This window comes from Callorhinchus milii, unplaced genomic scaffold (genome assembly GCF_018977255.1).
Source record: "Callorhinchus milii isolate IMCB2004 unplaced genomic scaffold, IMCB_Cmil_1.0 Scaffold5, whole genome shotgun sequence".
Lineage (NCBI taxonomy): Eukaryota > Metazoa > Chordata > Chondrichthyes > Chimaeriformes > Callorhinchidae > Callorhinchus > Callorhinchus milii.
The window spans coordinates 32,767,956-32,893,134 of NW_024704746.1; the positions used below are offsets into that span (position 1 = coordinate 32,767,956).

The following is a 125,179-nucleotide window of genomic DNA, read 5'->3' on the forward strand; positions in this document are numbered from 1 at the left end:
TTTTTTTTAGCAGGGATGGCAACATCGTTAAGCCTTTTATGGTTAATCCCAGCAAAGATAAATGCATTGATATTTGATGAAATGTATAGCCAGATGAAACAAATTAGACTGGAAGATATGTGAGTTTTATTTCCTTATGGATTCTCTTTTCTACCCAATTTTGCATTTGTTAGTACACATAGTTAGTACATAAATGGGCTTCATGAGATGATAGATTTGAATAATACTAGCTAGTCATTGATTGAGTATTCCTAATTTAATATCAGTGATAAATTAAACTACAGGAATTGCTGCTTCATGCTTGTATAGCAAGTATGGTCCAGGATGACTAGTAAAGAGTATCAACACAGCGAGTTTAGATTATAAACCCCTCATTATATTAATGATATGATCTGAATAAGTTTTAAACTGTTTTCTCAAACATGAATACACTAAGAATATTACAAACGCTGAAAACAAATGAAATTAGATGGAACATAATAAACTTACGGTGGTCCATAGTTACAGATAAAGATAGTTCCAGGGTTCCGATTGAAGTCTTGAATTCCTCGACCACAAAAATGAAGCGCGCAGCCAATCTTATAACTTGATGCCCAAATCATCTGAAAAGAATGTGGTGATATTCAACATTAGGTGGTGTATTCCTTCATTTAACTGAGGAATGGTCTACATGGCATTGAGATCAGCAAACAAATAGGTAAATCATAGGAAGGACTTATTTCTTCAAGACCACCGTCCGTTCCAACAGTGCCTTTTCCATCAGTTTTTATTAGTGAGGTAAGAAACATTTTTGTAAGGAATAGACATGTGTATTGATCAGTCTAATGACAATTTATACAGTTATGACGTGTTGCAAACCAGTGTTGGTGCAGCACAAGGAGTATTACAAGGATATACAGTAAAGGGAATTTTTTAATTATTTCAAGATGCAAGAAGCCAAGTTTGTGGTATTAAACTTCTACCATTTCTACAGCTTTCAGCTGTTGGTTGGTAGGATATCAAGTTTTGGAGTTTGTTTACTAGAGTACCGATAATCCATTAACGTGAAGTGCACTATCTGCAAGTCCAATGTCATCAGCTTAACTTCTCAGGCTTTTCACTGAGGACAGAGTGACGTGCAAATCACAGGATTATTTGATGCAAGGGATGGTAGATATCCTTCACATTTACAGAAGAAATCTGAGCGCCTTCGAAAATCAGAAGTAGAACTTACAGAACAAGGTAAGATTTAAGAATAATAGATTTTGTAAAAAAAAAAAAAAATAAGTGAGCGTTCACAGACGGCACAACAGGTATGGAATGGAATGCAAACTATCAACCGACCACCCTACTTAAATCACAATACTGCACGCGTTCGAATTGTGCAACTGGAGAAGGGAAAAGGTACGCTGGAAAATGTTCTAAAGAACAAAAAGAAGGAAGTGCGGTTTAAAACGAAACCTGAAGACTACCTGGGTGTAATTGTCGCACGAACCGTCGCATTTGTTTGTGTGGTAGTTGAAATTATTCATTTCTTGGTGCCACACATTCAGAGAGTTTCTGACAGTGAAGGCGTCTACTGGAGAAACGTACATGTTTTCTCCAATAAAATCAAACTCTGGATGGCCCTTTCCAAACTTCGACATGTCTGGATTGTGGGAAAATTTACAGATCCTGCTCCAAGCTCTTGCGGTTTTAGCGAGACCGTCATCCCAGCTCTGGTTTCGTGAGACAAAAGTTACAACGTTAAGAACATTTTTCTTTTGTGCACACCAACTGCAGCCCTCCGCCCACAACTAACACCATTTCAGATCACCGCTGGCGCAAGCTGGAAAGAGGAGCCGACACACCTCCATCTGGTAACCCCCACCCCCCCAATACACACCTCCATCCTGTAACCCCCCCCCACACACACACCTCCACCTTGTAACCCCACCCCCCCCCCAATACACACCTCCATCCTGTAACCCACCGCACACACCTCCACCCTGTAACCCCCCCACACACACACCTCCACCTTGTAACCCCCCCCACACGCCTCCACCCTGTAACCCCCCCCACACACACGCCTCCACCTTGTAACCCCCCCCCACCCCCCCAATACACACCTCCACCCGGTAACCCACCGCACACACCTCCACCCTGTAACCCCCCCCCACACACACCTCCACCCTGTAACCCCCCCCACACACACCTCCACCCGGTAACCCCCCCCCACACACGCCTCCACCCTGTAACCCCCACACACACACACCTCCACCCTGTAACCCCCACACACACACACCTCCACCCTGTAACCCCCCCACACACACCTCCACCCTGTAACCCCCCCCCACTACACACACCTCCACCCTGTAACTCCCCCACACACACACCTACACCCTGTAACCCCCCCACACACGCCTCCACCCTGTAACCCCCACACACACACACCTCCACCCTGTAACCCCCACACACACACACACCTCCACCCTGTAACCCCCACACACACACACACCTCCACCCTGTAACCCCCCACCACACACACGCCTCCACCCTGTAACCCCCCCCCCACACACCTCCACCCTGTAACCCCCCCCACACACACACACCTACACCCTGTAACCCCCCCACCACACACACGCCTCCACCCTGTAACCCCCCCCCCACACACACCTACACCCTGTAACCCCCCCACACACACACCTCCACCTTGTAACCCCCCCCCCACACACACACACCTCCATCCTGTAACCCCCCCACCACACACACGCCTCCACCCTGTAACCCCCCCACCACACACACCTACACCCTGTAACCCCCCCACACACACACCTCCACCTTGTAACCCCCCCCCCCACACACACACACCTCCACCCTGTAACCCCCCCCACACACACACACCTACACCCTGTAACCCCCCACCACACACACGCCTCCACCCTGTAACCCCCCACCACACACACCTCCACCCTGTAACCCCCCCCACACACACCTCCACCTTGTAACCCCCCCCCCACACACACACACCTCCATCCTGTAACCCCCCCCCACCCCCAGACTTTATCCTCACTGACTTCACACTTCACATTCAGATTATGTCACTTACATTTTGCGCTCATATTTGCAGTTTTTGATATTCGATACGTAATGTGTTAAATAGTTCACATTGAATGCAAAATGCAAAGATACATATGTGTATGTATATATCTGCGTGTGTGTGTGTGTATATGTAGCGTGTGCGTATGTAGTGTATGTATGTCGCGTTTGTGTATGTAGTGTGTAGGGGTTGTGTGTGCGTGTATGTAGTGTGTGTATATGTAGTTGTGTGTGTATGTGTGTGTGTATGTCGTGTGTGTATATGTAGTTGTGTGTGTATGTGTGTGTGTGTGTGTATGTCGTGTGTGTATATGTAGTTGTGTGTGTATGTGTGTGTGTGTATGTCGTGTGTGTATATGTAGTGTGTGTGTATGTGTGTGTGTGTATGTCGTGTGTGTATATGTAGTGTGTGTGTATGTGTGTGTGTGTATGTCGTGTGTGTATATGTAGTGTGTGTGTATGTGTGTGTGTGTATGTCGTGTGTGTATATGTAGTGTGTGTGTATGTGTATGTATAAAAGGTGATGCATTAATTAAAATACAGTGCGTAACTTTGTGCCCCTTTTTCTTACCAGGAACAACATGTCCGAGGCCCTGGGCTGGACATCCGAGCGATACCTGTTGTGAGTGTCAAGTATCTCGTTGATAAATTTCATGTTGTAGATGGAAATCCGACTCAGGTCACCAGGAGAGGAAAACAACGTCAGCAACTCCAGCAAAACACCCAGGAAAAGCCACCTGACCATCGCCATGTGCTGTCACTCGCCCCCCCACCCCACCGTCAGTCTCTCCCCCCGTCAGTCTCTCCCCCTGTCAGTCACTCCCCCCCCACCGTCACTCCCCCTCCGTCACTCCTCCCCTTGTCACTCCCCCTCCGTCACTCCCCCTCCGTCACTCCCCTCCGTCACTCCCCCAGTCACTCCTCCCGTCACTCCCCCCGTCACTCCCCCCGTCACTCCCCCGTCACTCCCCCGTCACTCCCCCGTCACTCCCCCCGTCACTCCCCTTCCGTCACTCCCCCCGTCACTCCCCCCGTCACTCCCCCGTCACTCCCCCCGTCACTCCCCCCGTCACTCCCCCTGTCACTCTCCCCGTCACTCCCCCGTCACTCCCCCCCGTCACTCCCCCCGTCACTTCCCCCGTCACTCCCCTTCGTCACTCCCCCGTCACTCCCCCCGTCACTCCCCCCGTCACTCCCCCCGTCACTCCTCCTCGTCACTCCCCCCGTCACTCCCCCCGTCACTCCCCCCGTCACTCCCCCCGTCACTCCCTCCGTCACTCCCCCCGTCACTCCCCCCGTCACTCCCCCCGTCACTCCCTCCGTCACTCCCCTCCGTCACTCCCCTCCGTCACTCCTCCCCGTCACTCCCCTCCGTCACTCCCCCTCCGTCACTCCCTCCGCTCAGTCACTCCCCCTCTGTCACTCCCCCTCCGTCACTCCCCCCAGTCACTCCCCCTCCGTCACTCCCCTTCCGTCACTCCCCTTGGCACTCCCCTTGTCACTCCCCCCCCGTCACTCCCCCTCCGTCACTCCTCCCCTCGTCGCTCCCCTACCGTCACTCCTCCCTCTGCCTCTCTCTCCCCCCTCACCACCTTCTAAACACGATGAGAGTTGCCCGCGGTGCAGTACCGGTGGCCACCTGCAGGAGGCGCCCGGCCTGGGGACCACCCAGTGGAGGCTGACTGCGTGGGTCACCAACACAGTAACACACAGTGACAATGATAGCACAGTGTCCTCCTGTAGCTCAGGGCTCACAGGGGGTTAAATACTCACTGATTCCCGCCCCCTCCCCGACAAAGATATAAATTGCGTGGCTTCGATCCACGACCGCGTGCGGGGCCGCGGTGGTACGGCACCAAACACGCCACACAGTCACTACACCTTGCCCTAAGCCCTGCCCAGCGCTCCGAGACGTCTGCGAAGAACGCCCGTCAAGCGCGAGGAACCGGGGTCGCACCGTCATAATGATCGTAACTGCGTATGAAGACGTCGCGTAACACTGCAGCGTCGGAGTCGTCGGAGTCGTCGTCTAATCCTCGCGTCCGATGCAGCGCCTGTATCACGTCTTCGCAGACGTCTCATCGAAGAGCTCCGCGGGTGGGGGGGCGGAGCGCGGAGTGAATTGACCGCACGTGTTTTTTTTGTGGGCGAAAGTGCGTTTTGGTTTTTAACTCGCCTCCTTGCCGTGGGGTGACTGCCTGTCGTTCGCCGTATTACCGGCCAGAATAGTGGGCAACGTGGGCGAACGTGAAAAGACTTCAGCACCGGGGAAACGCCGGCGACGTTGGGTGACGGCAGAAGCTGTCCCATGGCGGTCAGCTCGAGCAATTGGAACGGCACAGCAGAAGAAAGCAAGCCCAGCCCGGGGGGCGGGGGCATGTCGTGGCACAGGGCAATCAGCATTTCGATTGAGGACGTCTGGCACGTCTTGCGAAAGAAAAGTAAAGGGAAGGCTGTTTAAGTTCAGTGGTCGGCTCTTAAATAGATACACATGTAAACATACACTTACCTGCCTCGCACGGAAAGGTGCTTTAACAGTCGCTGCGTTTGATGTCGCGCCTTATCACGTCTTCGGCACGTCTCAAAGCGCTTCGCAGAATACACTGTCAAGTGAACTGGCTGTATATTCTGGGGGCGAAACGCGGCAGCCAATTGCGCGCAGCAGTGTTCCCACAAACGGTCGTGGATGGAGTGACCAAATTTTTTTTAAGAAGGGATTATTACCCCCCGGAAAAGCGATCCACCAATCGATTAACAACCGGGTTCCTACTTACTGCTAAGTAAACAGAGGCGTGTGGAGAAAGGAAACTTGCCCAACATTTTGCCCTGCCGGGAATCAAACTCAGGTCCTTTCGCTCGCAAGTGCTCTCACCACTAAATTGCATACATACATAATACAGGTTATGTTGCAATGCTTTCAAGCAGTTCCTCATTTTGCCTGCCCTGCCCTCCCCCCCCATAGAGATAAGCCATAATCCCTGAAGGCAGAAATAATAATAATAATAATCCTTGCATTTGATATCGTGCTTTTTCATGTCTTATAGACGTCTCAAAGCACTTCAAAGAATAGACTGTAAAGTGAAGTGAATTGACTGTATATTTGTGGGCGAAAGTTAATTAATAAGTACACCACCATGGCACAGTTCAAACAAAATTAAATCCATTTTAATACATCTTTGCAGTCTGCTTTTCTTTAATTTGGACAAAAATAAATCACCAGTTGGACACAGTGGAATTAAATGGATGATGATTCTCACAGCCACTAATACAAAAGTCCTCAAGGTGAATTGTTCCTGCAAGTCTTTGTGGTCAAATGATCCTTATCCTTATATTGTAGCAGACTTCTCGCCTGGGATAGTTCTGGCTTTGGAGCCTCCAGTGCACACTGTATTCCTGGAACTCTCTTGCTCCTCCTTCATTTGAAATGCATAACCAAAGCCACTACAGACAAGCTTTCAATCCAAAAATAAATACTATTCACTCCACTCAAAGCCTTTGCCTATCACCTTCAGTGTTCATCGGCTTCTTAGATTGGAATACAGTAAACAAACTCTCAACCGAGGAGTGCTTTGTGATTTTCTTTTAACAAGGACTTAAAAAGTCAAATTGGCCCTTTTTCCACCAGTCAATTTTTACTGCAGTTTTGTTAACTGAGGTTTAAGAGCATTTGTTTTTTTTCCCCCCAGGTATTGCTTTCCCAATTTCTACAATTTTGCAAACATTATTGAAGACATGAATGTTGGTCTCATTGTTTCAAAATTCAGTAACGAAAAATGGTTTTAGATTTCTATGTTATCTGTTTAGGTCTGTTTTTTTTTACTTGTTTCTTATCACTAAAAAGAAGACATTTCATAAGTGTCACACTATTCTCCAAATTTAATAAAGATTTCTATAAAAATATTTGTTTCAATGTTAATCTGCAGAACAGTTGATTACAATTAAACAAAGATTAGGAATTATAAATAAGCAAACATGTTTGGATAGCTTTGTTGTAGAATATACACCCCAACGAAAATAGCAACAAGGGATAGTGGCCTTAGTAGTAAAACTGTAATACAAAACTCGTTGCACAAGGAATCCGAATCAGCTGTAAAAAAAAAGTTTATGGTTAAAATACTAACCATTAACTTTCAAAATATTTAATTTCAGTTTTAATGATAAAAACATACTCACTCATCTCACGTGTCTTATTTCCTAGTAAAAGAAAGAACAAAATGTCAAAGTATATCTAGTGGTAGTCAAAATTAAGGTTCTTTTTTGAACACATAAATAACAAGTTCACTTTTAAGTCACAACTATGACTAAACAACATCAAAACAATGTACAATAAGAAAGATTTTGTGATTGTTAAACTTACGGCATAATTTGTTCTCACATCGATCCATGTAGCATTTACTGCATTCCTTTCCGGTTAAATAAGGTTGTTGTGGATAATTTCCACTGCAAGTAAAAAAAACAGCGCGTAGATATCAACAACATTGTAAGTCGATTAAAATGAAAATAACAGGAACATTTTTCTAAATACTAAGAGAAACTTACGGTGGCCCATAATCACAAACGAAAATGGTTGAAAGTCTGGAATTGAAATGAAAAATTCCAGAAGGGCAGGTGTGAACAGCACAGCCAACTTTATAACTTGTTGCCCAGACAAGCTTTAAATTGGAAAGAAAAAAACAGGATCAGATTCAGGAGAACAAATTCCTGGATAAATAAATGTTTGAACATTGTTCACTGCAAAAATTAAAAGCAAAAAATAAATTACCTGGGTATAATGGCCACAAATTCTGCTGCATTGGTTTGAACCATAATTATAATCTGCCACTTCATTATACCAACTTTTAGTGGCACTGGTGACATTTAAATTCGAGCCTGTTGTGACATAAATGTTTTCTCCTAAAGTCTTGAATACCGGATGGAGCTTTTGGGGCACTTTCAGGTCAGTGTTGTGATCAAAAATGCACTTCTTGCTCCATTCATGGGCCACTTCTGAAAGAATCCTGTCCCAACTCTAGGACGGAAGAAAGGGGGAAAAAATATTTTGTTAAGTGTTTCAAGACATTCATCTCCGTGAAACATCCTATTGTATATAAGTCCGAGTTATTGACCAGCTTTATGGTTTCAGCACACGCACATTGTAGCAACATGGATGATGCAAATCAAGGATTTAGGATCAAGAACTTATTACTACTTGCAATACACATCTAAGCTTATGAATCCATTGAAAATAGGGGTCTTGTGTATGAGGCAGCAGCCCGTCTTACACTAAGCTTTCATCATCATTATAAGATAACCAGTAACAGATCAAGAATGGAGGAGTAAATTCTTCACACAGAGCATCAGTTTATTTAAGAGGAACCTTGACGCGTAGTAACTAGGAACCCAGTTGTTAGTCGATTGTTTTCCAGGGACAATAATCTTCAAAAAAAAATTATAATTTGGTCACTCAATCCACGGCTGTTTGTGGGACCCTGCTGTGTGCAATTGGCTGCCACATTTCACCCACAAAAATATACGGTGAATTCACTTTACAGTATATTCTGTGAAGTGTTTGAGATGCCTCAATGACATGATAAGGTGGTATATCAAATGCAAGGATTATTATTATTATTACATAAGGCAGAAGTGAAAAGGGTTGGGGGTCAGTTAACTAGAAAGGACAGAAACTCCTGCAGTACTGTATGAACGCCAACACGGACTATTTGGGCTGAGTGGCCTGTTTCTGTGCTGTTAAATTTACTGAAATTCTATGTAATTCTTTGACTGCAGGAATTATTTTTTCTTGCAATGGAGTTTTCCGAATTTCACCTCAGTCTGCTTTAAAGCACGACTGAGTCTGCAACAGGAGTGCTAAAGAGTATCATATTATCCAAATGGAATCTTAGGAATTTCCTCCAGTATAATTTTTTCTGTTTTGGGATTGATTGCAAAAGAGCCTTTAAAATTATATAAAAATCACATTTTAATATGTTATTGTTATTAAAGAGATTGTTGTACGTTCACTCTAACAGAAACATACATTTTCAACTTCCCTAATCTTTTTATTGCTACTCACGCCGCACAATGGAGGCAAAACATTTTTTCATGTTACATTTGAGTTTCTTCATTGTAAGCAAACATCCACAAATGTTCTACAATGAAACAGAAATAACCCGTGTTGCATGTTTGGAAGAATAGTTGGACAACTTTGCCCATTAGCCAAATTAATACAACCGCTATCTAAGGTGTTAGAATCATATTCGGTGTCAGCAATAACTACAAAGCACAGTTGAAAAACACAGGAAATGTTAACTGCTTTCTGCAGTAGATAGCAATAATACTAATGACATTACACCTCTATGTTTCAAACAAGCTTATGGATTTCTAATAAAATACTAAAACATCATAAATTTATGTTTGTTTATTTTTAAAAATTCTCAGCATTAAAAATGCAATCAATACTAAGCAATAATGACCTTACCATGTACAGCATGTTGCTGGCTGAAGGGTTTACTCTTGAACGGTAGAAATTATGAACATCAAGGCACTCCTTAATAAAAGCTTTATCATAAATGTCCACTGCTGACCCAATACATTGAAGGTGAAAAAATATTTGAAGTAGAAAGTTGCAAAGCAGTCGTTTCGACCCTCTGGCACCCATAGTCATTTTCTGCAACAGGAAATTATGAGGTGTTCACATTTGGAACTTGTGAAGTTTGATTACAGGAACCAACCCTTTTTCTAAAAAAAAAATCAGTCAAGGAAATATCAGTTGACATCTGCAAATCATTGCGCTGTGAGTGAGTGAGTGAGTGAGTGAGTGATGCTTCGCTGTGTGTTTGCCAGCTCTCTACCAGAAATGATTTTCAAACAGGCTGTTTGTTCGTTGCATTCATCCAACACGTTTCGCCCACAAATATACAGTCAACTTACTTTACAGTCCGTTCTGTGAATCACTTTGGAGACGTCTCGAAGACGTGAAAACGCTGTGCCAAATGCGAGGATTATTATTATTATTGTATTATTATGTTAACATAACAGTGCGGACTGCTTTGCTGCATGCAAGTCATTCCATAGTAGTGACTCTCATTTCTGCGGGAATGTTTCCCAACCCTGAACCACTCCTTTTTTGGTGGGTTAAGATGACCCCTTATTGAGGCTGTTTTCAGGGTCTGAACGTGTGGACTTTGTTTTGCCCAATCCTTTGGAATTCTGCTCTTGGAAGTGCCAGATAATGAGGCACATTGTGTGCGTAAAATACTGCTGGAAAACACAACCCCCCCCCCAACCCCACAAAAAAGATTCATTCATTCTTGAGGGGAGGACAGGAGGAAACATGTATTGAGCTCGAGGCGAACTCGAAGCTTTCTGAGAGAGGGAGAGAAAGAGGGAGGGGACAGAAATAGAGAGGGTGAAGGGAAGAGAGTGAAGGTGAGGTAGGAGGGAGAGGGAAGGAGGAAAGGAGAGGAGAGCAGGGAGGGAGAGAGAGAGTGTGAGGGGGGGGAGAGAGGGAGAGATAGAGAGAGTGTGAGGGAGAGAGAGATAGAAAGAGTGAGGTGGGGAGAGGGGGAGAGACAGAGAGAGGGTGAGAGGGAGAGACAGAGAGAGGGGGAGAGGGAGAGACAGAGAGAGTGTGAGAGGGAGAGACAGAGAGAGTGTGAGGGGGAGAGAGGGAGAGACAGAGGGAGTGTGTGGGGGGGAGAGAGGGAGAGACAGAGAGAGTGTGAGAGGGAGAGACAGAGAGAGTGTGAGGGGGAGAGAGGGAGTGTGTGGGGGGGAGAGAGGGAGAGAGAATACGTGGGAACAGAGAGAGTGTGTGGGGGAGAGAGAGGGAGAGATAGAGAGAGTGTGGGGGGGAGAGAGGGAGAGAGTGTGTGGGGGAGAGAGGGAGAGATAGAGAGAGTGTGTGAGGGAGAGAGGGAGAGACAGAGAGAGTGTGGGGGGGAGAGAGGGAGAGACAGAGGGAGTGTGTGGGGGGGAGAGAGGGAGAGACAGAGGGAGTGTGTGGGGGGGGGAGAGAGGGAGAGAGTGTGTGGGGGAGAGAGGGAGAGACAGAGGGAGTGTGTGGGGGGGAGAGAGGGAGAGAGTGTGGGGGGGAGAGAGGGGGAGAGACAGAGGGAGTGTGTGGGCAGAGCTGAGGCTGGAGCGGCCGCGGGGTGTCGCTGTCGCGGGAGCGGTTGGGGGTGAGGGTGGCGATGGCGCTGTTGGGGCAGACGGTGCTGGCGGCCTGTGTGTTTGTGGGGGTGTTGGTGCTGATCCCCAGGATGGCTGTGGGGCCGCGCGGAGGAGGGACAGGGACGAGGCCGAGGACGGCGGGACCCGGGCCGAGGCCGCCAGGTACAGCCCCGGGGACAGAGAGCCGCCTCCGCCCTTCACCCCCGCGGAGGCCGAGGCTCTCCTGTCCACACTAGGCCGCTCGGCCCTGAACTAATAATAATAACAACAATAATAATAATAATAATCCTCGTGTGAGGTGTTAAGCGCCTTCTCACGTCGTGGAGACGTCCCCCAAAGCGCTTCACAGGAAAGGCCGTAAAGTTGGCGTGAAGGGGCCCCTCCATAAATACAAGTAGTTGCTGTCGTCGTCGTTGTCGTCGTCGCGACGCCTCGAAGCGCTTCGCGGGACACAACGCCGCGATGCGCTCTCGCCCGCGAGAGGGTCGCGGCCGCCCCCCCCTTCGAGTGGGGTAACGTCTCGTCAGCCGGAGTCTGACCAGTGCTGTTCATGAGTACACTGGGGTTTAGCGGGTGAGGCCAGCGGTTACATCACCCCCACCCCCACCCCACTTAATAATAATAATAATAATAATAATAATAATCCTCGCATTTGATATAGCGCTTTTCACGTCAGGAGGACGTCCCAAAGCGCTTCACAGAACACACTGTCAAGTGAATCGACTGTATATTTGTGGGCGAACGCGGCAGCCAATTGCGCACAACAATGTCCCACAAACAGTCGTAGATTGAAAATGACCAATTTATTATTGTTTTTGGTTTTGGAGGGATTATTATTAGGCTCTGTGTGGAGTAAGGAAACTTGCTCAAAGTTTCGCCCTCTGCCTGGAATTGAACTCAGGTCTCTCACTTGCAAAGCGAGTGCTCTAACCACTGAGCTACAAATACTTCTCCCCAATACGCAGTCTGGGCTCGATGTCGCCCCTGGGTATTGGCAAAATGCGCTTACAAATTCTCCAGGATCAGGTTTTCCAGGGTGCGCTCTTCTCCAGAGAATGATCACTCCCATCACCAGACAAATGGAAACCCATACACATGTGGTGCGCACTTCAGTTTGGTTTGGGGGAACCCCCTCGAGCATTCGCGGCGGCATATCCCATCGAATGACCCCCAAAATTGTCTGGTAACCATTTGAGCTGCCCAGGGTGCGCAAAGCTGTGGGTCCGATTTCCATCAGATAATTATTAGTTCCAATTTCCTTGTCTCAAAACATTATTATATTCGACTATATACAGAATGATACATTTCCAGCCTTTCCAGTACACCTTTGGTGCATTGCACATCCTACATTTCAGTGTATTCTGCTGTCTCAAATCAATATTTTATATCGGGCGTAAACAAAATGTTGTCAACTTTTTTTCTAACTTAAAAACTTTTAATCTAGATTTACTGAAGTAATGAGGAAAATCAGTAGTAATTGAATGTATGGATTTCTGTATAAGTACAGTATTTTCCAACCTGTCTCCTTAACCTATTGTTATCCTGACCCTTGTGAAATTGACTTAAACAGTTCCTTTTCATGTAAATAAACTTTGCAAAAGTTACAAACTCAATATGACATGTGCAAGTACTAATTGTGTTGCAAATCTCTCTTGTAAAGTTTTACTGCAGCTTCAGTTTGTTGAGGAAGTTGGAGCTAATTCAAGCATTTATGGAGCTATGTCACTTCATGTGATATTTTAAAATATTAATACACAAACCTAGACATAAAAAATTTGCCTTTAAACATTTCCAAAACTAATTGCCCATTTTTGCATTACATTTAAATAGGAATTAAATAATTGAGAATAATGTGGAGGACCGACATAATTCAAAGTACTGTACTGTAAATTCCAACTCTTTGTTTCTTTCTCTGATTTCTTGCTACACCTATTGTCTGTAATTGCTTTTCCTTACTTCTCCTTTTCTGTACCAAACTTGCATTTTGTTTTATTTTAGGCTTCATTTTCTCTGGCTAAAGCTCAAGTAACAGTCTTGGTGGTGAGTGAAAAGTTAAACAAGCTTGTGAAAAAAAAGTAACCATTGGTTGTAACTTTCAAAAAGCTTTTAACCATTGATAATAGGTCAATTCCTGATTGATTTTACATTTTAACAATTTCCAAAATGTCTTATTGCACACCATTTACCACTGGGAGGGGGGGTCAATGATGGCCATTTGCATTGTCGTAAAATATATATGAATTACATGACTACTTCTTGTGCATCAAGTCAATTTCACTGGGACTATGATTATTTCCTCTGCTTTTATTTATGTATTTATACATATGCTTAACCTGCCACTCTGAATAATTCAGTACTGAGTCCTTTTCCCTTGGAGTGATGCGTTATCAGGACTTTACTGCATTAGCTTACACAGACTTGTGTTCAGTGATTGCTAGTTCTGGTTGCACCTTAGGTCAGTTCCTTTTCACATTGAAACAATTTATTTTTTAGGTTCTGGAAGAGGCCAGCCATTGAGCACACATTTTCAGAACAACCCCTTAACATCACCTCATCATGGGATGCAGCAGATGAGAAGTGCAATTGAAAAGGAGATGAACAGAAACAAGATTAGAGGAGGAAACAAAGGATATGTTTTTCAGATGATGCCACTATATGCAATAGGAATAGGTGTTTATGTCATTTACAAACTTGTACAGGTAAGCAATATTACTTAGCATGCAGTTTACTTGCGGATGACACCCAACTCTACCTTTCCTCCTCTACTCTCAACTCCACGACCACCGATGTCCTGACAGCTGCCTGTCTGACATCGAATCTTGGACGAGAGACAACTTTCTTCAGCTCAACGTGCGAAAAACCGAGGCCCTCCTGATTGGCTCACGTCAGCGCCTCCGCACCTCAGGCGCCGACACCATCAGCATCCAAGGCTGCACTCTCCACCTCTCAAAGCCAGTCAGGAACCTCGGCGTTTTGTTCGACCCTGAGCTGTCCTTTCTCCCTCACATCCGCACCACAACTGGCACCGCCTTCCATCACCTCCGGAACATCGCCAGACTACGGCACTACCTCACCCCTCACGCTGCTGAAACCCTGGTCCACGCCTTTGTCACCTCAAGGCTGGACTATGGGAACTCTCTCCTCGCCGGCCTTCCCGCCACCTCCCTCCACAAGCTGCAGGTCATTCAGAACTCTGCAGCTCGTGTACTGTCCCGCACCAGGCTTCGGGACCACATCACACCCACCCTCGCTCGCCTCCACTGGCTCCCCATCCCCCAGAGGATTGATTTCAAGATCCTCATCCTCACCTATAAGGCCATTCACGGCCTCGCTCCCTCCTACCTCTCTGACCTACTATCCCCCTACCTACCTGCCCGTACCCTCCGTTCCTCTGGCTCCAGTCTGCTCCACGTCCCCCGCCCCAATCGCCCTACCATCGGTGGTCGGGCCTTCAGCCTCTCAGCCCCGAGGCTCTGGAACTCTATCCCCCAGTGCCTTCGCCGCTTCCTCCTTCAAGGCCGGTCTCAAAACCTTTCTCTTTGACCGAGCCTTCAGCTCCCCTCTCGACTCTCTTCCCCCTCCTCGCTCCCTCCCTTCCCTCCCCTCACCCTGACCATTTCCCCCCTCCTCGCTCCCTCCCTTCCCTCCCCTCACCCTGACCATTTCCCCCCCTGCTCGGGTCCTGACCCAACTGTACAGCGCCTTGGGACGTCCTCCTGACGTGAAAGGCGCTTTATAAATGGAATCTTGTTGTTGTTGTTGTTGTACTTATCGTGGCACAATATTATATTATAATTGAAATGTTAAAAAATTTTAACAAAGTATTAACAATCACATAAACGTAGTTGGGATCATGGCAAATACCTAAACGTGTTATGCTATATTAACATATTTACAGTTTTTAAATGTTTTGGGGCTATTTATTTTTCAATGTAACCAAACTTAATTGGTCCATCATTCAACAGTGAAACGTGATGCATACTTGAGGGAAGAGTGGTGAAGGCAGGCTTGTGTGGAGTATAAATACGGATCGATTAGTTGGGTTGAGTGGCCTGTTTCTGTGATGTACAGTCAATTCACATTACAGTATATTCTGTGAAGCACTTTGAGATGTCTCAAAGACGTGATAAAGCGCTATATCAAATGCAATATTTCTATTATTATTCTATTAGAATCAAAAATCATGTACCAGTGAAGTTACAAAAGTAGGAAGATGTTCCTAGAAAAATATTTTCAATGAGACTTACCTCTGGAGAATTCAGTTATTAAACTATTGCACTTAAACCAAACAATCTATATTTTACATAGAGCATTAGCCCACAATTTAGCTTTACTGGAATAATTGTGTGACTTCCATAGAGAGGAGAAATAACATCCGGGTTAGTCTGTAGTTTTGATGGAGCTTTCTAAACTTCTCAGATTATTATTGATAAGGTATATTCTGTATTTTCAGGTAAAATCCAAAGAAAATGAAAAACTATCCCAAAAGAAAAATAAAATTGATAAAAAGAAGATTGATACAGGTATTTCGTTTTTTTAAAAAAAGATTTTTTGTTTTATTTTCACATGGCGCTACTTTCAAAGTACACACAGGATTTCAAATGGAATGTACAATGCTTAATTAATTAGTGGAGTCCTGTAGCTCAGTGGTTAGAGCACTCGCTTTGCAAACGAGAGACCTGAGTTCAATTCCAGGCAGAGGTTGAAACCCTGGGCAAGTTTCCTTACTCCACACAGAGCCTAATAATAATCCCTCCAAAACCAAAACAATAATAAATTGGTCATTTTCAATCTATGACTATTTGTGGGACATTGCTGTGCGCAATTGGCTGCCGCGTTCACCCACAAATATACAGTCAAATTCACTTTACAGTGTGTTCTGTGAAGCGCTTTGGGACGACCTCCCGACATGAAAAGCGCTATACCAAATGCAAGGATTATTATTATTAATAGATTGGGCTTTGTTTTGACCTAGAGTATCAGCTTTCTGAACTAGAGCTCCGTTTGGCCCAGACTGAGAAGATGCTAGATTCATTGGTGAAAGAATTGGATCCATTGGCCAGTTGGTAAGGAATTTATGCTGTGATATTGTAGTCTACTGAAGTATTTGTTTATGATGTGACATTTTATTTAGCAAATATGCGAGGGTTTGTTCCCCTCATTCTTCCTACCTTCCGCAGGAATTCTTAGTTGAAAGAATGGTTTTGTCCACTTCTTAATATCTACATAATTCATTGAATGGCAGTCTTGACTGACCTGCTAGGAAGAGTGTTTTAAATAATACGAGATGAGACAACCCTTTGTAAATGCTGAGCCAATCGTAAGTCTAGAAGATGTGAAAAGCGCTATATCAAATGCAAGGATTATTATTATTATTACGTTACACAATCTATCTATGATGATCCACTGTCCATGCTTTCTTTTGTTTAACTTTGCTAAAATACTTATTAAATTGCATTTTTTTCACAAAATGCAACACTGTTATAAAATTGCTTTAATTTAAAAAAATGCTCCATACAAAAAAAATCAAAATACTATTTGGAGTCCAGCTTGTTCAAAATTAAACATCGAAATGAAAGGTCTTTATTTGTAATAATAATAATAATCCTTGCATTTGATATTTGTACCTGTTTAAAAACAATGTAATACCTGAAATACAGGAAAACTCTGATATTTAGCCCCTAGGATAAATAGTCAACCCCACATAACTAGTCACTTACTCAATATCCTGACTATTCGAGTACTTTGTACTTTTGAGATACTATTCTTTGGATAAGTAGTAATTTGAGCTATTTCTATTGGGGTGATGAGTTAGCGAGTTTCACTGTAGTTGTTCAATTCTTAATAGATCTTGGATTGAGCACTAGCTAGCATGGGCATATAAAAATAGGAATCAAATGATTGTCGCATTGCATTTGACTTTTTCCAACCCCCTCTGTGATTTTTTTCTTTGTTTTCACTATAGTGTTGATGCTGTAGCCACTGAGCAGACAAGTGAGATTATGACACAACTTCAGCAAATCAGACACCTGATGAAAGAGAGAGAGACACCTACATTTGAAGGTAAAATGATTATTATGAGTGGAATGAAGTATTCAGTTGGAAAAACATTGAATTATATTAAAGCACATCTCCAACTCGAGGTATGATTATGGTCAAGTGCCATTTTATAAATATTTATGTCAGACACAATGCACCATTACCAAAACAGGTTATGGTTTGACTTTAATTGTTTGTAATGCGTGAGCATATTTCTCCATGCAAACGAAGGGACACTTTGAAAATGTTTACTTATGTTTAAGTAAATTTTGGCAATATCTTTTAAGGAAGAAAAAGACTTCCTTAAGTAAATTTTGGCAATATCTTTTAAGGAAGAAAAAGACTTCCAGAATTGCAGCAAAAAAAAGCTTCTTGTGGATTCTTGTAATCTATTTTATATTGAAATCAGCCTATTCATAAATAAAACATTGCCTTTCCTTTTTCAATTTCATCTTAACAGACTGTTGGTTTTTTTTTGTAAGGAGGTGAGATTTGTTCTCGGTAGTCAGATATTAGTGCTAGAAAATAGAACATTTAATAATTTGGGGAACTCCACATGAAATACATTCAGATCATGCTATTGTAGCATATCCTGTTTGTGAACGGAACACATGTGTTAAAGCTCACTACATTGCAGAGTGAGTTAGAGCTACAAGAGGATGAGGCAATGTCTGGTGAAGTGACTGCTACAAACAAACAAATTACACTTGTATAGCGCCCTTCACGTCAGAAAGATGTTCCAGGGCCCTGGACAATCGGGTTTTGGATCCGAGTTGAATCAGAAGGGGAGGAAGGCAGATGGGGTGGGAAAGTGGCCGAAGACACGATGGACAAGAAAGGTCTTCAGACGGGACTTGAAGGAGGCAAAAGGGGGTGAGACGGATAAATTCCATGTAATACTGAAACTTGTCATAATATCTCAACAAATGTGAATGAGATAAACTCAGGTTGAGAACTATGTTGGGGAAATGCCAGAAACCTTTGGACCATAGGTAGATACAGAGTAAGACTCTGTAATGTGTCTATTCACAGCCTCAAAAGAGAACCCTGTACACATGCTGCTGTAACCATAGTACAGTATCGTATGCTGGTATTTATCGTAAGTGCCACAGACTGCTTATAGTCTAAATATGTGAAGTCTGTATATCCTGTTGGTGAAACAGGAACAAATGTGTTAAAGTTCACAACATTGAAAGGCAATGTACCTTTCACCTAGAATAGAGTTTTTGATGAATACTCTATTTGGTCGCTCTTGCCTCAGCTATGTAGATATGTACGAATCGCATTTCGATCCTTAATTCTCGATCTGTGTCAAAATGCCAAGTCTGAGTTTCGAGCCTGTAATCAATCCAAAATGTTTTCACCAAATTAAGTTTTTTAGTTTTTCGTTTCATGGATATTTATATTAAGGATTTTGTCTGTACTTTACATTTAAGATTCTACCTCCACCCGGGAAGGACGGATTCATTTGTTTGAGAATGTACAGGAACGAGAGGGGATAAAATGCAATGGATGAAAGATCAGGCCATTGCAGAGAGTGAGGAAGAGCTACAAGAGGATGAGACACTGACTATAGAAGTGACTCCTCCAACATTTCACAGCAATACTGAAACTTGTCACAATAACTCAGCACATGTCAGTGAGATAAATTCAGAAGCCGTAACCTGTGTTGGGGATATGCCAGAAATCTTTGGACCAATGAGATTGAGAAAACGCAACAAAATGAATGAGTATGGAAAATGAGTTTTAAGACCCTAATGAATGCTCTCCTAATATTCATACTTTATGTACTTGTCTGCCTATTGTGCTTGGTGTGAGTCATTTTGAAGAAATGTCCCTATTGCATGTGATTGATGGATTAATAGAAACCATTACATAATTGCCTCAAATACACTCAGGTCGGCCACAATTATAATTGTAACTTACATCTGAATGAAATGATAGAATTACAGTGTAAATTCATATAGAAATGTATCCCTATTTATTCATTGTACAGTATTAATGAGGTTGGTCTTTCTACATTAAAAACTGCCTTTGAGAACAACAAACATGTAGCTGTGTCATTTTGAGACATCTGAATTTAATTTCGAATACACATGCATTTCATTTTCCATCTGTCAGATGTTTCATGTCTTGAAAACGACAGTTTGCAATGCAAACAAGACTTGTGTAATCCATGGGTATCATTCAAGGCTTTTCGATTAAGACATTTCTGAACCCTGCTGAGTGGATTCTTCCAGTATTTAATGGTATAAAATGTTGACTGTAGATGTTTAAGCAACCCATGCACTTACATACAGCTGAGGCAATTGAGCCCTCTCCTCGTCGTCTTATCACAAAGGTAAGGTAATAATGAGATTGTTGTTAGCCACATAAAGCAATGCCGCAAAATTAACTCAAAAGCTGAAAGCATTTTATTGGAAGTACTATGCAATGAAAAACATATTCTGTGAAGCGCTTTTGAGACGTCTCGAAGATGTGATGAGGATTACTATTATTATTATTGCAAGGATTGCTGTTGTTGTTATTTACGATTTCCAAAGTACGACTCGCGCAAAGAAGAAATGGGGCTCGGGTGCGTGTACGACTCGGGGGGTGGGGGGGGGGGATTGCAAGAGAGATAAAAGCCCAGACCGGGGGCTGAGTTTCACTGTGGACGTGGTGTGGACACTGGACAGACAGGACAGGACCAGACAGGACAGCTGTGGGTGGTGTGTCTACAGGTGGTGGGTCAGCTGCACGATACTGCGCGTGCGCGGCGGCGGCGGCGGCGGCCGGTTGCCAGAGCAACGCGGTGCGTGAGGCCTACGGAAGGATAAAGCCTCACGTTAATGGCCCCGCCGGTGCTCGCGAATGGATTTGGAAGTGAAGGGCATTGGAGCCGCGCCAACCGGTCAACGTCGGCAGAAACTGCTGGACAGGACACCTGCCCAGGTACGTGGGCTCTGCGGGGTGGGGTGACACCAGGTGCTCAGGGTCTCCCACACACTCACTCACTCACTCACAAACAAAATGGAGTCACCGGAGGGTTCCCCTCTGGTGATCCAACTGTACGTACGACCGCAAAGGGTCACAAAAGGCAACCGTGGTTTTTTTTTAAAAAAGAAAGACACACACACACACACACACACATCGAATAAAATCCCTCGGTTCAGAAGGAAACTGCTCACAACGAACGCAGTCGCGACATTTACAGTCAAACTCGCTTTTGGTGAGGGGGGGGCAAGCCACACGCAAGGATTATTATTATTATATTATTGTTATATTCCGTGAAGCGCCTTTGAGACGTCTCTGGAGGACGACGCGACGACGCGCTGTAAATAGCCCGGCGCTATCGTTCGACCAAGACGTTAGCTCTTTCGGCGGAGAGCCGCGAAGCGTCACGGTCGCTCGCGAGGAATTGTCTACCGTGTGCTTCGTTAAGAGCAAATAAAGTTGGCAAAATCTGAAGGACTGGGTTGTCAGAGCTTCTGAAGCACCGTCGTTGACACGTAAGCAAATCATGTGGAGTCCGGTAGCTCAGCGGTTAGAGCACTCGCTTTGCAAGCGAGAGACCTGAGTTCAATTCCAGGCAGAGGGCGAAACCTTGGGCAAGTTTCCTTACTCCACACGACTAATAATAATTCCTCCAAAAAACAAAACAATAATAAATTGGTCATTTTCAATCCACGACTGTTTGTGAGACATTGCTGTGCGCAATTGGCTGCCGCGTTCGCCCACAAATATACAGTCGATTCACTTTACAGTGTGTTCTGTGAAGCGCTTTGGGACGTTCTCCCGACGTGAAAAGCGCTACATCAAATGCAAGGATTATTATTATCATTGGTGCTCTGAAAGTTTCCTTACTCCACGCGCCTAATAATAATCCCTACAAAAAACACAACAATAATAAATTCCATTTTTTTTTTCCATTGGTCATTTTCAATCCACGACTGTTTGTGGGACGCTGCTGTGCGCAATTGGCTGCCGCATTTCGCCCACAAATATACGGTCAATTCACTTTACAGCGCTTTGAGATTTCTAGAAAACGTGAAAAGCGCTATATCAAATGCAAGGATTATTATTATTATTACAGTGAAACAATGCACGGCAGGTTTCCAGAGTGAAATGTTACTGTCATTTTGAAATAAACATTTTTGTGGCATTTTTATAGTACAGAAACTCTTGTTGCATCACAGGAACACTGTTCCGTTTGTGTGAGTCAGTTTGGCAATTTGACCCTTATAATTACTTGGAGAATATTTTAATGTAATCAATGTAAAATACAAAACCATAGATACATCAATCTATGGAGGCATCATAATGCTTTAATTGTCCTTGACCTTAGGAGCTCAACATCCATCAAGCTGTTGAGGTTGTTTTACTGTAGCTGCACACATTCTTGATGGATTTGAAATTGTCATCAGCCTGAGTAATGTGCTCCTGGGTTGAATGCGCATTATCATTTTAAAACAGCTGATTTACTATCCAGTTACATAGAAATAATTACTCAGATAATCTTTACCAACGAGAATTACTGCATATCACACCTGAGCACACATTCTTCCATAGGCAACCAAAAGGAGACAGTTGCCAGGTTTTCTAGAACTTGAAAAAAATGTTTTTGTCATCTTCAGTTCCTGCTTGCTCACTTGAAGTTCAAATTGTTTTCCCATTGAACTTAGTTGTGAGTTTATTGCTAATTCTCAGAATTGCTGTAATGGTACAACGGACTAAATTAAACAGACAGCTCAGTGAGTTTTCTCACATGGAAAGCAAAATGGACACCTGTTTTAACCTTAATTACATTAACGGAATGTATCTGGTAACCGGGAAAACTTCTTTGAAATGTAGTAGTTTAATTGATATTTATGTTGCTTGGTAATAGCTGTGACTTATCTAAACCACCACGTTCTGTAATTTATGTTTTTAGTGCAACACTTTCATTTAGCTAAATGCAATTATTATATAGAAAGGAAATAACTGCAGTGAAACTGGTGAGGTATTTAAATCCCTACTTTTAAAGTTAAACTGGAATAGTTTTATGTGTTTTCTACTTTTTTTATTTAGATGCTTAGTGAGAAGACAGCAAATAAAATTCAGTCAATTATTTACCCATTCATTAGGTTTGAACATTGACTTTATGACTGGTGGGTGAATATTGTTGTGCGCAAACTATCTGCCAGCCACTACACTTCACAATAAAACCCTGTGAATTGCTTTGAGACATTATATCAAATACAAGGATTATTATTATTTATGATGCTTTAATGGACGTACCAGCGCCTTGGGATGTCTTCGCGACGTGAAATGCGCTATACAGATGACATTTTATTGGTGTAATTGTATTTATATTTGAACTTCCAAGCTTTTCATTAGTAATTAATTGGTTTTAAAATTGTTATGAATAATATAATTTGTTCATAGGGATGGAGACCAGAATCAAGAGTTTCTCATAGTCCTCGACCCGACTAGTAAGTATCTCGTCTAATTTTAATAATTTGTATCGTTTCTTGTTATCATTTAAAAATCTCTATTTTACAATATACTGCATCACGACAAAGAAATCACGTGGGTAGGATTAAACCAATGTAGTAAGATGTATTTTTTGCCAGCAAACTCACTTTCTGACAGCAGATTCCGTGGGCAGACACCAAGCAGAAGAAATATGTTTATTTTGTAGATACGATGGAACAAATGAGCCGTGATTTACTTTGAGTCACTTAGATATAAACATGCTCTGGCAGACTCAGAAAATGGGCACTGGCCCACCTTCTCACAAATGGGTTGAGGCATAACCTAGAAAGAACCTGAACAGTTGCATAGAATTAATTACTCAGACTGAACAGAAACAGTCCCATTTAACCCGATTAATTTGGCCCATGCCAGGGCTAAATGCCTGTACCGGCATTGTAATTACACCTAACTGGCTTGCCAGACCGGATCTACCCTCCATTAGTCCGATCACCCGGGCAGTGTATTGTTACTTCATTCATTTCTAAAATCATTTGTGACATTCACACTCTTGATAAACCTCTCTAAATGCTTTCTGGTTTAATATCTTTCATTAACCGGTGCAATATCTTCTCTATTTTAGTGTGCCTGTGTTAGACCTAACAAAACTTAGTGATTCAGGGGATGAGGTAAGTGATGATTCATATATCACACTTTAGAATAATTCTTGAAATTCTATCCTTGGTTTTGTAATACATTAGCAAGGCTAATTCTGAACTGAACAGTACATTTTTTCACCTAAACTTCATTCAGCAAAAATTATGTTTCAGTCAAGTGAGAATGGTGACCTTATTGCAATGTTTACTTATCTATTATTCCACCTTTGAAGACCAAACAAAAAAAGCAATTTTAATAAATGGATGGATTATTTCTGTAGAAATTCTGCTAAGTTAATAAAAAAATCCTTTTTCTCACATTTTTAAAGTCATATTCTTGTTAATTTCTCTGAATTTGAAGTGTATGATAATTTTGTTCCATTCTAAGAAATATAAAGAATATACATTTTATTTTTATTGTATCTTAGAGAAAACGCCCATGTTTTCTGCAGTTTGCTTTCTTTGCCCATGTTTTTGTGATGATATCAGACTAATCTTTCAGTAACTTGCATGCTGCTGAAATTTGTGGTTTCTGGGCTGGTTGTGTTCTCTCACTATGAGCACATATTGCCAAAGTCGCAGCATTTGGGTGGGTTTTGATGTATTAAGTATAGCTGTTCTAGGTGAGTGGCACAGGAAAGATGAATTATACTAACTGTCCTGTTCTGTAATGCAGTATTTTTTTTACCCTTACAGAATGATTTGGCTTATACACCTGTTGTTAAAGAATATCCTCGTTTTGGATCTCCCGATTCTACCTCCACTATTAGCTGGGGAACACCTGCCCCACCTCCAAATGCCCTCCATTACCACTGTCAGCAGGTCTGTTTATTGCAGAAATTGTCTGTGAAAATTCTGTACCATTTGCACGTTTCAATGGCTTGCTTTTATTTTAAGGGTTTCTCAACTAATCGTTATAATATTGCTGAAGAATATAATTGATCAAAATCAAACATGATGGCAAATAAAAGAAACAGTAACAGTGGATCAATAACAGACGCATAAAAAAACTGAAACTTTTGAGATTTTTGTCATAAGACCCTATATAAAATGCAAAGATTATTATTTACTCTTCCCCAGGCAATGCATCTCCCACACCATGGGTATCAATTTGAAAACCATAATCACAAGAAGAGTTGATGGATATGTTCATTTAGGTCTTGCTGATATTTTATTAATTCTACAAATACTCATAAAACATACCTTGACTTGTTGCATCTAGCCTCCTCCAAAACAAGAATATATTGTGCCTGAGGATCTGCCCAAACCTTCAGAAAGATATAAACTTAAGTACCAGCAATATGAAGAGGAAATGAAAATGAATTATAAACAATATTCTCAGCGAATGGTACAGAAGAACCAAACAAATGATCAGCTTCAGCAACCCTCAGTGTCAGTTCCTCAAAAACAGGTAATGTACTTAAAAGGTACGGGTACTGTTCTATGGGAAAGAAATTAAGTTTAGATTTATTGGGAATATCATTTTCACTTGTTTTACTTCTACCTTATTTGAAAGGAACCTCAGGATGGTAAAGTGAACCCTGAGGATCCCACAGTCCTTGATGAGAAAGCTCGTTTACAGCAGTGTTACACAAGCCAACCATATACAGTGCAACAAAGCATGAGGAAATTGGAAGCTGTAAGTATGTTTTCATGTGAAAACTTTAATTTACTTAGTCATAGATTCATAGAATATTACAGCACAGAAGGATGCCATTCGGCCCATCATGCCTGTGCCAGCTCTTTGGAAGAGCTACCCAAACAGTCCCACTCCCCCGCTCTTTCCCCATATCTCATATTTGAGGCTAGACCCCATATTTTTCCTTTTCAACTACCTATCTAATACTTCTTGAAGAAATCCTGCATGCACATTTTCTTTTCAACCAATTTAGTCTTACATAGTTTTCTGTTTCCTAGCAAGAGGAAAGTAAGTCACGTACACTCAGCCTCCCATCTGTGTTGCTGTATAACTTGCACTAAAGATTTTAACAGCAGATGTTGCTGTTGAGATGTTATTTTTGAGGTTGATAATTCCTGTGTTCCATCCAAAGCATAATTTTATAAATCGTAGTGTTTTGGATCTTGGGATTGTGCATTTGTTAATTGTTTTGATTTTAAGAAAAAAATTCTTTGTGCGCCATGGAACCACATTATTGCCACCAAGAGATTCTCCTGGAACTGAATGTGAGCAAGCTCCTGGGTCTTCTAACCACTGTCCGACAGTGCATCCCACTGCGGTTGGGTGAAACACTTAAGGAAAAGCTGAAACAGGAGAAAGAGATAATACAGTATTTGTCTCGATTCCTAGATTCATCCCACATATTGCTTAGATATCACCTGACAGTCAGGTGTACCACCCTACTGGTGCAACTTGTGAAACCATTACAGAGTGTAATCAAAAACTCACCAGATCACAGCATATCTCAGATGGACTTTCCCAAGTCATCCAGAACCCACCTAGCCCAGGCTGACTCCTCACTATATTTGTAACATGCAAACTGTATCCCATGTACGATAAGAACATTGTATGACTGTTTGGGAAAATGTTGTAACTGATGTACAATTGCAATTAAAAAGCAGAACCTACGAATGGGGGATTTCAAGAAAAAAAGTAATTTGAGAGTTTAAATCTATAAAAAGATATGCAATAAAAATGGTTCCATATCAATTTTGTATGTAGGAGGGTATGGCAGCAGAGAAGAAAACACAAGCTGTGGTGGAACAAGTGTTACTGGATCAGCTTTCCAGGTAACCATGAAATCTCCAGTTATTGTAGAATTATCTTGAATAAACAGATTACTTAGTTATTTGTTTCATTGCTGTTTGCTGGTGTTGCTGATGCATAATAACTGTCACTTTCCAACATAATCGCCACTGCAAATGGGAGAAAACCCATTATATGCCAATGCTTTTAATATATTTTAAAATCAGAGTACCTTTGAAACCATGTTAATCAGGTTTAGATAAAGATTATGTTGTCTCATTTTTGCACATCAACATTGCAGTGTGTAATATTGTGTAGGTTATCCCTACAATGAAAATATGTCTTTCATTATCTGAAACATGTATGTTGGTTGCAAAACTATCAGTCGTGCCCCAATTCTGTTTTTCAACAGGGCAGTTATCAGTGACCCAGGACAAAATACAATCTACAGTAATCTGATTCAGGAACATACGTCACTTCCTGGGCTTGGATCTGCACCCCTACGCTTCAGGAATAGAAAACTACATGCAACCAAGTATGTGTTTAAGGAGGTATAAGCAAATTGCTTGTAATTTCAGGGTATGACCAGATCCTCAGTGAAAATCTCTTAAGTGGTACAATTATTCAAATGAATGCCCACCCCAGTTTTATCTGGGGAATTGTTGACCAGGACTCTAGGAGAAACTCCCTTCTCTTTTTGAACAGTGCCACGGGATCTTTTATATCCACTTGAACCGACAGATGGGATCTGTTTCCAAGAAAATTGGCCCAGTTCCTCTGCTTTGTAAATCTCTTTGCAACCTCTCTATGGTTCTGACAACCTTCCTAAAGTTGGGTGATCAAATTTGGATACAATACTCTAACTCTTAACTATAAAATTATTGTCTGTCTGATCATTTGTGGAATAGAAATGATAAAAGCTTTAAAAAAAATCTGCAAAACCTGCTATGCAAATATTGTGCATGTGGATTTCTATTGATCTTCTTTTGGGCCTTCAGTGACAAATGTTACTGGGGGGAGAAGCTTTATTGTTTTTCAATACTCTCCTTGTGTTTTAATAAACCTCTGCATATTGAATATATTTTTCCTTAACAGGGTGAAGACAAGTTCAACATTAACAGAAACTTTACTCTCAAACAAACTGCGTTTTGATGCTCGAATTATTTCAAGGTTTCTAATTTATTTGTTGCACTTTACCTAGTTTGATAGAGTTTGCAATATTTTATGTTTCATGTTACCAAATGCACATTAAATAAAATTAGGTTTGTAAAACAGCAAAGGAAATTTAACTGTTGTCAATCTGGTATTTTCGAAGAATATTGAGTTATGTGAATGAGTTAGTTCCAATTGACACACAGAAGCAGCAGAATAAACTGTAGTTGGATTTAGTTGGAATGATCTCACCTACAATGTAATTGTCTACTTAATTCATATGCAGCTTTCATTTTCATTAGAAATGGACGGGATGCATGCAGAGAGCTGATTGGCTTCTTCTTTGCCTTCGATAAGACTCTTACAGTATATGAATATCGTCACTTTGGAAAAAATAGGTAAGGTTAATTATTCTACATTATTGGTTGGTAATTTAATTAGTAATTTACAAGATACGTGTATGAAAATAAGATAACTGTGGTAAGTACTCAGATCACAGGCCGGAACCTCAGGAGTGTGTGCTTTTTATTGTTGATAGCATTGTTCTATCTTCTTGGAGATAGATTACTTTCTTTCTCCTCTCTACTGAATGTTTGCTCTTAAGTAAAAATCAACTGACAATGTGGCTGGCCTGGGATTAGGCTACAGAGCAAAGAAATCGCCACAAATCATAAGCACAAGATTTTTAATTGTAATTATACTTGGCAAATGGCACCACAGCATATCAACTGCAGAGATGGATGAACTCTGGCCTGTAGGGCAATCATGTAATCACACATATTCGGAAAAGAAAATCTACGTTTTACAATTAAATAAATGATAGTGGTGATCTCTGGATGGCCACTTATCATTTTTCTAAACCTTTAGAAATTTAGACTAGAAAACAACTACATTTGTAGAATTCTTCAATTTGATTTGTTTGTTTCAGATTAAATGCTCTTCCATTCATTCAGAGAGGAGTTTACTGTCACCAGTATGGAAGACGGAAAGGAAGACAATATGGTATTGGTGATTTTTGTGTGGTATGTGACAAGAATTGTTCTTTATTTTACCGTATTTGCCTTGCTTCCAGTCATGTGTGCTGAGGTCATTCTGTTGCCATCTTTTCTCTGCAGGCTGCCAATCTGACCTTTCTGACAACAGAACATTCTGGTCTTCCAGCAACTATTAAAGAGAAGCAGTTATTCACTTTACGGATCATCAATATTGATGAAATGGCAAAACATTCATTGCTGTAAGTACCTGGGATCATCTTTATTAGCGCCTGCTGAACTGAAAAACTCATTAAAGCATGTTATAAATAATGACTACATTAAACGTCAGTATTTCATTTGAATGTGAAGTTTCATTTATGGGATTCATCTAAAAGCAATTTTAATCATGTAATGCGTAATTTGGAAACTGCAAGATCTAATGTGTGCAGTTTAAAAGGTGACCTGGTTGTGTCTAAGATGGGGAGATCCATGTTTTAAACCTCAGCCTCAGTTAACTTTCATGATGGGTTTTTGCTAGACAACAAGATGCTGACACCTACTGTTTTATCTGGTGCAACTCTGGTGATACAGTTCATAGAGATCAGGAGACAGGGAAGTAGTTTTACGTTGTCCTTCAGCAAATACAGATTGGCTGTAAACAGTGCTTCTGTATTGGAGGAAAGCTTGCAATTACTGTAAAAAAATCTGGTTCAAGATTTCATGGCTCACAAGATACTTTGTCAGTAGTTTGTATCTGAGTTTGTTAAAATAAACAACAAGAGTTGTTTAATTTTGATCATGGAACATATTATTTCACAGAATATTTTCAATTTTTGTTCACAGGATTTATGTTATCTGTATTGAGATTTAATAGGTCATTTAAAAAAAAGTTTATTTATTAAGTGCTCACATTGGCAGAATTGTTCTAATGGACATGCTTCTTTTTTTTCTTTTGATTTAAATGTAAATTTACACATAACAAATGTGTTACAGAGCCAGTAGCAACGAAGATCCCAATAAGCAAGAAATAGATGATAGAAATATCTTCAAGACCACACAAGGTGAGAATGCCAAAAGCACCTGCATGTTCTAAAATTAGTAATCATTCTTCCTGTCACATGCATTAACTTATAGTCCTGTTCATTCTTCAATTTTTTACAACTTTCAATGTTAACCCACAAAATGTACAGTCAATTCACTTTACAGTACATTCTGTGAAGCGCTTTGAGACGTCTCGAAGACATGGTAAGGAGCTATATCAAATGTAAGGATTATTATTACCTTTTCTTTGAAATTTAGGTTTAAAATCCTTGACCTGCACCTTCCCTTTTATCTTTTTAAATTGCTCCTTTTAAACCTACCATTGCGCAGATTATTTATGTATCAAATACTGAGATTTGGGCCAATGGTAAGAAATTTGTATTCATGTTTTCCCTCACTCTTATGTTGCGATTTTATATAACAAAAAAATTCTATGAGATTTTGAATTTTTTTACACTTTTACACTTAACCTTAGAAACCTTAAAGCCCTATTTGTACAACTTGATAAAAGCACCAGAACTTAGAGGACGCTTTTTATTTGTTGTATTTATTGATTTGTAATAAAGTAATGCAGCACAAAGTACAGTCCATCTTATATATAATATAAAAGATTTTAATTATCATATTTTTATAGGTTTGCTGATGTGCAAAGTAATCCCTGAAATTCTGATAAATGCAATTCATTTGCACTTCAGATAATTTATTTTCTTTCTGTTGCTTAGCTCTTCTGAAAGAAAAGCTGAAGAAGAGAGGGGTTCGCACTATGACTGGTTTGCAGAAATTCTGCCAGCGGTGTGACAAGTCTGGAGATGGATTCCTGCAGAAGATGGAGTTGAAACAAGCTCTGAATGAATTCCATTTGGAGCTTCCTGAAAAGGTCTGGAAGAAACAAATATCTGAGCATGTCTATTTTTGTTTGTCAGCTGAGTATGATGCATGTCAAAACCCATAGTCAATCTTGAGTATCCAAACCAGCCTGAGAGGTCCGTTTACATACCACCACACAGGGAAATTTTCATGCATTTGGAATGGGAGGTAACTAAATGCTCAGTCTAAGAGTGAAGAATTTAGATAAGGTTTGAGATCAGAAAGTGAGGAACATAGACATTTTTGCAGAACCTGTTCCAAAGATAGGCAATATTTTTTTTCTAAGAAATTTTAAATTGGCATTTCTGATTCGCAGTTCATTAATTTGCTAACATGTTCTTTTATTTCTAGGATTTTGAATCTGTTTGGCTTATATTGGACCAAGACTGTCAGGGTCAAGTCGATTATCACCAGTTTATTCGAGGAGTGCTTGGAGAAATGAATGAATATCGCAAATGGTTTGTTAGGAAAGTACGGCAAACCTTTTGTTTATATTGGAGCGAGGGTGGGGGAGGTAGGTGGGTGAGGATCTGGTCCGGTGAGCTGGAATTTCCGGCTAAGTGTAATTACAATGCCAGTATTGGCATTTACCGTTTTTTTTTGGCGGCAGCTTTTTCAATGCCGAAAAATGTCATTACCAGCTTCGTAATTGTTTGAATCCAGTATGCAGAAGATAGCGATGAACTGTCTTCTGCTCACGGGATTCAAACTGAGTCAGAGTCAATATCCCCTGGACACTGAAGGCCAGGAAGTATGATGAGGCTGGGGAGTTGAGCTGGCAGGAGTGTACACGCATGTGGGTCTCTGGAATTTATTTTTAAAAGAAATTATTTCGAGCCTGATCTGGCTAGGTATGGATTCCAGATACCCGGAATCTGGTAAGCTGGGGGTTTACTGTATTATAAATTCTGTGATGTTTTGTTTCATCCAGTTAGTAAACAACTAGTCCTACATTTAGAACGTTTAACCCACCCTGCTTCCCCCACCGTTGGCGGGCGGGCCTTCAGCCTCTCTGCCCCCACCCTCTGGAACTCCATCCCATAGTCCCTCCGTCTCGCCCCCTCTCTTGCCTCCTTCAAGACCTGTCTCAAGACCCTCCTCCTCCACCATGCCTTCAGTCACCCTCCTAACCCTACTCTCCCCACCCTCCGCTGCTCCTGATCCTAACTACCAGCTTGGGTGCGGATCCCTGACTGTCCAGTGCCTTGGGACTTCCTCCTGACATGAAGGGCACTATACAAATGTAATTTGTTGTTGTTAATCCATATTCCATTTCTGAATAGTATATTCAATGCACATTTTACACTTCATTTTGTATTTCACTGTATTTGTCTTCACAGGCCTATATGAAGCTTGACCCAAACAAAAGTGGTACAGTCAGTATGATTGACATCAGCAAGTTTTACAGTGCCAGGAAACATCCTAAAGTTTTGTCTGGTAATAAATGAATATACAACTTTTGATGTACAGTTTCTATCATACTTTCATATTTTATTTTTGGATATACGAGAATGGTATTTTCTATCTGCGTACATTTGAGTCCTATAATCCAGAATATCTTTATACCATGAGTTTCATCTGAGTTGGTTTGACCATCAATAAAATGTTTTTTTTTTAATTTTGAATTGCTTTGAATCTTAACCAAAAATAATTGAGATAACAGTGGCTATAAATTAGAATTCCAGATAATAATTTCAATGCTAATTATGCAATAATTGGGGCCAGAATATGATGCATGATTTGTGGAGTGGAAAAAATATGTTGCTGTTAGAACAATAGAAACTTGCAGATCAGAAGAAACCCATTTGGCCCTTCTTGTCGGTGTTAGCTCTTGAAAGAGAAATCCATTCATTTAATCTCATTTACCAGTATTTTCCCCACACAAGTGGTTGCTTAACACACGTCTATCTGGTTTCCCTTTGAAAGCTAGTATGGATTCTGCATCAACCATAGCTCCTGGCAGGGTATCCACATCCTAACAATTCTTTGTGTAAACAAATTTCTCTTAATCTCCCTCATTGCACCTTTGTCAGATGGCTCATATGGTAACACTGCTTTATGATTCAAGCTGTAAGAGAAATTGCAGGCCGTGATTTTGTTGTGGAAACCGCAACTTTTAACACATAGCATTAATGACGTAGCTTTGTCATAAAAAGCAACATTTAAGCTTACACCTATCCATCAACTTACCCGACACTCCCGTTGAACCATCTGTCAGTCCATCAACCCATCCTGCACTCATTGTATTTTCCACTTTTTGGAAGAATGGTTCAAAGGATATGTGGGATGGGTTGATGGCCTGGTAGATGGCCCAATGGGAGCAGGTATTCACTGTAGGTACTTGAACTGACAACACTAAAGCAACAACATTAACAAACTGGACACAACTTTTGGACCCCAAAAATCTAAATTTTCTTCCGGCCTTATTTATGATCCAGTGCATCAATGTAAGACATATTGTTTCCGACTGCTGCTTAATTTAAGCATCAGTAATAGCCCTAATACTCTCGGAAGCCAATAATGACCTTTTTCTTTTTTTATATAGGAGAAATTTCAGAGCAGAAAGTCCAATCAGCTTTCCTTGATACACTTCAAGAAAACTGCTGCCGTCCCAATGAAGTTACTTATTGTGAATTTGAAAATTATTATGAAGGACTTAGCTTTGGAGTCACAGATGATGATGATTTTGCCAACGTGTTAAGAAATTCCTGGGGTATATGATATTAATGCAGGTTTAAAGATGAACCATAAAGTTTGACAGGACTGACATTTATTTCTACATATGCTATTTTATGATTATGAACATTTTTTTATAAGAATATGTTGAGTAACTAGGATTCATCAGAGCAAAACATTCCATTCTTACACTCACAATTTGATTTTTCATTCAGTCATGGTATAGCTCACTACATTGTTTTAATGAAATATCATTGGGGTATCACAAAAACCTTCCCATACATAGTTTTTAATGCCAATATTTGTTGGTACTTCCTGGACTGAGTCCAGCCACATATTGTGTTCTGTTGGCTTTGGGTGACATGTGAGCTTCTTTAAAGCCAATTATGTTCCTAACTTGATAGGTATGATAGGAATATTTGCCTCTTGGAATCACAATTAGAGTTTCAGTAGTGCGCTCCTGCTAGTAACTAGTAACTAGTGCATCCTGCTGATCCGTGAGACACCGCAATCTACTGGGCACACTCTATCACTACTGTACTATAAGCTCTGGGACTCTCCCCTGCATGAGAAGTGCTAAATAAATGCAAGTTGTTGTTGTTACTGCGCTGCTGTTAATACCGTGTGATTTTTGTGTGCTGTTTATTTACTGAGCTGCAAACTTAATTGTTAATACATTTCGACCCTTGCCTTCGGTCACCCTCCTTCCCCCCCGGCCCTCCACCGTCCCTGACCCACCCCCCAGCTTGGGTCCCAAACACCGATGGTCCATCACCTCGGGACGTCCTGTCGAGGTGAAAGGCACAGTAATTTGTGATGTCATTTTTGTTGTACAGAACGAATAATGTTTGCCAGTAAATGTGTCGATGCGTTTTCACTTTTGCCTTCAATAAAGTAGAGCAAAGTTATTGGACTGTAATGTTTGGAGGAAATGTCGCTTTCCTTCACGGACTGAAATATTCCTATTTGATGCCCAGAAAAAGCTCAATACTGTGCTGTAATATAAGGATAATTCAGACACTTCTGCACATTCTTTGTGACACTAATCGCCTATTATTGTGACCGGGGTCTGTGTGTCTGAGGGCACTCAGTGTTGCTGCTGCGAGAGATGTGGCCTTCACCTCATACTGTAATGTTCTGAAATTGAAATGGATTTCAGTACATGTTTTGGGGGTCAAAAAAAAACCGCATCGAAGGTTACATTCTTTTGTTAATTTCTGACGATACAGTAATTCTGCGGAGAATCACAGAGTCTCTCTCTATATATATATATACTATATATACACAGATACTCAGTGCGGCTTTGCTCAGTCAGTGAGTATGAACTCACTGTATGAACTCTCCCCCTGTGTGGCAGTACCCGGGGGCGGGGCGGGGGGGGGCGGGGCCCGGGGGCGGGGGGCGGGACCAGGAGGGGCGGGGGGGGGGGGGCGGGGGCGGGGGCGGGGGGCGGGGCCAGGAGGGGTGGGGGGGCGGGGCCCGGGGGCGGAGTGCCTTTGCCCCAGTGGCTGTGGGTTCGCTGTGGAGACGGGGGAGGAGGAGCGGAGGGGCCGCCAGGGGGCGCTCCAGGTTGGGGTGTGCAGCAGTTTCCCAGCCCGCGGTGCGGTGATGCAGGGCCGGGGGGGGGTGCCGGGCCGGGGGGCGGGGGTGCCGGGCCGGGGGGGCGGGGGGGCCGGGCCGGGGCCGGGGGTCGGTGCAGCACAAGATCCCGTGTCTGTTTGTCACCAAAGTCCAGGAGGAGCCGAGCACCAAACGCGACAATCAGGTCAGACCGACCCACCCCCACCCCACACCCCCACCCTCAGCACTCCACCCCCCCACCCCACCCCCACCACCCCCACCCTCAGCACTCACCCCACCCCACCCACCCCCCCCCACCCTCAGCACTCACCCCCCCCCCCCCACCCCCCCCCCCCCACACCCCCCCACCCCCCCCCCCCCCCCCCCCCCCCCCCCCCCCCCCCCCCCCCCCCCCCCACCCCCCCCACCCCCACCCTCAGCACTCACCCCCACCCCACCCCACACCCCCACCCCAGCACTCACCCCCCACCCCACACCCCCACCCTCAGCACTCACCCCCCACCCCCACCCCCACCCCCCCCCCACCCCCCACCCTCAGCACTCACCCCCCACCCCCACCCCCACCCACACCCCCCACCCACAGCACTCACCCCCACCCCACCCCCACACCCCCACCCCCACCCACCACCCCCCCCACCCACCCCCACCCCCACCCCAGCACTCACCCCCCCCCCACCCCCACCCCCACCCACACTCACCCCCACCCCACCCCCACCCCCCCTCAGCACTCACCCCCACCCCCCCCCCCCCCCCACCCTCAGCACTCACCCCCAACCCTCACCCCACCCACAGCACTCACCCCCCCCCCCCCCACACCCCCCCCACCCACCCCCACACCCCCACCCTCAGCACTCACCCCCACCCCACCCCCACACCCCCACCCTCAGCACTCACCCCCCACCCCACCCCCACACCCCCACCCTCAGCACTCACCCCCACCCCACCCCACACCCCCACCCTCAGCACTCACCCCCCCCCACCCCACACCCCCACCCTCAGCACTCACCCCCCACCCCACCCCACACCCCACCCTCAGCACTCACCCCCCACCCTCACCCCACCCACAGCACTCACCCCCCACCCTCACCCCCACCCTCAGCACTCACCCCCCCACCCCCCACACCCCACCCTCAGCACTCACCCCTCACCCACAGCACCACCCTCACCCCACCCCACCCCACCCACAGCACACACACCCCATCCACACTTGCTGATGCTGGGCAGTGCATGGCAGGGCTGGGGAGGGCAGTGCAGGACAGGGCAGGGCTGGGGAGGGCAGGGCAGGGCTGGGGAGGGCAGTGCAGGACAGGGCAGGGCTGGGGAGGGCAGTGCAGGACAGGGCAGGGCTGGGGAGGGCAGTGCAGGACAGGGCAGGGCTGGGGAGGGCAGTGCAGGACAGGGCAGGGCTGGGGAGGGCAGGACAGGGCAGGGCTGGGGAGGGCTGGGCTGGGGAGGGCAGGGCAGGGCTGGGGAGGGCAGGACAGGACAGGGCAGGGCTGGGGAGGGCAGGACAGGGCAGGGCTGGGGAGGGCAGGACAGGGCTGGGCTGGGGAGGGCAGGACAGGACAGGGCTGGGCTGGGGAGGGCAGGGCAGGACAGGGCTGGGAGAGTTGGGCAGGGCAGGGCTGGGCTGGGGAGGGGAGGGCAGGGCAGAGCTGGGCAGGGCAGGGCTGGGCAGGGCTGGGGAGGGGAGGGCAGGGCTGGGGAGGGCAGGGCTGGGCAGGGCTGGGCTGGGAGAGTTGGACAGGGCTGGGATTGCTGACATTGCCAATTGGATAGGACAGTCTTCTGACCACTTGGGGTCTTGAAATCAATAAAGTTGATGTTTATGCTGATTGCTTTGCCGCGTTCCAATGTGTTCTCTGCTGGAGTTGTGTTCTCTTACAATAAATGATCAAATTTATTGACGAATGGTGATCAAAATGGTGATCAAAACAAGCAAATTACATAGAGAAGAACATGAGAAAAAATCAAATGCTGCAATTGATCAAATAATAACAAGGCATGACCAATATATTATCGAATTACGGGTAGAGTGATTATAGGTTAGACCGAGTTCTTATCTATCTTATCTATTGACGTGTCTGATCTCACGCCCCCGCCTCGTACAATCCGATCTCCTGTAAAAGATTCCACAAGTAGATTGTTATTTTTGTACCGATAAAAAATACTCGCAAATGAGCACTCTTCTGACTGTGCTTTACTTAAAAGAAATGAGTGAACGGGAGCTATATTTAAATTATTATCATTATAATTTACATGTTGCGACCACAGTCCAATAACTATTTTTGTTCCAAATACAGAATGTTGATATTCAAGGTAAACGGTGCATGGAAAAGAAAGAGCACACAGCTGCGGTATTTCAAACTGCTGGAAACTTTAGCTTCACAGATAGATGATCACAGCAGCAGAGATTTTTATCATAAATGTTGAAAGTTATTGGGTCTTGTTAATCATTGTGGATCTTTCAGAACATTTGTAGTGTTTTTTGTCGTGAACGCTGCAAAATAGAAATCAAAATAAAAAGTTGGTCCATTGCTTTGGTGGATCTTTCTTATATAGAGTCTGTACTGGTGGGATAGTTTACCTAAAATTCAAAAATGCATATAATGTTAACAACATGTAGAAATTAGTTTCCAAATAGGATCTTAGTACACGTTAATTATCCACTTGTTAATTGTTCTCAAAAATGTGTTCTTTTCAGTCATTCAGAGTGTTGGCTACTGGAGACGTGAACCTTAAAGCATTGGAAGCGGATATACACAATGCAATTCCCACAGAGAAAGTGGATGGAACCTGCTGTTATATTACTAAATACAAAGGTACTGTAGAAAGTGTCTCAAGTGACTAATATTTATTCCCCAAACAGCAGGAATGACTGCATAATATGTGTAAGAAACCTTATCCATCATAGAGGTTAGACAGACTGACCTGATATCAAGCATAAAGATATACAAAAGTTACACAGACTGATCTGATAAAAACATACAGGAAATATATTCAGAAGTTAGGTAGACTGACCTGATACCAAACATATGGTAACATATGATGTTGTAGTGTGCTTTCTTCAGAAATGTTACTGTCTCATGGTGATGTTTATTGTAACCGTAATCCTAGAACTATAGAACCATAGAAATGTATGATGAATTAGGAAGCCATTGGGTCCTTTTTTTGGCTCGGTTTTTGATCCTCCCAAGAAACCTTCTATTTTAATTCCAATTTGCTGTTCTTTCCCGTATCTCTAATACTCTTCCTATATTTGTCTAATTGTCTTTGAAATACCACAATCGACTTTACTCTAATTGCTATCCCTGGTAAATCATTCCAAATTCTGACAACACTCTGGGAGAAGTTCCCCTCTCACAGTCTTGATTTCTTGCATTCCTGTGCTCGAAACCCAGAAAGTTTTTTTTTATAAATGATTAATTCATTCAAACCCTTTCACTATCTTAAATAATTCTGGCATTTACCGTTAGTTTCTGGGCGTTCAGTCTATCTCCACTCTCTGGAATTCAATGCAAAGTCCTTCTGATTTGCACTCTCCTTCACCTCATTCAAGTTCCATTCAAGACCTACCCACCAACAGAAAGTGACCTAATCTTTCTTGTGACCTCATGAGCTATATACTTTAATTTCCGGTATCCTGGTAGGCCTTTTGTGCAATAGAAAACTAGATGAATTTGGTAGAAGATTGTTCATTGGCATTGTGACATTGCTATTTTTAGGTGTGCCATATCTATGGGCTCGGTTGGACAGGAAACCTACCAAACAAGCTGAGAAACGATACAGAAAGTTTCAGCTCAACAAAACTAGTTCCACAGGTAACTCAGTCTTTCTCTTCCCATTCTGTTCTGGTTGTTATAAAATTCTGCAAGTTTAAATGCACGGTACTTTCATCTTTATATTTCCAATGTATAACTGGGTCTGTGGGAAAAAAGTTGGACATTAAATTTAAAATAGATTAATGGGTAGCAGGTTGGATTAAAAAAAATGGCTGCTACGTGTTTACACAAAGTGACTTATACCAACTAAAGTTACAGAAGTCGACAGCCATCAGTAGCACTAAAAGTCAGCAGTGAGCTGACTTTCTCGTTTCGCCACTTTTAACAGAGAACTGATAATGTGTGTGAGTTTCTTTGCTGAATCAGAAGCAACTAGTCTGGAAGAGGGAGATACTTGCTCTTTGCCATCCTGGATATTGATCCTTAAAGAGGCACTGCTTGAGGTAGCCAGGCTTAGCTCTGCTGGTGGTTCGAACCTACATAAAGTCTATCAACTTTGAGGTCGGTCTACGAATCACTCGAATAGTGTGGCTGCATTTCTGTTGGTTATAAATGTTACCAGCCATGTATGGTTGCTTCTAAATATGTGTTTGTCAGTTCGCAGTTGAATTGTCTGTAAGCTGCAGCTCTATCCAGTACACCATTGGAGCTGTCCCAAATACCCATTAATCTACAGGTCAATTAGGGCTGAGGCCATTTTTAAATTTCATTTCTGTGTTTCTAGACCCAGACACTATTATAATGGGGTGCCCCGTATTGACAAATTGTCTCAATAATGAAGGGATTGACTGACATTTCCGTGTCTAGTATCTGACATATTATAGCTGAAGATCTTCCTCTTCGACCGTGTCTATGGTCACCTCCCCCCAGCTCGGAGTCGTGCTCCGCCACTGTCGAGTGCTCTGGGACCCAACTCTGCCTCAAGGCTCTGGAATTCCCTTCCTCACAACCTTCGCCTCGCTCCTCCTCTTCCTATTTTCAGGTCACTGCTGAAGACCTTTCTCTTCGACCGCGCCTTTGGTCACCTTCCTCCCCCTCCCTCTGGCTCGGTGCCAGGATCCATTACTGTAAAGCGCTCTGAGACGCCGACTGGCGTGGAGGGCGCTTTATAAATCCAAGTTGTTGTTGTTGTTGCTTGAAGGGCGCTATGTAATTGCAAGTTGTTGTAGCTGCAGCTGTTGTACACTTCTAAACCTGGCTTGGTTCTCAGCCAGATGTGGGGCCGTTTAACTTGGCAGCTTAATTCCTTTTTCAGAATTCACTTGGAATATCAATGACGACTTCAGGACCGTTCCGGAGTCTTGGATTCCTGCTCGTGGAGTGGTACAGCTGGAAGGCCAACCACAGCCGGATGAAAATGGGCACATTCCCGGTACGATTGTGACAAAGTTTTGTTTTCTTGACGTCAACACTCAACAGTAATGTGGGCAGAATGTTTGAAGCAGTTCTGACAGATAATGAGCTTTCCTTACTTTCCCCAAACACACCAAGGGTGGATTCCAGTAGAGCAGGAGAGCAGACAGTACTGCTGGCATGGGTCTGCGGTCAATTACGAGACTAAAGTAGCACTGGTTATGAAAGCACACTCAGAGCAGAATCTGCTGGAAATAACCACTGTACACTTAATGGAGCTCCTGGAACAAACTCTTGAGCTTGTAGGAACTCATATTAATGGAAATCCATATGGTGAGTAAACCGTGTAATTTCTCTCTCTTTCCTACTGTGCTGTGAGTAGCATTTGATCTGCTTCTGAACCTTGGACTTAACAGCTGGGAACTGCATGATGCCACTCCCTTTGTGTTTCCTTTGTATTAATTAATATATTTAGTTTTGATGAAAAATGAACTGTGTTAACACTTGTGTCTTAACGTTTTCTAAATGCATCTGAAAACTTTGAATACACTGTCATCTTGCTTTGTTTGAGGTGGTAAACAATTCTCAATGGTTTTGTGCAACCTAAATCCCTCTGGTAACAGTACAACACATTTCCCTCTTTATTCTATTTCAGGACTAGGAAATAAGAAACAACCTGTTCACGCTCTTGTTTCTCATGGTGTTCTGCAAATCCAGAACCCCCCTTCTCTTAGCTATTCAGATCTGATTACATGGTTTGAGGAAAGCCAAGAGGGTAAAATAGAAGGCATTGTGTGGCACTGCACAAATGGGGTATTAATTAAGGTAAAGGAAGAGTTTATTCATAACTATTGAAAAAAAGTATTCTTAATTTGGTAGTTTAATAACTTGGTTAATTTTGAAAATCTGAGACATTTCTATATTACCATATCTTGTATGAAGGATACATTTGAAATAATATTACGTTGGATATGTGGCATTTAAATAAAGATGACATTTCTGCTGTATTTTGTTCATTTTCAGCTTCATCGTCAACATGTGGGATTACAGTGGCCAGTAACAAACCCATACTTGACTGCTCGCCCTGTGTGCATCAATGTTGATCTGAGCAAGTACAATTGCAATTTTGAACCAAAGTCTTCATTTTTGGTTCTTGCAAAACTCAATGGGGAGAGGTTTGATCATCTGAAAGACATTCACTGGGATAATGTTGGAAACAATTGCACAGAAGGTGTGTAACATTACATCAAGGAATACCAGTCTTGCCAGCATCAAAGCCAGAAAGGTCTAATTGACTGACTGCTAGAGTTGTTGGCTTTCATTTGCAATCTTTGGACGTTGCTTTAAGTTAAAGCTGATGCCTTTATTTCCAGTGGAGAATGTTGTTGTCCAAGGCACTCAAAAGTTGTAATGTGTGCAAGACCACAAAAGGCAGTGAGCATAGGAGGAGGAGGCCATTTGGCCCATCGACTCGACAAAACCAAATATTGGCATTATTCCTCAATAAGGTCAGTAATATATAATGTAAATTAATGGTACTTAAAACTATTTGGAACTATTTAGAAATATAGTTATCTGCACAGCCTGATGGTTACAACTGGAAAGTCCCTAAAAAACTCTTGTGTTAGCATTCTCCTCAGAGAATGAAATTGACTGTATTACCAATAACATAAAACTGCCGGATGTCACCAACAGTTTATTTTTTTTAAAAAACCCTTCCCTTGTGTACTGAGATTACGTTAACCAACGGCATTTCAATTCATGAGTAGGGAAAGGATGACAGAAACAACCCACCCCTGCACAGGAAAGATTTTATTTAGTTGAATTGTTCAGACATTGAAATATCAAATGCAAGGATTATTATTATTGCAAGATGGGACTCGCACAGAGGTTATGATGACGTTCCTTGCTATATAAGAGTATTTTGTTTCAGTGTGGATTTCTTTTTAATGCATTTTGGTGTTTGATGGATTTGATGAATGTTCGTCCTGGAAAATGGAACACTTACATTTTAGACACCCAGTAATGTTCTCACACGCTCCCAGGTCAAGTATAGTTTGTGTTAAATCCAGAGTGATGATCCATCTAGTCTGACCAACCACTAAAGAAACTCCAACTGTAACAGTGTGAGACATTTCCAGGTTCTCACACCAGCCATTTAGTATTCTCTCTGACGTTGAGAATTTTGTGCCACGTTAAAGGAATCTGTGGTTTAAGCCTATCCCTGTTAGGAACTTCAAGACTCCCTAAACATTTCACTTCAGTATAAGGTTTTAAGAATTCATTTTTTAATCGTAGCATTGATCTTTGTGTATTGGCTGTTAATAATCAAACAAAATATGCTAAAGTGGGAAATCTAGCCTCGTTTGAAGAAAGCCTTGAAATTCTGAATGTCAACGCTTCAGTTTGTAACCACCTATTGAATGACGCAATAGTATTGTCATTAATTTAAAATCACCTGTATCAAATTGGTTATTGTACATGGTTAGTGGAGCAATATTCAGTAAAAAAAAAAGCTGTTTGGAAGAGGTTTATTTAAAATTGTTCTACAAATGTAATAAATAAATAACAATGTCAAAAATAGCTGTTTGGAAGCGGTTTATTTAAAATTGTTCTACAAATTTAATAAATAAGTAACAATGTCAAAAATTCTCGGTACATAAATACTACAAAAATACTGTTTCTCAGGTTCTCTGTATGTTTCTGTCAGATCCTGTGGTTTACCAGTTTTGGAAGAATAGAATTTGTTTAAACATTCAGTGCCGGAGTAGATATCACAGAACGGATAGTAATGAATAAAAAGATTCTAATTTTGCACATTATCCTTTCTTCTTTACTATTTCACATACTATAAATATAAACTCAGATTTTTACCAACACAATACCAACATTGAGGAGGGAAGAGTAGACTTCTTCCTCTCTAGAATGCACAGAAACTTCCTTTAACTTGGGGGAAAAATTGTCTCCAAAGTTATGTTCTCGTGAAATGCTGCAGAGTAAAAATTACTACAATGGCCGGCTTTCTGTACATTTACAAGGACATTAGTAACATTTGCAGCAATTTGGGAACTGGACATTGTGCCCAGATTCGCCCACAAAATATAGTCAATTCACTTTACAGTATATTCTGTGAAGCGCTTTGAGACATCTCAAAGATGTGATAAGGCGCTATATAAAATGCAAGGATTATTTATCATAACTGCTTAAAAATTTGGAAATATTAATTTAACACATGCATTTTAAAACTAGCATTCAAAGAATCTAACAGAATTTTTCAAACCAAATAATTATAACGACTTTAAGCTCTGAATGGTAAATTCCATCCACTCTAATAACACTTCTCTATAATGATCCACGCATTGGATCTTCTCAGTCACTGGAGCAATTTCCAGGAATATCTACTTCCACCCCAAACCTTTCTGATAATTTCCTGATCTGTTCTTCCAAAAGAATGTTTCGTTTAACCTCTTGCCTGTAGTTGAATTTCAAGTCCTCCAACTCTTCAAAAAATGAGGGGTCAAAGTTGCTGAGTTCTTTTTTCAACCTCTTTATTTCTTCCTAAATCAAAAGTAAATGCAGTATATGCAAGTTTTTACTATTAAATCTAATAGGTGGCTTAGTCATTTTCCCTAGCAAGTTACTTTTGAGATATTTTACATGAAAGACAATATACAAGTACAATTTATTATTGCACTACAGTTTCTGTTTCTGATATAAAGCACTTTCCAAAAGGCAGTGAATGCATTAGGCTTTTCCTGGTGTTCCTGATTTAAACAGCTTTTTGTCAGACTTCCATTCCTTGGTGGTCGATGACCACAGCTATCGAAACCTAATAGCTGTCCAAAAAGAGCACCCTGACATTCTTTAATGCTCTGCATATGCAGCTCTGTTGATGTTGCTTCCTGACACTTTGCACAAGAAGTGTTGGTGACCTCACCTTCTTTGTGAAGTGATATCAGTGGCACTTCCTGTGCATAGGAATGACATCAGTGGCTATTATCATGCATACCGTGCAGAAATTGATGTTAGTAACAACCCGATAATCCGGAAACCGACTCGTTAGTGCAAAAAGCCCCGTGTGCTATGCTTTTGGTTAGTGTGAGACCACAGGACATCTGTTTGTTAGTGTGGGTGTTATAACAGTGTAGTTCAATATCGTAAACTATCATTATTTTCCATCCGATGGCACTCAAAAGTAAGATGTGCACAAATATTACCATCTGTGTAACCACTGCTACAGTGCAAAATAATGAAAAAGTGTGAACCAGTAAGTTGTACTTGTCGTTGGGTCAGTCAACTTCAAATATAAATACTAAGTCGTGGACATTCTTATAGTAGAAAAATCAAGCTACCTTTAATTGGATAGTTGTATTTGGAAGATGAGATCAGATGGGCCGAAGGGCCTTCTTCATCCAAACTCATCTTGTGATTTATGAACCATAGATAGTAACATAACCACAAAACAACATTAGTAATCGTGCTGTTTTAAGTGACAAAAGTGACCTGATACCATAATATTTATAAGATTGGGATGTTAGAATAAATGAGAAGCAAATCTACTAAACAAAACCATTTCTATTTACCTGCAAATGTTGTTTCTCTACGTTTGATACCTTTAGTTGCTTTTGCAACTCTACTACTTCTCCCTTATATGTATCTTCACATTGTCCTCGCTCCCTTACATCATTGTATCCTGTAGCAGGGAAATATAGGAAACACTTAATTAATTGCACATATAGGAAATAATGAATAAATGCCCTTTGAAAGCAAAATAGTAAAATGTGATCTAATATAAGGTTAAAAGCATTGATGCACCAATGCCACCACTGCAATGCACACTCGCACTAGTACCTGCACTTGTACCAGCAATGGCATCACTTTGCATTCTGTGGATCTCCAGATGGTGGAGTTCAAGGGCAGCTTTCTCTTTTTCCAAGCGATCATATGCCAGTCTTCCAGTGATAAATAAAACGATAGGGTTAATGCTACAATCAGTTTTGAATTAAAATGAAATCATAACTAATAGATGCAATATTTAGGAATATTTCTGCCAAGGATACATATACTTTTAATAATACCTGTGTTTGATTTGGTGCCTACAAGTTTGGGAAACACTCGAAGGGCTTCACAAAGTTTCTGTAACTTGTAGTCACTGGGTGTTTATTCTTACTGCATTTCATAAAAAAATTAATTTATTGTGTCCTGTAGTTCACATTGAAGAATAGGGTAGCAGAATTGTTATAATTGATACCTCATTAGTTGTAGTTCTCTGACGAGACTGTGTCCTGTTTTTGCTTCGTCAGGAAATTGTTTGAGCAACTCAATCTGAAACAGTAAAGCAAAATATTACAGGTCAGAATAAACCATAAGGAACACCGATCATTGATCTCACCTATTTTACGTCCACTCTAAATCTTATCTATCTTAGTGATAAATAATTGTTAGCTTGCTGATAGATATGACGTGGACTAAAAAGGTACTAAATCACTTGAAAATGTAGTTATTCTACAGAACATCAGATACGTGACACTTCAGTGTAACATTCCCATATTTGTAATATAAAGCAGGTCGCCAGTGCATCCCCAAATTCTCAGGAGGATAAATTATACAAACATTAATAACCTGAGGGTTTTCACAATTCTATTTGTGTTTTATTTCTTTAATTTATTCCCACAGACATTTTTTATTATTGCAAAACACAATAATAATAATTTACAATACTTAGATATAGAAATGTGATTGGAAACAAACATTTATTCAGCCAAATACACAAGCTTGTTTCCAAACCATATCTGGGGGTTTAAAGCTCACCTGTTCCTTCAGCTCATCTGCTTTACACACAAACTTTTTTTCTCGGTCATTTGATTCTCTCAGCAGCTGTTTAAGATCAGCGAGACTTTGGTTCTTTTTTGCAATCTCTGTCTCCAACTCTTTCACTTTGCTCTCAAACATTCTTTAAAACATCAAGAAAGTTTTTAATTTCAAGGATATTATGTGCTTAACTTTATCACTCAGTGTAATGAGCTATCAAGTGGTATATACGATTTGCAGATTAATTTTTTTCTGGGTTTGATGAGTGGATCATTAAAAGAAAATAATGTATAATTATTTTTTGCATCTGTAAAATAATAATAATCTTTGCTTTTGATATAGCTTCTTATCATATCTTCAAGATGTATCAAAGCGCTTCACAGGATATACTGTAAAGTGAATTTTGTTTGTGAAATGCAGCAGCCAGTTGCGCACAGCAGTGTCCCACAAACAGTTGTGGAATAAGTGACCAAATTTATTATTTGAAAATAATCTAGACAAGTGAAATATTTCAGTTTTATATAAGGATCTAAAGCTGACCACAGCTTCAGTGAGTAGCCCACTGTGTACAGTAGTTGTACGTTAGTAGTTAGGGAGATGAAAGCTATACCTGGACACTACAGTGGACTTCCAGCTCTTGCTATCCGCACCCTCAAGTTGTGGACCCTGACTTTCTGCAAAGTTTAATCGTTTATTGGTCTCTTCCAACTGTACCGTCAGTTTTTCGTTCAAAATCCCCAGATTGTTTTTAGCAATACGCAGCTTTTCAGCACCATCAGCTTCCTGTCACAACACAAAATTGTCAGCAAAATCTGAACTTCCATCTCCGCTCTGTAATGAGCTATCAAGTGTTATAGGACAGTATTTGGAGAATAACAGCAAATGTATTGCAGACACATTTTCTAGTGCCAGGTTAGTTTGTTAGAAATAGTTTTAATGTAACATACAACAATGAGAATGTCAGTACTTGTTACTAAAAAACTGTAGAGCTGGATTTTGCTATCGACTTTGTAGCTTTACCTTTTTTAGCTCTTTTCGTAACCGCTCATTCTCAGCTATTATCTTCTCTGTGCCTTTTGTCTTGGCCTCATATTGCAAACTCAGCTGATCCTCCATCTGCTTTTTCAACTTCTCCAGTTCACACTGAAGCAAACATCAAACAAAAAATAAATCACAGGTAAATGGTGGGCATTTGTGGTATGTGACGTGGTAATTATCACTGTTTGGCCCCCAAGCAACGACTTCCTCCCCTAAAAATCTGAAATGTCTGGGTTGCAAAATCCTTGCGGAACAGGATTTCAAGTCACATCGTAAAACTTAAATCTCAGTGCACGACAGAACATCATTCAGGAGAAAAGTGACTGACAAGATTTGTTTTGTGTTTTGCAATGTGAAAACCAGTATGGTAGGTTTTTAGGAAAATTAACTTAATATTTAATAATTATCCAATTGGAAATGTTTCAACATAACTATCCATTTGTAAATGTTACAGCTGTTTTCTACTACATTTCAAGGAAATGATTACAAAGAAAAATGCTTCCATTCAAGAAAGTTGAACTTTTGAAAGTTGGACTTAAAAACACTTTAATCTTGTAATACTAACACAAACCTTAAGGTTTTCATTTTCCATTTCAAGAGCGCTCAGTCTCTGACTGGATATCACTTCCGGTGCCTTCTTCAGCCCTTCATTTTCTCTTTGCACTCTCTCTACCACCTTCTTCATCAAGCCGATTGTTTTTTCTAATTCAGGGATGGTCTTCCCACTGCGTCCAGACTGTCAAATAAGAACAAACATCTGTGCTATTCACTATGTTAAAAAAAATTATGGTTTGTTACAGTTTTAAGAAATTTCAGAAAAAATGGGAATAACGAGGAAGTGTATAGTTGTCTCTTAACACAAATAAAAGAACAAGAACTTGATGCTGGAAGTCAGATGCATAGACTCATAACAAGACAATTATTTTGCTTCTCAGGATACAACTCTACCATCTCTGTCACCACTATAGTTTTAATAATGTTCAATACGTGCAATAATGTGCTTGTACATTTGTTCCAGAGGCAAGTAACCACTTGATGTTTTGGCTGTCTTATGGGACTGTTTGTTTCTGCTTCTGCCTGGTAAAAAAATAATTCTATTTTGAAAGCTAAATGTAGTTAAAGAAGTTATAAAGTAAACACAAGTACTATTACTCCAGGGGATCTATTATTTGCAGTATTAAAAATTATTCTTTTTTAGAATTCCTGAGATGGTGTCAGAGTGGCATTCTTGTAGGTCAATATGACATACTTCTGGTTTACCAGGAGACTCCAAGTATACAACAAGTCTTGTATAGTTATCAAAATATGACCTAAATGGAGCTTGTGACATTTTTAATTACCGAAGGGGATGTCTGCAATTTATTTTAAAATATTCACAAGAAATAATGCAAGAGCTTTAGAAAATGTTCTAAGGGGTTTGTTAGAACAGTGAACGATGATAAAACATTAGTTGCCATATATGGAATGCTCAATGGCTGTGCTTACCCCTCGAACATTCCCAAGTTTCCTTGCTAATTCTGTTTTCTCCTTCCTGAGAAGTTCACACATTTCTTGGAGATTACCAACTTGATCCTTGGAAAAGATAACAAGGAGGCAATGCATTACAACCATTATATTAGTAAGTCAATTTTGCAAGCCACAAATAATGCTTTGTTATTTTTAATATTAAAGATATTGAGTTAATTTTAGTGGATATATATTGATTATGCATTTTAATAACAATGTAGCATTACAAGATATGGGTTGCTACTGTCCTGTAAATAACAAAATTAATACTTGTGGGATTCAGGGCCCCAAAATTGAAATAGCTTATAGAGGCCAACCCAGTTACAACATAGTTTTTGTCCCATGTTATAACGGATCATGCTTAAAAGAATATGGCTACCTTTCCGTACAACTAGTCGCCAGTCGCTGCTGACATCACTTGCTGCTCAGGAAGCAGGTTAATCAACACTAGAAGTTGGAAATGAACTTTACTTCTGGTATCCTGTCTATCAGCCCATCTAATCTTAATGGGCAGAATGCCAGAATTGTCCAAAAATGTACTTCTTGTAATAATATTCTCGAAGATTGTTCCTCCCCCAATACTGATTTCTGCACATTGGTTTCAGCTTACCTTTAATCGTGGCAAATCCTTAATGGCCTGTTCCAGTTGAAAGCGCAGTTCAACATTATCTGCCGAGAGACTGAGGTTCTCCCTTTGAAGCTCTTGCTCTTTCTGAGATGCAGCTTCAGAACCAACTCCAGATGTCTAGTGTACAGCAATACACAAAAATAAAAATGTCAACCCTCTCATTTGCAATATTACATAAGATATTTTTTAAAACACTACAACACAAGCAGAATAGCGCAGACAAATACAATTAACTAATGGTGAAAGCGGATCGGTAAAGATAACACTAAGCTGCAACATCAGAGCTATCACAATATAATAAACTAGTAGAGATATTTGGAGCTGCTAAACAATTTTTTAAAAGCATCTATTTTCTATTGCCTTCTTGTGTGTAGGATGAAGATGTACTTTCTGTAAAATTTCATATGTAGAAAACCTTAGGCTGCTTTTCAGCGTGACTGTCTGCGGACTCCTCTTCACTCTGACCCTCCTCATTCCTCATCTGTCCCATTGCACCTCTAACTGAAGACTCCAGCTCCATTGTAGCTCCTTTTAATTCTCTCGGTTCAGCATTATGACCAACGTAGTGTATCTTATCTTCAGTGCCCTGCTCTTTTTCCTTTTCACCCATCTGATCCATTTCTGACTCTCCTTCAGCTGATCTCTCTTTTTCTGCTTCTTCTCCATTTGCATCACCCACTTCAGTTTTGTCACTTGCTGAATTATCTTTAGACTCTGCTGCCTGGCTTTCAATACAGCCATCCTCACATCTTGAAGTTGGAGGCAATACACCATTGTTTTTAGGTACCACCTCATTCTCTACAACACTCAAATGATCTTTGTTAGAAGAAATTACATTTGCGTCAGGACTGATCAAACTTGCTCCACGGTTCTTATTTTCTCCAGTCTCATTTGAAGAAGTTCTTTCTTCATCATCATAGATTCGTTTACTTTTTTTCAAAAAAATATTGGATTTCCTAAAATATTTCTTCTTAGTGTCCATTTCTACGGTATCTTCCACATGGACATCAGAGAGAGAAAGAGTGGCTGTTTGTTCTTTAGAAAGATTACACGTGGGGAGACCTGAACTTTGAATTAACTATACATATTGCATACAGACAGAAGATATGCAGTACATGAGAAAGAGAGAGAGAGAGATGAAATATGATATGGAGAAAAAGTACTTTAAATTTTGTTTAAAAACATAAAAAATATGAAAACCGGTAAAAGCATTCACTCCAATTTAATTATCTTATTTTAAGTATTGAAAGCTATTTATCCTACCACTAAATGTACGATTTTATCAATGGTTGGGGCAAGAGGTATTTCATTTTGCGCCTGTAAAGGTAGATCTAAAAGCTCTAAAAGATCATTTTGTTCAAACTGAATGTTTTTGTGGGGATTGTCAATAAAATTGCACATCCAACATGTGTTTTGCAGGACATGCCATTTAGTGAGGGTTAAGTTGATTTTCCAAGGAGGCTCTGCAAGTGCTAGGGCTGATGGTTATCAAGCGGTGCAATGACGAATTTGGTGGAGGACTTGAGTGAATGCCTTACGTGCAAACAAAGAAGTGGGAGTTGCAACTGCTCAGCACTTATGTCAACAACAGTTCTGCGCCATTAGGTATCTTTACACAAATTACTGTTGTCATTGCCTCAGAAGGGTGAACCCATAACTAACACCAGAGACCATGGGTTGATGCCAGTGTTGACCCATCAGTTAGCCACATTTACAGGTGCAGTATTACGATGTTTGTTTTCCTGGCCTGCTCAGAATTGGCTGCAGTCATCCATCAGTGCTACTTCAACTTGGGAAGCACGTGAAATAATCAGCACCATAATTCTTTTGAAATCCCATTTTAAACAACAGTATCTGATGGTGACTACTGATACTCAGAAAATAGACTTCTTTCCTCAAATAAATGAAATAAAGTTGCTAGTTTACAGTATTCCTAGTGTATACCTCCCAACGTGAAAGGCGCTATACAAATGTAATTTGTTGTTGTACTCAACGTGATGACATACCGATGGTCTGGAAAATGGGTCTTTTGACAGTTGTCTTTCTAATGCCTGAAGCTTTTCATGCAGGTAACAATTTTTTAAGGTCAAATCTTCTACCACAGAGTCTCGCGGTAAAGCTTGCTGTAGCCTGCACAGGTAAAGATAACAGTAATAAAAATTCTGGTTAGTACTTCTTCGAACGAACCTTTATTCCATTTAAAGTACACAGTTTAAATGCAATGACAACTACTGATGAATAATCATTGCATATGATATAATCCTTTCAAATCAGGAGAACATCTCAAAGTGCTTGACAGTGGGTTTGGGACTTTGGTCATCACGTTTCAAATGAAAAAAACAGATTGAAATAAGTGGGATGATTAGCAGGTTGTCTTGATTAATGACATTTAACTGCATTAACCTTAACAGCTAAACAATACTGAGAACCTAGACATTGGAATCTGGTAATATTAGCAATGAAAGTAATATAGAACTAAAACTTTGTAAACAAGTCCTTTATAGGAATGATCTGCTTTGCCATAATTTCTACCTCTTTTTTCCTTCAATTTGTTTCTTACTCCTTCCAATCTGGCCGGCCATTTTTTGCTCTCTTCTCACCTCACAATTTCCTCTTTTGATGGCTTACATATGAAGATATCTTACATTGCCCTCTGTATGAGTTTCACATATTGATTCATAACTCATTCAAAATGATTTTTGCCTTGACATTACCTCATGGCTACTATCTGATCCTCAAGATCACTGTTTTTTCTTTTCAAATCTTCAATCTCTTTGTTGGATTCCATGCTTCTGATGCCGATTACTTGGTCCACAGTAACTCCACGAGCTTTGAGTTTCTTTTGTAAAGTTACCTTTTCCTGTTCAACTCTGCAGATTAAGATCTATTTAATATACTGCATTTGACACAGGACGCATATCTCATTTTGTTTCAATTTCAGTCATTTAAAAAAAAACTGCTTACCATGTTCAAATAACACACACACATTTCATGATTGCATGTACCTCAATAATTCTGGACTACAAAGTCAATGTTGCACTTGTATTTAAATCTGGCACTGACTGCTCATCTGCTGTCAACCAATGCCACCCTCGACTTTACTACTAACAGTGATGAGGAGTTGCGAGTTGAAATTACAACCATTCTTTTTTCATTTTTAAAGTATTGATGAAATTTCACAAAAAGGAAAAAAAAAAAATATCTGGCCTGATGAAATACACAGACCAAAAGAAATGTTACATTCAAAACATGGGCAACAATAATCAAAAAGAGAGAAAAAAAAGTTTAAAAATAATTAAAATAGTGTAGTTCCTAAAATTGTAGCTGGTTCACCCAAAAAAGATGACATGTACATGGTGACAGATATTTTTCACTTTCTCAACTTGGTTATCAGATAATATTTCTTGTATATAATGACTGCAAGCTGGTAATTATATGAACTTAAGTTGTCCTAATTTTAGATGGGCTTTCACCCTGATCAGATAAATTTTCAGGATTTTCTCGAACTAATTACACATCCATATAGTCTGCTTGAGAATGAGTTTACCATTATTGGTAATATTAGAAATAAAAATAATAAAATGTAGAATTAAAACTTACTTTGTATACAAGTCCTTTAGAGTAATGATCTGCTTTGCCATACTGTCCACCTCCTTCTCTTTTTCTTTTAATTTGTTTCTTACTCCTTCCAGTCTGGCCTGCCACTTTTTACCCTCTTCCCACCTCACAATTTCCTCTTTTGATGTCTTACAAGAAGGGTTCATTAAAAAAAAGTAACATGTCATTATACAATAGTAGACCGGGGTAAACTAGTTGATAATTAATCATCTGAAATGTCAAGGTTTTCGTAAAAGATTTAACATGATAACTATCTCATCAAATCAGTTTTTCCAATATTGACCCTATGCCTTGGAAATTTACCCTGTCTTCTTTCACAGTTTTTCTCTCAGCATGTTCAGAAGTAGTTTTCTTGCCCAGTTCACTTTCCAATCTCTTCACCTTTTTCTGCAGTTCATCTATTAAATTCTGCTTATTGTCAGTGGCTGTCCTGGTCTGAAATTTGACACATGAGTTTAATTTTGAAATAACAGTTCTTGCATAAAACATTAATATTCCAACAATTTGTTTTCATCTAAGATGCCTCTATATTAACAGAACATATAGCTGTAAAGATTTGTACCTGCATACTGCTGCACAGCCTTTTAATTTTTTTCTTCAGTTCTTCGTTCTCTTTGTCCAGCTCATCCTTTTCTGTCTGCAATTTGTTTGCAGCCCGCTCCTTTCTTTGCAGTTCTCCATTTAAATGTTCTAGTTCAGACGTCATGGTCGACTCTTTGTTTCTACATGCTTTGAGGTTCTCCTTGCTTGCTACAAGATGGTTGGACAGCTCTTCTATGCGTATCTGAAAGAAAAAAGCACAAAAATCTAAAAAGGTTGAGGATTTCCTAAAATTGTTCAATTGAGGGCAAAATATTTCAGACACCCAATCAATGATGTATATCAGCATTGAAATTTCAATTCTTAGTTGACTTTTTTCAACTACAAAAAATCGGACTATCCAACTCTCCGTAAAACTGAAAGGCCCATTAGTCTTCTCCAGATAATTAGAACATTTACAAAGTAACCTAACTATTAAAAGGCTAGAACAGATTCTGTTTGGGCATTCTTTGAGGCCATTTACTGGAAAAATTCCATCCAAAATAAAGGAAGTATATGCTGCATACTCAGGGGAGATGAAATTCTAAAATATGAAAAACTACCGCATTCAAAAGTGGCTTTTTTTAAAGTCATTTTGCAGAGCTATTAAAAACAACTCATAATGAATAGCCTTACAATACAATGACTCCCATTCATGTCAAAAGGTGAAGTTTAAAGCGTTAGATATAAAAGCTTACCCTTAGTTCTTTGGTTTGTTTATCAACAATAAGTTGAACATTGAAGTTTTCCTCCTTTTGTGCAGCTGAGGTAATGATTTGCTTTTCTGCATGAGACGTCATTTCAGCTCGCAGGTCCAGTAATGCCTTACTCAGAGCCTGCAGAGCAGTGTATAGAATTGCAATCAGGTCCTTGAAGAAAATCTTTTTTCCCTCCCAACGGTAAAGTTTTGGAATTTTTTCAAAATATTGAATATTTTCAAAAACATAAACTTTACTATTAAATTATGTTGAATGCTGGGAACCACACCAACTAATTGCATTTATATAGTGCCTTTCATGTCGGGAAGATGTCCCAAGTCGCTGAAACTATGAAGGCTCTGGTGTATTGGTACGAATGGGTCACTCAAGTTTATTTCACACCTGCCTTCACGTTTCGAAAATCAACTGTGGAGCAGCACATTGAAATATCACCATACTCACAGAAAATTATACGGAGCGCTCTTCTCTTAAACTGTTTGCAATCACAGTTTCAAATTTTAATTGTTATAGTTTTCAGCCCAGTCTCAAAAAAACAAGTCCGTTTAGTTTTAATCTTTTGGACAGAAATCATAAACATTTTGAAATTAGTAATTTAGATGAAATACCATGAATCTAGACTTACTTTTATGACCCCTTGGTTTAATACTCAGATAGTCCATATATTATACTAGAAAGATGACATTGTTTAAATAAAACATATAGCAATAATACTGAGTACAATACAAGAGTACCTGTTTTAGATTTGTTTCTAATAGTGTCAATCTATGTCACTTAAATTCTAACATCTTATTCTAGTGATTAGTAAAAGGTGATCCCTTTCAGTGAAACATTTTGCTTTTGTATTTGAAACTTTTCTTTGCAGATGTGGAGTTGGAAACATTAGACCAATCTTTAATTACAATGTTTAACCATTGCTAATGTGGATTATCCTCTCGTCAACAGGAAAAAAAAAGGAAAATATTTTTATATGAAAACCAATCCTTTGTTCATCCTCATCTTATAATATCTACCTTTTGTTGCTTTTCTTTCAAGGCCAGTTGACTTTTTAATCTTTCCACTAAGTGTTTCATGGTATTTGTAGGTGCTCTTGTATTTGCTTGCTTTTGGGCCTCCAGTTCAGTTTTGAAGTACTCTAGTTCTTTCTCCATCTGTAATATCGTGTTCTTCAGTTCATTTATCTCATTCTTTAGTCTCTTTACGTGAGCAGCGTGATTCTCTTCAAGCCTTTTATGTAAAACAATTCGAAAAAAAAGTTGGTTCAGTACATCTGAAACATGAGTAACATATCAAAGTGGTACCTACTCTGCATTAAAATAATTTCAGGATTAGGTGATTTTCGTGGCTGGCAATTAGGTAACTGAAGTATGAGAACGTACTTTGCTTTTTCAGTCTGGTATTCCTTCATTTTCAGCACAGTAATTTGTTTGTGCTTCTCAGCCTCCGTGGTTGCTCTGTTTAGTTTGTCTGTAAGTGCACACAGTGAGTTATCTTGCTCGGCTACTATCTGCTCCATCTCGGCCAGGCGCTGCAGGTGATTGGTTGTAGGAATAGGAAGGGATGGTTTTTTCATCAGCTCCTATTTCACAAAAAACAAAAATTATCTCACGTTCCGCTCTGCCCAAACTACAGGTTGCCCCTGATCATCATTTTAACACCAGATAAATATAATATAGGTTGTATTCTTCAATCACACAAAAGTCATCTTGGGGAGAGATTTTAACAGTATAAAGTATTATCCCTTTTGTCTCCTGTATTCTTTGTTTTAAATTGATTTGCAATATCTCCATTCATAATGCAGTAGAGTAAATTATATTGTTTCTGAAACCACTTCATCAAGATGGTTATTTGCAACAGGGCTCCATTGTAATTCATACTTTTTGTTACTTTTAATTTGGCACATTTCATGATAACTTGACAAAAAAACATGCACTACAAACTCAGTAAAAAAAAACTTTGAATACTGACTATTGCAGCTTCTTTAAACTTGCTCAGTGATGCATCTGCTTGTAAATCCATTTTCTGGTGCAAAATTTTAAGATCCTCCTCATGCTTCCTAGCAATTTCCTCCTGCTCCTGTTAAAATCAAACAAAAGCAATGTAACTTTATATTTCACTGGATACATAAGTCTATTTGTATTTAGTGTTAATATAAAATAATAAGTAACACTTGAAAAATCAACAGTGCACTTCTACATTTTTCCTAACCGTTTTGCATCTCTGGACTTACTCACCTGGAGCTCTTTCTAGTTTATTTTAATTATAATTCTTGCAATGGTATTTGACATAACTATAGCATTCACATGCACAATACCTTTAGCACCCTTCATGCAAAGTAATGTATCTGAGCACTTTACAGACACTGCTGGAAAGTAGGCAGATGAGAAAGGGTTAGAGGGGATAGGAGGGATGTGACTTTCTTTGAAGTTTTAAGCAGCTTTGAAGATCGATAATAATAATAATAATCCGTGCAGTTGATATAGTGCTTTTCACGTCGGGAGGACGTCCCAAAGCGCTTCACAGAACACACTGTAAAGTGAATTGACTATATTTTTTTGTGGGCGAACGCGGCAGCCAATTGCGCACAGCAATGTCCCACAAACAGTCGTAGATTGAAAATGACCAATTTATTATTGTTTTTGGTTTTGGAGGGATTATTATTAGGCGTGTGGAGTAAGGAAACTTGCCCAAGGTTTCGCCCTCTGCCTGGAATTAAACTCAGGTCTCTCGCTTGCAAAGCGAGTGCTCTAACCACTGAGCTACAGGACTCCACAAGTTGGGAGAGAAGCCAAGCAGTCTGAGTTAGTCAAGAACCTGAAACACATTATTTACTAACCTTTCGAGCTGTTGCCAGCAAATGTTGATATTTGTGCAGAACTTCTTCTTTCTGATTTAACCTGGCCTGCATGTTGGTGATGGTTTGATGGGCTATTTTCAGGGTCTTTCTGCTTTCCTGGTTATCTTCCTTTTGATCACCAAGGTCGGCTATTAGCTTTTCTCGCTCAACTGTTGCAGGTAGTCGGAGCCTCAGCTCATTTATAACTCTGTCTCTAGACAACACATTCTGTTCAGCCTTCCACAATGCTGCTTCCTTCTCTTTAAGTTTCTGTGAAGAAAAACATCTGTGCTTGCAATTTCAACATTAATTTTGCTATTTAGTATTTGTTAAACTGAGCAAAGTGAAATACTGCTGTATAATTGGGTTATGAAATGCAATGCTTCAGGTTGGTAATTTCCATGCTGGTACAGTATATTGCAAAAACTTAAGTCTCTGCATTTTACCTGAAAAAGTTCACGTGGGATCCAGTACTCACTGGGCAAAGAAGCAGAAGTTGAAACCAATGTCCTGTTCGTGAATATCAGATGTTTCAGTGTACAGTATCCAACACTTATGTAAAAAGGCTGAAGTCGATGATGAGCAATTTTGAATTTTAAACATGGTTATTTTAGGAAAAAATATTCAATCAAAGTTTTGTTTTACCTCTTCCAGAGTTCTGCAGGTTCCCTGAGTTTCGAGAATTGTTCGGATATGCCCTCTGATCTTCTGTAAAGCTACATCTAATTGTTCCGGAAGTGGCACACTTGGGTCTGGGATTGAGCCAGTAGCTTCCTCGAACTGTAGGAAATTAAATAACGATTAATACAATAAACCATAAACTTAAATAATTTGCAAGCACTTTAGCTTCACCATAAGATAGTTGAATCTGTGAAAATGTCATTGCTCAGGTCTATACATTGTAGGATTAGTTTATTATTATTAATAAAACTTAAAATGCAATCGATACTTATAGAAAAATAATCCTGCTTCTCCTCTTAAAATGAGAATGTTACAGAAATAATTTATGGATACAGAAATTGTTATCAGTCTCCCATGTATGATAAATTAATTTGTTTGATTAAGAGTATAAGTAAAATTTGCAATATATTTGCTATTTTATTTGACAATGAACTTATGTACCTTTTTTGCTGTACTTAGCACTTCATTCTGCTGTTTCTCATACCGATCCAACTGATGTTCCAGCTCCACTTCTCTCTGATCCCATATTAACTGCCGTTCTTCATGGAACTGGAGGGAAAATATGGTATTTAGTTAACAAATGAAAAACAAATTCAATTCCAATTGTACAAATCGCTCAGAGGGTTTGACTAATAAGCAGCTGAGGCATAGAGCCTCAGGTTTGATCCTGTTCTGAGTTAGTAAACAACAGTTGGGTCACAGGAAGGATCTTACTGTGTATCTCAGTAATGATTGGGGAGAGAAAAAAATCATCCAAGGTTTGTGTTTCTGATACCTTTAATTCCCTTTCAAATATCTTAACTGATTTTGCTACTTGTGCTAATAAGTTCCACAGCCTGATAACCTTTGTATAAATATAAATCTTCTACATTTATGTAGAATGTTATAATACATGGGGGGGGGGTTACAATATTTAATAACAGACTTTTTAATGAAAAATGTATATACTGAATTTCTAGAAATTGCAGAATTTCTTAAAAGGAATTCCTTCCTGGTGACCTATAGAAACTTCAGCCTGGAAACAGATCGTTGGGAGTTGAGTTACCACAGGTTGGTGTGACATATTTCCAGTCATTGGCATTGCTAACCTGAGGTATTATTGTATATTGAAACATTTGTTACCTGAGATTTCAAAAACTTGTGGAATAAAACTAATGTCCTGTTCTTCTATTGCAATTCTACTACATTTTAAAAGATAACACGTAACCAATATTTTTCCATCTGCTGATCATTTACCTTGTTTTGTTGAACCATTTCTTCTTCCAGACTGTTGATGGTGCGTTCTTGTTCGGAGATAATGTTGTTCAAATATTTGAGTTCTTCTTTTTGCTTGTTTATACATCGGTTTAGTTTGAGTTCTTCGAGACGCAGTTGTTCCATTTTCTTGTGCCATTCAGTTACCTATCGAAAAAATGTATAGAGTGATTTAGTATTATCGTCTTGACCACATAATGTCTACAAACTCTGAAATGTAGTTTCAAATAAATTATAATCAAACAGGATGAGGTGCAATATAATGACTGATTATAAATATCTGAAATGGAAAGATTAAATGAAATAATTAGACCTATTGTCGTTTTCTTTCATTATGTTTTAATTTGCCCACCTTTTGCGCTCCTCTGGCATCCTTTAATGATCCGATCAGCTCCTCTAGACTATGTATCTTCAGTTCCAGCTCTGTTGCCTTGTCTTCTGCAGCTCTCCTTTCCTCCTGGGCACGCTTAACCTCCTGCATGATCTTCAGTTTGTCATTCTGCAGCTGGACCATGGTTTTGGAGAACTTTTCCTGTTGGGCCAGTGGCAGGGCTCCACTGAATTGTCTCCGTAAAGACTGAATAGTCTGTTGCAGGTGTTTGGCTTTGTTTCTGCCCTCTAGCCTAGCGTAGTAAAGTGCTTGCTCCTTCTCATCCAATTTGTGCTCCAGCCGAAGATTGCACGCCTCCAATTTTTGGAGCTTGCTTGTAATAACCTCCAACTTGTTGACTGCAGTGGTTTCACTGACCTGCAGTGCAATAATGTGCTGATGCAATGTTGCAATTAGAGCTTTCTCATCAGATTCTACCTAAATAAGGAGAAAAAAAAGAGTATTTTGCGATGAGAGGTGAACTTATGCATTACTAACTATAGTAGAACTGTGGTCATAATTTACAGTATGAAAAAATACTGTAGCCCAACCAATCCTAGTGTACAATCTGGCAAGTAACTGGAAAACTTTGCTAAACCATGTTAGTGATTTGACCTTGTACTTAAAGGTAAAGAGAAATATAAATAATAAATTCACCTGGTAATCCAGTACTTGTCTCCTGAGAGCCGCCACCTCCTTCTCCCTGGATTGCTGACGAGCTTCTAAGGTTCCAACCTGCATTTTGGCTACATCTGAAATGTCTCTTAACCTAATGCAGAAATTCCATTCATATATTTTTCATTCAGTTCGTAAGTTCAGAATAATTTAAAGCTACAGAGTCTACAGAACTAAAAGAACCCAAACAATACTATTAAACTATTCAACAACAATATCCCATGCCATACCCACTCATTTTAATTTATTTCAACTTATACTATAGGATTCCATTATAAGATAAGTGGACCGTGCTACTTGCACATTAACTTAGAGCAGGGATTGTTTGTGACTACAGCATGTATTTGCTTTCTGGTTAAGTCGCAACCAAACTGCTATTTTATATATCCTGGTCCTCACATACAAAACCTTCCATGGCCTCGCCCCATCCTACCTCTGCGAACTCCTAACCCCTACCAACCCGCCTGTTCCCTCCGCTCAGCTGGCTCTGGCCTGCTCTAAAGTCCCCCGACCCACCCGCCCCCACCATTGGCAGGAGAACCTTCAGCCACTCTGCCCCCAACCTTTGGAATTCCATCCCCCAGTCACTCCACCTCGCCCCACCTTAGCCTCCTTCAAATCCCGCCTCAAGATCCTCCTCTTCGACCATGCCATCGGCCACCCCCCTTCCCCTCTCCTCCCTTCCCCCCACTCCCTGACCCCAGCTCGGGTCTGAAATGCTGTACTTTGTCCAGCGCCTTGGGACGTCCTCCCGACGTGAAAGGTGCTATACAAATGTAATCTTGCTGTTGTTGTTGCTATTAAAAAGGATCACGTCAGTTAATTACTGAAGGAGGGAGCTGAGATTTACAAACATTTTATGCAGAAGATTGCCACCTTCATTCAAACTATGAATATTGTCTATGAAAATATTGCAGAAAGATGGATCCAACAAAGTTGCTTCATGAATGAAACAAAAATGGGTGCAGCAGTAAAAGTAGTAGCAAGTTAAGCTAAGACGCAAGGCGCAGAGCAGATGACAGCAGTTTGTAACATTGGCAAATGAACCAAGGACAATGATTCTCCAAATGGTGAATTCCCAGGTCTAAGGTGGCAGGAAAGTACTTTTTCATACCAGACGCAGAAAAACATGAAAAATCCATCTGGGCTATTTGTTAAATTCACTTACATTGACACCTCAATTTTTAATTCAGATTCACTTTTTTCCAATGCTGCGATGCGTTTCCTGTCTGCATCACTCACTGCTTTGCTCACACCCTTCGCCAACTCATCTCTCAGCTCTTGTTCAATCTTCTGAGCTTCCAGGTTTATCTTTGTTATCTGGAAATAAGCAGAAGACAACAAGGATGATTTAAAATTTGAGAACAATATACGGTAGTATAGGCACATATATAAGCACAAACCACTCAAAACCTACACTGAGTGTTAAAAAAAGTGAAATGATTTGACGATGGTGAAAGTCTCTTGAAAGTAATCAATTTGATCTTTTAATGGCTTATAATGAGTTCCGCATTTTGACTATCAACCAATAATAGTGCCAAACAGAGCCTCGCATCTTCCCAGCTTCAAGGAAGTAAAACTCAGAGGGTGTATTACTGCACAACTCCCCTTGTGAGAAGCACAGGCAAAGACCTGGGAACAAGTCACCTGTCTGCCTCTCAACTAGGGAACAGACTGTGTGTGGCTCAAGGAGACCTAAAGATAGAGACAGAAATTAATAATTTAAAATATGAAAAAATTCCCACATAATATGAAAATAGCTTCATTGACCAGGATCAGTGTGATCTTTTGATACCAAGGCCTATTATTAAGACCTACTAATGCTTCTATGTGCTTTTTTTTCACTAGTGCTACCACATACCTCAGCAAATTTAGTCTCAAGCTCACTATTCCTTTCTTCCAGTTGTTTCAGTGTGTTCTGCATGTGGTCACACATTTTATGGGCATGCTCAGCTCTCTGTCGTTCATTTAATTCCTTCATTTCTAGCATGGTGATCTTCTTGGAGATGGACACAATTTCACTGTTGGTAATTGCTTTTGTTGCTTTATCCATGGCAACAGTACCTCCTGAAATAAAACAATTTGAATATTATTTACAAAAAAGTAACACATTGTTTCAGAAAATGCATTTAAATATCATGCTTATACATTCACCCCATATAGAAATACTTAGAAGTTCTATCTAGGAAAAACATATCTATCAAACAAAGCAGAACCCCATCCCACCATACCAGGATTATATGATTATGATAATATAGGCGATTGTGATTCACAATACAAGGATAAAGGTTGGATAGAAACAAAATTATATTGAAGAACAATTTGAAAGATTAAATTGAAAACGAGTATTAAACAGATCAAAAGTTAATTGCAATGAAAAAATCAATTAAAACGATTCAGGTCGTCAGACATAAATTGTCACTCACCAAGTTTATTGACTTGTTCCCAGGCTTGTTCCAGTGTGTGAAGTTTTTCCTTTGTAATCTCTAACTCTTTGTTCAAGCCATCAATATCCTCACGAAATGCTGTATTTTCGCCCTTAGTGGAAGATATTATTGGATATAAGACGGGGCAGAAAATCTCTTAATAATTTTCATCAGTCTGGTGCCTATCCATTATCTCAAAGTACGGCATTGCATAAATGATGCACTATATCCCAAATAAACAAGTTTCCATTTTGATCATGCGTTGTTGATAATGATTAGGACATTATGTGTTTGACTTTTGTAATAGAATATTAAAGATATTGGGTGAAATTAAAGTAGGAAAACCTAATTTACTTTTTCAAAACACAGAAGTCTGATTTTGAAAGCAATCAGAAAAATGTTCTGTCTATGATAATATTACTAATAACAATCCTTGCATTTGATATATAGCGCCTAGTTACGTCATCTAGATGTCTCGAAGCGCTTCACAGGATATATTGTAAAGTGAATTGACTGTATGTTTTGTGGGCGAAATGCAGCAGCCAATTGCGCACAGCAGTGTCCAACAATTATGTGACCAACTCATTATTTACTTAGCTATTTATTTTAAAAACATTTTTACAGTGTTAGAGTGCAACTTTTACACTGGCCCTGAATATACAAGCGTTTACAATATTACTGAAATGGTTAAACGGAAAAGACTTAAAATTATTTTATTTATTCAACGATTAAGGGCTCTGAGATGCTACCCTGCGTATAGAAGTGCAAGATGTTGTTGCTGATTACACTTTTAGCATCGCGAATTTGGCATAATGACAAAGTTTGCCCAAAATCCACAAAATAAAAACGTTGTACCCCAAAACACTGCTAACTGTTACAGATTAAACAAGATGCATATATATATATATACAGTAGTAATTTTCTACCTACCTCCAAATTCTCCAGATTAGATGTTCTCTGAACTAGCAGGTTATCTTTTTGCAGTAAGTCCCTATATTTAGCTGTCAGTTCATTATATTGTGCATTAGCACGTTCCATGTCAGATATAGGCACACTTTCTTCCAGGGCTTTCTGCAATGCAGCAGTTTTAAATGCAGCAACATCCTAAACAAGACATGACAATCATAAACTTCTGTCATACCTTAAATCTTTGTCATACAAGAATCAAAAAGATAAGGCAACAAATGCAAGTGGTAACTGATGATCTTTAAAAGAATATTACACGGTTAGATAAAACTTTCAGTCCTTTTTCATGTCTGGTGTATTTATAAATTAAATGTATTTATAAATTAAACAATTATTCTTGAATTTAATGTGCAGAAAATTGAAACAGTTCATGTTTTGTCTTTAAATACAACTTACCTTGAATCTCTGTAGGTACCCAATTCTTTCACTGACAGCTACCTCCATGGCTATATTATCATTCCTGAGTTTGTTATTTTCTTTCCTTAAGTGCTGCTCCATCTCAAGCAAGGTTGTGTAGCGCCTGGTTAAGGACTTTTCATTCACGTGTAGTACAGTGCTTTTTCGAACAATATCTGCAAGTCGTTTCTTCATTTCATCAGGATCCATCTGAAGTGTTTCTAATAGTTGCTAATTAGAAGTATGAACAACACAGATGTTGGGACTGCTCTATCTCAAGCCAGATTTTGCACTATTCTTATCTGAGGACTAATTTCATTATATTACAGACAATCAAAATTAGTTCTATGAGAAATATAAATGAAAAGTAAACTAACAGAGAAGCCATCAAGGACAGTTAACATTGGTACTGGTTGACACTAATAAGCCAACAAGAACAGCCCTGAACTGTTGTCCAGCCTAATTGACTTATCTTTAAGATGAATTGTAGGTGCATATCATTATTAATCAATGAGGTTCCATAAGATGATGGATATTCCTTTTTGATTTCATAGATCAGATTACTAGTAAAACTAAAAACTTCATTGGTATATTATTCTCCAATCCTTTTACCTCCAGACATATCGATATACAAAAGGTTTGCTATGGTGTTCATTATTCAGGAAACTAACTGGATATAGATAAGCAGTTTGAAGGTGGCCATTAAGTAAACGGAATGTGACTTTAATACTAACATTGTATTGCTTAATTTTAACAGCATCTTGTTCCTTTAAATCCTCAAGTTTCTTCTTTTCTTCTGCAACTTTCTCAATGTCCCTCTGCCAGGATTCCCTTTCACTGTACACAAAACAGAATTAATTATTTCAAGATCAAGATAATTATACTTTGGCTAAGAATGGTAGTGTCACCAGTACTCTGAGAGTAAAACCCAGAAGTGTTTTTTTTTTTAACTTTTCAAGAAACAAAACAGTTAATGTTTCGTACCTTTGATATTCTTTGTATAGCAAGCCTTGTTGATGACGAATCACTGCAAATTTGCGTTTATATTCTTCAACCGCATCTTGCACTTTTGCTATATCTTTCTCTTTATTTGATATGTCCTAAACAAACAATTAAGGAACATTGAAATCAAACATAATCCTGTTAAATGTCTAAACTGTTTAGATAATACTACTGTTTAAGAATTATTAAAAATTGTACTAGTTGGGGGATGACATAGAAATTCTCATGAAAGTTCTAGACGCATGACTTAAGGAGGAAGATATTGTATTTCCTCTGGAAAATATCAGTGACATGAACCTTCTAACTTGTGGATATACTACTCTGACCTATAAACACAAATGAATATTGTTATACTTTTAAGAAATGGTAGTAAAACTCCATAAACTAAAGATAACTAATGCTGTGATCGTGTATCAAGATTCCACGTTTTAGGATGAAAAAAAGCTGTTTAAAATTAAACATGTGGAATACATTATTAATCACTAATTTCATTTGTCATACCTGTAGAAGCTGCACTAGATATTCATTCAGACTATTGATAATATCAGTACTGGAGGGTTCCATTCCTTCTGGAAAAGTTAGAGGCTGAAACACAACACTATGTCCTCTTGATTGATGTAATAACTTGATCTCATTTTCTAGACGTGTGACCTAAGAAGGAAGGTAATTTCATGAAAATGTGTGAGTAAGGTCACAGACGATTCGTTTTTCTTTGCCTAAATATTTATTCATCAATTCATTTGAGGTTCATATTAAGTACCAAGTAATAATTATTTATGTTTAAAATGATACTATAGTGAAGATTTCAAAACAACAAAAGGCAAAGAACTTTTCCTTAGTTCACTGCATCGAAATTTATTCACAAAGACATTGAATACGGAAAAATCTTATCTTTGATAGAAGCCACCATCCCACTTTCCAACAGGGTTTATTGAATAGTGATAAGGAGAAGGAACTCCTGTCAATTTTTCCTCCCTAACTCTGGTCTGTAAAGGTCTTTGTATTACCCTAATGGAGAATAGCTAACAGCAAAGATCAAGATTCCAACCTGCAATCTTCTGATCTGTAGGTCTCAATACTGCACCAGGCAAGAGTCTCAAACCATTAGGTCACTATGGAAGCTTCCAAAGGGTTGTTTTTTTTAAAGGAATTAAGCAATAAACCATTAACTAATTTTGCTAGAAGTGCATTTTCCACATTTTTATTACAGTATGGAAAATATTTTGTTTTCTAATCTGGTTTGAGACATGCCAATTTTGTACTTTTGTCTTCTCAAAAAGTTAAATACTGCTAAATAGATTGGGGAACATTTACTATTCCCTTCAACATTTTAAAGAGTTTGATCACATTGCTTCTAAATTTCCTTTTTTGTAAGACTAACTTTCTTCCCAGATCTTCTCTGAATTGTTGTTAAGATCTCATGAAGCAGAAAGTTAGGGATAGATCTCAAAAAGATGATAAAAGCCGTTTGGCACATCAGTCAAAATGTAATCTTATTCTAATAAATATGAGCTAATCTGGATATTTTATTCTATTTATTGTTTAGTGCACAATTCTTATATCCTGTAATGTTCCAATACTGAAAATAGTTAACTTGTGAAGACTATTCCATTCCAACAATCTATTTCTGGAATTTCCATGTGTAGGTGGGCTGCGTAGAATTTTCAGTTTGGATACTCTTATTCATGGTGATGAGTTTCTGCATGTGTCCGACACACGGCTGAAGATAGACATTAAAATAAAGATAGATGTTAAGCACACAAACCCTTTCATTGGCTTTCTCCATCTGACTGTTGGCTATACCAGCTTCCTTCCGAGCCTCTCTAAGCTCTTGTCGAAGTTCATCATTTCTCCCTGTCAACTGGTCAACCTGAGCTTTGAGATGGACATTCACATCAAAAGTACCTTTCGTATTCTTCATTTCAATAGCCTGAAAGCAATGTTTAGAACAGCGTAAATGACAACTCAAAAATCAGGAAAAAAAATCAATTTCCACCAACCCTAATTGTGTTACACAGTGAAATTTGTAACAAATAAAAGTATGAAATACGTACTTATGTTTGCCAACTGCGGCTCTGAAGACACTTTAACATATGATAAAAAAATGTGCTTACACTAACTAGTCTCTCTAAACTTTCTATCTTCAGAATTGGCTCCCCTCTTTTGGGAAGGGTTTCGTTCTGGGTATTCTTTATGGCTTCTAGGATCTCTTTCATACCATGCTCGAATTGCTTATTTTCTTCTACCACGTCCTTTACTGTAAACAGAAAAGTCCATATTATTCTCAATGATACAGATAGTCAGGTTGGGTAATATAAAAATCTTATATTCAAGAGTTTGTATTGGTTTGATGTTAGTTTTTTTTGCTCAATCAATACAAACTCTGCATTTAACCACATTTTCAGGCAACTAATTTAAACAAAATCACATTGGTTTACGTCAGTTGTACTATAACTACAGGTAGTACAAAGCAAAGTTCTGAACTTTATTTTTTAAAACTGTAGAAAGTTCTCAAGCAATTGCAATCCACTAAGTGGTGCTGAATTTTTGTATTGTTAGTGAAGAATTGACAGTCCTCCTAGCTGTTTTCCTTACATTAAAATTATATCTAGCATTTGGACAGAGGTTAGCACTGTGGTTCACCTGGCCAAAAGAAAATATTTAAAAAGAAATACTTTTATTTTGATAAGAATAATAAGAATAATCCTTGTATTTGATATAGTGCTTTTCAAGTCTTCTAGACGTCTCAAAGCGCTTCACAGAATATGCTGTAAAGTGAATTGACCGTATATTTGTGAGCGAAACGCGGCAGCCAATTGCACACAAACAGTCGTGGATTGAAAATGACCAATTTATTATTTTTTTGAGGGATTACTATTAGGCGTGTGGAGTAAGGAAACTTGTCCAAGTGAACGATTAATTAAAAAGTTAATTAAACTTAATGTATAGGTAAAACACATAAAACTTCAAAAGAACACGCTTACATTTAGCTTTCAACTCAGCGACTTGAATCTTTCTTTGCTCCACTTCTTTCTCTTTCTCTTGCACTTCTTTTGAAAGGTATTCATTCTAAATAGGGATAGATTAAATAAACACATTTATGCCTGGCAATACATGAATATATACATATATTAAAAAATCACTGATTTTGTTTAATGATTATATATGCCACTTTATTAATATCAGTAATTTCAGTAATTATCTTAGTAGATGTCGCTGACAATCCCTAGCTCTTCCCAGGTTTTAAATAAAAGAGTTTCTCCACGTGCTTTCTCATGCTGTGTCAAATATCTACTCTTAGGCAGATACACTACTCAATGAACAGTTCAAAAACATTTTGGATTTTGTATTCTTGCTAGTCCTGTACTCGGCACTCACACTACCTGTATCATGTTCTTGCTGAGCTGAATGAGTTCTACTTCTGCACTTTGAAATTGTTCTTCTTTGTTCAGTAATTCCCTGTGCAGCAGGCAATTCTACAGAGATACATTTACTCCATTAAAATTATAAACTTAATTAAAAAGTACTTCCATATTATGCCAAGCTATATTACCTGGAAATTACAGTTATCCTAATTTACCAGATCATTTTTACGATGAGTTACATTAGGTTCCTCCATTATAGTTTATTCCTTCTTTGACTGAAGCTTATCTTGTAATTATCAAGGGTACTATACCATCGGATTCACTGCATATTTGGACATGAATTGATATCCAAACCGTGGCAATTTGGTGCCAAATCTGCAGTATGAATACAGCATAAACTTGCTTATATTGCTGTATTCTATCAATAATATGCATGCACACTGGTTTTGTTATTGTCATATTAAAATATTTGTACTTTGACAGATTTGAAAATCTAACCTGAGATTTGAGGCTTGTTAGTTCTAGCCTTAACTGTTCGAGAAGAGTATCTAGTGGATCACTGGCTAGCTTCTCTGGTTGCCCTTCAGAATCAGTCGCCTGCACTGACTGAATATCTCTGGACGTCTGAACGTGCATTTTCCTATAAACCATGGTTTGAGAATCCATAGGTCTCTCTGGCAAATTTACCAAAATTCCCTTCGACTGTTGTGACCAGATTGAAATTTCTGACTGCTGAGATTGATCAGTTGTTAACTGCCTCAAAACCTTTTTGTTCTCATGAAGTTGTATCACAGACTGTTCATGTATGAAACTATTTGTCTTCTCTTCCTGGGACAAAGGCGTTTTCTGAATCTCTTCTAACTGCCTTGAATGTCTAGAAAGGATATCTGAAATCTGGCTGGATATTTTCCTCAATGCAAGACTCCTATGGTACTCAGAGTTTGAAGTATCCTCAGTAATTGGTGTTGCTGTTGAGTCTAAGTGTTCCAATTCAATGAGGCTATTCCAGTCCTGTATTAACAGACAGAACAAACTAATTTTATATTCTACGTTTTTTTTCCATGGCATGCCCTCGATTTCCTTTCAAATTTATAAGGAGGGGATGAGGGGGAGGAAATTGCTGTCAGTTTTTTTTGCACTCCCCAAGAATCGACACCCCCATTTTAGATGACAATCACGAGATCTTTCAGGGAGCCAGTCCGCCAATGATTATAACATATCAAGGACTCTCAATAAAATTAACATTAGCCAGAATTATTTAAGAACTTTTTTTTACAATTTTAGCACGCCCAAATATGTTTTCTAATCTTTACTCCTGCTCCGGGTCCTCGGCCTATTCATGCTGGTGTGAGGTTCCATGGGCTCTGGTGCCTTGGTACCCTGCCAAAGTGGCCACTACTCACACATGAGCCTAGGTACCTGTCCCTCTCCTCTGGCTCTGTCCCCATTCCCTTAAAAACTGCCACCATCACGCCCACCCTGAAAAAACCCTCCCTTGATGCGTCGCAGCTATCAAGCTACCGGCCCATCTCCAACCTCCCCTTTCTCTCCAAGGTCCTGGAAAGAGTTGTCGCCTCCCAACTGCGCTCTTTCCTTTCCACCCATTCTCTTTTCGAACCCCTTCAGTCAGGTTTCCGTGCTGCCCATAGCACAGAAACTGCCCTGGTCAAGGTCACCAATGATATCCTGACCATCTGTGACCAGGGCTCCCTCTGCCTCCTCGTCCTCCTCGACCTATCGGCAGCATTCGATACGGTCGACCACGCTATCCTACTCCACCGCTTGTCCTCCCACCTCAACCTTCAAGGCACTGTCCTTGAGTGGTTTAGGTCGTACCTTTCTCACCGTCTTCACTTTGTCTCGACGAATGGCTTCTCCTCCACCCCCCGTACTGTCTCATGTGGAGTCCCTCAGGGCTCTGTCCTCGGTCCCCTCCTCTTCACCCTCTATATGCTCCCCCTTGGTGACATCATCCACAGACATGGAGTTAACTTCCACATGTATGCGGATGACACCCAACTCTACCTTTCCTCCTCTACTCTCAACTCCACGACCACCGATGTCCTGACAGCCTGCCTGTCCGACATCGGGTCCTGGACGAGAGACAACTTTCTTCAGCTCAACGAAAAACTGAGGCCCTCCTGATTGGCTCACGTCAGCGCCTCCGCACCTCAGGTGCCGACACCATCAGCATCCAAGGCTGCACTCTCCACCTCTCAAAGCCAGTCAGGAACCTCGGCGTTTTGTTCGACCCTGAGCTGTCCTTTCTCCCTCACATCCGCACCACAACTGGCACCGCCTTCCATCACCTCCGGAACATCGCCAGACTACGCCATTACCTCACCCCTCACGCTGCTGAAACCCTGGTTCACGCCTTTGTCACCTCAAGGCTGGACTATGGGAACTCTCTCCTCGTCGGCCTTCCCGCCACCTCCCTCCACAAGCTGCAGGTCATTCAGAACTCTGCAGCTCGTGTACTGTCCCGCACCAGGCTTCGGGACCACATCACTCCCACCCTCGCTCGCCTCCACTGGCTCCCCATCCCCCAGAGGATTGATTTCAAGATCCTCATCCTCACCTACAAGGCCATTCACGGCCTCGCTCCCTCCTACCTCTCCAACCTACTATCCCCCTACCTACCTGCCCGTACCCTCCGTTCCTCCGGCTCCGGTCTGCTCCACGTCCCCCGCCCCAATCGCCCTACCATTGGTGGTCGGGCCTTCAGCCTCTCAGCCCCGAGGCTCTGGAACTCTATCCCCCAGTGCCTTCGCCGCTTCCTCCCTCTCCTCCTTCAAGGCCGGTCTCAAAACCTTTCTCTTTGACCGACCTTCAGCTCCCCTCTCGACTCTCTTCCCCCTTCTCGCTCCCTCCCATCCCTCCCCTCACCCTGACCATTTCCCCCCTCCTCGCTCCCTCCCCTCCCCTGACCATTTCCCCCCTGCTCGGGTCATGACCCAACTGTGCAGCGCCTTGGGACGTCCTCCTGACGTGAAAGGCGCTTTATAAATGGAATCTTGTTGTTGTTGTTGTAGGTAGTGAGTGTTGGCATTGAAATCGACCGTAGAGGGCAACTCAACTAAATCTAACCTCTCCTCACCCAGTTGCTATCTGTGTACATAACCAATGCTAAAGAGAAACTAGGAACAAGAATCTGGTTGTCTTTCCCTGTCCTAACCCTGGGAAAGCTGGGGACAATTTAGCCTCCCTATGCATTCCTGGTTGAGACTATACAAAATCATCAAGAACTTGGTTTCACAAGCTGCAGCTCTATCCACTATGTTGTCGAAGCTGCCCTTTCAAAGTTACTTTAGACAAGCTTGATCAAGTAATACCTTATCTTTTAACTCATCCCAGTTGCTAGAGCTCAAAAAAAGTCTTGATTTACGTGGGCTCAAATCATCAGCAAGTTCCTCGACCAACTGCAAGTCGTCTGCTGAAAGTCCTAGAAAACATAAGACATTAATTGGTATTCTTACTCACATTGCTGAGGTCTAGAGTTTCAAATACAAGAATTAATTAATTCTATCTTCTATATTGAAGTTCTTAAATATAAGAAATCACTGTTAAATGAAACACAATTGCAAACTCGACAATATCATGCACATGGAGCGAACGTAATGAAATCCATATTTCAAATAACAGGATATTATTGCCAATTAACATTATGAAAACAAAAAGGTAAAATAAAGCTTACCCAGTCTACCTGCCCGTGTACCTCTATCTTGGGCCAGCTTGCGGATTTGCTTCTTCAGTTCCAGTCTTTCTTCCTCGAGGTGTTCAATCTACATTGATTTGTGAAATGTAAGTTATTTAATAACAAATGTGTACAAAATGGAGCAACTCAATAGCATGATAAGCGAAACGCAAAAGAGTAAACAAACCTCTTTCAGAAGAATCTGGTTCTCAGCTCGATACTGCTGCTGTTTCAAGTTTTTGTTTTTCTTAAATTCAGTCAGATCAATTATGTCTTTAGGATTGAGACCTGAATCATAAATTGTATACATTAATATGATAAGAAACAAAGGTGTGATCCATTTATTTTGTCAGCAAAAATCATTTAATTCAAAAATAATGAATGAAATGCTATTTGCCCTATTTTTATTATAACGATGCTATAAGAAATTAAGAAAAATCCTTGCATTTCATATAGCGCCTTATCACGTTTGTGACGACTCAAAGCGTTTCAAAGAATATACAGTAAAATGAATTGGCTATATTTTGTAGGCGATATTCAAATATGAAGATTTTTTAAGAAATAAGAACAAAAGTGCCACACTAAAATTATTTATTTAAATTTAGCATTTTATACATTAACTACAGCATAATCTTTTAGAAGAAAATAGCTACATATTTTGCATGAATCATTCAATGCAATAGACTTTTTATAGTGTTATTTGGGAAACAATGAGGTTTTTTACTTGGTTCCCAAACTTTGAAGTCAAAAATGTTGAGGATTAACTAGAGCATTTATGACTCATTTTACCATCTGCTATTGAGTGCAGGATTTGCTATTTTTTTTAAAACAGTATTCTGAAAGTTTACATGCAAATGGGCCAAATTTCAGTACAGGTTTCATGCAACATGCAGGTAGCAACATTGATTTTACATTGTTATACTTTGTAATGGATACCTACATTTAAGGTCAGAAAAGGATAGGAATATTCCTTCGTAGCTCTGAAGCTAGATGAAAGTTAAATGTGAATAGTTACTGGGTCACTGCGTGCTCCTAGACAAATCTAATTAAACTTTTCTTATATTCTTACATACCTAGCCGTCCCCGGAGATTTTCATTTTCATCCAAAAGGTCATTTATCTTCAGCTCAAGGTTATTGATCTCTCTGATCATTGCTTCAATTTCATGATCTCTGATTTTGATATGGTTCTTGCACTCCTTAATTTCTGCAACTGCATTTTCCAGTCCATATTCACCCTAGCATAAGATTACATCCACCAAAATGAATTGTTCCAATTAATGTCTCACTCTGTTGCTGATTAATATCACATATACGTTATAAATCCACTGCATTTCATTTTCACTAATCTTCCCCTCCAATCCAAACAATGTTTTAAATTTGAAAGCAATGAATTAAAGATTGTCACATACTCAAGCAGATTTATGAGAATGACTAATGGACAATATATCACCATAATAAAATGTCAAAATTAACTATCTCTAATGGGCAGGTTTCCTTCCATTTTCATTGCCTGAAAATATGTAAAAATATTGCACAGTTCTTAACTTTCAATTCTTCTCATAGGTTTCATACACATAAATGTTTATTTTGCATTGAGGACTCTAGGTGAAATGTCAAGGCCCATATAGTGGAATAGACAACCAAGATGGAGAAGAGTAAGAAATAAAGAAGGCAAGTAATTAGGTGAAGAAATAACATACAAGAATAGTTTGGTGATAGCATGTTTGTGTTTCTTTCAAAGTAGGAAGCCTCAGGAGGAAAATTTTAAGATTAAAGGAAAATTACAGTTAATAATCAATCACAAACATAGAAAGATAAATTGATTCTGAGTTGAAATGCAGACCTTTGTAAAAGCTCCAGAAACTGGATATTGTCATTTTAAATTATACTTATGAGGCATGTAACACTTCTGTACACTTTTCTACAATAATAAAATCATCTTTCATGCCAAGATCTTTAGGAGTTAAAACTTGTATTTTGAAAATACACATTTAGTTAACGGAAAGGGTATTTCAGATTGCAGCTAATTCAATTTCTGATTGTGACTAGAAATATTTAAAATGATTTCCTGTGGATGTAATTGATTCTGTAGGAACAAGATTGTTCCAAAAATATCAAAGGAATGAATCAGAGATGATGGGAAACCATTCATTTACTGTAAATTCCAAAATAATTCTTTAATTCTTTAATTTATTGCCAATTTCTTGACAATATACAGCAAATTTAGTCTATAATATCCCAAAATCATTTACAGATAAACACTTACAGATTCATATGCCCTCATTCGAGTCAAAGCCTCACTAAGTTCTTGGTCTTTTTCTTTGGCATCACTCTCAGCAAGTTCTGCTACCCGCTCAGCTTCCCGGATTTTTTGCTCTAACAGATTTACTTTGTGCTGGAGCTCTCCGATTCGGCTTTGCTGATGAAGGGTGGGAAAACCTTTAATAAACAGGATCATTTTCAGTATTAATTATTTGAACATTAATCAAAAATGCACTACTTGAATGATAAATTCTTTACATTTCACATTTAATAATTCGGGTATTTTAGAGCAACACCACCAGCAACTTATTTAGTACTTCTCATGCTGGATGCAGTCTCTATAGCAATAGCTAGTGAATAATATCTTGCACACACACACATTTTTAAAAATGTCTCAAAGGTATTTACAAAATATAAAGAAACTGTTATAATAGCTAAATGTAGTAGCTAATCTAAGATAGCGGCATCCTATAAACAATGAAATTAATCTGCAAATAATTTTAATCAGATTTAGAGAGAAATATAAAGCAGAATAACTGTGAGAAAAACTCCAGGTATCCTTGAAACAGCAAAACAAGACAGACCCTTTATATCCACCTGAATTACAAGCCAGACAGAATCCAAATCAATAACACAATTAAAGAATTGGGTGATGATATGAAGACAAATAATAAAATTGTATATAATATATAATGTTCAATCATTTCAACTGCATACACAGTAAATGCAGTCCATATACTTTATGTGTACAACCTTAATAAGGTATAAAACGTAAAAATACTGATACCCATATCGTGCTTTAACTGAGATTGTAATTCGTCAATGAGGAGCACATTTCTATTCATTTCAACGGTGTGCAGTTCGATTTGATCAGTCAGAATCTTAATTTGGTAGTCTCGTTCATGTACAGCCTGTAAAGAAGCAGGTATATTTCAGTTGTAACTCATGAAGCCAACCTAAGGTTCTTCTAAAATATGTTCAAATAATTTAATTTTAAGTTACATTTAAATGCATATCAGCAGGGTTTCCAAGCAATTTAGAAATTGTTCTATCATGTACAAATTAGTGAAATTGTTCTGTTACGTACAAATCAAAAATAATGAGATGATGGCTATTATACTGGTTCTGCGATAAGAAAACCGCTTGAAAGAAAAGTCAGCATAATAGACAAAAGAAAGATTAGCAAAGATTAATAAAAGAAAATAAGGTATGTAATCATAAAGTAAAAGTTACTTACAGTTAAGAGCTCTGCTATGATCTAATAGATGACCATGAGAGGAAAAAAAAGCAATAGAAAAGGATAAAGGCAAATGTATTTATTAGATGTTAGAATAGTTGACAATCAGAAGAGATTACATTGAACAGGAAATTTGAAAAAAATTATTAGTCACATGCAAGGCACAGATACGATGTACAGGAATTCCTAAAAAAAAATTAAGAGGAAATTCATGTTGAATTGGACTATATACCTGTTGGAGGCCAATAACAGTGCTTTTATCATTGTCAAGCTCAGCAGTTCTTAATTTATTTGTGAGATCCCGTAATATTTGCTGGTACTCAGTGATTTCCTCATCCTTAGCAGTTAACACTCTCTGTAAAAACAAATCGAAAAAGGTTAAAAAGAAATAGCCACCAATGACAAGTAGAGTATCATTTTTTAAATAAACTGCAGCAGCTAAACATTTCTGAGTAATGCCATACTGGCCATGTACCTTCCATTCCTCAATTTTTTCATTCACTGCCAGTATCACAGGATCCTCTTCATCTGTTCTGGTTTGGAGTTGCTCAGTCAGTTCTTGTACCTGTTTCCATAGAATGAAACTTACAAACTTAGTTCATCTTTTATTGCCAATATTGACCCATTTCTCCCCCTCAAGTTTGCCAATTTCCCATCCTCCTCCAACTGTACAATAGGATTGTCTAGCCCATGAGCGTGCATCAATGCTAATAATACTGCTGTCCTTTTTAGTGGACCTGATGAGAGGGACAGGGCACTTCATGGATATTTTCCTTCCTTCCACAACATATGCTAATGAAACAGTCAAACTCACGCTTGCAGCAGCTACAATGTGAATGTCAGTCAAGACTAAAAGAAATATCTAGATTTCCAAGTTGAGTCAAATGTCGTACCTCCTTGCTGAGTGCTGCATAATCGATTTAGATTTACAAAGGTAATGGCATCTATTTTTAACCTGTAATGTGAGCTGTTCCTTTTCCCTTCTATTCTGATCCACGATACTGTCCGAATGCTGAACAATCAGTTTCATTTTGTTGTATTCGTCGGTCATCTTTTCCATTTCTTGCACAGACTCTTCCAAGTTTCTCTGCAGATCTTTGGTTTGTGCTTCCAGCTTTTCATTGGCCTCAGTTATGTTCTAAGAGACATTGGAAAACAATGCAATAACTCATTCGAAAATGTGATGGACTTAGTGCATGAGGAGAGTTTATTGATTTAACTATCGATTTAAGATAGTTAGCAAACAAGCAAACAGGGAAGTTAGGAGAATTTGTTTCACACACAGAGTAATAAGGATATGGAATGCCATGATGGGAGTAATGGTTATGGCAGAAACCATATTGACTTTCAAGAGGATGAGACAAATGCTCTTGAGGGAGCCGGCACAGACACAATGGACCGAATGACTTTCTTCTGTGCCGTAAATATGTATGGTTCTAACTGTTGTGCATTATCTGCATAAGCACAAACTTCAACTATGAAGTTTCATCCCAAAAGGCAGTAGTTGTTGAGTAAATGAATCACCTTTATTTGTCATGTTTTATTATAAATCAAGTAAACCATAAAAAGCACTGAAAATAAAATTTGAAATGAAAATGTACCTGAATTTCATCTAAATATTGCACGAGTTCCAGGTTCTTTTTGGAGAGCTGAGATCTGTAGTCAGCTTCATCACCTCGCCTGGTAAGGAGTGTTTCCCTCTGAGAATCTATTTGTCGTTGATAATCGGTAACGTCCTGGCGTAGTTGCTCATTCTGCAACAAAACATAATTACTCAGGATGGTCTTCATCAGTCTATCAATTAAATACTTCAAATACAAAAACTTTATAAAAACTGATTAAGGATGTTCTTCATATGCTTACCTTTCCTTTACGGTGTTTTTTCTTTGACAAAGAAAAGCGAAGTGAATAAGAGAAAGCAAAGACTAAGATCATGAATGATGCCAAACAAAACATACTTTGAGAAGATTGGCGTGAAGGAAGACAAAGAAATAAACGTTCAAAAGACCTGAAAGAAGTTGGAGGTTTGTGAATCATGTTCTTACTTAAAATCATTTCCAAACATGAAATGATATACATTAATATCACTGACCTCTCTTCTTATTTTATTGTTTTCATTTTCTACCTCTTTGATCCGAATCCCCAGCTGGAAGTACAATAGGATAAATGTTAATTAATGTGTGCAAGCAATGAATATATCAAGATCCAAAATCAATTACAGAAGTATTGTGCATGATGTATTGATGCTAAATATTAAAATTGAAATTTGTGAATTTACAACTACCATTTCAATGAACATTTTAAATATAATCTAGGGAAAACCCAGGTGAGGTTAACAAAATTGTGTTCATGATTCAATGGAGCTGAAATGGAGTTTTTGCAACATTAAATAAAAAGTTAAATATCTTTCCAAAAGCTAATTAGATCAAACAATTATTAACTAAATGTTGAAGCCAATACCAGTGCTCCCACTCAAATGCCAAGTTCCTACCTGCTGGCTGTAGTATCTACATACCAAGAACTAAACCATTTGAGAAAACTCTTTGTAACAAGAGTATGCATTAATACTTAGCTTTTCACTGTGATGTTCATCAATAAGAGTACTTCTCTTATACTAGGTGTCATAGCTCCATAATATATTTAATTTGGTATCCCTCCACGTTTATAATTTCAAGAAATATAAACTGGTGACACACCTGACCCTCTTCCTCACAAATGTAGAACTCAAAATTGAATTGGGTTAGGAAGGTGTCAGCAGTCTTTATTTGAAGATTCTATATGTTCCATAGGCCTTACTTGCTCAGAGATTTTCTTTTCTTTGTTCAGCTCTCTTTCGATTTCAGTCAGTTCTCGATCCTTAAACTGCAGCTGGTTTTCCAACTGACGAATTTCTTCTCGTAAAAATCGAGTATCACGGCCTCCAGTACTCATTTGGGCCATCTGAAAAAGTAAATTGAACTACAATTTACCATCTAAACGTATGTATGTGTTAATGTGTTAACCGATAGCATGCTCGAAGAGAAGGGTCTTGAGGCGGGACTTGAAGGAGGCTAAGGAGGGGGTGAGGCGGAGTGACTGGGGGATGGAATTCCATAGTTTGGGGGCAAAGTGGCTGAAGGCTCTCCCACCAATGGTGGGCTGGGTGGGTCGGGGGATGTGGAGCAGGCCAGAGCTGGCTGAGTGGAGGGAACGGGTGGGTGGTAGGGGGTTAGGAGGTCGCAGAGGTAGGTGGTATGTGTGGATAATTTGCCAAGCAACTATGTTTCTACTAAAGGAAGAAAACAAAATGTCCAAAAAGATTCCATAAAGAAACAAAATGCAAGTTTTTATTTATATTTCCATTAATTCTTCAATTAGTTATTGTTGATAGTCAGTAGGAATATTGAACAGGAGTTATGTATTTCAGAAACTTACAACATCTCAACCAAATTTCCTGAATAATTCAAAAAGGCTTTGATTTACCCAGCAAAATTTCAGCTTATTGTGCTGTATACAGAATACAAAATTTGGGTTAATTGAGTACTAAAATTAGTTTAAGGTAATGCTATTAATTGGAAAAAAAATCCATACTAACCTCCACCTCATGTTCCAGCTTAACCACTTTTGCTTTCAGTTGGTTTTCTGTTGAAAAAAATAAATAATAAATACTTTTAATGCTAATTGGAAGGTAAGACTGAGCTCACAAACCAAGTACAAAAATACACCATTACCCATTTTTGCCTGTTCTCCACCAGCTTTTTCAACTTCTTCCAAAGCCAACTCAACCTCTTGTGCTTTCATCTGTTATTTCAATACAAACAAAAACATAATGTTGCAAAACTGCAGCAGGGTGAACTATAAAGATGTAGGCATAATACAACATAATAGAAATTATATGCCTATTATCTCATCAAATCTTTCCAGCCATTATCAATATTCATATGCATTTTTGGAGATAGGCAGGTGTACTGTTAATACAATATTTTACTTGGTGTTGTTCTATTTTATTTGTGTATATATTGAATTGGATAAAGTATTATTTAAATCTACTTCATGACAAACAATCTATTAAAATAAGCATTTACAAATAACAATGATTATTTATCTTTATCCAGTTCCTGTATAACAGAAGATTATTTAAACACCATTGACATGTTTTTTTCTTGGAGGTTATTAGATACCAGTCTCACATTCTGAACATCTGCTTGTTCAGCACCGATCTCACACTTGTCATTTTCCAACTTTGTTAATAAGGACTCTTACAAAAGAATGAAATGAACAAACATTTGAAATCAGTGATTATTTTCAAAGACAAACAAACCTTCATTAAGGTCTGAGTGATGCGGAAAAGCTGAATCAGCTTCTCTGGGTTCTCTGCTGTCAAATCATTGCCTTCAACCTATGTACAGAAATGTAATATTATTGTTGTTAAATTATACCAAAACTAAAAACATGAGAAAATTGAAATAAGTAGATATGAAATACCTTTGAAATAGAATCCAATAACTTATCTGCCAGTTTGTCCCGACTTGGCAAGGAGTCTGGATCAACTGTCATTAGCTTATTCCAATCCAAGTTAGGAGGCATTTTGAAGTTTGGTTGTAGATTTATGTTCTGAAGGGAAAATAAATTGCAATATTATCAATGGAAAATGGAACAGTGAATTTATTGTCTAAATTAAGTTTCCTTTGGATTCAGAAGACCTCAGTCTATCACTCCGGGGAAAAAGATTCTCTTTAATGTATTGCAAAAATAAAAAGGATTCTGCAGTTGACTGTTGCAGGAAATTTCAGTATATTATTTGTCCAGAACTGAAGACTTAATCGTTTATTTTAAGGGCACGGTTTCAGTGCAAGTTGTTACCTGGAGAGATAATAATAAAAATGTAGTCAATTCACTTTACAGTACATGGAGTCCTGTAGTTCAGTGGTTAGAGCACTCGCTTTGCAAGCGAGAGACCTGAGTTCAATTCCAGGCAGAGGGCGAAACCTTGGGCAAGTTTCCTTACTCCACACAGAGCCTAATAATAATCCCTCCAAAACCCAAAACAATAATAAATTGGTCATTTTCAATCTACGACTGTTTGTGGGACATTGCTGTGCGCAATTGGCTGCCGCGTTCGCCCACAAATATACAGTCAATTCACTTTACAGTGTGTTCTGTGAAGCGCTTTGGGACGTCCTCCCGACGTGAAAAGCGCTATATCAAATGCAAGGATTATTATTATTATTATTATTACATTCTGTGAAGCGCTTTTGCGAACGTCTCAAAAGACGTGACGAGGCGCTGTATCCAATGCAGGGGTTATTATATGACGATGCTCGCGTACGGACGTAGCGCCCTTCCTCACATCGGCGAGACGTCTCGAAGCGCTTCACGGAATATACTGCAAAGTGAATCGCCTGTACGTATGTATATTGTGGGGGGGTGGTGGGGCAAAACGCGGCAGGTGGTTGCACACAGCGGTGCCTCCAACAAACAGTGGTGGATTGAGTGACCTTATTATTATTATTATTCCCCCCCCACCCCACTCCGGCCTATTGTGTACCACATGCTGCTCCGGGTCTAATCGCTGACAGTCTAACCCCCCCCTCTTGAGTGCGGCCCCCGCTCCAGCAGCGCAGGGAAGCGGGGCCTGTGCTCAGCGCCCGCCCTCCCGCCCTCCAAACAGCGGCCTCTCCTACAGCTCAGCCTGAGCCCGGGTACCGAGGCCCTGACTTGCCCCCGCGCCCAGGGTGGAGAGGTTGGCCCGGCCCGGCCCGCCCAGGCCGATAGATACCCCGTTAACTCACCCCCCCCTCGGGTCGGGTCACGGCTCCCGCCTCCAGGCGCAGACGCCGCCGCGGTCGTCAGGGCGGACGCTCGCTCCCTCCCTCGCTCGCTCACTGCGCACGCGCGCGCTCGCTGCCAGGTTACCGCTCAAACAGCTTCGCGGCACCTGCCGCACCCGCCTTACGGCAGCCACTGGTCACGTGACCCTCCCCATTTGACACTGGCACCAACATCTGGTGAGGGGGGGGGGGGGTGGTGGAGACTCCAGACCCTGACTCCTGCACTGGCACCCTGCACCCAGACTGTGGGGGCTGGGAGGGGGGGGAGGGAGTGCACCGCTCCATCCCGGCGAAGGGAAACCATTCCGGATGTGGGACCCTCACCCGGACTGTGAGGCGGCGGAGTGCACAGCTGCGTCCAGGCAAAGGGAAACCCTTCCAGATGTGGGATTCTCAGTCAGACTGTGACACCTTCTCTCTGTGTGTGTGTGTGTGTGCGGGAGCGTACGCGTACGTGGTGCACGCGGGTGATTCCCGACTGTGTTAAAGAAAGCGCCCCCCCACCCCCTCCCCCGCCACCCCAAAATAAAACGCGTGCACAACCTATGGGCGGGGAAGGAATGTGCCGTAAACCACGGAACGTGTTTCGTATTGGGAGGAAATGGGGGAAAAAAATTGTAACGGAAGATGAGTTTTGTTTCTGTTGTACGCTCCTTGTTTCGGCCACAGATATACAGTCGATTCACTTTGCAGTCTATTCTGTGAAGCGCTTTGAGACGTCGAGAAGACGTGAAAAGCGCTCTATCAAATGCAAGGATTATTATTATTATTTTATATTTATAAATAAATATATATTTTCAAGAAAAAAATAAACCTTCTCTGCGAAGGAGAATGCATCGCTCCCTTCAACCAGATGTGAGACTCTCACCCAGACTGTGAGATCCTCTCTGGGGGAGGAGTGTGCACCACTCCATCCCGACAAAGGGAAACCATTCCAGATGTGGGACTCCCATCCAGACTGTGACACCTTCTCCAGGAAGGAGAGTGCATCACTCCATCCATCCAGATGTAGGAGGCTCACTAGTTTGCTTTGAGGACTCCAAATCAGGATGATGGCTCTCCCCAGATACCTAGCTGACCCCAACCCCTCACTCATCCCACCACCAATCAGAATTTAAAAAGCAGATCTTTATTCCCCCCTATCCCTCACTTTGCTCGGCTTGCCCTTTGAGCATCCCTCTACTTAATCACTGCCACTATGCTTTGAACTTCTGGAGTTCCCTGCCTTAATCCTTCCACCTTGCCCCCCCCCCCCTTTACCAGTTTTCAAATAATACCCTAAAGACTTTCTTCTTCAACTGTGCCTATGGTCACTTCCCATTTCTCCCTGGCCCGGCTTCAAACTATGCAATTGTTTAGGCTCTGAGATGCTATCCCACGTGAAAGTTGTGACAGGCTGTGTGTTGGGGTCAGGGGCCTGTGGACAGGCAGTGTGTTGGGGGGCAGGGGGCTGATGACAGGCAGTGTGTTGAGGAGAGGGGGCTGGTGACGGGCAGAGGGGAAGGGACTGGTGACAGGTAATGTGTTGTGGGCAGGGGGTTTGTGACAGGCAATGTGTTGAAGGGAGGGAGCTGGTGACAGCAGTATGTTGGGGATTGGGGGCTGGTGACAGGCAGTGTTTTGGGGACAGGGGCCTGGTGACAGGCAGTGTGTTGAGGTTAGACTGGTGTCAGGCTGTGTATTGGGGGGGGGGGGGGCTGGTGATGGGCAGTGTGTTGGTGGGGGGCTGGTGACGGGCAGTGTGTTGGGGGGGCTGGTTACGGGCAGTTTGTTGGGGGGGTCTGGTGACGGGCAGTTTGTTGGGGGGGCTGGTGATGGGCAGTGTGTTGGGGGGGCTGGTGACGGAGAGTGTGTTGTTGGGTGGGGGGCTGGTGACGGACAGTGCATTGGGGGTTGGGGGCTGGTGACGGACAGTGCATTGGGGGTAGGGGGCTAGTGACGGACAGTGCGTTGGGGGTTGGGGGCTGGTGACGGACAGTGCATTGGGGGTAGGGGGCTGGTGACGGACAGTGCGTTGGGGGGGCGGGGCTGGTGACGGACAGTGCGTTGGGGGTTGGTGACGGACAGTGTGTTGGTGGGGGGTGGAGGGCTGGTGACGGACAGTGTGTTGGGGTGGGGGGGCTGGTGACGGACAGTGTGTTGGGGGCTGGTGACGGACAGTGTGTTGGGGGTGGGGGGGCTGGTGACGGGCAGTGTGTTGGGGGTGGGGGGCTGGTGACGGACAGTGCGTTGGGGGTGGGGGGGCTGGTGACGGGCAGTGTGTTGGGGGGGGTGGGGGGGGCTGGTGACGGACAGTGTGTTGGGGGGGCGGGGCTGGTGACGGACAGTGCGTTGGGGGTGGGGGGGCTGGTGACGGGCAGTGTGTTGGGGGGCTGGGGGGCTGGTGACGGGCAGTGTGTTGGGGGGTGGGGGGCTGGTGACGGGCAGTGTGTTGGGGGGGGTGGGGGGCTGGTGACGGGCAGTGTGTTGGGGGCTGGGGGGCTGGTGACGGGCAGTGTGTTGGGGGGCTGGGGGGCTGGTGACGGGCAGTGTGTTGGGGGTGGGGGCTGGTGACGGGCAGTGTGTTGGGGGTGGGGGGGCTGGTGACGGACAGTGTGTTGGGGGGCTGGTGACGGACAGTGTGTTGGGGGCTGGGGGGCTGGTGACGGGCAGTGTGTTGGGGGTAGGGGGCTGGCGACGGGCAGTGTGTTGGTGGGGGGTGGGGGGCTGGTGACAGACAGTGTGTTGGGGGTGGGGGGGGCTGGTGACGGACAGTGTGTTGGGGGTGGGGGGGGCTGGTGACGGACAGTGTGTTGGGGGGCTGGTGACGGGCAGTGTGTTGGGGGTGGGGGCTGGTGACGGGCAGTGTGTTGGGGGGGTGGGGGGCTGGTGACGGACAGTGCGTTGGGGGTGGGGGGGCTGGTGACGGGCAGTGTGTTGGTGGGGGGGGTGCGGGGCTGGTGATGTGTGTATGTGGGGGGGGAGGGGGGTGCCGTGCGCATGCGTTGCTCACCGGCACGGGCGCTGGGTGGGTGGGTGTGGCCTCGAGCGGAAGTGAGGTGCGCGCGCGGGCGGGCGGGTGAGGGGTGGGCGACGGTTGGCAGTTGGTTGTGAAGGAGCCGCGATGTGAGGCCGGACAGCGCCTGATCCCGGGTCACAGTCTGCACCGAGCGGCCGGGCCCCAGGTAAAGGGCGTCAGTGACCAGACAGGGGGTGGGGGAGGGCGTGAATTGCTCCCCGAGACGAGGAGCTGGAGAGACGGGGAGGGGAGGGGTGTCTGTCTGTGGGTGGGTGTTGGGCTCAGAGAGACTGAGGGGTGGGGAAGCTTGAAGCCAGGGAGGGGCTGAGGACATGGGGGTGGGGGGGGGGCAGAAACGAGCCGGGGAGGGGGCTGTGGGGGAGGGGGCTGTGGGGGAGGGGGCTGTGGGGGAGGGGGCTGTGGGGGAGGGGGCTGTGGGGGGGTTAAGGTGGGGGGAGGACTCTGTGGGGGGGATGGGGAGAGGGGGAGGTGAGGGCAGCAGAGAAACTGGACACTGGAATTGACTGATAGGGGCCAGAAACGGTGGGGTGGGAGGGGGACCGGGGCTGGAAAGATGGGGGTCTGGTCTGACGAGGGCTGAAGAGATGCGGGAGCGGTGGTAGTGGGGGGGGTAGGAGGGAGATTGTGAGGGAGTGGGTGGGGTGGGGGGGGGGAAAAGGCATAACTCCACAGTGTTAATATAAATGTCATTCATTCATTCCTTCGGCCTTGAGTTTTGAAATGAAGGCGCACCATGTTGTAATTTTCCTGAAAATGGATGTTAACCAAACATTTTTCACTTCACCAGAAGGCGCGACAGCTGCCAGCCGGCAACTCCCGTCCCGTCTTGATCCGAATGTTATTACAGTAGCCGCATTTCTCAAGGTCCCTTTTTGGGAATGGAAACTCCCAGCCTTGGTTTAATTACCGCACTTATATTGACGTCCTCGACAGGGTGGCAAAAGGGTGCCATACATGATATTTTCAACAAGGCAAATTTATTGCAGGCACCGCGGTGTGTTGGGTTTCTTTGCTAACAATAGGAGGGATTGTACTTGAACCCATTACGTTCCCGGGAACATGGCAGAATTTAATAATGAAAAGTTACGGTATAATTATTTAGACTACGTCAAGCAAGAAATCAATGTTTCGATCAAGCTTGAAGTTTAAAAATATTAGTCTCATTCATTTGGATAATGAATAATTAGACAATCTTGAGTCTTAATTGATCAAATGTGTTAGCGCTTCAGTAGGTTAGATGCAGGATAAACTAGAGATTTGAGTCTCGCTCCTTAAAGGTCTCTTGGGCTCAGGTATGTTGGGTGCAGCACTAGGCCACGTACACTGTAAGATCATAGGTTTGACCCCAGTCTGTGCTGTTAAATAACCTCAGCTAGGGCAGCAGTTAAGAAATTAAAATTGACCTTGGCTTCCGAAAGAAGTGAACTGTTCATACGTAATAGATATGTGCACAACCTTTTCATTTATACTCCCCTTGTATAAAAATTGCAGTGTTTTAATGCACAGTAACTAACATACTTCTGACTGAATCTTAATCAATTATATATTTTAGGGACCGAAAGATGTATTTTGGTGAACCATTTTGTTTGTATTCATGCTGAAATTATGGAATATACTGAATTCTGTAACTACTGAATATGCTGCTGTCTAACTGAAGATGATCTATAAATCTGTAAAGACAATGTGCGATTTGCGGTGTGTTGTGAGTTGATGCAGATAACTTACAGTAAAAGCTTCTGAATAGATACATTTAGTGTCCTGTGATTTGAGCGTTTGCCTCACAAGCGAGAGACCTGGGTTTGATTCCCGGCAGGGCAAAATCTTGAGCAAGTTTCTTTACTCCACATGCCTGATAATAATCCCTCATGGGCGAAAAAAAACCCAATAATAATCTGGTTACTCAATCCACGACTGTTTGTGGGACACTGCTATGCGCAATTGGCTGCCACGTTTTGCCCACAAGTATATGGGCAATTCACTTTACAATATATTCTGTGAAGCGCTTTGGGACGTCGAGAAGACGTGAAAAGCACTATATCGAATGCAAGTATTATTGTTTCCCCAGGTAGTTTGAGTTGTTCAGTATAAACCAATAAAGTGATCGTATTTTTTTTTGGAGTGGTGCTATATTTGGAGGTATGAGACCATCACTTCTTTAAAAAAAAACTCTTCTGATGGTTCAGGGAGTTATCCAGTGAGTAGCTGAGCTAGATAGACAAAGATGGTCTAAGCTTTGATCCATGGTCTATGAGATGGCTGATCTCAGCTGAAACAATGTTTAGAGGGTAGCCTGATGTACTACATAGTCTAATTGTTTATTTACACTAAAGCTTATTGGTAGTTTTATAACATTCAAAAGAAAACATCCACAATCATTCACCACAATAAGGGCCTTGTTGATTTCGATCATCTTTTATTTTCCTTATCCAATGGTAAGAGTTTAACATTATTTCTTAAGTGGCTAAACCGACAATCGTGTGGAATTTGTAACTGTTTAGGTAAAATATTTACTATTTTATTAAATTCTTACATTTTTTTGTGTTTTACAAATCTAAGTTACCCGCCACCTCCCTCCACAAGCTGCAGGTCATTCAGAACTCTGCAGCTCGTGTACTGTCCCGCACCAGGCTTCGCGACCACATCACTCCCACCCTCGCTCGCCTCCACTGGCTCCCCATCCCCTAGAGGATTGATTTCAAGATCCTCATCCTCACCTATAAGGCCATCCACGGCCTCGCTCCCTCCTACCTCTCTGACCTACTATCCCCCTACCTACCTGTACCCTCCGTTCCTCCGGCTCCGGTCTGCTCCACGTCCCCCGCCCCAATTGCCCTACCATCGGTGGTCGGGCCTTCAGTCTCTCAGCCCCGAGGCTCTGGAACTCCATCCCCCAGTGCCTTCACCTTGCCTCCTCCCTCTCCTCCTTCAAGGCCGGTCTCAAAACCTTTCTCTTTGACCGAGCCTTCAGCTCCCCTCTCGACTCTCTTCCCCCTCCCTTCCCTCCCCTCACCCTGACCATTTCCCCCCTGCACGGGTCCTGACCCAACTGTGCAGTGCCTTGGGACGTTCTCCTGACGTGAAAGGCGCTTTATAAATGGAATCTTGTTGTTGTTGTTGTTGTTTACAAAGTATTAACAAAGTCAGAAGTTAAACATGAGAAGTGGAAATGGGTTACTATGTGTTCAAGGTAAAAGAATCCTGAAGGAGATGGAGTCATCTATACAGAAACAGCAGGTTGCTGAGAGAGCCACTGAACTATTTTCATTTCAGAACAAACTAAATAACGAATCACCATTTTGTGGTACATTTATGGGGCTTCTAGGTGCAGTGGATCTATGTAGAAATAGTCTTAAGTGTATGGCTAAGGTACCATGTCTGTAGAGACTTCAAATATCAAATTTTCAAGTTTCTTTTATCCTGTTCAATTAAATCACTTGTTTTACAATTCACTGTTGCTTCACCTGATAAAGAGACTTAAAAAAAATACTTTTTTTTACTTTAACTGTAGCTCATGAAAGCTCTGAGAGAATGGCTGAAAGATGCAAGGAGATTGCTTTGCTGCTTGGGGTAGTGGCAGTGTGCTATTGGAACAGTATCTACTGCGGTTTTGCCTTCGATGATGTTTCAGCCATACTGGACAACAAAGACCTTCATCCTTCAACACCACTGAAAACCCTTTTCCAGAATGACTTCTGGGGCACCCCCATGACTGAGGTAAGCACAGTTCTTCATTTTTATTTTTACCTCATCCGGAAATTGTAACTCTGCTCATGATTTTTTGTTCCATTATTCAGAACAAATTCTCACCTTTAGGTCAGAAAGTCGGGGGATCAAGCATTAATCTGGTCTTGAACTTAATCTACTGCATTAGTGAGAAAGACAGTTAAACTGTTAGATATACTCATTGAATGAGGCGTTAAATCAAGGTCCTGTCTGCCTTTTCTTCAGGTGGACTTTAAAAGTTCCCGCAGAACTGTTTGGGGAAAGAAAGAACTAATTTCTCTTGGTGACCTGTCCAACGATTCTTGAGATTAATTGATGATTCACATTATGTCTGTGTGGGAGACCTTGTTGACACAAATGGGTGCTCATAATTACAATAATTGTGCAAGCTTTCATGCATTTCTTATCTGACTAATCCAGGTAATTATTATTTCTAGGGTGTTACATATTCAAGAGAAATCACTCTGTTTCAGGAAATAAATCTATTTGTACTGTTCTTGAATATGGAAAGGAATAATTTGATGGTTTGTTAGTGTTGGGCATAATTAGGTATCAAGTATTTGACTGTTGTGGCACACATTTGTCCAAGATATATTGTGACACATCCCACCTGCAAAATTGTTTAACTCTGATGAGTAAATGTAGGCTTCTCTTGTTAGATGAGCAATGATTAGAAGATGCATCTTGGCCTAACATTAAGAGGCGCTTGTACATGGAAATCACAATAATGGGTATTATTGTATGAATCATTTTCTGGAGAGATTTCACAAGCAGCTAACCAATATTTGCTGATTCTGGGCTTGGCATGGGGGTGGCTGTACTCAATCCTACACTTCAATATTTGTTTTTTCATTAGAAATGCCTTAAGGTTGTTTTCAAGATTGTACATGTTGAATTCCATCATCATCTGCCTTAATACATGTGCATGGAGTGCCAACACATATGTGTCATTGTGCCTGTAAGTTCTTGTAGAGTATTTCCTCAAGAAGAATTTTATTGACCAATAAAAATTGGAACACATGTTCCAGATCTCAGATTTTTNAAAATTAACTATTTGACAGGAGCTGATTGCACTGCATTACTGTTAACCAATTAGAATTTTATTCTGGACATGATTAAAGTAAGATTTTTAAGATCATATGGAAGTGTGCTCTCTGACTCTGAGCAGGAATCCTCTGCAGTGTTCAGCAAGGGGAGAAATCTGTGGTGCTCACCAAGTCAATTAATCTGCGTTCACGGACCAATGACTCAGTTTCTTTGTTAAAAGCTATTCAGCACATTTCATTGCATGCACAGTAATGTGTTGGTGCAATGAAACTAGTCTGACTTTCAGCCGGATGTCTGACACGGATGTAGAAATCTGTCCACATTCTTAAATTCCATATATTTTTGCCATCACGAAGTACTGATCAAGGTGAATGCAAAACTCTTGGATATGAGTGTGTGTTCATGAATCCCAGCAGCTATCATGACTTTGGAGTCCTGTAGCTCAGTGGTTAGAGCGCTTGCCTTGCAAGTGAGAGACCTGGGTTTGATACCCAGCTGGGCGAAAACTTGGGCAAGTTTCCTTACTCCACATGCCTGATAATAATCCCTCAAGAAAAACAAATAATTTGGTCACTTCATGCCATGACTGTTTGTGGGACACTGCTGTGTGTAATTGGCTGCCGCGTTTCGCCCACAAATATACAGTCAATTCACTTTACAGTATATTCTGTGAAGCGCTTTGAGACGTCTAGAAGACATGAAAAGCGCTATATAAAATGCATGGATTATTATTATTATAAACCTCAGAGTTTCCTCATCAGCTATTTGACAGATAGCAACCTGCATTTATTGATAGGCATCTCTTGTGTTTGAACAATATGTTAATGGTTGAATCGTTAGAAGGGTTACTAGGTACAATGCTCACACAGCTATTGTGAAAGAACATACCCGTACCACAGATTTGCATGCTCAGAACATTACACGTTTAACAATACATGTTTAACTAAATTCATTGCGTTTACAGGATGAAACAAGTAGTTTAGCTGCAAGGAAGGTTTAATTTCACTGAAGCAATTTTCATTTATGGTTCATTAAATACTTTGGCCATCTTAAACACTTCAGAAGAATGAAGCAATCTCTAGAGCAGACTATGATGATGTTCACTGTTGTAAGTGTTCCTGCAGTATTTCCTTAAAGCAACATCAACATGCCATACTGCAGGGTGGGAGGAAAGAGAACTAGATATTGCACTTTACTTGTATCTTGCCATATGGATGCTATGGAAATGAATGGGATGAATTGAGTAACTATTTTCTGATACCTACTCTCCAAATGCACATTCTAATGCTTTTCATTTAAGCCATTGGCACAGTGCTTTTTTTTTCATCAAGCATGCCTGTCCTTTGAATATGGATGGATTTTTATTTATTTATTTATTGTCTGAACATTTGGATCTCATTGATGTTATTCGTGAACCATTGGTCAAATGCATCCTTTCTGAAAGTAGCCAAGTATTAGCAGTCAGTTTGATTGCATCAGAGAAAATACTGAAGCTGTCTCATCCATCTGTACCAGATGGAGACCAGTTTGTCAAAGTGTAAGAGCAATGCATGGTTTAGCCCTCTGTATTGATCTCCCAAGATCTAATTCAGATTATTAGTGTGTTTCCAAAACTCATCCATACATTTAAATATTTATAGGTGTGTTTTTCATAGCCTTGTGTAAATAAATTATGCTTTGTTTTATCTTCTGTACTTTCTTTCATACTCTAATAAACACTTATACATTTCTGAAGCAGAGTGCACTTCTCGGGTTTGTTTTAGTCTTCTATTTTTGCAGACAAGAGATTTAAATGTTTGTCACTTGCCTATTTTGCGCAATATATTGTTTAAAAAAAAACTTCCGTCTGAATGATTTCTAATTCAATAATGCACTTTTTTAAAAGATAGTTATAGTTATATATGCATTAAGTTTAAAATTTCACTTTTCTTTCCAGGAGAGAAGCCATAAATCTTATCGACCACTAACCGTCCTCACCTTTCGACTGAACTACCTTTTCAGTGAACTAAATGCTGCTTCGTACCACTTCATGAACCTTGTTCTGCACGCAGTGGTCTGTGTCATTTTTTTTAAAGTGTGCCATCTGTTCCTAGACAAGAGATCCAGTCTGATTGCTTCTCTACTCTTTGCAGTTCATCCAATACACACAGAGGCGGTATGTTAAGCTTGGATGATATTGCATGGCTCTTGAACTCTTAAGTATCTATATTTTCTATGATCATTGCATTTCTTCTGGTGATTCTGTAGACTGCATAGGTCTCAGGTTTTGAAACCTGGTCTATATTGTTAGTTGATCTCAGCCAGTGCTGGAGAAACAGTTAAGGGTCACAGAGGAGTTTTAGAAAAAAAGTCTTCTGGGGTTTTCATGTCTAATAGCTATCCAGTGACCTCTGCTGGAGTTCTGAATATGTACATCTGGTATGATCTGTCATGGTGCCAATGTCAACCTCACAATGTGCAATATTATAATAATCCTTGCATTTGATATAGTGCTTTTCATGTCTTCTCGACATCTCAAAGCGCTTCACAGAATAGATTGTAAAGTGAATTGACCGTATATATTTTGTGGGCGAAATGCGGCAGCCAATTGCGCACAGTAGTGTCCCACAACCAGTCGTGGATTGAAAATGACCAATTTATTTTTGTTTTGGAGTGATTACAAATGTAATTACTTGTTGTTTTGATATTACCTTAGACTCTATGGCCAGCTTTGTGGATAGTGTTGCCCTAAAAATTCAATTTTAAAAACAAATTATTATTGCTCATTAAATGTCGCTCTTAAGTAGAAACTGATGAATTTGTTTCTGTTTTTATCTACAGGTTAGTGGAGTAGTTGGTCGAGCTGAACTTTTGTCCTCTATCTTCTTTTTGGCTGCCTTTTTGTCCTACACTAAATCTAAAGGTCCCAACAATTCAATAGGTAATATTTATTTCTCCTTAAAATAATAATAAATAATCTTTGCATTTGAAAAAGAGCCTGTTATGTCAGGAGCATGTCTCGAAGAGCTTTGCGGGATTTATTGTTAAGTATAGTGACTACTTTGTAAGTGAGCAAGGCAGCCATTTGCACACACTATTGTCCTATGAAGCGCAATTTTAAACGTAATCTATTGCATAAATAAGTGTTCAATTTATATAATTAAATCCATTTTAAAATGAATAACTAATGTCGATAGGCTTTAAGTCTGTTGCTTATTTTAAAATACTGAAGTTGAATTTTCCTCATTTCAATGTTATTTGAAGAAAGCTGAGGGATTTTATGTGTACTTTTGTTTTGTATTGAAATGAGGCTGTAGAAGATATTCATATATAGTGTGTGTGTACATATAGATATACGTATATAGTGTGTATATAGTAGTTGTATACAGTAATATCCTATTTTAATGAAATCAACATGCATGGGTGTACTTTATCTTAATATTTCTCATTGACAATTTTTGATTTTTACCAAAAAAAACGTTGTGCATAAAATACCAGTTAATCATGTTGTTTTCTTCTCAGTCTGGACTCCTATTGCAGTAACAGTAATTTTAGTTGCCATTGCAACATTATGCAAAGAACAAGGAATAACAGTCATTGGTATATGCTGTGTCTATGAAGTATTTATAGCCCAAGGGGTAAGAAAATAGCTATTGTAATCATTTTGGTAGTTATTTGAATAAAACTGTGCTTATTGAAAACTTTGTGTTGAAAACATGTTATTCTAAGGTTGAATAGTTAATTGTTGCTGCCTGCAGCTGAGTGGTTGAAGCACTCCTAGCTAGATCAAAGAGGCAGCAAAGTGATTTTGTTAATGCGCTTGTGCTTGCTTGATTGTTTCAAGTGGAATAGAAATCAAAATGTACAAATATATTAAGTGTTTGTGAGCAAAGCGATTTAAAAGTAAATGCAATTTATTTTCTGAATTATAGAAAAAAATCAATAATATAATAATAATCCTTGAATTTGATATAGCGCCCTATTGCGTCTTCGATGCGTCTCAAAGCACTTCACAGAATATACTGTAAAGTGAATTGACTGTATATTTTGTGGGCAAAACCCGGCAGCCGATTACGCACAGCAGTGTCCCACAAACAGTCGTGGATTATACTCTATGTATATAATTGTTATATGGTTAAAGTTAATATAAATGTTTGTTGATTTTACAGTTCACGCTTCATGTTTTCTGGGAAACTGCTGCACACTTGTTACGAGGAAAGGGCATTCTGCCATCGTGGGTACTCCAGACCTTAATCAAACTTATTTTTCTGGTGCTCAGCACCTTCCTGCTTGTCATTATCCGGGTACAAGTCATTCAATCCCAGTTGCCAGTGTTCACCAGGTAAACTTTGTTTCGCTGATCCATGTGATATATTTCACTTTACTAATAAAAAATAAACCTTGTATTTGATATAGCGCCTTATCACATCTTCGAGATGTCTCAAAGAGCTTCATGGAATATATTGTAAAGTGAATTGACTGCATATTTTGTGGCTGAAACGCGTTAATGCATAACCCAATTAATGATTTTTTATTTTTCTTCAAATTTGAATCAATTTTGTCTCCCCGACGCACATATTTGAATGGTTTAGGAGAGTTTCTGTCAGTGCTATTTCACCAAGCAAAACAAATTTTCATGAAAAATTGAAAGTCAAGCTATGTGTTTGGAAGCTTAGTGCTCCACCAAAACTGGGTCAAGAATGCAGTAAGAACAGAAAACTTTTACTTCAAGGGAAATATGCACCCTGTATTTGCATGGATCGGTATCTGCATGTTGATATGTGTCTGTACGAAAAATGCTCTTTCTTTAGTTTCTCAGACTTGGCTAATTGGCTTACTTCTTCTTTCTTCATTGGACCCAGAAGACAAGTCTTAGCACTCTTGTCTCTGAAGGTCGTTGGTTCAAGTCCCACTATGGAATATTGAGCTATTGCCCTAGGCTGAAACTCCCAAGGCATAGCTGGGGAGCGCAGGACACGATATACAGCCTGATTAGCGGTAATATTGCAAATTGCAAAGCTGACTGTCAGTATATTTACCTTTTGATAAGATTATAGAAATTTACAGCACAGAAGGATGCTATTTTGGTACATTGAGTCTGCATCAGTTCTCAGAACAAGGTACTATTAAGCACTTTGAGGCATCTCAAAGATGTGATAAGGTGCAATATCAAATGCAAGGATGATTATTATTATCCTCTGGAGATTTCATCCCACGTGCCTTTGGGCACAGTTCAGCTTTGTTCAGTTGTATTTTTACCATTTTTTAATTTCCTTTTTCCAGCATAGTTTTTTCTCAGTCAGTATCAATTGTATCTTATATCAAGTCTTGTTTTTCCTTAAATTATTTTATTTAGGCTGTAACAGCCCAAGTCTTCTAAATATCTTTCTATAACAAATGCTAGGCCTAAAAATGTTTCTTGATGGCAATGGTTCGGAGTATTTATTTGAATCCTGAAAAAATATAATCGTTGAGTAGTTTTGAAAGGTAAATGAGCAAATATGAAAGGATTGACTATTAAAGCAATAATGAATCTGAAGGTTCAATATGCCGGGTTAGCCAGCAGATGGTGCTCTTGTCTTGCCAGATTGTACAGGTCAAGAACGAGCATCCTGCATTCAAATGACTAAACTTCTTGGTGATTATAAGACAACTGCAAACATATGTTTGCAAACTGAATGTAAATATAGAGTAGATTGCCCGATATCCACATGGGCTTCAAATGGAGTTCTGCAGCTCAGTGGTCAGAGCACTCGGCTCGCAAGTGAGAGAACGGGATTCAATTCGTGGCAGGGCAAAACCTTGAGCAAGTTTCCTTACTCCACACGCCTGATAAAAATCCCTCAAGAAAAAAAATAATAGATTGGTCACTTCAATCCACGATTGTTTGTGGGACACTGCTGTGCACAACTGGCTGCCGCGTATTGCCCACAGATATACAGTCAATTCACTTCACAGTGTATTTGGTGAACCCCTTTGAGACATCTAGAAGACGTGAAAAGTGCTATATCAAATGCAAGGATTATTATTTATTATTAAATTGTAATAATAATCCTTGCTTTTGTTACACCGCCTTATCACGTCTAAAAGCGATTCACAGAATATATTGTCGACTGTTCTTTGTGGGCGAAACAGATGCACACACCCATGCTGTTTATTGAATTGGTAAGGAACCTTAGAGAAATTTGGCTTTGATTAAGACAACTTTTGCTTCTATTGCACAATGACATTGAGAGCCAGGCTGGAAGCTGTCATGGCGCTTATTCCAACTGAAGTAGAAATCCACCTACAATTTCTTTTGTGCTTGTAAGTATCAAAACTGAGAGAAAAGGAGGTCAGTTGGCAATAAGAAAAAAGAAATTTCAGTTATCTTAACTCTTAAAGTAAGATTACAGCTTAGAAATAACTCCCAGGGGTAGAGGAAAAGAGGCCATTCACTTGCACCATCCAGCAGTTTCCCAGCGCCATGTGAATCTGAAGGCACTGCTGAAATTTCCAGTGTGAGTGGAACTCTGGTTGGATACTCTTGAGCACAGTGATGGGTTTTCACATTTGTCCAACACCTGTCTGACCAAAACGGTGCATAGAAAGCTGGCCTTCTACATTGATTATCTATGTCTTGCTGAGGCACAACCAATGTGGCCAGTCCCTCTTCACCTGCTCCAGTCTCTTTGACTCTATGTAAGAGCTAATATCCAAGTGCTGCACAGGACAATACTGGAGCGTTCTTTGGATGCTGCTACTCAACACTTAATACCAGTGATGCCTGTTGTGGCAGCAAAAGGCTCTGTAAATGCTACAAAAGTATAAACTGATGGGAGCCTCAGAGTAATTGCAAAGCTATAAGCTTGTCTTTAGGTGATGCATGAGCTTGAACTTTTCTATTGCAGTTTTACATTTTTTTTNATCAAGACAAATGTCCAACATGAACCTCTTGCAGTTTAGCATTGCATACCAATCAGTTAGTTGGTAAGATGTAAGAGCATGTGGTCCTAAATCCAACCTCTAGGTCAATAGCAGTGATGCCAAGCTTTTAGTGTTTACTTGTCAATGAATAGCGTTCTGAAAGTTCAACTCTAAAGTTGGGTACCAGTTTTAATGGATGTAAACTGATCCTAATGCAAAGGTGCTTGGCAAAGCAAGGTTCTCATGAAGAGTGACTGCTTATCTGCAACCCTCATTGGGATGATTGCCTAGTAATCGCTTACTGCTGTCTGTAGTTAATCTTTATGTTCAGATATCTCTACATACAGAAATATTTAGTCTTGTGAAATTATTTGTTCAGTCAGTGTTTATAATTATTGATTTTTTTTCTGTCATAGGTTTGATAATCCAGCGGCTGTCAGCCCCACTCCTGCCAGGCAGCTAACTTTCAATTACCTCTTGCCATTGAATGGCTGGCTTCTCTTGAATCCATCAGAATTGTGTTGTGATTGGACAATGGGAACTATTCCATTAGTGGAATCTATCTTAGATATTCGAAATGTTGCTACAGTAATCTTCTATCTATTTTTGGGACTCCTAATCCATTATAGTCTTCGTAATCCTGGTGAATCATCTAGAACCATAATAATGGTAAGACAGTGATAAAGTTCGTTACATGATGCATGGCTGACAATGTTTTCAGTCTGTACATGCAGACACCGGAAATTTACAATAGCAACTTACATTTATATAGCACTCTTCATGCAGGGTAGCTTCACAGTGGTGGAGCCTGACATCAAACTGGGGGAGAGGGGAGGTTACCATAGGTGTGATCAAAGAGGAAGGTCTAGGGCTCGAGTGGGTGGAGAAGTGCGAGCAGGGTTGATGTGCTTAAAAGAACGTTTAATGAAAATTTTAAATGATTTCATGTCTCTAATGTTCGGGAGCTTGGAATGCAACAACTTGCATTTATATAGTGCTCTTAGTTTTTTTAGTTTACTTGTCTTTAGTGTATTTGTTAACAAGCTAATACTTGCTTTTATCAACAATGAAGAGAGCAATTATCAGCTGCCCAGCAGTAAACATCACTTCGACCTTCCCCAAATTCTTCGTCAATTGGAAAAAAGTACCATTTTTTGTTCACATTCAATTCTCAGTGTGCATGTAACAATGCTGAATTAATGATTTTGTCAGTGCACATGCACTGTATTCGAAGACTGGATATTTACTGAAGCTTTGTAAGTTTGACTTTTTCATTTGACTTTTTTTAGGCCAATTTTTAAGGAAATAAAATGAAATGCACACATATCTGCATAATTTCATAGGAATGTAGCTTTAATCACTTGTAATCATTCACACTGTGACTAGGTTAATGGCCTCCACAGTTTATCTGATTTGTGTCATGAAATAAATCTGGGCACTGACCTGCATGGGGTGGGGGGTGAGAGTCAGTTTTGTCATGTTTAATGTTAAGTTTACTTGAATTACTATATTCATGCCAGGCAATCTTTATGTGACTCAAAAATATACTTTTGTTTCTAGGCACTTTCTTTCATGGTACTGCCATTCATTCCTGCATCAAATCTATTTTTCCCTGTTGGCTTTGTGGTAGCAGAGCGTGTGCTGTATGTTCCCAGCATGGGATTTTGTTTGTTGGTTGCACATGGATGGAGGAAGATAGCAATAACTGGGTATGTGTACTTAAGTTTAATATTTGTTTCAGTCTGGAATTGTGGTGTGTAAATGATTTTCAATGGACATATTTACATAAAATAGTCTTTAAATTGTGAGTTAATCCACACTGTGAAATAGAATCCAGATTTTTGTGTATATGCCAGAGTAAACATCAGTTTGGAACTTCCCCAAATTCTTTGGCATTGGGAGGGATGTTCTTCAGTATTATTTATTTAAACTAGCTCTAAGAGTGCATGTATTTATCCATGTTCAAAAATATGGTAAATACTGAAATAATGATTGACAGTGCACATATGCTATGTAACAAAGCTTTAGATGTATTAGTGTTAAGTTCATGTTTCTACTTTGTTGATGTCCTGTTTTAGGAATCTAAAGAAACTGGCATGGATTGGGTTGACAATTCTACTTACCACTCATACCTTCAAAACAATTTACAGAAATTGGGATTGGGAATCTGAATACTCCTTGTTCATGTCAGGTCTTAAGGTACGTTGAATGTTTGGGATGAGGAAAGAGGTTGCCTCCAAGATGTGTTCCTTAAATATTTAAGACAATGATCTTGCATTACAGTATTTTGCTTAGCTTTCAGTTTTGAATATTTAATATTATTTGAGTTTCCTTTTTATGAGGTTTGTGTTATGAAATAAACCTGGGCACTGACCTGCATTAGCATTGGGTGGGGGGAAAAAAAGTCAGTTTTGTTTAATGTTAAGTTTTTTTGAATTAGTATATTCATGCCAGGCAATCTTTGTGAGCAAAATAATTTCAATACTAGCTAATAAATCAAAAATTCTTAAGTAGTTCAGAGTTTAAAGTAGAACTTACATCAGGTATTCTGCAGGGTTTTTTTTCTCAGAATAGTAATTGCACATTTTTTAAATTAAAGGTCAATAAAAATAATGCTAAACTTTGGAACAATGTGGGCCATGCTTTAGAAAATGAGCATAAATATGAAGCAGCTTTGAAGTTCTTCATTCAAGCTACAAGGGTTCAACCAGGTAAGATTATCTTTATTAGGTCTTCAAGAGCATTTGTGTGCCTTATAATGGGTGTATATCTCTTTTTTGAACTGAGTCACCTAATTAACTTTGGATCACTTACAGTCAAATTGAGTTAACTGTGCTGATTGAATACATGGGTTGGTAAGTGCATAAATGGTACTCATTGTGCTGTGCTGTTCACAAACTAGAAGTTGTTGCATTAATGGGGACTTCTGTTTACGATCACAGCAAAAACTTTGTTCTCAGACCATTCTTTTGACAAAAGATTGATGAGCAAAATGTTGGCTGCAAAACAACTTTCAACGTTCTTGGTGTTTTGATTTCTTTCCCTTCCAAACCCCCCCCACTCCATGGTAAAATTTTGTTGTGAATCCAGCAATTTCATTCACAAAATATAAAGTGCTATTATTATGTATTTTTGATACTATTATGAATCTTAACATTGGCAGAGATTCAATAACATTTTACTACTTCACATAATCTAAGATCTAACCTTGTCTGTATGTAGAGATCATTGTAAATTTACAGGAACATAGCTGGTATACCGACCTATTATATTAGAATAGATACAAATTTGATGATGGCTAGATTAACACAAATAATTGAATGATTTTTAACTGCTATATCAAACACAAGGATTATTATTATATATTTTTGTTCTAAATTATACAAGGATCCAAGCTGTTCTTTCTTTATCAAAAGAATATTGCTGTGGACAGGTTTATAATCTGTAAATATTATAATATCCTTGCATTTGATATATCATACATAACAGCGGCCAATTTGTGCACAACAGGATCCCACAAACGGCTAGAAAGTGAATCACTAACCGATGGGTGAGGTGAACATAAACGCGGTTGAAGAGGTCTTAAGGAGGGACTTAAAGATAGATAAAGGAGGGGTGCGAGGTGGAAGAATAGAGGTTGGAAGAGGTGTGCAAAGATTTGTAGACCAGGGTGAGGATCTTGAAATCAATCCTTTTGGAGATGCAAAGCCGATGAAGCCTGGCGAGGATTGGGGTGAAGATGTAGACGGCTGAGTTTTTTATGAATTGGACCTTGTGGGGAGACCAGCGAGGAGTATATTTGAGAAATCAAGGCAGAAGGTGACGCAAGGCATAGATGAGGGTTTTAGTGGTTTTTAGGGTGAGATGGTGTCAGACGAGCAATAAAGTGGAGTAAAACAGTCTAGTCACAATTTAAATGTGGGGTAGGAAGGACACTTGGGAGTTGAATTGTAAGCCAAGGTTGTGGGCAGGTTCAGTGAGTTTAACGGATAAATTGGGGGAGGTTGAGGAGGTCAGTGAAGAAAGTGAAGAGATGTTGAAGGGAGCCAAAGCAAATGTTGGATAGAATACTGAACACTGCTCTTTGTGAACAGTGTAATGGGATCAATAACATCTACCTGAACAACATGTCACAAGATGATCTTATAGTATCTGTTTCATTATTTTATAATACTGGCTTGTGAACTAGCAATCTCTTTATTCTAAATTAGGAGTTTCAAAACTATGTTCAGGTTCCTAGAACTATGAATTGTGTCAAGTCCTACAATAAGAGTGTATAGCTCATAATCCTGGCTCAAAGTGAGGTGCAGCAACAGCTAACAAAATAGATGTTCCTGATTGAATATTTCTTGATTTATACCACAAAACAAGAAATATCCAATCAAGAAAATAACTGATAACCCACTGCCGATTGAACACAGACTTATCTACACTCGTGTGAACGCTCTGAGGGGTTCTCTTGACAGCTCCACTATTGCTGTAGTGCATTACTGGGGGAATACTGCATGACAGAGTTGCCATCTTTCAGATGAGATATTGAAAACTGTTTTCCAGTTCAGGTGGATGTTTTATATTAAAAGAAACTCATGATACTATCAAAATGGAAGGGAGTTTTACCTGTGTCATCCCCAACAATCCTCCAAATAAATAGTCATTTTCAATTTGTTGTTTATAGGACTTTGCTGTGCACATTTGCCTGTAGGGTTTGCCTACAAATACAGTCACTGCACTTAACAGCATTACTTGTTGATTTCCTTGAGTGCTCCAGTGCTGTATCAAATGCAAGTTATTTTTATATACAAGACTGTGATGGATTGAATTTGTCTTATTAATATAATATGGTCCCTTTTTGTCCCAAACTTTCTTGTTGCAAAGATGATATTGGTGCCCATATGAATGTTGGAAGAACGTATAAAAATTTGAACAAAACCAAAGAAGCAGAAGATGCCTACATGTTAGCAAAATCCCTCATGCCTCAGGTATGCAAAACCCTGGCACAGAAATTGTTGCCATCATTGATTTTATATAAGATATGTTTGTATTCAGATATGAAATGTATACAGCAATGAAAGATTTAGTTCTATTTTATAATCGGCTGGGACAGTATTTAGATGTTTCATTTTGTAATCATATAGCTCTATCCCATCAAACCTGAACGTCCTTTGCTCAGAATCTGCAAAGATGGAAATTGGCAATTTTTATTTTCTATAGACTAAAGAATAGCTTCCTGTAGTCAGTTGCAACCGATTATCTTAAAACTGCGTGTTTTTAAAAGGTGACTTTAAACTGATATTGCACTTGTTTGTGGGTCAATTGTGAACTCTTCCAAATTTGAATCAAAGTAAAATATTAGTGTGCGTTTATGTAACGTATTCTGAAAAAATTGCCAAATTGACTTTTACGCAGATAATTAGTTTACAATTAACAAAAATACCTTACGTTGCTTCATTGTATGGGGGGCTTACCCTATAAGGCGGGTACCTAGTGAACCTGAAGGTGGCTTCAGCGCACACTTTGCCTGGCCTTCCTGCGCACTAAAGAGTAGCCAACCACACTTCAGCATTCCTCACTGGTGCCAGTTGATATTTTGAAGTGCAGAGGAGCCAGCTGGCCTTCTGCACTAATTCACAGTAAATTCTGACCAGCAATCTCTAACCCTTCTTCTCTTCCCCACCCCCTCCCACTAACGTGTTACTGCATGGATTTTTTTTAGAGGAAATTATGAATTGTGTCAAGATAGGGTATCTCAGGCAGACATCCAAAAATGTTTCATTTGAATGCATATTCGAAAATACGTCTGCCAACGTAACATGTAAGGCTGCAAACCGATTTGACCTTTTCTTAAGGTTATACCAGGAAAGAAATATGCAGCACGCGTGGCACCCAATCATCTAAATGTTTACTTAAATCTTGCAAATTTGATTCGAGCAAATGAATCTCGCTTGGAGGAAGCTGATCAACTCTACCGACAGGCGATCAGTATGAGACCCGATTTTAAGCAGGCTTACATCAACAGGTAAATTAGTAACTTTTGTTTTCTTATCTGTCTCTAACCTGGAAAGATTGTTTCTGTGATCTCTTGGCACTGAGGTATGAAGAGTCTACTTCATATCAGCCCATTCAGAGCGCATTTCCTGCAGATTACTCACTTTCTTCTTTTATATGTGGGACACTGTTCAGTTCACAAAAAAATGAAACTACATTTTCCAGTATTTATTGCAAATTTCCTAAATATAAGTAGATTCTAAGTCTTTCTACAAATACATGTTCACTACATTTTACAGGAATTTTGTGATATGCTTTGAGATATATTAAATGCAAGGATATTATTCTAATATCACCTTGTGTGCCTTTGTCTCTTCGATAAGAATAATAAGGGAGTAATAATCCCTGCAAATAAAAATAATAATTTGGTCTCTCAATCCAGGACTGTTTGTGGGACACTGCTGTGTGCAATTGGCTGCCGTGTTTCGCCCAAAAATATACAGTCAATTCACTTTACAGTATATTGAGTACACCGAGTCCTGTAGCTCAGTGGTTAGGGCACTCGCTTCGCAAGTGAGAGACATGGGGTTGATTCCCGGCAGGGCAAAATGTTGGGCAAGTTTCCTTACTCCACATGCCTCTGTTTATCTAGCAATAAGTAGGAAACCTGTTAAAATTGGTCACTACAATCCACAACTGTATGTGGGACACAGCTGTGCGCAGTTGGCTTCCGCATTTTGCCCACAAAGTATACAATTATTCACTTCAGATTATATTCTGTGAAATGCTTGGAGACGTCTCAAAGACGTGATAAGGCCCTATATTAAATGGAAGGATTATTATTAATATTGTACTGAGAATTCCGGTTGTGATTGAATGGTAAATGGCTCTACAGAGCTTTGGCTTCTCGCTGACTCACTTCACAATTCCAAGATGAGTTAGTGGATCTCAAAAACTAAAGCTACATTTTGCAGTGTTTGTTGCAAATTCCCTAAATACACTAAAATAGAGATGTATAATAGCACTATCAATCCAATAAATTAATTTTCAATACATAATAGTTATATTCGGTTAATAAATAGGAAATGTCAAATTTGGTTCGCAACAAAAATTCATCCTTGAACTGCACTGAACCTTCTCTGCTATTTAACAAAGAATTTGCGCTATTATTAACCAGGACTGTTGTGCTGTCTGTGCTTTAACTTTATGCTTTGGGTTTAATTCTCAGAGGGGAGTTGCTTCTCAAGATGAGTAGACCTCTGGAGGCCAGGGATGCGTACATAAAAGCCGTAGAACTCGACAGAACTAATGCAGATCTCTGGTACAATTTGGCCATTGTTTACATTGAGCTGAAAGAGCCAGCGGAAGCCTTGAAACATTTCAACCAAGCTCTGGAAATCAATGCAAGCCACAAGCTATCGTTATTCAACTCCGGCCTTCTAATGCAAGAATCGGGTAAGGCTAGACAATTTATTCTTCAGCTGTGACCGGAATGTAAACGATGGGCTTAAGCCAACAGCTAATTTTAACTTTTTTCATGAAGGGACTCTTGAAATTTGTAGAGTTGATAAACATCAATACTTAGGGGAATCAACTTCTATTTTTCAACATTTGGGAAAGTTGCATCTTTAGCTTTAATTATTAAAACATAATCGTAAACCCCAGAGAGAACTGAAAACAACCTCATAGGCTTCTGAATCTAGTGGGGGGAAGATAAGGGGTGGAAAATGAAATAGTTTTGTTAAGCTCAACATTTAAACCATACATAGCAAGCTGATTGTAGATGAGCAAGGCTAATAAAAGTGGAACTTTATCTTCAATGACGCACATTTTCCATCGCATTACAGCATAGTTGCTAGTTTTTTTTTGTTAAGGGTTACTGTGATGAAAAGAGTTTGTATCTAAAATTTCCCCGTCAAAAAACTATTGATTTTAATTGTAGCTCTGTGGGTAATTTGTCAAGTGGAGGACAGGTATGCTCCCGCAGGGCAGCAATATATCTATTTTAGTGAAGCCTAGAACTAGTTGTGTGGAAGCTGGAATCGATTGCCCTCCTTTCTGACACCATTTACTTTGCTTCGTTTTGCTGGACAGCGACTTAGAGGGGCCACTACTGAATCCTGTAGTGATGGTAGCTGCCACCATCACTGATTGAGATTGAGATTGGAGGTCTAAGGAGAAGCTGGGGGTTGAAAATGGCCCCTGGTATACAATAGTGAAGTATCTGACACCCTGTGCTTGAGTATCCAAACTGTGTGTGTGTGATATACACAGTAGAAACTCAGTAATTAGCCCCCTCACAATTGCGGGCACATTTTCACAGTCTTTCATGGTCTAAACGATAGGCTGTCTGCTTCAGTAAAATAGACACCTCACTATTCAGGACAACGGTCACTAATTGTGGCCGCTCCAGAGCCCTCTCCCAGTACAAACGTGGTACAAACACCCACCTCTGCTGCTAACCTGTACAGTACTTGGGTCTTGCGCAGTTTCCTTGTTGCTGCTACTTTGGGTGGAGTGGGCTCCGGTTGCGCATTTTCAGCGTGGAAAGTGTTTGAATCGCGAGTGGGAAATCGACCTCGTCCAAAATCCGCGGCTTAACCTGAGCTCCTACGGACAATTCTTGGTAAGTGCTGTAAACATGCTACCACGGAAGGAGTTGTCCTTGCCTGCGAGGGTAGGCTTTATCAAAAACAGTGAGAGCAAAAGTCATAGACAGTTAGCTGTGATCTGTGGCATTGGCAGAACACAAGTTGGATGCACGTCAGATATTGCAAGAGTTTAACCAGCTAAAACTCCACAGTTTATTATGTAATTTCTCATAGACTACTGAACGATAATTATTAGAAGTAGTTAACATTAGGTGTTATTTCCCTGATTGACAAGCTTGTTGTGATTAAAAAAATTGGGATGGAATTAAAATTACTGTACCTTTAAATGATTTTTTTCATGTTTGTTAACAGGGGATCCTAGGTTAAGACCTGAGGCTGAAAAGCGTTTTCTGAGTTACGTGGATATGGAGCCCAAGGATGCAAATGGCTACTTCAATCTGGGCATGCTTGCAATGGATGCTAAGCAGAATTCTAAAGCAGAGGCCTGGATGAAAAAATCCATCCAGGTCGAGCCAGGCTTCAGAAGTGCACTCTTCAACCTGGCTCTATTGTATTCCCAGATTGGGAGAGAGTTGGAGGCTTTACCAGTTCTGGCAGAGTTACTTGGGCACCACCCTGATCATATTAAAGGCCTCATCCTACAAGGAGATATTCTAATGAACCAGAGGAGAGATATTCAAGGAGCTAAGCAGTGTTTTGAAAGGATTTTACAGATTGACCCAACCAATGTTCAGGGAAAGCACAACCTCTGTGTGGTGTATTTTGAAGAACGGGATCTTCTAAAGGCTGAGAAGTGTTTATCTGAGACATTGGCTTTAGCACCAGAAGAGGAGTACATCCATCGTCATCTGAGTATTGTGCGCAGTAAAATAGCAGCTCAGAGCAATGGTGGCCAGTCAGAACAAATGGCAGCAGGTGCTCAGTCTCACTCAACAAAAGAAAAAAAAACTTCAATTGAAAATCTGAAGAAAGACCACAGTGAACAAAACAAAGCTGAAACACTGAACTCTTCCAAAGGTCACGCAAAGTCTCCCAGCAATTCCGAACAATCTGGAGAGGCCCAAAACAATCACAACAAACGGACTAAAAAAAAGTCAAATAAGGAAATTAAAGAGATTGAGAAGAAGAGAGCTGCAGCTTTAAAACGATTGGAAGAAATCGAACGCATTTTAAATGTTGAATAGAGAAAAGGAAATGTCCCATTATTCCTTCAGATTTATCACAGTTTGCACCCTTCCTGCTATGCAGGATGCTTTGTTTTATGGGAATAATTAAACAAATGTATGGCAGAAGTAATACAGGGCAATCCCATATAAGGCAGTCACCTGGTCCAGTTTCTCATGACCCATGTTAAAGCAAGGATGAAAATTGTCCGACTTCTGGGTTATCATGCTGCTGCTAATGTGGCTTCCTGTGCAATGTGCATGAGTGCTGCTGACGTCATTTTCTTTGTGAAGGAATGTTAGTGATGCTTCTGAAATGTGCACACACTGCCAAGAAGCGACTTCAACGGTGACCTGATGACCCAGTTGTTGACAATTTACCAGGGCAGCAAGTTGGCTGGTCAGCACCAGAAGTTTAGTATACAGTACATAGAGACAGGCACTCAACTGGAGGGGAAATATCGCAGGGTTGCCTTGTACCAGCAAATGTAGTGTTTTTCTTTCCCAATGCTGATTGTGAAAGCAAAATTACTGAAACCTAAAGGTTTCTACCTCCAGTCACTTTCTATAGAGTTACTTTACTTAGAAGCAATAGCATTAATACAGAAACTGGCAATGTAAATCGCCTTGAAAAGTCGACTTGTGATAGTCATAAAATGACGGCAATTGTGTTTCAAGGCTGCTATACAATCCAATGGTTTTGCCCATTTTGTGTAAACCAGAGAGAAGAGCTAACTGAAAAGCCACAAGGAAGCATTTGGGTGGTGAAGTCAGCATTCTCAATTTCTTGTTAGGTCAAATGTTGTTTGATGCAGAGTTTAGCTGTACAGACCTGGAAAATATTAGGTCTGCGCAGATTTATATTGAATAGCTTTTCAGTTATGGCAGTGGTTGGGTCCCAAAAAAGGGCAAAAATCCATGTTGGGTTCCTGCTTCTGATTTCTCATTGACCATTGCTGAAAAGTGCATGTCCAACAAGGACAAAATCATTCAGCTCTGAAGGCCCACCATATCCTAAAGCTTGTCAATACTCTTTGTTCCTGTGAAAATGCCATGTCAGTCACTATTGTAAAGAGGGAAGAATTAACCTTTTAAGACTTAGGCTTGAATGTATTTTAGAAAGATGAGATTCAAGTTTCCTGTGGGATCCCTAAATAAAGTGAGTTTCACGTGCTTCCAATATCATCCTTCCATAAGTTTTTTTTAAAAAAAAACACTTCCTGGAATTTGGAACTAATATCTCAGAAGCAAGTCTTGGTGTGATGAATCGAAATGGTACACTTGGTACAGTAGGAAATGTCCTCTTGTTGCTAGGGTTAAAAGTGTATTGTACTGTCCGAAGAGCGAATTTTACCCCAACTCTAATTTGTCCTGTACGTTAATCTGGGAATTCTTGGTGCTAATAGATGTCCTTGAACTGGGATCCCTTACCGTGAGCAGTAACCCCCCCCCCCCTTCCTCTCCCCTGAAAAAAAAGTATTTAGAATTGGAAAAGATCGTATTGCAGTCTGTAGCACACTTGCACAGTTTCTTATTTATATAAATATATATTTGAATAATTCTTTCACATTAAAGTTTGAAATGTCTGACAGCAGTGCAGTCTGTTGAAGCTGCTATTTAAAAAAAACATCTCCATTGGTGTCCTATGTAACAGGAAGAGGAAGTTTGCAACAGTTATTATACAAAACCACTCGTGATAGGTTTGTGGTAAGGCAGCAAATTTAGACTACTGAAATATGCAGTGTGTTTTAACTGACTTTCTACATTATGTATGTGAAGATTTAATTTTCTATATCATGATACAAAGCAAAGAAAAAATTAGTCATACTATCGTCAAAGATATTAATTTTTTTCACTGTCTCAAACTTTTTTCTCATTTTTCATGTTTGTGTTGTAACCAGATTAGAGTAATTTTCAGTATATTAAATTGTCTTGTGGCACACACCTGTTCACAGTTGTGGCCTGCTGTTCCCTTCCTACCTATGTTGAACACTATTGTCACAACGTGCAAATGACTTTATATAATTGGATTGAATACAAACATTTTGCTTATTCTACAGTATATCCAAATTTATTTTTTTAGGATAATCTGATGCTTTATTCCCAATGTTACTATTATAGACCATAGGGAATTGAGATTAACCTGTCTACCAAATATGACATGGCGTGATTAACATGATGCCTTTTTTATTGTCTAGTTACTGCAGACTACTATAATGTCTTTGTTTGGTTGAGATTGATGAATGGATCAATAGCCTGTCCAAATTGGAATTTGATTGTTTTTGTTTGAATGCAAATAAACATTGATTTTGGAAACCGTGGGTATTACAGGATAACATTGTTTAAGAGAAAGACTTGTATATCCAGAATATTCAAACCTCTAATTTTTGCCAGTCAACTTTGATAAAGGCCTCCAGCAGGAAATATTTTTTAAAATGGGAAATTGTAAATTGGCTGGGGCGAGAACAGAAGGGAGACGAGCTTCAAGGGCACCGGACAATGAATCTTAATAGGATTAATAGTAATAATATTATTATTAATGCCTTGCTGCAATATTTTGAAAACCACTATGGAAGATGGAGGATTTGCAAACCACAACTTTAAATAGCATCCTACTTGCAGGTAGCATCTCGGATTGCTTAACCGCATTGTGTCTTGAAGCCAAACTCGAAAGGGAGGGGAGGTGACGTCACTGAAGGCACGGTTGAAGAGGAAAGTGTGATTTGAAAATGGGCAAGGAGGAGGTAAAATGGATTGATTGAATCTAGGAGTTTCAGAGATTTGGAATAAAGTAGCCGAAAGATTGGGGCCACCAATTGTGGAGGGGATGCCTGACTGTATTTACTGTAGCGAGTAGTGAATGTGGTAGCTAATTTTTGCACAGCAATGTCTCACAAACAACCATGGAGTGGAATGACATTTTATCTGGGGGGATTGTTAGCGAAGACACTGGGAGAAACACCCTTTCAAATAATTCCATGGGATCTTTTATGTCAATCGGACAGATGGGGTCTCGGTTTAACATTTCATCCAAAATTCAGCATCTCTGGGAATACAGTCCTCTCCCAGAATTCTACTGGAATGTTAGTTTCTACTGTGAGCGCAGACTCTTGATGTTGGGCATGAACTTAGAAGCCGAGAGCCACCGACTGAGCCGGAGTGGATGTGTGTATTTATTTTGAAGCAGGGATACTTCATTTAAAATCGATCTGCCTCCATTCTTGGGAAGCCTATTCCGCATGGGCTTTCTGACCCAACTGCCTGCACTTTGTTTCCCTTCTGCTGCAGTTTTTGTTTTTTTTTAACACAAAATGTTAGATTGTGACCAGATTGCAAATGTTCTGTTAAATTATTTCCTCCAATTGTGTTTTGGGTTAACTACGAAAATAACCCATCATTTTGGACTCAAATGCAATGGAAAAGATTCTAAACAGGAAGGGACTCTTATTGATGGGGGCTATTTGGGTTGTTACTCAGCAGTATCTTTACCATCTATGAAATCTTTATTTTGTTAAGGTCCCATGATTATGGTCTGCATCATTCCAGACTTCAGTAAACAAAGTTTGTTTTAAACAAACAGCTGGATAATCGTGATTTAATCATGTCTTTGAGATTGGGTTAGAACTCGACCATTATTATTTTTCATTCCTATAGCTATAGACAAAAACAATTAAATGAAAGCTCATTCATTCCTGATCCATCTCTTCTTTGAAATAAATTGCGTTTTACATGTTTCTACCATAGTTTATTCTTGGAAATCAACATTTCTGAAGTTTTGAGAAATTAATTTTTACTGATGTAATATTTTCCTTTGTCACTTTACAAGTTGTTGATTTATTACTGTGATCCATTTTCTCCCCTTACAGAGAACTTACCATCTCTGTAGAATCATGGAAGGGGGCCAATTTGGACCATTGTTTCTGCACTAGCTCTTTTCACTCTTATAAACAGCCTTTTCAACATACCCCTGCAAATTACTCCGCTTTCGATACCTATGCCGCTCATGTGAATTCTGCCACAATCATCAAATTGAATGTATGCAGTTTGATGCATAAATTTCTAGTCTAAAACATAAGACATACTTGAAAACCCTTCAGAGGTATTCTTCTGCAAAAAAACTTTACATCCCCATATTTTTTAATAATAATCTTTGCATGTAATATAGCGCCTTATCACCTTGTTGGGTGATAAGACGCTATATCACCTTTTCAGTAGTTAGAGCACTCGCTTTGCAAGCGAGAGACCTGAGTTCAATTCCAGGCAGAGGGCGAAACCTTGGGCAAGTTTCCTTACTCCACACGCCTAATAATAATCCTTCCAAAACCAAAAACAATAATAAATTGGTCAATTTTCAATCTACGACTGTTTGTGGGACATTGCTGTGCGCAATTGGCTTCTGCGTTCGCCCACAAATATACAGTCAATTCACTTTACAGTGTGTTCTGTGAAGCGCTTTGGGACGTCCTCCCGACGTGAAAAGCGCTATATCAAATGCAAGGATTATTATTATATTATTATTATTAGCTGAAAAGGTGAGCTTGTGAGCAAAAGAAACTTAAACATTCCCGTGATACTATTATTGCATTGAAATTATTCTGATGTGTAACTATCTGACAATGAATGAATCATAGATTTTTAGGTTAACCTTTTAGAATAATGTTTTATAAATTTCAGTCCACTCTTAACAAAACTGGTTCAAATAGCAAACTATGGGCAAAAGTGGATGAGACATCATGATTGTTCCAGAACTAGACTGTATATTATTGCTCACCAACCACAAATTATACCCCTAGTTTCAATTCTTAGCTTAGTGTGTGATTTGGCAAATGTGTTTTGAGGACCAACACTGAAATTAAACCTTGCTTTAATGTCTTGCCCACAAAATATACAGTCAATTCACTTCAGTATATTCTGTGAAGTGCTTTGAGACATCTAGACGTGAAAAATGCTATATCGAATGCAAGGATTATTATTTGAAAATTGAAAGCGCCTTTTCATGATTGAGGAATAAATATTTGTAACGTTTTGAATGAATAAAATTCTCATTATATGAGAGGTCTCTTGGACAATTGGAAGAGAGAAGTAGGGGGTGGATGGTGACATTTTGCTAAATATGCAATGATACAGTAATACTACACACACATTCACTTATTGATCCAAAATAGAGAACTAGTGCAAGAAAATATTTCTTCAGTTTTATTTCATCGCTACGCCAATAAATTTTAGCAGTAGTAGTGAAATATTCTTTTTAAAGTTTTGAATGAATACCACAGCTTTAAGTAATTCTGGATATCATCAACCCATGGAAGTGAGATGGCCAGCACTTTCTGACATCATTAAGGAGTCTTTGCCCGCTTGAGTCTACATATTACTAATATTTCCTGTTATTGTAGGGAAAAGGACACAGCTGCTTCTCTTTTATTTCAATAGACAAGAGACAGTTTGGCCTGCAAAAGGGTTAACTAATTTTATATTTACCTGTTGGTGCAGTGGATAAAAATCAAAGACAGCAAATGATATAGCGCTTTTCATGTTGGGAGGACCTCCCAAGGCCCCGGACAGTCAAAGGTTTACACCTGAACTGGGGGTTGGAATCAAGAGGGATGCAGAGCAAGGAGTGGGAGGATGAATGAAGGCATGATTAAAGACTGGCCTTGAAGGAGGTAAGGGTGGAGGTGAGGTTAAGGGATTCTAGTTTGGAGTTCCAGAGAATGGGGGCAGAAAGGCTGAAGGCTCAACCATCGATGGTGGGGAGGGCAGGGTGGGAGACAGTGGAGCAGGAGGGAGGGGAAAGTTGGGAATGTATTTGTAGGTTGCAGAGGTAGGGAGGTGAATTGATGGAGGTGATCAGCTCCTGGAATGTGGTGCAGGAGAACTCTTAAGTAATCTGCAGTTTGTGGCGGGAAGAGTTGGGAGCAGGGAGTTAGCATAGTCAGACCTAGTCAATAAAATCAAGCATTTTGAATATTATCTATAATCCATAAAAGTTCTCATGAATTAAAGTGACATGTATTAGTTTGGAACGTCACACACATCATCTGAAGTTCCAATCATTAGAACAATTCCTGTTGTGGGTAGATTATGACATTCAGGGTTTGAAAAAAAATCTATAATACATCTGGGAAAGAAACAATAGTAACCGCACTGTAGAATAATTCTCTAGGAAATCCTACCTTACGCATTGGGACTTTGGCCCTGCATACCAGTATGAGTACATGTCCACAAATGTATAATCCACTCTGAATCATTCTGATATTATCAATACAAACAGGATTTCTATGAATTAAACTTTCACTTGCTGCATTGGAAAGTCCCTCTATTGGAAAGCTCACATTTTTTCAATCGAATTCTTAAAACATTAACAAGGAGCTTCTCATCAAACAGGCTCTTTAACTAACATTGAAAAAAAAATGATTTGAAAGTTACGCACCTATGGAAAGTATAATTCTGGCTTTTTGCTTTCACATCATAATGCTGTTTTGAGTGAAACTGCTACACTTCTGTATAAAAACAACACTAGAATCAACAAGCACCATATTCCAGGAACTAATCTAATATGTATTGTGTTTAATCATGTAACTTGACTGGATCTTTGGCAGTGGCCTAGGTTAGACAGTTTACTCTGGCAAGGGATGTTGACTTTGCTCGGTGAAAAATAAAATGCCTTTGCTTATTTAAGGTACGAGTATTTGTTCTAACGGAAACAGAACAGATAGAAAAAAGCTTTAACTTCTTGCAAGTATTTTATATAATTACTTAATTACGTGATAAGGATTATTATTTCAATGACCCTAAATTTGCCTGCTTTTTTTAACTGAACCTTGTGGGCAAAGGCTAGATCCCACCCCCCCCATCCCCGCCCCACCTCACCACCTATTTTCTCTTCAGAAAGTGGTAATTTACGGTGGGCTGACTGCTCAGGCTCCAGTGTCCCTCAAGCCTTGATAGTATCTCTGCGCTACTTGTACCATAGCAACAAATCTGAACCTGATGCAACCCAAGTACAAGGAGTCCAGTTCTAAGTGAATTTAAGTGCACTTACAGGTAATGCATTACCAACTTCCGCGAGCCCGCATGTAGACTCCTGCTAGATTCTTAGCTCCACGTGCTGTCCAGGGCTTCCCACCTCACTGGTGAGACAGTGTTGGTAAATGCCCTAGAAGTCAAGCGCAATTCTTTTTTAAAGAAACTTTTGGGCCCAGTCAACAAACCAACAACCCTTACTCAGAGGCCACCCTTACATACAAGCTACTACATGGCCCTGTTTCCTGAGGGGTTGCTGGAAACACGTTTGATTTGATGCTGTGAACACACAGAAGGGACCTTGATTATGGTGTCCTGCAGCTCAGTGGTTAGAGCACTCGCCTCGCAAGTGAGAGACCTGGGTTTGATTCCCGGCAGGGCAAAACCTTGGACAAGTTTCCTTATTTCACACGCCTGATAATAATCTGTAGAAAAAAAATAATGATAAATTGGTCACTTCAATCCATGACTGTTTGTGGGACACTGCTGTGCGCAATTGGCTGCCGCGTTTCGCCCACAAAATATAGTCAATTCACTTTACAGTATATTCTGTGAGGCAATTTGAGACATCTAGAAGATGTGAAAATGCTACATCAACTGCAAGGATTATTATTATTAATATTATTGATTTAACATCCTATCCAAAGAGCAGCATCTTCACAACAATGCACAAGAGTATTAACCTAAACCGGAAACTCAAAGTCCCAGCATTGGGCTTTCCTTAGCTAATTAACACCAAAGGGAATTCTCCTGGTGTGCAAGTCAACAATCACCTAAATAAAACTTACGAGATAAATAAATGCAATGTCTAATAATAATATACAATTGTACAATGTCACTCACAGATACCTAATGGACAAGTGCCAGTCTTCAGAAACCTGTTCCGCACAGTGTGTCTATTGAGGTGAATAGGGAGCTTTTCCTTTGAAGCTGTGTCAAAATTACTTTTATGATGTCAGTCCATTGTTCGACATTTCAATGAACTTGTTCCTCCATTACAATTTATTAACAAAGAGATAGGTTTTCCCACCATAATTTGGCGGAGTATGAAAATGGTAATCAGAGGTAAATACACTGATCCTTTAATAAACCCTCATAGAAACATAGAAAGGAAAGAACGTTCACTCCTGCGATACTTCTCCCAAACAGAAGTCGTCATTCTCATTCTCTCCTCTCCCATTACCCCCACTTTCCAGGTGGAAAAATCAGAGAATCCAAAAACTCTAAGGTCAATTTGGTGGAAAAAGGCATTTTGGAAAATTCTTCACTAATCGATCAGTCGAGTGAACTCCAGAGAGTTCAAAGCCACACAAGGTCCTATCAAATCTATCTCAGCCCAATTACATACAAAAGTACAGTACGGATGTATTTATTTTATGAGCCATCAAGTTAAATAATCCCTCAAGAAAAAACAATAATAAGTTGAATAAGTTAAATTCACTACTGTTTGTGGGACACTGCTATGCACAATTTGGCTGCTGCATTTCGCCCACAAATATATAGTCAATTCACTTTACAGTATATTCTGTGAAGCGCTTTGAGACGTCTCGAAGACCTGAAAAGCGCTATATCAAATGTAAGGATTATTATTATTATTACTGGTTTTCTATGCTGCCGCGTTCGCCCACAAAATGTAGTCACTACAGTTTACCATATATTCTGTACTTTGAGAAGATCTCCTGAAGTGAAAGGCATTCTGTCAAATATAGGAATTATTATTATTACTATTATAATCACAATTTTGAATGCATTTGCAATTTATCCAATTTTGTTTGATAAAACTGCAGCTTTTTCACAATGTCACTATACGCCTCTTGCTTAAAATTGATTTCCATAAAAATGATAAATGTATGAGCAGAAGCAGAAGACATCCTGGGGGGGAATTCTAAGATGAAGTGGAATCATCTCACAGATCCTTTATTGATATTCACTTTATGGTTAAAAATTGGACGGCTCAAAGGGAAATTACTTCACTTCAAGTCTTCACACTGAGCTTCCTGAAATAAATGTTTTATTTTAATGGTGTCCTAATTGGACCTTTATGTTCATATTTTAATGATTTTAAAACTTGTTCCTCTAAATTGTGTAGGTATATTTGGTGGCTTGAGATAATCTTCTACGTTCATATGACACTCATTTGTCCTATAGTGGAAATAATAATCTTTGAAATTTGATGTAGCATTTGAACATTGAAATGACTTTATAGTTATTATTGTTAACTGTGGTGACTGTGTATTTGTAGGTGAATAAGGTAGCCAATTTACAACAATAACAACAACAACTTGCAATTATATAGCACCTTCATGGGGTGGGGGTAGCATTCTGGATCACATTTACACACAGCAATGTCCCTCAAATTGAAATAGTGTCATGGATTTCTCTAACATCCAACCAAGGAGGCAGATGGGATCTTAGTTCCACCCCAAATCCCCACCCCCAACACTGCACCAGAATGTCAGCTTTAATTATGAAGGCTGGTGACTAAGTGAAGGAAGCTTGCACTGGATCTCAAGTAACTCAACAGAAGAACAGAAGAATTTACTATACAAAAGAAGACCAAGGTCCATCTTGTTTGCCTTCCACCATTCTGGCAGTCTCTTGACATGTCGTGTCCAAAACAATATACTGCATCCTGAGATATTATTTTCTAGCAGAAATCTATTTAATTTGTTTTTGACACAAATGACATTTTCTACTTCCACCGTCTTCCAAGGGAGCCTGTTCCATAAGTTTACTACTCAAGGTCAGGTTGCCAATAAAAACCAGGAATTGGGCTCAATACAATATTTCTCAGAATTTCAATGTTAATAATAATAATAATAATAATAATCCTTGCATTTGATATAGCGCTTTTCACGTCGGGAGGACGTCCCAAAGCGCTTCACAGAAGACACTGTAAAGTGAATTGACTGCATATTTGTGGGCGAACGCGGCAGCCAATTGCGCACAGCAATGTCCCACAAACAGTCGTAGATTGAAAATGACCAATTTATTATTGTTTTTGGTTTTGGAGGGATTATTATTAGGCGTGTGGAGTAAGGAAACTTGCCCAAGGTTAAAGGGAACTGAAGCTTCCTTCCTTTCCTCTCCTAAATCTTTCCTTGCTAAATCAGATGTTTCCACCTAATGGATCACAATCGCAAAATAAATGTTTACGTAAGAAAATTGTGGTGAAAGGAAAACAGATGCTATTCAGGTCAGCATATAATTATTCTATGGCCACCTACAAATATACAGACACTGCATTTAACAGTCTGCGCTGAAGTCTTTGAGATGTTTTGATATGTTAAGGTATTACATAAGGACATAAGAAATGCTTGACAAAAAAAACCAAGGTCCATCTAGTTCACCTTCCACCTTCCTGGCGGTCGTATGCACATATGTCTCAAACTACCAATGTACTGTATCCTATGATGTTATTAACTAAAAGAAAACTATGTAATCTGTGTTTGAAAGAATCAACATTTCCTGCTTAACCGTCTTCCTCGGGAGCCTGTTCCACAGGTTCACTATTTGCTCACTGAAATAGTGTTTGCTTTGATTCGTTCTGAATACCCCCGTGGCCACTGAGTTCACTATTCTGGACAAGTTGAAACAGCATGTCATAATCTATATTGTTTTGTCCCTTTAGAATCTTAAAGACAGCAATCATGTTGCCCCTCAATTTTCTCTTTTCCAGCGTGAACATGCCCAATTTACTTACTCGCTCTTCATAGTCCAGTCCTTCCATTCCCTCAATCATTTTGGTTCTCGCCCCCTCATCTTCTCGATTTCTCCCATATCCTTTTTGTACTGTGGCGACCAGAACTCTACACAGTACTCTAAGTATGGTCTCACCAATGATTTATACTGTGGCAGGATTACCCCACTACTTTGGCTTGCTATTCAGCATTTCAGTATTATATTAAATGTAAGGAATATTATTATGCTGAATATTGGTGTGACAATAATAATAATCCTATTTACATTTGATATAGCGGGTTTCTTGCCCTGGAGGACGTCTCAAAACACTTTGCAGGATTTACTCCAAAGTGTAGTGACTGTGTATTTTGCAGGCGAATGCCTAGTTCAGATTTCTCTACTCTATTCCTATTCCAGATTTTTAATAACCGTTTTTATTGGAAATCTTTGTATTTTTTTAATTGTATATTTAATAACTAACATGTTGTTTCTATTAGCAAATATAATGGTAAAATAAGGAGAAAATTGTTATAATAATTTTATTAAGATTGGATCACATTGTAGTTTAGTTTGCTGAGGGGAGAGAAACCACATCATACCATCTTTTATTGATCATATTATTTTTAATGATCTCAAAACCAATTCATAAAAGATTAATTTCACTAACCCATTTTCTTTTTCCTGCCAATGATCTGAAATATTCAGCAAAATTCTTCTCTTCCTCCCATACTCCAAAATATCTATGAAATCTTGCACTCTATATTATACCTTCTAACTCTCCTGCCTTAGTCCCAGTAATTCAGAAACTATCATAAGAACTTAAGGTAGAAAATCATTCAGCCATCAAGCTTTTCGTACACCCTGCAAAGTCCATTCAGTAATTGACTCTACTAAATCCATTTAAACTCCTGGGGGAAGGACCTGCTGTACAAATGTTTCCCAGCCTACAACGAAAGCAAGCAAAATTCCTGAATAGTTTTATCCCCACTCTCTTCAGCCAACAGTGTGAAGCACTTTGAGACATCCTTTCAATGTGAAAGGCTCTATGTAAATGAAACTTTTTCCAAGGCATGTGGTGCCAGGAGTTCAGTAGTCATCATACTGAATGATTCCCATGATAGCTTCTCAGCCTATTGCTTAAGAATACATCTACTATCTGTTCTTATCTGTTACTTTGCAGCCTTATGGCTGGGATTGGTGGTTCTAATCAGAAAAGTGCGATCCAACCAGGATTTACTCATGAAGTTGAGGAGAAACTGACAGCAGGTCTTTCTCGATACTTGGCTTTCTGGCTCAGATTGAGTTCTCCAGATTGAAGAGGGTGATCCGGCCGAGTGATTTACTCATGAGGCTGTGAGGTGTGATTATCGGGTCTGCACTGTCCTTTGATAGTTTGAGGCCCAGATTTTGACTGACGTTCCTTGATAGTGAGATAAAATTGGGCTAATTTTGCATGGGGTGGGAGGGAGAGGTAGTTGCTCAGCAAAAAAAATCATATTCCATGCAGCATTATTATTTGATCATCCCTATCTGTACTGTAAAATGATGATAAAATGTGATACTGTACTGTATCTGTGAAAAAAAATGTGGTCATTCAATCCTCTGTTTGTGGGACACTGCTGTGCACAATTGGCTGCTACGTTTTGCCCACAAAATACATAATGAATCCACTTTACAGTCTTTTCTGTGAAGCACTTTGAGAAGTCTCAACGACTTGATAAGGCACTATATCAAATGCAAGGATTATTACTTACTAATCCAACTTTGAATTCTACTCCTTTGCAGATTTTTATCCAGCCCTTTTTAAAATAAATATAGCATTATCTGGATGTCTATTCTACATATTTGTTGCTCTGTGGGGATGTTTTCTGAGACTTGTTTACTTTATACTTGTGCCCTCTTGTTACTTGATCAGTTCAAATTAAATAACCGGCTTACATTTACATTCTGTGGTTTTGTTTTAGATGTCATCAAAGGCTGCAGATTTAACACACACAAAATGAAAGTGACCCGTTTCTAGGTAAAAGTATGTAAGTACTTCTATTACAAATTGTAAACAGCCTTTTCAAATGCCATAGGTAAACAATCAGCAAAGTATTTGAACGAATACGATGGTTTGATATGTGCACTTAGATTTTATCTCAGTTCTTTGAAAGTTTCCAAAGAATTGAGGATTACAAAAGACATGTGAGTTTGACTCAGTTGGTAGCATTCGTGCCTTTGATTCAGACCGATAGAGGTTCAAGACAAATGTTGAGACTTTCAACTCACATAGTTTGGGCTGACATGCCAATGCAGTGTTACGGGTGCACTAGATTGTTGGAGATGTCATCCACACCTCTCTGCCTGTTCAGGTGGATGTTGAAGATCCCATTGAAGAGAAAAGAGTTTCTCCCATGTCTTGGCCAACAATCTCCCAGATAGAATTAGTCACAGCTGTTTGCAGGACATTGCTGTGTACAAATTACCTGCTATGTTCGCCTGCAAAATAGACCAGCACCACATATGATAATAAATCAAATGCAAGGATCATTATTTTATCAGTCTGGTTGCTGTAATCTGTGCTGCCTGTAAAGCCAGTGCTCATACACTATTGTAATTTTTTTCATCTTTTGTATTGATTTGGAAGAGTTAAATCTTACATTCAGGTTTCAGTGGATCATTTCCACATGTAAAGTAATCTTTACAGTTGTTTTGTATTTTAAGTCCAAACGTCAGCATTTCTCAGTCTGATAACTCAATAGCACTTTTGTTGCCAGTACTATGCCTGACTGTGGTCAATTCAAATGACGACTGTACATATTTACAGAGCTTTGTATTAGCTATTGCAATTTAAGTACTTATGTTTTGAAGCCTTGCCCCTCTACTTAAATATAAATGGGAAAAGAAAAAACAACTTACATGTATACAGTTACAAGTCAGGAAATAGTGTTTGTGTTCAGATTAACTGAATGCAATCTTTATGCTTTTACACACTTTGTGTAACTGTCATAGTATTTTGCTCAGAGTTATTTAAAACGTTTACTCCAGGGATTATTTCCTTCCTGTCGAAGAATGAGACACTCTCAATGGAAACCATTAGAATTTGCAAACTATTTTCCAGAATAATGCACTTAGAAGGAAGTTAGTGATGGACAGTTGTTGGTTAGAATTGGCTTTGTGTAGTTTAGCATCTCTGAGGTTCATTTAAGTTAGTCCCAAAGCAAAATAAATATGGATCTCCACTTGGATGTATTCTTGAGAACCTTTTATAAACATAAATCTATATTTAGCATTTAATAGTATTCCAGCTGGGTTTCAATAGCTTGCATTTGAGGGAGCAATTTTATCTGACTGAATGGTCTCTGCACTGGTTAGCAGCAGTGCAGCAATCTTTTTCAGATGAGAACAAAATGAATGAATAGATTGGCATTCTATCACGTTTATCATGTTGCAATGTATCATAGTGCTTCACAGTAATTATGGTCACATGTGATAACTTTTGGAGGGAAACAAGGCAGCCAGTTTGCACACATTGAAGTCCACCAAACTCCCATCAACAACAACAAAATTATGTTTAGAAGTTGTCCCTCATCCAGGACTTGATGTCGGACAGACAAGTAATCCTCGAGTTGAGGGTGGAGGCAGAGAGATAGAGTTGGGTTTCATCCGCGTACATGTGGCCCATGATGTGAATAACCAATTAATCTGGAGAATTGCTGGCCAAGACGCTGGCAGATTCACCCTTCTCTTTTCAAATAGTTTCATGGTATTTTAACATCCATTTGAGGACTGATAGAGGGATCTCAATTGAACACTTCAACTGAAGGGCAGATGGTAGAGCGGTATTCTGGATGAGGTTAAATGAATCAAAGGACTTTCTGCTTCCGGCTCTTCTATGATCTTATGAAAAGATAATTAATTCATTAACAAGAAAACTGTTTAATCGTAGCATTTTCTGCAATAAAATTTCTGCTGTGATAGTTGGTCATTTGTTTTAGGTAAGTCGGGTGTCTGACACACTTCGAAACTCATCGGTAAGTTTAAGAGTGTTCAAACCAGTTTGACAGTTCCACATATGTATGCCACCAATGCATGGAGAACGCTTTGTAGTCCTGGAGTCCTGTAGCTCAGTGGTTAGAGCACTCACTTTGCAAGAGAGAGACCTGAGTTCAATTCCAGGCAGGGGGCGAAACCTTGGGCAAGTTTCCTTACTCCACACAGAGCCTAATAATAATCCCTCCCAAACCAAAAACAATAATAAGTTGGTCATTTTCAATCTACGAATGTTTGTGGGACATTGCTGTGCGCAATTGGCTGCCGCGTTCGCCCACAAATATACAGTCAAATTCACTTTACAGTGTGTTCTGTGAAGCGCTTTGGGACTTCTTCCCGACGTGAAAAGCGCTATATCAAATGCAAGGTTTATTATTATTATTATTTGTCATGAGCTTTTCTCCCAGTATCATTGTCTGTAGAAGATATGGCCTATTGGTTAAGTAAAAAGAACATTTTGTAAAAGCGATGAAATATTTCTGAAAATAGCTACAGAAAACTGGAAGCTGAAGCCATGTAATACATCTGCTTCTCATTCTCTCTTTTAGAGCTGCTAAGCTTGAAAGGAAGGAACATACCAACGATTAAGAGAGCAGAACTGGTGTGAGATATCAATTCCTCTGACATGTTTATTTTTCTTTCACAAATTGAAGAATGCATTTTAAAGTATTCCTAGTGTGGGTTGCATCTGTCATTAAGTCCTCTTTGTTTGAGTGATTGCACTGAAAAGCTGTTTGATTTTCCGACTGCTTAGCATGGGTGAAATAAAAGTCAAAATAGTGATACAGTATATTTCTACCAGCTGTTTAAACAGTGGCAACTCAAAATTACATGTATATTGCATTCTACGTCAACTAGCAATAAATTCCAAAGTTGCATCTAGGTTTAACACTTTTCTCACAAAATGATTGTTTACAGCACGGCAGAGGCCATTCAGATCATTCTATCTGTGGTTGCACTCATATGTAGTTTCCCCTTTTGGGAGTTACTTTTTGTGAACGGAAGTATTCTCAGCATCACTAATGCTATCTGGCTTAGACAATGTATCAGAACTGGGCAAGAGTTACATAAGAACTTGCAAGATGAAAACATGTGCAAGGCTCTACATAGAATACAGATAAATTATCTGCGTTCAGAGTAACTTTTATCTTGGCAACCGAAGATCCTTGTTTTGTTTCTTAATGGATGTTCTTCAGTTAAGAGCTAAGAAGGTGTGAAATCTGGTTTAGATTGCCTCTGCAGAGATAAGAAAAGGGGTTTGGGCCATCCAGTCTTGTCTCACTGAATTATTTACTGTTCCAAATATCCCGTTCCCATTCTAAACTGTGGATGTGTGTAAAATGCGATGTTATGAAGATAATATTACATGTGTTGTGTTGTCATTGCATATAACAAGAACAACAAGATTTCATTTATAGAGCGCCTTTCACGTCGGGAGGACGTCCCAAGGCGCTGGACAGTTGGGTCAGGACCCAAGCAGGGGGGAAATGGTCAGGGTGAGGGGAGGGAAGGGAGGTAGCGAGGAGGGGGTAGAGAGTCGAGAGGGGAGCTGAAGGCACGGTTGAAGAGAAAGGTTTTGAGACCGGCCTTGAAGGAAGAGAGGGAGGAAGCGGCGAAGGCACTGGGGGATGGAGTTCCAGAGCCTCGGGGCTGAGAGGCTGAAGGCCCGACCACCGATGGTAAGGCGATTGGGGCGGGGGACGTGGAGCAGACCGGAGCCGGAGGAACAGAGGGTACGGGCAGGTAGGTAGAGGGATAGTAGGTCAGAGAGGTAGGAGGGAGCAAGGCCGTGAATGGCCTTATAGGTGAGGATGAGGATCTTGAATTCGATCCTCTGGGGGATGGGGAGCCAGTGGAGGCGAGCGAGGGTGGGAGTGATGTGGTCGTGAAGCCTGGTGCGGGACAGTACACGAGCTGCAGAGTTCTGAATGACCTGCAGCTTGTGGAGGGAGGTGCCAGGAAGGCCGACGAGGAGAGAGTTCCCATAGTCCAGCCTTGAGGTGATAAAGGCGTGGACCAGAGTTTCAGCAGCGTGAGGGGTGAGGTAGCGCCGTAGTCTGGCGATGTTTTGTAGGTGATGGAAGGTGGTGCCAGTTGTGGCGCGGATATGAGGAAGAAAGGACAGCTCAGGGTCGAACAGAACCCCGAGGTTCCTGACCGGCTTTGAGAGGTGGAGAGTGCAGCCTTGGATGCTGATGCTGTCAGCGCCTGAGACAACACAACAGATAAGATTGATCACTTACTTGGTTGGCAGTTTGTCGGACATTGCTGTAAGCAAATTGACTGCCTCGTTCACACTACACTGCGTACTAAATTCTGTGAAGCACTTTGCGACATCGTCCTGGAATAAAAGGTGCTATATTAGGAACATAGGAACAAGAGTAGGCCAATTAGCCCCTCGAGCCTGTTCCACCGTTCTATAAAATCTTGGCTGATCTGTACCTCAACTCCAATTACACCCCCTTGCCCCATATCCCTAGATACCCTTACCTAACAAAATTCTATCCACCTCAGTCTTCAAAGTTTGAATAGATCCATCACCCCCAGCCTTTTGGAGAAGAGAGTTCCAGATTTCCACTACCCTTTGAGTGAAAAAATGCCTCCTGATTTCACTTCTAAATAGCCTCGCTCTAATTTTAAGACTATGCTCCCTTGTTCTGGATTTCACCCATCAGAAGAAATGGTTTCTCTGTAGATTATTAAATACAATTATTATTATATACATAATGGGACAAATTGCCTTGGGTGTTGTCAATTTCAGGAGAAGAATGTTAGATTTTCTAGGTGAATCTACTTGGTGAGTTAGTAATAACAAATTTAGTGAGTTGGGGGTAAGATTATCTTCCTCTGATCTTATCTCTGCTAGTGTTATCACTGCCATGAAAAGGGGAAACCAAGTAGATGACACACACACCCATTCGAACAGCACCTGATTTATTTTTATTTTATCTGTGCCATCTAGCAGAAGCTCCAATTTATTGTTCCTTCCAGCACTACTTTTGCCTATTCACCATCTGGAACAGCAGAGTGACTCTTTTGGTGTTCTATGCCATTTACCACAGTAGCAAACATTTGATTCCAAACTCATAAATGTGTCTTGCAGATTATTAAACATTTTTCTTTGAAATAAACTCTCACGTTTAAAATGGAAAAAGATAGGACTGAAATATAATGTTTTCGAACAACAATAACAGAAAAAATTACATTTATAGAGCGCCATTCACGTTGGGAGGATGTCCCAAGGCGCTGGACAGTCAGGACCTGAGCATGGGCGAAGGGGGGTTCGGGGTGAGGGAAGGCAGAGAGATGGGAGGGCGACCGAAGGCACGATCGAAGAGAAGGGTAATGAGACCGGCCTTGAAGGAGGCGAGGGAGGAAGCGAGGAGAAGGGACCGTGGGATGGAGTTCCAGAGTATGGGGGCAGAGAGACTGAAAGCCCGGCCACCGATGGTAGGACGGGTTGGGCAGGAGACATGGAACAGACCGAAGCCTGGTGAACGGAGGGAGCGGGCAGGTTGGCAAAGAGTCAGCAGGTCAGAGAGGTAGGAGGGGGCAAGGCCATGGATGGCCTTGAAAGTGAGGACAAGGATCTTGAATTCGATCCTCTGGGGGATGGTGAGCCAGTGGAATCGGGCAAGAGTAGGAGTGATGAGGTGACGGAGCCTGGTGCGCAAAAGTACACAACATAACGCACTGACATCTGCACACCGCAAAAAAAAATTAAATCTTCTGTGAATTGCCATTCAAATTACCAGAAATAGAACCTGCTAGTGATTTTCAATTTTATTTTATTAAAAACACATTGCAAGTAGTAAATATTGCTGAAATGTAATGTATAAAACCTCCCCCCAAAATAAAAAAACTATCCGCAGCAGAATTTATGGAATTGATCCGGTTAAACTACCCTTTTAAGTTAAACACAATAACATTTGCATTATTCCTTTCAAACATGGCAACCAACATTTTGACTACAAATATATCATTTGGCGTAAACAGATACTTGTGATCAACTCATTCTCCACTTAAAAGTAAATGTACTGACCAGCGACCAGTAGGTGCCCAACCTACAAAGTTAGTAAATTTACTCACGTTAGAGAAATTGTCCTAATTGTGCACAATTGTTTGTTAGTTTGTTTCCTAGCAAGTTTGTTTTTATTTCAAAAAGAAGCACGTTCATGCGATCAAACTTCAGCCATTTAAAGCATTATTAGCCAAGGTGATATATCAAAAAGAAAAAAAGAAATGGGGTGATTTGGGTTGAGGGTGAGAATGTTACAAAAACCTTGGAGAAAATCTTTCGGCCATGGAATCATTCTTCACTGGTTATATAATTTTATGATCATTTATTTCTAGTTTGTTTTACTTTTTAAAAAAATGTTCTGCGTGAGAAATAAGAAAAATCTCACACTTCTCTCTGACAGAACTCTGAACCGAACAGATTTAAACTTTGTAAATTTGAAAACAATTGTGGGTTTTGGGTAGAATTGTGTCAACTCCCGAATCGGGCTCCACAAGCCTATCACCCCCATCGGCTCCCCATCCCCCAGCAGATCAGGTTCAAGATCCACATACCTTGAAATCCCTCCATAGTACCTCCTCTGCAAACTCCTCAAACCATACAAACCATTCTCCCGTTCATGCGTGACATGAACAACGCTGTATAAATATTAAAAAATAGTCTAAAAATGTAATTTGTTGTTGTTGTTGTTGGTTGTTGCTGTTTTAGCCTATTTCTTCCTTACTCTCTGGAACTCCATCCCAGAGTCCTTCCAATTTGCTTCTCTCCCTCACCTCTTACCAGATCCATTTAAACCGCTCGTTGACTACTCCTTCAGTCACTTTTCCCTTCTCACACCATCAGTTCCCACCCAAATCTTGTGTGCCAAGTGACTTGGGATGTCCTAATTGTGCACAATTGTTAAGCACCGTCCAATGTCCTTCCAACATGAAGTGCGCTACGTGAATGTAAATTTGTATTATTATTTGTGTAAGAATCAGAATGCATGATTTTTAAAACTTTAATTGTGTAACATTTCCCACTGTTCTTACCACCCAAAACTATTTGTGTCAATGTGAAGAAGTGTGCAAAGTGTGAGTGTTATATTTGTAGCTCAAAATATTTATCAGTTACTGTCAGACCATAGTTTACTTCTGGTTCCATACATTCATACTTATCGTTAAACTTTTGAGGCAAAAAATAATTGTTTGTAAGTACAAACACTCTGACCATGTGCGCCTCTAATTGGAGAATCATACTTAATGGATATTTGGCAAAGACTCTATCCTTAGTGGCAACAGGTATTCACCCTTTGCCATAATAATAATAATAATAATAATCCTTGCATTTGATATAGCGCTTTTCACGTCGGGAGGACGTCCCAAAGCGCTTCACAGAACACACTGTAAAGTGAATTGACTGTATATTTGTGGGCGAACGTGGCAGCCAATTGCGCACAGCAATGTCCCACAAACAGTCGTAGATTGAAAATGACCAATTGTATTATTGTTTTTGGGTTTTGGAGGGATTATTATTAGGGCTCTGTGTGGAGTAAGGAAACTTGCCCAAGGTTTGGCCCTCTGCCTGGAATTGAACTCAGGTCTCTCGCTTGCAAAGCGAGTGCTCTAACCACTGAGCTACAGGACACACATATATTTTCATCTACAATTAT

The 125,179-nt window shown here is 40.2% G+C and overlaps 7 protein-coding genes across 16 annotated transcripts in view; 4 read left to right on the forward strand and 3 right to left on the reverse strand.

Annotated features, from left to right (window-relative positions):
• LOC103179853 (GLIPR1-like protein 1) overlaps positions 1-4,674 on the reverse strand; it is a 5,987-nt gene extending 1,313 nt beyond the window's left edge. For 3 of the 7 annotated variants that reach the window (XM_007895335.2, XM_007895334.2, XM_042335623.1), the window contains exons 1-3: positions 3,629-3,865; positions 1,452-1,697; positions 490-602 (exon numbers count right to left, since the gene is read on the reverse strand). In XM_007895335.2, the coding sequence (XP_007893526.2) occupies positions 490-602; positions 1,452-1,697; positions 3,629-3,808 (539 nt within the window). In that variant the 5' untranslated portion in view covers positions 3,809-3,865. Of the gene's footprint in view, positions 1-489; positions 603-1,451; positions 1,698-1,933; positions 1,989-2,699; positions 2,725-2,988; positions 3,001-3,628; positions 3,866-4,610 lie in introns of those variants that run through there. The other 4 variants (XM_042335624.1, XM_042335627.1, XM_042335626.1 and 1 more) reach the window with 4 other exon arrangements.
• Positions 4,675-6,200: 1,526 nt separating this feature from the next.
• On the reverse strand, positions 6,201-10,323 carry LOC103179852 (glioma pathogenesis-related protein 1). Its single transcript, XM_007895332.2, has 7 exons — positions 9,967-10,323; positions 9,515-9,703; positions 7,820-8,065; positions 7,597-7,709; positions 7,415-7,497; positions 7,231-7,251; positions 6,201-7,144 (listed from the first exon to the last, which is right to left on the reverse strand). The coding sequence occupies exons 2-7, from the start codon at positions 9,698-9,700 to the stop codon at positions 7,014-7,016; spliced, it is 780 nt and encodes a 259-aa protein (XP_007893523.1). The 5' UTR covers positions 9,701-9,703; positions 9,967-10,323; the 3' UTR covers positions 6,201-7,013.
• Positions 10,324-11,178: 855 nt separating this feature from the next.
• On the forward strand, positions 11,179-19,291 carry ccdc107 (coiled-coil domain containing 107). The gene is made up of 6 exons (XM_007895330.2): positions 11,179-11,370; positions 13,702-13,907; positions 15,662-15,731; positions 16,184-16,274; positions 17,174-17,271; positions 18,684-19,291. The coding sequence occupies exons 1-6, from the start codon at positions 11,229-11,231 to the stop codon at positions 18,761-18,763; spliced, it is 687 nt and encodes a 228-aa protein (XP_007893521.2). The 5' UTR covers positions 11,179-11,228; the 3' UTR covers positions 18,764-19,291.
• Positions 19,292-20,018: 727 nt separating this feature from the next.
• Positions 20,019-33,658, forward strand: caps2 (calcyphosine 2). The gene is made up of 17 exons (XM_007895329.2): positions 20,019-20,181; positions 22,654-22,700; positions 23,324-23,369; positions 24,033-24,158; positions 24,559-24,747; positions 24,853-24,975; positions 26,017-26,084; positions 26,453-26,575; positions 27,136-27,210; positions 27,495-27,590; positions 28,121-28,214; positions 28,308-28,426; positions 29,160-29,227; positions 29,930-30,084; positions 30,426-30,545; positions 31,415-31,511; positions 32,620-33,658. Exons 1-17 carry the CDS (start codon positions 20,101-20,103, stop codon positions 32,793-32,795), a joined length of 1,803 nt encoding a protein of 600 aa, XP_007893520.1. The 5' UTR covers positions 20,019-20,100; the 3' UTR covers positions 32,796-33,658.
• Positions 33,595-42,288, forward strand: cunh12orf29 (chromosome unknown C12orf29 homolog). The gene is made up of 8 exons (XM_042335053.1): positions 33,595-33,644; positions 34,410-34,515; positions 37,036-37,153; positions 38,057-38,152; positions 39,369-39,485; positions 39,605-39,799; positions 40,122-40,291; positions 40,490-42,288. The coding sequence occupies exons 1-8, from the start codon at positions 33,595-33,597 to the stop codon at positions 40,703-40,705; spliced, it is 1,068 nt and encodes a 355-aa protein (XP_042190987.1). The 3' UTR covers positions 40,706-42,288.
• cep290 (centrosomal protein 290) lies at positions 42,050-80,384 on the reverse strand. Of its 4 annotated transcripts, XM_042334839.1 has the most exons (55): positions 80,299-80,384; positions 78,992-79,120; positions 78,828-78,905; positions 78,238-78,307; positions 78,102-78,148; positions 77,324-77,467; positions 76,620-76,673; positions 76,129-76,281; positions 75,483-75,665; positions 75,003-75,092; positions 74,760-74,882; positions 74,528-74,548; positions 74,078-74,201; positions 73,295-73,467; positions 72,101-72,263; positions 71,215-71,315; positions 71,028-71,115; positions 70,666-70,775; positions 67,352-67,444; positions 66,953-67,037; positions 66,083-66,225; positions 65,734-65,898; positions 64,470-64,619; positions 63,951-64,066; positions 63,701-63,803; positions 62,967-63,197; positions 62,535-62,708; positions 61,605-61,716; positions 61,040-61,245; positions 60,347-60,498; positions 59,161-59,272; positions 58,486-58,941; positions 58,116-58,280; positions 57,321-57,428; positions 56,844-56,978; positions 56,199-56,468; positions 55,331-55,438; positions 54,742-54,941; positions 54,376-54,589; positions 53,345-53,482; positions 52,630-52,851; positions 52,371-52,502; positions 52,050-52,195; positions 51,164-51,319; positions 50,456-50,579; positions 48,432-48,566; positions 47,801-47,887; positions 46,887-47,051; positions 46,298-46,420; positions 45,888-46,060; positions 45,278-45,419; positions 44,718-44,791; positions 44,318-44,418; positions 44,050-44,159; positions 42,050-43,024 (listed from the first exon to the last, which is right to left on the reverse strand). In XM_042334839.1, the coding sequence occupies exons 2-55, from the start codon at positions 79,091-79,093 to the stop codon at positions 42,836-42,838; spliced, it is 7,539 nt and encodes a 2,512-aa protein (XP_042190773.1). In that variant the 5' UTR covers positions 79,094-79,120; positions 80,299-80,384; the 3' UTR covers positions 42,050-42,835. The 4 variants fall into 4 exon arrangements, with proteins under 4 accessions (XP_042190773.1, XP_042190774.1, XP_042190776.1 ...); XM_042334840.1 differs by lacking the exon at positions 74,528-74,548; XM_042334842.1 differs by lacking the exon at positions 67,352-67,444.
• Positions 80,385-83,392: 3,008 nt separating this feature from the next.
• On the forward strand, positions 83,393-107,087 carry tmtc3 (transmembrane O-mannosyltransferase targeting cadherins 3). Its single transcript, XM_042335403.1, has 14 exons — positions 83,393-83,501; positions 86,865-87,070; positions 90,063-90,281; positions 90,947-91,046; positions 91,628-91,743; positions 92,275-92,447; positions 95,428-95,680; positions 96,572-96,720; positions 97,090-97,210; positions 97,611-97,722; positions 99,887-99,990; positions 100,858-101,027; positions 102,225-102,451; positions 103,960-107,087. The coding sequence occupies exons 2-14, from the start codon at positions 86,885-86,887 to the stop codon at positions 104,790-104,792; spliced, it is 2,763 nt and encodes a 920-aa protein (XP_042191337.1). The 5' UTR covers positions 83,393-83,501; positions 86,865-86,884; the 3' UTR covers positions 104,793-107,087.
• The last annotated feature ends 18,092 nt before the right edge of the window (positions 107,088-125,179 follow it).

Coding starts and splice junctions, on each gene's coding strand:
- LOC103179852 (XM_007895332.2), bottom strand. CDS start 9,700: ATGACTATGGGTGCCAGAGGGTCGAAACGACTGCTTTGCAACTTTCTA. Junction 7,498..7,596: donor GTTTGTGATTATGGGCCACC/GTAAGTTTCTCT, acceptor TTTTACTTGCAG/TGGAAATTATCCACAACAAC. Junction 7,145..7,230: donor AAATAAGACACGTGAGATGA/GTGAGTATGTTT, acceptor TTTTTTTTACAG/CTGATTCGGATTCCTTGTGC.
- ccdc107 (XM_007895330.2), top strand. CDS start 11,229: ATGGCGCTGTTGGGGCAGACGGTGCTGGCGGCCTGTGTGTTTGTGGGG. Junction 11,371..13,701: donor ACCCGGGCCGAGGCCGCCAG/GTACAGCCCCGG, acceptor TTTATTTTTTAG/GTTCTGGAAGAGGCCAGCCA. Junction 17,272..18,683: donor AGAGACACCTACATTTGAAG/GTAAAATGATTA, acceptor TTTACATTTAAG/ATTCTACCTCCACCCGGGAA.
- caps2 (XM_007895329.2), top strand. CDS start 20,101: ATGGATTTGGAAGTGAAGGGCATTGGAGCCGCGCCAACCGGTCAACGT. Junction 24,976..26,016: donor GCATGAGGAAATTGGAAGCT/GTAAGTATGTTT, acceptor TTTTGTATGTAG/GAGGGTATGGCAGCAGAGAA. Junction 26,576..27,135: donor AGAAAACTACATGCAACCAA/GTATGTGTTTAA, acceptor TTTCCTTAACAG/GGTGAAGACAAGTTCAACAT.
- cunh12orf29 (XM_042335053.1), top strand. CDS start 33,595: ATGTTTGCCAGTAAATGTGTCGATGCGTTTTCACTTTTGCCTTCAATA. Junction 34,516..37,035: donor GCACCAAACGCGACAATCAG/GTCAGACCGACC, acceptor TGTTCTTTTCAG/TCATTCAGAGTGTTGGCTAC. Junction 39,800..40,121: donor TATTAATGGAAATCCATATG/GTGAGTAAACCG, acceptor ATTCTATTTCAG/GACTAGGAAATAAGAAACAA.
- cep290 (XM_042334839.1), bottom strand. CDS start 79,093: ATGCCTCCTAACTTGGATTGGAATAAGCTAATGACAGTTGATCCAGAC. Junction 76,674..77,323: donor AAAAGAAAATCTCTGAGCAA/GTAAGGCCTATG, acceptor TTGTACTTCCAG/CTGGGGATTCGGATCAAAGA. Junction 64,067..64,469: donor ATCTAGTGCAGCTTCTACAG/GTATGACAAATG, acceptor TTGTTTGTTTAG/GACATATCAAATAAAGAGAA.
- tmtc3 (XM_042335403.1), top strand. CDS start 86,885: ATGGCTGAAAGATGCAAGGAGATTGCTTTGCTGCTTGGGGTAGTGGCA. Junction 91,047..91,627: donor AGGTCCCAACAATTCAATAG/GTAATATTTATT, acceptor TTTTCTTCTCAG/TCTGGACTCCTATTGCAGTA. Junction 92,448..95,427: donor CAGTTGCCAGTGTTCACCAG/GTAAACTTTGTT, acceptor TTTCTGTCATAG/GTTTGATAATCCAGCGGCTG.